General features: G+C 35.7%; 2 protein-coding genes across 3 annotated transcripts; both read right to left on the bottom strand.

The window, feature by feature from the left end:
* Positions 1 to 15,414: 15,414 nt before the first annotated feature.
* On the bottom strand, positions 15,415 to 62,354 carry LOC142354474 (transmembrane protein 181-like). 2 transcript variants are annotated; one of them, XM_075406777.1, is made up of 13 exons: positions 62,189 to 62,354; positions 58,150 to 58,253; positions 57,636 to 57,803; positions 50,196 to 50,317; positions 39,685 to 39,944; positions 39,086 to 39,126; positions 38,348 to 38,625; positions 37,793 to 37,895; positions 34,464 to 34,515; positions 26,406 to 26,581; positions 25,968 to 26,037; positions 25,121 to 25,216; positions 15,415 to 15,689 (listed from the first exon to the last, which is right to left on the bottom strand). In XM_075406777.1, the coding sequence occupies exons 1-13, from the start codon at positions 62,230 to 62,232 to the stop codon at positions 15,620 to 15,622; spliced, it is 1,584 nt and encodes a 527-aa protein (XP_075262892.1). In that variant the 5' UTR covers positions 62,233 to 62,354; the 3' UTR covers positions 15,415 to 15,619. The 2 variants fall into 2 exon arrangements, with proteins under 2 accessions (XP_075262892.1, XP_075262893.1); XM_075406778.1 differs by lacking the exon at positions 25,121 to 25,216 and having other exon boundaries at positions 15,418 to 15,689; positions 62,189 to 62,351.
* A 5,096-nt stretch (positions 62,355 to 67,450) lies between these two features.
* LOC142354061 (uncharacterized) lies at positions 67,451 to 96,599 on the bottom strand. The gene is made up of 5 exons (XM_075406335.1): positions 96,419 to 96,599; positions 82,590 to 82,739; positions 79,664 to 79,949; positions 70,366 to 70,547; positions 67,451 to 68,079 (listed from the first exon to the last, which is right to left on the bottom strand). Exons 1-5 carry the CDS (start codon positions 96,593 to 96,595, stop codon positions 67,564 to 67,566), a joined length of 1,311 nt encoding a protein of 436 aa, XP_075262450.1. The 5' UTR covers positions 96,596 to 96,599; the 3' UTR covers positions 67,451 to 67,563.
* Between the last annotated feature and the right edge of the window lie 23,787 nt (positions 96,600 to 120,386).

The raw sequence follows: 120,386 nt of genomic DNA, 5'->3' as shown, positions 1-120,386 counted from the left end.
TCTCATTGTTAGGCCAAATATTTGTTTAATGCCTATGTACTCAACTCGTAACTTGAAATCAAGCCTCGTATTTTTGCTGATCTGCTCAAATTTGGCTTACCCTATTCCCATGGCTACAGTGATCAGATCAGCAGAAATGATTTTTGATAAACATAGGAAAAAAACAATTCCCGATAAAAACTTTATATCTAACGCTTTAACAAGTATACAGTCTTCTACTACAAGAAGTAATTGCTCTATTATTACTGTTAACAAGTGCAGACATCGAACTCAATCCTGGACCGCTCTCCAATTATAGAGACGTGTTTGAAATCTCAAAAAGCAACCTGACAACTTTAAAATTTTTCACTTAAATGCGCGTAGCTTAACTAAAAAATGGGTCAACTTAAGGCTGTATTTAACGATATTGGGACTAATTCTATATACGGAATAATAGAAAGTTGACTGGGTGACACGGATTCTGAGCTTGCAGTTAATCCTTGTAAAAAATCATTCCATTGTTTCAGAAGAGATCGAGAAACAAACAGGCAAAACGGAAGGAGTACTGCTTTTAATTCCAAAAAAATTCCAAGGTAAAGTCAGAAAAGATTTAAAACTGCCAACTCAGAGTTTTGAGAGCCTGTGGCTAGAAATAAAAATAAATATGAATCAGAAAGCATTGGTCAACATTGCATATTGTCCCCAAAAAAGAATGCTTGACGAGTTTGTAGACTATTTGGCTCTAAACATTGATAAAGCGACTACTGAAAACAAACCAATTATTCTAATGGGTGACTATGATTCGAAACATTTCTGCAAATATGACAAACAAAAATCGGATGCCATTTTAAGACCTTACGATTTGAATCCAATAAATGTTGAGGACCCCACAATAATCACGTCCCACAGTAAAAAACTCATAGATTTTCTGATAACCGATGAATATCCGAAGACTCTATTAGTTGCCACTTTCGAGTCATTGATCAGTAGTGATCATTTCGCTCAACTAATTATTTTCAAAACTGTAATTGGTACAACAAAGAGAGCTCGGATCAAACACATATTTGTTAAAAAGAACTGTAGTAATACTGATTTTCAGAAAACGATAGAATGCTCAAACTAACGCGACTTTTACACAAACCAAGATGCACAGAAAAAATTTTTGAGTTTGCAAAAATCCTCTCGAAAGCTTTTCAAAAGCATGCTCCCCTACGAAAAGTTTTTGTGCGTAACGAGAAACCGCTTTATTCTTTAGCTAAAAAATTTGTCTCCACGACAACGAGAGAAGAAGAAATCAATCGTGACAAACTCTCAACTGAATGTGAATTCATTAAATTTGGGAAAACCAAAACACCAAAGGTTCAAAGTTTTACAATGAGTATTGCTCCTTCCAAAAGCAACTCATTCAAAAATCCAAATCTGAGCACTTAAAAAGGAATTTAATAAATGAAGTTAGAAATTGCATTAAAACAGCCACATCTATTGAAAATTTGAGAAACTCATTCGGTGAAATTTTAATAGAGAACAAAAAAATTGCAAATCTCTTGAATTATAAATTTAGCAAACTAGGCGACGTTTTTCAACGTCCTTCCCCCCGAAAGCAAAGTTTCCATCAAGTTGCAAAAATTAATGACTTTTCATTTCGTTTCATAACAAAACATGAATCCTTACAAGTCCGTAGAATGCTAAACCCATCTAAACCATTAAGACCGACAACATTGCCAGCATGGGCTCTCAGTGATTCTTCGGCAAATTTAGCAAGACCCTTCACAGAACTATTCAATGCTCACCTTAAGGAGGAAAAATTTCACTCAGAGTTAAATTTAGCCAATGTGATTCCCTTGTACAAAAAAGTCAAGATAGATAGTCCAACGAAATATAGACAAAATTCTATTACACCTGCACTCTCAAAAATTTTTGAGAAACTTTACAAAGCGCTGATGGAAGACTATTTCCATGCAAGATAATCATTAACCAACTGGCAATTTGGTTTCAGGAGAAAATATTCTACAATAGACGCATTAGTTTTACTTCACCGAGCGCGCTAGAAATAAATTAATTGAAAACAAATTTACTATATGTGCTTTTCTTGACCTTTCAAAGGCCTTCGACTCAATTAATCATACTATGCTGTTAAAAAAAATTGAATTGTCTTGGATTCAATGATTCATCGGTAAAAATTTTATCAAGTGTCCTAAGCGGTAGGATGCAAAGAGTAGTTGTGAATGATGAAACTTCGGACTGGGTTCATTGCATACGTTCTTTTGACATCACATTACGACCTTGATGTTTGTAAAAATTCACCTCAGCACTCAATGCAGGATATACTTGACTACTATACGTCCACTGGCACATAAATTAAATGCAGATAAAACTGAATTTATCGTATTTGGCGAAAAGACTCAACCGCAATCTCCACAAATTCGAGAACAAAAAATGAAGGTAAAGCTCAAGTGAAATATTTAGGTGCAATTGTAGACAATCAACTCAACTATCAAACAGATTAAGAATCTGCTCTCGAAAATGGCCCAAAGTATTAAAATCTTATAAAACTTGAGAGACTGCCTACCAAAAATCCTACTCCCTGTTATGATTAATTCTTTAGATATGAGCCATTTACAATATCCAGCCGTACTTTTGAGCACAGTGGATAACAATTTAATCATTACCTTTAAACAATTAAGCTGGGCAGTAGAAGCGTGTTATCATCGTTCAAAGTTCAAATCATCTACAGATATTAAGCTGCAGCAGACAATTTTACCTGTTCACCTCCTGCTTGACTATAGAATAACATGCTACATCTTTCTCTTAGTTACTAATCGAAAACCTGCTTTCATTAGTCCAAATGACTCTCGCCACCTACTTTTGACAACTAGAAACATCAAAGAATTGGAAAGTTTTTTCATCGAACAGTTAGTAGGATCAAATACAACGATAAAAGCGTAATCCGAAAAGGTATTGAAGTTTTGAACAAGTTACCTAAATGTCTTTTATTCTCCCCAGGTAATTACGCTACATTCAAAAGAAATCTAAGAGATTTTTTCTTTAAACAGTTTGTTGCTAACTAAAAAATTTATAATTTTGGTAAAGTTTCATGGCGTGACTTCAAGTTTTCGTGATTTCTCAAAAGCAATATTTATATAATGAAGTTTGGATTTTTTCGCATCGGTAGTTAATGTAAGTGTGATTTCTCTCTATACTTAATGACTGAAAACTAACTTTATCTGTTTTGAAATATATAATTTTTGTATTATTGTCATAATTAATCATGTAATGTTTGCCTGTAAAATACACTGCCTTGAAGTTTACACTAGTCTGTAAATACTCAGGTAATTCAGTGTTTCTTTTTTTAATTTTCTGAGATCTGCGCCTCAAGATTGCCAGGAAAACTAAAATTTTACTGAGAAAATAAACGTGGTTTTATTAGACTACCCTCAACCAGCAATTTATAACTAAAAGTTTTGGAGCAGTTACGAGTATGTTGTTTCTTAAAGTTGAAAAACTGAAAACATGAGACCAATTAATTCGATACAGTCTTTACTGGAAAATAAATCACAATAATTGTGATTTTTCGCAATAGTACAACTTAATCAAACTAGAAACTGAAGAAAAATTAACTTGATAATAGCCAATTACTGAAAAGCAATAAAAAAATAAGTCAATTAATAACTTTCTGCAAGGAAAGTTACTAATTGACTTATTTTATCTTCGTTCAAAAAATTTGACATTTTTGGGAAAGAAAATGTAAAAGATTAAAAAAATTTCAATTTTTTGTTTAGTTCTTTTCATTAGAAAGGTTCATCAAACTAAAATTTTTTAAATATAACACAGAGTTTTGAGGCAGGTGCTAACATTATGGCCAATCAGATCACTTAATTTTTTGTTTTTCACGCTAATTAAACGTTGTCAAAAACATTTGAAAATCCTTCAATTCCGAAAATAAAAATTTTCGATTTTCAAAAAGCACGTATCAAAAAAAGCATGGTTAAGCATTTTATTAAAATATATTGTTCTGATTTATTTGGTTTTGATTTATTTGGAAATATTTGGTTATGAATTATTTGCCGGTAGGAACTAAACGCTGAGCGTTTTCACAAACGGAAAAGATTTTTTTCAAACATTATTACCGCTGATTCCAAAAAGACCATATAAGAGCTCCCGGTAATCATGTGACAATCATGTCCGATTTTCTTTGTTTAAAAATATGCAATACTATGTGATCGTTTTTGTTTTTTTTTTCCAATTGTAGCCCACCGATGAACTATAGCCCCTCCTCCATTATGTTGTATTTATTATTTACTATAATTGAAAGGGGAAGCTGTATATTATATGAAAACTGAGCTTTGAGGTGATATCATGGGTCGTTTTTTTTTGTTTCAAAGAGCCGTTTGTTTTTGTTTTTTTTTATGGTCTAATAGGGTTTGTTTTAAAATCTTTTCAAATCTGGTCTTTTATGTGCCTTTCATGTATATGATCTTTTGGTTCTCTACATTATGGTGTTGATTTGTTTGACGTCATATATATCGATATATATATATATATATATATATATATATATATATATATATATATATGGAACACAGGAAACGTTTACCCAGAAAGAACGGTATCATCGATTAAAATTCATCGCAAAAATAGCTATTTAATTCTATAAGTTTAATTTCGAGACCTTATCTGTTCAGTCTTTAAACCCAAATAAATATTACTGCTGAACATTAAAATTTGTTGTTCCAACCCACTTTAGTGGGGGAGGAAATATATACGCAACTGGTTGTTTTGCTCAGTCAATTTTTGCCGTCGATACATTCATCGTACAGGGATGTAGGTAATATCATTAGAAATCTTGTCGAGTGTAGAATTTCAAATTAAAATGATTTTTTTCTAATTTCGGTTTTTTCAAGGAGTTTCGGAGGTTTAACATTTAAAGATAAAAAGGATTAGGCAAAATGTTTTTGGCCAAATTTTTGGCTTAATTTTTGAAAAATCAGCAGCTAATTTCTTTTTTTTTCACCAAAAATGGCATCAAGTATTCATATTTGGCCCTTTTTGTCCGTTTTGAACATTATTTCAGACATAAAACCTGATGACGCAATCTTCGTTTACTCAGATATGGGCTCATTCTATCTCCTGCTCATAGGAAAGTTTTCAGGATATAAAATTTGAATCAACATTTTTTTATAGAAAATGCACAATTTGTTTTTGATGTTATGTGATTTTCGGTTGCCGAAAAAAACAATTCTCAACGTTTTAGCTCAATTGTGCTTTTCAACAGCCATGCTGCGATAGAAAGGTCTTTGACATTGGCAATGGAAATTGATTCAGATTTTATTTTGGGTCTGTCCTTTTTAAAATAATTCTGCAATTTTTTCATCCCCAATTATATGCAAGTCTGATTTCATTCAAAACTTCTAGTGAAAGTCGGCATCAGTTACGTTCAAATAAGGTTTAAATGGATAAATTTTATGTTTTTTCGGTAAAGTGCACGGTTTTTATGGCTACGGCCAATTCTTTCTAAAATTTTGGTTGATCTCTTCAGTTTTGCCAGAATTTTATGTTCTTTTGGTGGTCCTATCAGTGAGTCTAGTTTTTAAAATCTCTAAATTGATTTCGTGGGTTTTATTAAAGCAACTATCTGTTGCTTTCAGCTGATTTATAATGGTTTTATAGCTAATATAACTTGATAAGTTTCCAAAATTCATCATTTATTTTTGACATAAGAATTTCTGGTCAAATTAGCTATTTCGGTAACAATGAAAGTATTTATTATTTAATTCTATATAATAACCACAAGAACAAGACCAGATTTTTCCAGATTGTAGATTTTTGTAGTCGGTTTCTTTGGACTGTTTATTGTGCGCAGTATAGTTTTAAATACATTTGCTTTTTTGTTTCTTCTTTCTTATATATCAGTTAGAGAACAGAATTATTTTAAATCAAACCCAAATTTTTAAAATGTCAATATACTTGAAAATGAACGCCAAATACCATCCTTGATAATTTCAGCGGAAAAATTTCAGCCGTTAGCGTAAAAATAAATGTGAAATTTTGAGTTCCGCCATTTTTCGTTGTTAATTTGTAGTCTTTGGATTTAGTATCACTATTGACATGCCCAATGAGCTTTCTAGACTGTAAGAAATTGGTCTATTTATCTTTTTTTTGAAAACTCACGGTTGTTACTGTTTTAAAAAATTTGTTTGCAAAAAAATAAAGTTTATTTTGAGATGTAGAACTTTCATTCTTTTGGTCAAATTTGACCGTAGTCTCTGCAAAGAAGGTCTTATTAGTTGTCAAATGAGTTTTAATTGTTGTTTCTTCATTGCTGTTTCATTATTTGAATAATGGTTTTGACATTGATACTACAAATTTTCATTTAACATTGAAAAATATTATTGGCAATTTCCAATTTTTAAGGTTCTCTTTTGCTGTTTTGTCCGATTGTCACACTAATGGCACTTTAATGATGAGCCGAATATTATCTTAGTGGCGTTGAAAGCGAATAGATTGTGGATTTATAGGTTTCGGCACCTTTTCCCCGCAAAATTGTATTTTTTTTTGTTTTTGCCTGTATTTGTTCTTTTTGCAGTCGTATGACATTCTGTATAATAACAGGTCTCATTAGTTTTGATTGAAGGTATAAATAAAGCCGTTGAAAGCTTTCAGTTGATAGCTAATGGCTTTCATGAGTTTGAAATTAATTGTTTTCAAAACGTTAAAACGTATTTTGTAAGTTTGCCCCTTTTTGTTTTCTGTTTTCTTGTTGTTTATTCTCTTTAAAGATGGTCACTTTTATTTTCTGGTAAATTGAAAGTCAGATAGTTTTGTTTGGTTTTTATCTTATGCTTTTTTGACATTTTCTACAAAAAGTTTTTAAAAAACAGACAATTTAGATTTGATTTTAAGTAATGATTGCTGTTTTTATATGGGTTTTGTGTTTTTTACTCTCCTTAATGTCAAGTTTCGTAGGCTCTCTAATGTCTTTTTGTTTATTTCGTACAGCAGATTGAGATTGAGGCGATGTTTTGAATGAATACACCAAAACTTTCCTGCCTCTTCCTCTTTTGGTGTACAATTAAGTCAAAACAAAAACGTGTTTGAGCGTCGTCGGAACATTATGTGCAAACGCACATTTCCGAGCCTCCATGATTAGATATAAAGTTAAAATTGATAGTGCCCGGATTAACTTTACCGTAATCAAATTCATAACGATTCTTCGTTTTTACTTCAACTAAATTATATATATATATATATATATATATATATATATATATATATATATATATATATATATATATGTATGTATGTATATATATATATATATATATATATATATATATATATGTGCGTGTGTGTGTATACAAAATCATACTGTACCAAATCATTGTAGATATAATTGAAAAAAAAATAATGGGTTTGAAATGAAAAATAAATCGTTTCAAATCTCATTAATTTTTCAAATAATTTCAAATTGCTAACTACTAAAATTCTAAAAACTGCGAAGTAAAGCGTAAATGTTGTCCGTCATTGTGGCCACGGTTCGTTTTCTATTATTCAATTACTGTGTTGAAAACGAATTTTTAACACCATAAAAAGAAATAATGAAAGTAAGCGAAAGTTGGAGCCAGAGTTAGGGTGAAAGTTACCCTGAAAGTTATCCATATTAACAATTCTGGTGGAACATATTAACAAAATTGGGAAAGCGTGGCAAAAAATCAGGATAAATAAACCCCGCAGAATTCCCGGTTGCTCCAAGCAAATAACACAAAAAAGCTCCCGAATTTAAAGTTAGGTTAAAATAATTGAATGCCATAATAAAGCCAGAAATGTGAATAATGAGAAAACAAAATGGTCTGATGATCAACGAGAAAGAAACTTCAAGGTGTAAAAAGGTAGACTTCTGATTAATGGAAAAAGTAAACAAATTTTTGACAGTGTTGATTGAACGTTATCCCAGGTTTTGGTGCAAAATACTAGCCGGCTCTGATCAGACCTTGTTGGGTCGCCGGGGTCGCTGGGGTAAACTGCGACCCTCCGAAAGAGTCTGGCCGCAACTCTAGACGGTTCGGAAAATCCGTATACTTTTTCATATTTTTATTATGAAAAAAACTGCTGATTTTTTAATTAATTAATCGATGTATTGGAATCAATCACTCAAAAGCGAACTTAAGAACTTCCATTTAAAAACTTTCACGCGCGCAGCAATGAAGAAAATAGAATTACAGATGAAAAGAAGAAATTGTTGATTTCGACTCTCCGCGTGTTGAGAAATAGCGAGAGAACCGACGCAAGAAGCTTCGCTTTTTGTCGGCTTTTTGTCGATTTCGCCGGTTTTTCATGTAAGAACTGTCGGGTATGGTCGTTTTTGTCGTTATCGTCGACAATTTAGGTAAGAATTGTCTATTATCGTCCTTTTCCAAGAGCTTTAATTTCGACCAAAGCGGCGCTTCCCAAGTTTTAAAACCGACAATAAACGACGCTTCATACGCTTGAAGTCGACAAAAACCACCGTTTCCAACGGTTAAAATTGACGACAAACGATCAAACCGACTAAAATACACTATGGTACCTAAAAGCTACGTAAAGCATGGTTTCTGCTTTTAAAGCATGATTCGTGCTTCATAAGCATGATTTGCGACAAGGCGTGAAAAAAGGTGTGAAATTTAGAAGTTTTAAGAGATATTTAATTCTCACTTTCTCCGCTTAAACAGAAAAGATGGTTAAACCACTTTGTTCTTATACCATTTGCCAAGTTGTTACGCTAAGAAATGTCGGATTTTCATGGTCTAAAATACAAAAGCAACTCAAATTAAAATCCTGATCCAGTGCACAGTATGCATACAACCGTTACCTGAAAAACAACAGTTTCGAGGCCCAAAAATCGAGAGGAAGACCCTCCAAATTGTCAAAAAAAATCAGAAAAAAGTTAGTTGCCGATGTTTTGAAAGATCCCAAAACCTCACTGGAGCAAATTCGTGTGGCTCATAACGCTTTCTCTTGCTACGATACAATTTCCAGAGGTACGAAACAACCAGCGACGGAATCGTTAGAGTTTTTTGAAGAAATGGAACGAGATTTCTTGAAAAAAACACAAAAAATTTGAGTTCGGACAAACGATCACTTATGTTTTGGGGTGCAATACGATCAGATGGACGGAAATTGCTTGTTAAGTGTCCAAACAAGCTAAACGCTGTCGGTTATTTGGAAATTTTGAAAATTTACGAAGAAAAAATGCATTTCCTGGACCTTATTTTTCAGCAAGATAATGCTCCTGTGCAATTTATCGGTAATTTCTTCCAAGAAAACGAGTGGGAGGTACTGGAATGGCCAGCATACAGTTCAGATCTGAATCCTATTGAAAATTTATGGGCGATTTTGAAGCAGCGATTACGAAAATTTGGGATTGGAATGAAATTGACGCAGACGTCGTGAGAAACCTGTATGAAAACTATACAAACCGACTACTAGACGTTAAAAAAGCTAAAGGTGTAATGACGCGTTATTAGAGAACTAATTTGAACTCAAAATGTTATATTATTTGTTGTTTCTATTGCTTTTTTAAAAATCTTTAGGTGTACGTAGCTTTTTGGTACCATAGTGTACGTATCTTATGTTATGTTTTAAAATCGAAAAATTTCAACTCGAGTCATTATGATAATATTAAATTATGATATTGATACAAAAATGATTTATTATACATTCAAACCTTCATAAACAACCAATTGAAAAATTCTCCTGAAAAATTAATTCAAGGAAATTTAACTGAAAAACTTTAAACCAAGTGATGCGGTTTGAGCAGTGGTTTTAAAATAACTATCCGCCCTAGAGAAAATGTTGACGTCTTGTTCCGCCAACCCTTTAGAATCTAATGGCAAAAGACGCATAGCCAAAAATCTCGGGTCTGATAAGTAATTTTTCCCATTTTTTCTGTGTAACTTTTTGGACTGCTAATTTGCAAAAGAAAGAAAAAATGAATTTTCAGAGGTAATATTTTTTGTAACCTTGAAAAAATTGAGAAACCAAATTTGGATTATTCTTTTTTCGGCCCCCAAGCATAGTGTATATCTTTTCTACCCCCGAGGCGCACGTGCTATTTTTTTTACATAGTAACGTGCTATATAACATATAATTTGCAACGCGGGAGGGGGTAGCAAAAACACTGGGGGTAACAGAATAGATTCTCAAATTTTTACAACATAAAGAGGCGCTTATTCTATAATTTTTTTCTTCTTGAAATCCAAATTGAGATCAGATAAATTAATCAGGGACATAATCTGCAAATATTTCTTCGTCTCAACGTTTTTTTTCACCTTTTTTTGAGTACACTCATAAACGCACTTTTGAAAAATCTTACCATTTAACAAGAAGAAAACAGCTTCTGGGTTACGAATATTTGGGATCAATGGTAAACTTAAAGTACGAAGTTTTAATGAATACTAACTGTGGGTGTTTTTATTAAATTTCTGCCGATAACGAAATATAATTCCAAAAACATAACCAACTAAAAAATATATTTGCTTCAGGCTGAATTCGGTGGTTGTAGATACTTTTTGCTTAGTCATTAGCCGATGTTAACTAATCTTATCCAAACTTTTAGGACACCGGGTTTGCATTGTTATTTTTTCTCAAATTTAGAAAAATCTGTAATCTATTTAATGAAATGGTTGGTAACTTCTTGCCTGGATTTGTAAAAGAAACTTTATAAGCAGAGATTGCAAAACTGAAAATGCTTTATTTTTAAAATGTCAGCTCATATGTATTACAAACTTCAACAGATTTATACTCATTGTTATTTTAGGTAAAATTCAATATTCTATCTAAAAAAAACACCCGGGTTGACCACCATAAATAAATCTTGACAATCATTTCCAAGCCATATATGGTGACCAGGAAAACTTGGCAACCATATACCTGACCAAAAGAAATTTCAAACGCAGTCTGAAAAAAGTGAAATAAATAGCAAACCAGTTGGCAACCATGGTAAGATCATGCAAAGAAAACTTTTGTGTGACGCGTAGGGAGCCATATATGGCTCTTGAATATGGATGCCAAGCAGGGTCAGCCCGGACAGTCTTTCCTTTTCAAACCAAACATGACTAATATAAATAAAACAAAACAAATTGAACAAAATTTTTTGAACATAGCTGGCCGATTGCCAGAAAATAGCCGCAATTGCTTTGTAGATCTGCAGTCTCAAACAAACAGTAAAAAAGACAGACCGAAAAAATTTGTCTTTTCATTGAAGGCTGATATGTTATATTTTGATTCAAAATCTGTATAAGTTTTTGCTGCCTCTATTAGCTGTTCTCAAATAACCTTCATTTAGAGTGACACACGCACCCATTTGACCTTATCTCTTTGAATTAAAGTAAATAAAAGTCAATTTCAAAGTGAGGAAGTCATTTTTGAGAGTGAGGTAAGTCAAGTGTGACCAAACATTTAATCACGCGAGTGAACGAAAAAAACTCGCTCAACTAAGAACTCAACTAAGAGTGAGTGACGTCGTGCACGCACTTCAGTTAAAATTGCATGAAAGAGTGAACAAAAAGCAGATTTTAAGTAGTTGTGACGTCATATGGTTGTAACAAAAATCGCGATGACAAAATAAAATCATAGCCGGTAGAATACCGGAAACGAGTTGAATCGTCGTGCATTATAATCTCTAACCTAACCTCACCAAAATCAGAACATCAAAATAGACAAGAGAAAAAAACAAAAGTAGCCCAACAAACCACATTAAAGTGTTTTAAAAATGCCGACAATTTTTTAGGTGCGGGGGGAGCTAAGTGCGGTGGGTGGGTAGACAGGTTGGGGAGGTGGGTAGTGCTGGGGTAGTTAGGTGAATAGAGGGGGTAGTTAGGGGGTAGGGGTAGGTGGGGGGGGGGGGGGGTTTGTTAGATAGTTGGGGTGACTTACATAGGAACAAAAAATCTCAAAATGACCTACCTCTTCACCTTGAACATTACCCGCAGTTCCTAATTACTATACATTACGAACGAAGCTTCTGTTAAACTCCAATGTTCGAAAACAGTAGTCAACAATCAAAAACGGAGGTAATTGCTCGAACAGAAAGAAGTCAAAATTCAAGTAATGAACAAACTTGCTTTCTGCTGAAAAAAACCTGTAGAATCTCAATACTCCTCGTCGAGTCGTAAAAAACCAAGAGAAGGCCAATAATAGCCCCAGCTATCGCTGTGCGGCTATTAACAACAAATATACAGACAAAAGTTGGCTTGAAAAGATATCAAATACAGTCAAGATAGACTAATTATTACTTTTTAAGGCTAGGATTATGTACGAAATTAGTATAATTGTGCACTTAAATTGATATCAAATAAATAGCAAAAATTGACATCTTTGGCATTGGACATGTTGCAACTCAAAAAATGTTTACTTGCGAATATCTCAGCAACTTGAGGAGATCTCAAAAGGAAACTTGGCCACTACAGATATTAGATGCGTTTTCAATTTATAAAAAAACAACTGAAAGAAACAAACAAGTGATTAAGGCTAATCTTTAAACTCTAAACACAATTTTAAAACGTTGAGGAAAATTTTTTCGTAAATAACTCCATAGAAAAAATTTTAAGTTGAAGCAAACTTAGAACACTATTTCTGCTTTTTTGCAAACGGTTTCTTCAACTAAAAACTGTTTCTTCAACATAAATCTTGTTTATGACTTTAAATGCAAGCTTGTACTTTTTGCAGAAATCTTCCAGCAAGCAAAAACAAGCTTCTGATGACATAAGTTCAAAATTTTTATCGGTCAAAGTGAACCTAAGATAATGGTTTTAGATAACCCGGACTTTAAATAGATATCACTGTCTGTTGTTGGGCCGCAAAATATTCCCCTCATTTAGAACAAAATCAAATTGGCACGAAAAATTGAATACATTTTTTAAATAAGGATTCAGTTTAACAAACTATTCGAAAGAGCCTACCAGCGTTACGATTTCTCTTTCGAGTTGTTCTCAGCTTTACTAGCGGCTAATGCGGCAATTATTAAACATCATATTATTCCACCTTTGGTTATGAAGCATATCTTTTTTGTTAAGTCAATGTTGATAGATTTTGGATACATATTTCTCCACAAATCATTATTGGAAAACCTTATTAACAAAAGAAGTTGTTGGGGGCTTGCCTGGTTTATCTTGGACATCACGCAGACGGAGTTTTGTGTCTTTATTGTCCGGGCGTCAACTGATACCAGACTTTTCTGATCACGTGAACTGTTCGTTCTGATAATAACCAGATGCTCTTGATTTAATAATAATTTCGGCCAGAACATGGTTTTCCTGGCCCTCGATGTTGAAATAAAAAGATACGAAACAAAATCAATAATTTTGGGTACTTTCACTTTCAATTAAAAAGATTTCGTCTGCGCTAGACAATCGTTGCTCTAGTTAAATTGTTGTTAAACGTAGTTTACGAATATATCATCAAACAAAACCCCAGTTTCCTGCATACATTGGGTGTTCGTTGACTTTACATCGTATTTCTATGGTTTGTTATCCAAAAGTATCATCTTAATTTGTTTGTTACGAAAAATAACTCGAGCGCAAAATCGTTAGCAATAATTTTCTTACTTCGTAAGACTAAAGGGTGTTAACTTCCTGTTGACGTTTTTATATTTGTTACTTGAACTGTGATATTGTACACAGAAGGACGTCAACGAACTCCAGTTACTTCTTTTTTAAAAAAAATTAACCATTGACCCTATAGCAGTGCAGTAGTAATTATATTCCAACAACACTGAATATGCACAGCTTGTAACTGCAGTGGACTTAGTAGGGTTCGTAATTCGAATAGTAAAATAGACCACTGTAAATATTTTAATACTGATTATATTTCAAAAGCGGTTCCTCCCCTTCTACTTATAAAAAGTGCTCATTGGGGAAGCAAACTTTTTTGTTCAAAACTTTTATGAACATAAACTCTGCAAATATAGCACACTAGCTTCGAGCGAATTGCTCTCTAACCGTCGAGCGTTTTGCTTTGGCAGTAGCCAGTTTGTTCTTAGGGAGGCCAACATTAGTGTAAACCACAATTTTTGTTTGAGAGTACTTATTAACAGATCTATTTTGGCAGAAATGTTATCCTTCTAGGATGCTTGTATTGTAACTTAAAAGTCCGTTGTACTGGAGTCATGGCAGAGCACTGGCACACCCCTATGCACTTACAGCTGGTAAAGCCAAGTATACCGGAGCGGATCCCAGCCACCGCTGTCCAAGGCCAAGCCTCCCATGAACTGTGGAATGTAGCGCTGAAATCGCGAGGAAGCCACCAAGCATGCCTATGGCTCCACCAGAGACGACTTAAAATAGGGTCAGCTCAAATTATCAGCTTAATTGAACTGTTTTTTTTTTAATTCTGCTTGCTTGGTTATCGATTTACTTGACCCCTAATTCCAGTAACTTACGAGCAACGCTCGTCTAAAACCGAGTCAACAAATCAAGCAAAAAAATTTAAACTTTCTTAACGTCATCGTAAAGAGCAGTTAACGAAATTTCAAGATGTACACATACAACAACCAACACAACAAAAATAAAGGTATTTATAATTGCAATTTAAGCTAAATATACATTATTGAGAAAAATAAACCAAATCCCAATTTACAAATTTTGTAAAGAATGATAACTTTTATTATTTTATGCACATATGTGACAAATCATTATTAGTAATTTTTTCCACAACCCCAGCTAAAGCAAACCGCTCATAAAACTAAAACAAAGCCAACTGATATCGAAGGAATTATTGCTCTAAAAGAATTTCAAATTACTTTTTTACAAGTCGATTCACAATTTGACGTCATCGGTTCGAATTATAAGTTGAATTTAAACAATTCTGTTAAATTCACAAGTTGCGGTGTAGTTGACTTACTTACAAAATTGGCTTAAAAATTTGCTCCTCACAGTTTAAATAAGTTTAGATAACTGAGTCACCATGATGGGAGCAGAAAGTAAATTTGGATTGAAAAAATTGACTAGATGTCAAAATGAGAAAATCTATTTCAAACCAATAATAGCACCCGGCTAAATTCTTTTTTAATTCCTTTTATAGAGTTTTAGAGCAAGTATCGAAATGGAAAACCCAAGCACCATAAAAATAGCGATCACTGCTATATTGATAAGACAAAAGGGTAATAAGTCAAAATAGCAGTTTTGTGACACTTGATCATGTAGAAGCTGAGAGCGAATTTCAGTTAAGTAGTTATGAAGCTTAATGAGGAGTACAAAAAGTCTAACTCAACTGATCACGACACTCAATATAGTTTAATTTTTTTTGGCCAAGAGCAGAAATCGGATCTGCACATCCCCCCCCCCCCCCCAGCCCTCCTCTTCCCGCTCACTGTTCAATAGAAAAAAATATTAAGTTTAACAACAGTTAAGCTTTTCACAGACCTGTATAGCTTAATAATAGGTAGGTTTATCCATTTAAAATACCACTATAAAGAGTGACAATATCCATCACGAATGTGACCATATATTAGTACTAGTGAAATAGGGGAGGGGAGAGGGGGGGCAGTTCCTCCTAAAAGTTTGTTTATTATTATTGATGAGCTTTATCCAATCAGGAATTGTTTTCATATTGACGCTGTTTGGGCTGTTCACGCGCTCAGGTGGGATTTTTGAATGAGTAGTTGCAGTTAGTCGGAATCGCTCATCAATTTGGATCCCATGCGTTGTCCATTAGCCAATCCATTTCCCGTTTTGCCCCTATAATTAGAAATTAAGTAAACAATTTCCTTAATGAGTTGATGCCAAATATGTGCATTTTCTATTTCAAATTCATCTCAATCTGCTCCTACAAATAGAATCAGATACATTTCATGAAAATCTACACTAATCTCTAAAGTCTGAAATCCAACATTATATTCGGGTTGAAAACCGTTAAGGAATCTTAATCATACTAGGACATATCTGATTCTTAATAATCACAATAAGCCATATATAATTTCATGGAATCTTAGCAAACATACCAAGATCATGAATGGTGCCTTAGCAAGCATTAAAAGACCATAAAAAGTTAACAGAAACATGAAAATTGTCAACAATTTTTTGTGCATTAGTAAAATATGATTTTCATTTCTTAGGAGTCAAATATCGAAAACGTACGTGCAAAATTTCACTATAGTCTGTATAACGTAGTCAGGCAGTTTAGAAAGACCCTTTTCTGTTTAAATTGAGAACAAAGACGCGCGGTAATGTGCGTTCGTACATAATGTGCCGACCTCGCTCATCCACATTTTCAGCTTAAATGTATAACAAATGAGGAGGGGATAGAAAACTTACAGAAATTCAAGTATTTTTCGAAAAAACTGGTGCATGAATAAAAAATTGCGTCCAACTCAAATACTTCATTGGACTTAAAAAAGGCCGCTTTCGAGGATATTTGCCATTAGTAAGGATACGAGACAAGACAAAAAACAAAATCAAACAACAACAAATATTAATAATATTCAAAACTCATGCCTGTTTGCAGAAACACTTAATAACAAAGTCTAAAGAGCGTCAGATAAAACTTAAACAAAACAACGTAACTAGTTCATTGTTAATTAATAATCAAAATACGCAGTATTTAATGAATTCGGTCCTTAATGAATTCGATAAGAAGTAGGCAAAAACAACAAAAGCGGCTAACTTAACAATTACGCTAATATTTTTTGAGAACAATTGGTAATGAAACACACTAGATATGAACACACTAGAAATCATAAAAGAGGTTATAATACGGCTATTAATAGCTCCATAACATAAGTCATTCGGTCCTGTTATTATTAAGTTTTTCAATACGACTACCAAAAAACTACAGATACAGAGAAAAAGAAACCCAAAATTTTTTTATATAAAAAAAAATGTCTTGAAGACTCGAAAACAATTAATTTAAAGGTAACGAAAATCAAAAGCTATAAATTGCAATGCAAAGTAGGTTTTTTATTCTTTTAAACTGGACCATTGAGCATTTGTCGATTAGAATATGTCCTAAGTTTACAAAAAAAAAACAGTCCGAAAAATCAAGAGAAACTTTTGTTTAAAAAACAGCGTGGAAGCTGTTAACATCATAAAGAAATCACTCAGAACATTGGATATGGTTAAATTTGCCTTCCGTCTATGCTATAAACGTAAAATGTGACCTGTAATTAATGAGACTAGGTAACAAATGGACAGGAACATTTGAAAAAATAAAAAAAACTTTTTTCATTTCTTAAAAAAATATACTTAAAGTCATGAAAACCATCAGCTAACAACTATAATCATTAAACAAGCTCATTTCCTCATGTTCCTCCAAGGCAAGCCATTGAGACCTCTTACTATTCAGAAATTCTCACGCGACCACAAGAAGGAAGGCAATTAAAGACAAAAGTGAAAAAAAAACTCCATTAACTTCTTCTAGTAAACTGTGTTGAAGCCGTTAAAACAGGATTTATATGCTTAATTGCGCCCACGTTCTGAACATCATTAAAGTGATGTGACCTATCAATAATTTGGTCATGTGACGAAAACAAAAAAACTGAAAAATGAGCAAATGTCTTGTGAAACCAGTAGCATCAAAGCCAGAAAACAAATACTTAGAGCGTAAAGCCGCATCACATATTATAGTTTAATTAAGTAGAATATGCATTCTGTCTTTGCTGAAACCAAGCTACATGCTGATATAAGATGGGAAAAACATTAAAAAGCTCTATAGTGCATTGTTTATTTTGAAGAACAAATGATTTCAACAGTCAAAACGACAATAAGATTTTGATTAAAAATAAAAATGTTAACTTGCAATTGTTAATGAAGCCAATTGGACCTGTCTGTCAATAGTGAGCCTTGATGTGAAACATTCTGTTCTGTTATGAACATAAAAAAGGATATCATATTTTTTAGAAAAAAAAGAGCCACTGATTACAATTCAGATTGCTTTTGGATTTTAAGAATTCCACGATCAGACCAAAACTAACCTTGCTAATACTTCTCGTTCATTAAGAACATGCAATGGTTCCCAAAATAATGGATATAGATAATTTGACAAAAAATTTTATATCAAAGAAAAATGATGCTGTTTTTTAGATTAGCTAAAAACCGCCAAAATTTCAAGCCCAGAATATTTTCAAAGAACAGCAGAGAAGTAAAATAGCCTTCTCTTAAGTTGAAGCAAATTTTGTCCGCATTTTTTAGATGTTAACTTCCGGCAAGTTTAAGCAAAGTTGACTAAAGATGCTTATTTTTTTGCAATTTGTGATAAAGGCCGATTTTTTGAAAAAATGTAGCGACAATTTGAGCCAAAAAAATTAGATGAAAAACTTCATCAACACTCTTCTATGTTTAGAAAATAAACCTATAACACTTTTTTGAAACATTTTAAACATATTTTAGCAAAACTGACAAAAATATTGGCAACAATTCTAGAAAAAGTAAAGTAAAAACAGTGGAAATCCGTCTATTATTCACAAAATTTCAAACCTCGATAACTTCCTGTGAAATACGAAAATCAAAGAAATCATTTAAACTGATATTCTACGCTGAACGGGCTTTCTAATCATACCAGTCTCAACTTTCTTCGATGAATATATCGATCGGCCAAAATTGACTGAAAAAAAAACCAATTGAGTATATAGTCCCCCCCCCCCCCCCACTAAAGTGGGTGGAGAACAAAAAAACTAGTGTCGCTTTTCAATAATAGATCACTCAAAAGTACACCAATGTGTCTGTGCAGTATTGTTTTTCTACTTTATGCGAAACATAGTTGTGCACCGGTGTCCCCCAATAGCCATCAAGTTGAAGACAAACTTTGTCACTTTATATCATCACATAGCAATTTTCGTTATCTCTTGTCCATGAGGAAGATGACTTGTTGGGAGAGTTTCTTACCGTTCTGTTGGTGATGTACTTGCGGTACCAATTATAAGTAAAATAGATAAAAGAGAAAAAGCTTAAATAAGAATACTATACAATAGCCTATGCATTTGAGTTCGATATAAAAAAAAAGTTTGAGATTCTGCAAAGAAAAGAATTTGAAAAAACTGCTACACTCCTTTCTGGACAATTACATAATGGATTCCGATTTTTTTTTGGAAACTTGTATTGGTAGTATGATCGATAACAAAAAATGTGTTTTTTAAAAAGAGAAAAAACTTTTTTAAGTTGAAAACAATTAGACAGTTGGTGCGTAAAGTTGGCTTATTAAACCCCCCTTTTTTTCCTGTTCCGCTTGAATGGACTCAGTATAAGTAACTAAATGAATTTTGAACATATAATCTAATTTTGAATAGCTTTGTAACGGTGCTGAAACAGGCAAATTGCCTCCTAGCATTCGTTCAGTACGACGCTTTATACTCTAATTTGGTTTAGTTATTCGAAGATTGAATATTTGGTACTGAAAACAAATTTATTATTATTATTTAAATTTATATAAAGTATAGCAGCCATAGAAAGATCATATATAGTTATTACTAATCATAAAAAGCTCGCATATGGCTTTTACTTACCATATAAAGATCATATACGATTCTTACTAATCATTGCAAGATCAGGGAAAGAAATACTGAATGTCTTATATGGAACCATAAATGTTTTTTTTGTATGATTACCAAGAATGCTCATCTCGGTCAGTCCATTGCTGTGAACAAATTGGCACGTTTAGACATCGGATTCTACTAACTAAAGAGGGTTTTAATTATCTACCAATAACTTTATTCGCTATTTAACCCGTATTTTCCTTTCAGCAAAGGGGCAACAATCTCATTTCTGTTATGGCAATACATGGTCAAAGGCAGCAAAGATAAAAGCGTAAGCAGATTCTCTTTTGACACACTCTCGCCAATTTATAAGGATTAAAAAACGAAATTCTTCTCCAAAATTGAGTAAATTTACACGCGGCGTAAATGGGCCAACCACTAAAAAGCAACGGCCAGTAATGAAACACGGCTATAGTTTTGGAAAAAAAATCTTACTAGATCGAGTCTAAATCGGTCGAGGACTCTACATATCAATTTGAAGTGTTGAAGTATATCGAAAGTTCGAAGTAAGTTAGCAGCATACCTTTTCACGGTGCAATTACTTTTTACACGTCAATTTACGATGCTCTCTCATAGGTTTTTTTTTAAATCGAGTATTGAGCTCATACGCTGGAATTGCGTATTTTCTGATTTTGAGATAAAACGAAAACAAAACTCATTCGGTATCCTTTTATAAATTTGTGGAACCGTGTCCAATTTTCACTTCCTAGAGCAACTTGCCGAAATTTGTAACTGATTGAGTTATATTATCTGATCACGTTTTATTATCTACTTATTTTACACCAAAAAGTTGAAATCACAAATTTAATCAGAATTTCTTCTCTAATAAAACGCCTCCAATTAAATTCAGTTGGGCTAAAATAACTCCCGCTGGTTGTGAATGAGGTCAAATTAGATTTGGCAAAACTCAAGGACTAAGTTGCCAAAATGTCAACAGAAAAGTCGCAAAACATTTACCCAAAGCTAATCGAACTAAAAAAGCAAAACAAAAATATCAAATTACTTTTCAAAGCAGAAGAAAGCTGAAACGCGGAACTTTAGATCGAAATTGATGATAACGCGAGAACGTATTTATGGTCGAGAAAACATGACTATTAGTAATATCAAATATGAATAGCTCTCGAAATATTCATAACACATCTCTAATGAAAAAGCACGTTTCCTTTTACTTTTCAAAATCTTGGTTTGGTTTAGATTGGGTACGAATTTAGTTGTATGAATTTAGTTTACAGAATTCAACATTTCTGGCCATAGATTCAAGCTTCTTAGTAAATGTATACAGGCATTACAATCAATAACAATATACATTAGACCTAAAGTTCAAATAGTGGGCACCCGAAATTGAGCTTTATGAGTTTATCTCATTTCTACATTTGATTTAGTCTGTTGATATTGCCTCTGTTCATTTTAGAGTGCTTTGCTCAGCAACTGCTGTTTAAAAGCCCTTTTAGCAAAATGCTCAAAGAATGAAGATAGCCAAGCGTCAAAATTAGCAAAAAATGCTAAAAAGTGGATATCATTCTTAAAGCCTATATCAAAACAAACTTTGAGCTGCCAACATTTACACACCAAAAAAAGTTTTACAAGCCGTTTAAAAAGTAAAAACTAAAAAAATTACATTTTTAGAAAAACTTAAAAATAGATGCAAATTTTTCGAGGCGAAGTTTGCATTACTTATACATATAGCGAGAAAAAAACGGACATAAAAAGAAAATACTTGTACTATTAACAACAAACCAAACTATGCCAAATAAAATAAATAGTTGAAAAAGTCGTTGAAACATAAACCGACTATCATCGGAAAAATCAATCTGTAACGACTGGCGGGGCAATTTAATTCAGAGTTTTGACAGTTGAAAGTAATTGAAAAAATTTGTTAACACATCTTCCAAAGTCTTGGTAGTAGAAAAAACAAGGCGGCTCGGTAATGTGCGATGGCACATAAGGTTCCGACCCCGCCCATCCACAATTTTGGCATAATTGTCTACCAAATGAGGAACAGATAGAAAAACCCAAAAATTATTTTTTGCGAATCCCGAAAAAGCCCAAGTCTTTTTCAAAAAATTCTGTATGAACGATAAGATAGCCTCCAAAGCAAATAACTCAGTGGAGTAAAAATTGATGCATTAGATTGCTGTAATATGTCAATATTAAGAAAGCGAATCAAGACGAATAGCAAAATCAAACAACAACAACAACAAACATTAATTACATCAAAAATTTATGTCCCTCTTAAAAACTAAATTTAACACATACCGGCAGATAAGTCAACATACCGGCAGATAAGCCTAAAACTAAACAAAATAACTTATAAATCACCAGAAAACATATGCGACCAGTCCATAAAAAGGTTTGGTAACAATTATACAAAAAAAAACAAAAACAGTAAAGCTGTCAAAACCGTCAAGCCAAATTTTGGCACTCAAAATATATTTGATTAAGCCTTCTTCAAACAGCTATAATGTAGTACGTGGCCATTCATTAGTAAGACTAGGCAACAAGTAGACAAAAAAGCGAAGTGCTAAAGTATGTAATACTTTTAATTTTTTTTTCGAAACAAAATTACATTCAATGTCATGAAAGGCATTAATTACAAAAAGACCTATTTAAATAGGGTCGTTTATTCATGAAACGGAAGCCCTCGAGACCTGTAATTATACAGAATATTTCTTGCATCTACAAAAAGAACGTCAAATGACAAAAATCAAATTAATTTACTTTTTTTTTGCGAAAAACCGGTGTCGAAGCCAGTAAGGTCATAACAAATTCTCAAAAAAAAGATTTTGGGACACCAATCCCTTTTATTCTCTTGACACCCATAATGTCATATTTGACCTGTAATTAACTAACGAGATTAGGTAACAAAAAGAAACATAAAAAGAACAAAATTGCGAAGATAAAAAGTTTTTTTTAATTTTGGAAAACGATTGTTTTCAAAGTCATGAAAGCCATCAGCTATCTACTAATATCAGAATATCGGTTCTTCTATTCTTCCATGAAAAACCAATGAAAGCTATCACTATACAGGAAATTTCATACGACCGAAACGACAAAGTATAAACGACAGTTAGAGACAAAATTAAAAAATTCAATTGATTTCTTCAAGAAAGAGGCGTCGAGGCCGTTAAAACGATGATGTATATCTTTCAGGATTTTAATATGTTCAATTGTGCCTTATTCTGAATGCCTATAAGGTGACATGAGAACTGTCAATAATGTGATAATGTGACAAAATTAGAGAACGTGAAAAACTCGCAAATATCGAAACAAACAAAAATCTGAAATCTTGTAGTATCAAAGCCAGAAAACAGTAACTTCAGGCTTAAAACTGCAACCGAGAATAAATGTTAAATCAGTAGAAAGAAGAAGCAGTCTTTCTTTGCTGACACTAAGCTGGAATTTGAACAAATTAAGAAAAAAAAAGAGGAAAATTTAATTAAGCCATTATTTATAGAAAAGTCAATTATTTCTTAAAAAAGAAACGATCATAAACTTTCAATTAAAAAAATAAATGCATTAGCTTAGAGCTGCTTAGCAATTGAATTGGTTGGACCAATCACTCCTGAGCTTTGATTTGATATGTTCTGTTCTATATTATTCAAAAAAAGTCTTTTTTTTTTTTAAAAAAAAAAAGATAGACTGATTACAACCCGATTTTTTTTGGATTGTAACAGTCCAAGAATGACCCAAAACTAGCCCTGCTAATACTTATTGTCCGTTAGGAATAATTGATTTTTCGAATGTTGTAGATATAGATAATTTGTTAGTTGAAAACTCAAAATAAATTCTGCATTTTTGATAATCAACGAGTAAAGTTATCAAAAAACGGCAAAGTTTTAACTACAGTGCACTCTCAGCGGACTCTGAAGTAGAAATAGCCCCCCTCTGAGTCTAAAAAGATTGTATGATTGTTGTTTGTGGGTGTACTGTCGGCAAATTTAATCAAAGTGGACTATTTCGTGATGTTTTTGATGAAAAAGGCTAAATTTTGAAATGTTTATCCAGATTTTTTGACCAAAAAAAATTAAATCAAAACAATCAACAATGCTTGTTCGTCTTCAAAAATTAAATCAACGACACTATTCTTAAAAATTATAACAAATTTTAGCAAAATTGACGAAAATTTAGGCAAAAATTCCGGAAAATGTGAATAAAAACAACGTGAACTCACTCTTCTTTTCTCAGAAGTTTAAACCTCGATAACTCCCTGTAGAAAACGAAAATTAAAAAAATCTTTTTAATTCCATATTCTACGCTGGACGAGCTTTCTAATGATACCAGTCTCAACTCTACGATGAATATATCGAGCGGCGAAAATTCACGGAACAAAAAAAAACCCATTTGAGTATATAGTTCCTCCCCCCTCAAGAGGGTCGGAACAATTATGAGCCCAAAATACACGCCTGAGAATATGACGGCGGTTATTTCAAATAAAACGCTACGAAGTTCCCGTACATATGAGCATCAAGTACTCAAATATAAACATGACACCTTAAAAGGTCCCAAGTTTCAGGAGGGAAGGAATGAAGAGTTCAATTATTTTGACCCCCGGTTAATTTTTTTCACAACCACGAGTGCAACAAACAGATACCCTTTTCTGCATTAATAACAATTTGTATAGCTCGATAACAGGCGGAACTCATCATTACAACAGATGATTATAATTCGGAGGGGGGGGGGGGCATCGCGCGAATTGCTCTCAAACAACTAGTGAGCGGTTGGTTTCGTCGGTAGCTAGCTCCGGTTTAAAGAAGCTAGCTCTAGCTTAATTGAAAGGCCCTGAGGTAAGCGAATAGGGAGGGGGTCGAACGTGCTGGTTTACGGGTGCAAGAATGTGAAGGGGTGGTGATGGGGGTGAAGTGGTGGGGGGGGGGGGGGGGGGGCACTGGAAAAACCGCTCTTCACATAATAAATGTATGTCTCCAAAATAGTTTCAGTGAATTGCATATTTAGAGTCCAGTACGCTGAGAACTTAGTCTCTAGGAGAACTTAATATCCTCTCGGCGTTACCAAAGACCAAGTAATCGCATAAAAAGACCACATTGCTGCAAACTTTGTTTGAGAGCAATCAACAATAAGACACAAATTAACTGCCAGTGAGGGGGCTGCACTGTCATCGCTGACCTCAATGTGTGTGTCATAAATTATTTATGCGCTTCACTCAATGAGCTGGAATTGATCCTGCTGATGGGGGTAAAATATTAATATGCAGCCAATCAGACTGGGGAACACAATAATCAGCATGCAGTTACAGGTGAACTAGTCATGAAATTTTGTCTACACATGAAGGAATATAGTTATAGAATTGAGGAGTTTTGGACACTAAACATCTAACAACTGTGGTGGTTCATAAGTAATGGTTAAGTGACTCTGTTTGAAGTAACTGAGAACTTCTGGCGTTTATCGAGAACCGCGAAGTGGCTCGAGATATTAAGCCAGAATTTCGAAGTGACTTCTGCAGAGTCACTTAACCATGCTTAAAACACAAAAAGCGCACGTTTTAAAATGACGAAAGTCATTGGAAGTCAACTTCTGGCTTAGTAGCAACTTGTGGCATTTTAACTTCTGGCACTGCAGACTTTCGGCATTTTAAAATGTGCACGTGAGTGCTTTAACTGAAAATAAGTGATACAATCAACTTACAGAGGACTGGGAAATGATATTTGATATTGGTCATTTGAAATGTTGGCAGTTGCTTGTGAAGTAGAATTTGGCGAAACTATCATCAGTCTCAGACCACTATTAAAGCCCACGCAGCCAAAATAATATTCACTCAAAAACAGTCAAATCACCAAAATAGATTTGTCAAAAATAGAAGTTCTTTCCCATTATAGCCCCCCATAAAATTATAGCTCCCCCCATTATCGTATAATTACCATGATTGGGGGGGGGGGGGGGCTATAGGTTATCTGACCACTAATCTGTGGGGGGGGGGGGGGTGGGGGGTTATGGGAAAGACCCAAAATATGTTCTCTGATCAAGAACAGGTCTGTAGAACACGAAAAGGTCGCAAAAGTTATTGTTATTGATTCAGTATTTTCTCGATGACTTTGAGAAAAATGCGCGATAAGGTAAACTTAAACTGTTGCGTACTGCCTCAGATAGATTTATCGATTTTTGAATTTTTGTAAAAACCATCCAGATTTTTTATAGAGTTAATTGTGAGCTCTCGGATTCAATATATGAATTACAAGTATTATTATGCTGATGTTTTTGAACACACTTAACTTTCCAAGACTTTTTATGTTCCGCAATCAGGATTTCTTTCCATTTTGAGTTCAGGGGTTGACCGTAAGTTTGTATACATGATTTTTGTAAATTTATTTTGTCGAGTTTATAAAGCACTCTCCATCAGAGGGATGCAAACCAAACTCCCAGGGGGGGGGGGGGGGGGCAATTTTCCTGTCATCCAATTTTCACTAATTTATTACAGCGTATTTGGGAATAAATTTTTCTTTTCATTGTTTAGTTGTGTATGCTGTTCACTTACCCGTACATGACGTCATCGTCTGACTCATCATTAAGCATAGAGAAGGCAGGGTTGTCACGGAAGTGGCCATCTAAACAAAAACAAATAAACAAACAAGTAAACAACGTCAAAGAAAAGACTATGAACAATACATTTATACGTTCAGACCCAAATCGAAGCGGGCCCCAATCGAATACATTCACACAAATGAGCAAAGAAAAGTAATACTGGATATAAAAATTGTATTCGACAAATATTAACCGACTAACGTTGGGCGAATTGCTCTCGAACAACTGGCGAGGCAAACAATTTAGAAGGAGGCATAGGCTAGAGAAACTTTTATGGTGCAAAATCTTAATACAGACGTTTACAATATTTGCTTAAAACTTTGTTCGACAAGCTACATTCCTCATAGGAATCTTTAGAGCGAATTTGTGGATGCCTAAGTGTGTGACTGACCTGTGTAAGCATTTTTGGATGGTGAGTAGACGTATGCTAGAGTGTAGACATAGAAGTTGAGAATTGAGTAGAGGGAGAGGAACTCGGCCGAGTTGCTGTATCTCGATCGGATGCTGCCTGCGAATGTCTCACTGTCAGACATCCGAACGCCATAGCGGATAAACAACAGCGTACAGCTGAAAAAAACTAGAAACCTGATAAAGTTCCCCGTGAAAATTACAAGGACCTTAAGCATTTTTGCAAATTACCACAACAAATTTTGGGCATCTAAAACATGAAGTATGGAAGCCTATCAAGATATTATAGGTTTACTTGAGATTTAAATTACTGAAAATATAAACATTTGTCTATTTGGCTTAATTGTTTACTTATTGCTCCACATTTTTTGAAAAAAGGTAGAACGTTATACCAGCCCATTTTTTGTTCTGACACCATTTGACTTTTTGAGGGCATCCCACACTACCAAAAGTTGTATCAAATTACAAATCTCTGAGCCTAGAATTTCACTACAAGAGAAATTTGGAAAAAATCTTCCTATTTTAATCACCTCAGATAATTACCGGCTTCCTAGAGGGTAACCAGGGAAACAAATATCTTTTCTTTCTAACTCCATCACTATCTAAAATTTGAGTAAATAGAAAATTGCACTCTGAAAAAAAAACGTGCGACAAATTTCCAGCTTTTTATCCAATTTGATCAAATTATTCAAGTCCTCCGGCCCATTTATATGCTAATTTTGCAAACTTTGAGAAAAACATACCATATGTGAGCTCAGTTTATAAACGGGTAACCTTTCATGAACTTTGATGAAGATCACGAAAATTATGAAAAACATAGCCGGCAGATTGCCAGCAAATAGCCGGTGTTGACGCGCTAGACGCACATCGGGATTAAAACAGAAAAAGAAGAGATAGAAATTGTCAAAAAATTTTCCTAAGTTTCAAAAATTGCTCTAATTCAGTGCGCAGTTTCTGTTAGATTCTAAACCTATACTTACTTCAGCTTCTTATCTAAAGGGTATTCAGCTTTATACTAATATCAGCTAGCAATCGCTCCAAGGAAATTTAATAACCTAACTCAAAAAGACTTAATGACTGGGCTTAATCGGTTTAGCCCCTTTCTTTTAATTTTGCTCTTTTGACATTGACCGTATTCAATAAATTACGTAATTCAATGCGTGAAAGAATTAAAAATCCATTCAATTGAAAAAGTGAGTGAAGTATGTCAGAAGTCATGTTAAAATCGTGACTTATGTAAAACGAAAAACGTGATCAAAAGGTGAAGCGGATTAAAAAAAACACAGCAGGACAAGTCCTGATGTAAAATTCAAAGAATTTTCATTGACTAAAAAAAACTAGACCTAGAAAGGACTGAGTGAATTGGTAAAACCATTTCTAAAAAAATGAATGTCAAAATTCCGCTAACCAGAACGAAAAACCATTAGCGAAAAATGTAAATTTTATTCTAACAAACAACTAGGCCTAAAATGAACTATGAAGGGATTACCATTTAGAAAATCCGATCCAAAAAAATTGAAAAAAAGCAAAAACCAAAGTGAGGTTGCCGCACTTGAACAAAAAACCACTAGCAAGAAAGCCAACTTTTGTTCAAACACCATTTTCTTACTCTACTTTAAATTTAGAGCAAAAAAATTGCACGTCGCAAAACCACTCGCTTTTTCACTCCATTTCCTGTTCCGGCGTGACCAAAATCACTACTCTAATCCGAAATCAAAAATCATGAAAATGTGCAAACAGATCTTTAAAAAAAAGACAGCACCCCAATACAATTCAAATTCTTTGAATTGTAAAAAAAGAGCGCCTAAATAATAGCTGTCTGAGAGGCTGACGGCGGCTATTAATAATGCATAACAAACTTTAAAATCTAAGAAACGTAATGTTTCAGGCATAACTTGTCTAGGAGCAAAATTTAATGGAGAGCGACCGAAAAGTACCGGATGTGCATTACCGACTTCTTTTTGTCAATTTGAGATTTAACTAAAATTTTACTTGAGATCTAACTACTTAAAATAATTACTTGGGTAAACAGACAAAACAGTCCCCGAGTATCAAAATATTCCCACACAAAATAGTCCCAAGAAAGCAGACAAAAGAGACACAGACCAAATAGTCCGAACTAAAGATAGAGTTAAGCATATTCACAACAATTAACTAAGAAATCCCTTAAATTATTCTCATGATTGTAATTCATTGAACAAATATTAAGCTTTTATATTGTGAGTACATTTTATTAGCCAAATAAGGTATTTTGAAACAAGCTTTTACTTTAATCCTAATTCATGTCAATTAAAAACAACATAATCAGAAGCTTAACTCTGAAGCTTACAATTGCTTCGATATTTATTCGGGACTTTCTGTCTGCGACTATTTTGTCTGCTTTAATTGGACTAATCTGTCTAGGAGTGTTTTGTCTGGAAATATTTTACAATTTGGGAATGTTTTGTCTCGGAATGTTTTGTTCGGACATGATTTAATTGAGATTTAAGTCATTAAAATAATTTGATCAATATTGAGTTTCTTTTCCGGTTAAAGTTTGGTTCTTGTGCAAGCACTCCAAAAAAGCACCGTTATCTACCTGGTAGGCTAGCTAATTTTCAGTTCATTGTTTTACAATGAATAGAAATAGCATTTTATTTAAGCGTCAAAATTTTCAAAGATCCACTCGAATAGTTCATTTCTCAAATCACAGATTTCAAATTTGGAGCGTGAACATATAAAGGCCGGATTAGCACAAACTATAAGATGTCATCAACATGAAGAGGAGCAGCTATAAAGCGTGAAAAGCTACTCCAGCAAAGAAACCCGATTTTTTGTTCACGTGATATTGATGATTGTTTTCATTTTTTCTTTTGTGACAGCCAGAATTTGCGAGAAATGTACTTAGAAAAAATATTGATTTTGCCCTGAAATTGACCCAACCAAAAATGGTTCCATTATCGTTATCACTCTGAAGCGTTGCTTTAGAAAAATTCAGACAATTTCTCAGGTTTGCTCTTGTTTATAGTTCTTTCTACTGATTCCTTTAAGTATCAATCATTAACAAAATGTTTTAATCGTTTTGCAGAGAGGCAAACCTCTGTCTATTTACAATGGTTTCCTTTAAAGCTGTGGTTTCTATTTACTGCGCCAACTTTTGAAAGTTTTTAACTTCATAAATTTTTACCGGATCCGTTGTTCTCTATTTTGCTGTTTCCCCGTTTCTTCTTAAAATTACTTAGAGCTCTTTTTGGTTCGTGTTGAAATCAACTCAGATATGAATTTCTCTCTCACTGTATTATTTTGACAACTGTTATGAAAAAATCTATTTCCGGCAAAATATAAGTTTTGAGTTGATAAAATTCCCGGTTGTTGTTTATTTATCTTGCAGTCAACTGGCTCAAAGATCTCAAGAACTCTTTATTATTGAACAACATCCTGTATATTGATAACTGTTATTACGCTTCCGTACACAAAGTACATAAATTTCCGTTATGCTCCCAATTTGTGTCTGATTTGTCAATTTTATTTCGACAAAAGTACTGCCTGTGGAAACCGCAGAATATATCAAATTTTGAATCGAGAGTCAATCTAAAACAACTTTTATACCATTTTTTCCCAGAACTGTCTGAGAATTTTGAGTTACGTTGCTAATTTCTGTCGTATTAGTTACTTTGTCCGAAAAAAGTTGTACGGCAAGTTTGCTTCCAAATAGTTCCGATAATTCATTGTGTTGAACAGTTTCAAACTGCTGCTGTTTTTTAGTCGAAGTTACTCGTTTCCAAAAAATCTAATTAAGTTTGCTATTTGTTCTTCATTTCATGTCCACACAGATTCTTTTCCTCGCTGCTAATTTTAAACATACCCGGCAGATTGGCGGAAAATAGCTGCCGTTGATTGCCATAACTCTATTGGGATTGAAAGAAAAGAAAATATCAACAAAAACTGATTTTTGTATAAAAACATTTTTAAGTGCGATTTATTTTGATGTCATTTCGTAATTGAACATACTCCTGTCTCTCAGTGAGAGGCTACAGAGTCTAGTATCAATACCAATGAGCATTATAGATAGTAACTAAAACTTATGAGAACAAAGTTCAAGTACCGTGCATCTAAAAATGGGCTTTATGTACTTATCCCGTTTCTATTTCTGACTTTGATTTTTTTATAATGACTCTCTTCATTTTGAATTGCTTTGCTGAGCAGCTGCTGTTTAAAAGGACTTTGAGCAAAATGACAAAAGAGTGAAACTAGCCTAGAGAAGTCAAAGATTTCACGCAAAATGTCGAAAAAGCGGCAAAATGGGTAAAGCGAAAAAAAGTTCGACGAAGTCAAAAAAACAAAGCAGGACAAGTCCTGACGTACAACTCAAAGAATTTTTATTGACTAAACAGAAAACTAGACCTAGAACGGAGTATGAATGGATTGGAAAAACCACTTAGAAAAAAAAATCCAATCGAAAAAAAACAGTAAAATTCAAAATGAAATTGCCGCATGTGAAAAAACCACTAGCGAGAAAGCGATTTTTTTCAAACACTGTTTTTTCACTCTACTTCAAAATTACCCTCGCCTTTTCGCTCCACTTTCTGTTTCGGCGTGACCAAAACCACTACTCCAATTTGAAATTAAAAATCATGAAAATATGTGAAAAGATCTTAAAAAAAACATAGCCGGAAGAATTCCAGAAACGAGTCGAAGGAGAAAATGTCTTTGCCCATACTTTTGACTACACAACTAGAACAACTATTGTGAACCCTGAACCTCCACAAACGCCATAAAAAATTTAAGGAAGAATAGAAACGGCATTCAAAAACAAATTGAATAAAATACAAACCACAAAAACTTAATGAGTTCTTTTAATAGTACAAGAAAACATAAAGCCGAAATTCCTTTCCAATTAGAGCAATGGAAAGCTCGCAAAACAATGGGCAAGTCATAATAGGCTAAGAAACTTGTCTAAGGCTAAGAAAAAAGAAAAACTGCAAAAAAAATAAGAAAAATGGTTTAAAAATTCTCAATTTTCTGTCAATTTTCCGAAGAAAAGAATGATTTACACCAAAAAAACTTTAGTCAATTTGTAGCTGAATGTTCCTTAAGTAACAAGCTTCCACTCAAATCCCACTTAGAGCATTAATAGAAAAAAACTTGCAAAAATCAATAAATTTTGTCTAAAAGTCAGCAAAACTGATCAAAACCCTCCAAATTAGCATTTAACTCAGAATTAACTACTTGAAACCTTAAATTCTTATTAAAACAAGCCTAAAACTAAAACGATATCATAATCAAACCTCATAACCATCAAAAGTTGCAAAAAACTGCTTTTAAAAGCCGCACGTGAAAAAAAAAAATTTCGCTCGCTTAGAGAAAATTTTTTTACACATCAATTTCTCGCTCTCTCAAAAACAGCGGTATGAACAAAAACCACTCTTTTTGTTCCCTCTTAACTTTTGTTCAGCCCCAAAATCACTCCAATTTTTTTTCGCGCGTTTCACTTCCACCTTCAAAAATCACTCCAAAAAATTGATTAAAAAAAGACTTCTCCAATACTCCTCTTCGAGTCGTAAAAAAGACAGCGCCCCAATACAATTCAAATTCTTTGAATTGTATAAAAATAGGAGCGCTATAATAGCCCGCTGAGAAGATGAGGGCGGCTATTAAATAACACTACTTTTTTAAGTTTTATATCTGGATTGTTAAGATTTATTTGCTCTTTTGAACAAAACTATTGCAATTAAATCGGTCAGACAGTCTGCTCTGTAATTTTTTCAATTCTAAAATATATTTGAGAATTTCTCAAGCTCGCGTGCTACCCATTTACACCCACCAGTCTTAAGCTCTCGAACTTGGGCATCTCTTACAACCCGTTCTCATGTTCTCTCTTGTTCATCAAGGGTTCATTTCTCTTGCCAAGTATACGTTGAACAAGCAGGGCATCTTGTCAAGCCATGTCAAGCTTATCTTATTCACAATTTACATTAGGTTGTTCTCTCTCAACTTTCTAGCACTATCGAAAAAAAATGTCAAACATAGCCGGCAGATTGCCGGAATAGCTGCGAAAGAATAGACCTGCGTGCCATATAATAGAAATAGAAACAGATACAGATCTAAATTCGAAAAAAAATCGATGCCGCTCAAAAAACTAGGTAACAAACATTCAGCGATAAACTAATAAAGCTCGTTAAAATTCATTCCGCAGAAGCCTCTTATTAGGGACCTTTACTACACAAATGAGTTTCTTTGACCTTAAACAAATTCAAACTAAACTTAAGTTTTAAAGTGCAAAAGTCATTTTATTGAGTGAGGTAAGTCACGTATGATCAAAATCTAATCAAGCAAATAACCTAAAAACTTTTGCTAAAGCGAGTGAGAAATGACGTCACGCGCGCAAATGCCGTTAGTGAGAGGAAGAAGTCATTCAGAAAATTTGACTTTTTCAGCTTTGCTGTGTGAACAAATGTAAAACGAAAAAAGAGCGTCAGACGACGAAACAGAAAAAACATAGCAAGACAAGTCCTGACGTACAATTCAAAGAATTTTCATTGACTAAACAAAAAACTAGACCTAGAAAGGACTATGAATGGATTGGGAAAACCATTTAGAAAAAAATCCGATCCAAAAAATCGAAAAAACAGAAAAAAATCAAAGCGAAATTGCCGCATGTGAACAAAAAACCACTAGCGAGAAAGCGAATTTTTGTTCAAACACCGTTTTCTCACTATACTTTAAATTTAGAGCTAAAAAATTTCACGCCGCAAAACCACTCGCTTTTTCGCTCCATTTCCTGTTTCGGCGTGACCAAAATCACTACTCCAATTTGACTTCAAAAATCATGAAAATGTGTGAACAGATCTTAAAAAAAAACATAGCCGGAAGAATTCCGGAAACGACTCGAAGTAAAAATCCATTTAAACGCCATCCAACTACTCATCAAACCAAAACGTGCCTTCACTAATTTATGATTATCTTGAAACAAAGTCATGAAACAAAACAGTAAAAACAATAAAATCAAATCTTTTAAAATATGATAAAAAATTTGATCAAATTATGTTATAAATTGAGATCCCGAAAAAACTATTTCTGCCAAAATAACTTCATCAAAACCACTAGTACTTACCAACACGACATATGTGCATTTTGAAATAATACTTTAGGCTAAAATTATGAAAAAAAGCTCTTCAAAAAAAAACTTTCAATGAAAAACTGGAAAAAGTTACTAAATTTTTTAAAATTTCAAAAAGATATAAATCCAAAAAAAATTCTCTTCAGCCAATAGGGTATCCAGATGCTCGCAAAACAATAGGTAAGTCATAATAGGCAAAGAAACTTAGCTAAAAACAGAAAAAAAACGAAAAACTGCAAAAAATTAAGAAAAATAGTTCCAATTATTGCCATTTTTTTGTAATATTTCTCAACAAAAAAAAAAATGATTCTTACCCACAAAACTGTAACCAATTATTATCATAAAATTGCTCAAGTAGAAGGGGTTTCTTCAATACCCATTTAAGCCAAAAAAACAAAAAAATCGTCAAAAAAACGCAAAAATTAGCCCGAAAATCAGCAAAATACATTAAAAACCTCCGAGTTACCATAATATACATATAAATTTTCAGAAACCTTCAAACCACTACCAAACTCAGCCTAAAATTAAAACCAAATCATAACTAAACCTCTGAACCAAAAAAAATGAGAAAAAACTGCTTTAAAATGCCGCACGTGAACAAAAAAATTTAGCTCGCTTAGAGAAAATTTTTTCACACATCAATTTCTCGCTCTCTCAAAAACAGCGATATGAACAAAAACCACTCTCTTTTCGCTCCGCTCTTCACTTTTGTTCAGCGCCAAAATCACTCCAAATTTTTTCACGCGTTTCATTTCCCGCTTCAAAAATCAGTCCAATAAAATTGATTAAAAAAAAAGGACTTCTCCAATACTCCTCTTCGAGTCGTAAAAAGACAGCGCCCCAATACAATTCAAATTCTTTGAATTGTAAAAAACCAAGAGCACCGCAATATAGCTTCGCTCAGCTTACAGCTTCGCAGCTATAATAAAGAAGCATCCTTACCAGGCTATGATGACAACGCATGTTAAGAGCGTCAGGAACTTGAGCCTCACATCTGAAACAAAACACAGTTTAATCATTCATATTACAATCGCTTTACCTGTTCATTCCTTCTCAACCTCCCTCAGTGGAGGTTATATAGGCCTGAGTGTGTTTACCCAAAGGAAGAAAAATGAAGAATTCGGCCGGCATTTCTATTAGGATCCATCAAATATGTATTGGATCGCGCAAAATATAGGTGTATCGTGGTCTTCTATGGGCCATAAAGTCTATGGACTTGGCTATGGAATCTGCGACAACGTAGAGAAAAATTAAAAAATTCTTAACTAAAAATAATTATGATACTGCGTAATTTTTACTTAAGGCATGATTTGCGATTCAGATGTCAATTGAGAACACATTTAATTTTTGTTGGTCTTCATTATTACCAGTAGTTTACTTGACCACATTGTTGTACAAGGCAGACATATGTAATCTAATTTCACATTTTGATGGTGTTAATTATACTCCTAATGTTAAAACCGTTAAACATAAACCGTCTAACATCGGAAAAATTGCTCTCGAATGACAGGCAGAGGCAATTGAATTCAGGGACTGTAGTCTAGACAAATTTTTCTTTATGGGTGCAAAAACAACAGGCGCTATTAAAAACATACCCGGTAGATTGGGGGAAATGGCCGCCGTTGATTCCCATAACCAAGATTGGGATTGAAAGAAGATAAAAACTCGGAAAAAAGATTTTTTGTACAAACAATTTTAGAGTGAGAACTATAATTTTAGAGCCGAGCGTACTCCTGCTTTGTTACGAGACCACACTGGCTAGTATCAATACCAATAAGCAATAGAGATGTTAACAAATAACGAAGTTCGAGTAATGGGCATCGAAAATTGGGCTTTATGGGTTTATACCGTTTCTATTTGATTTCGTTTTTGATACTGACTCTGTTCATTTTGAATTGCTTTGCTGGGCAACTGCTGTCTAAAAATACAATAAGCAGAATTAGAGAACTGTGAAACTAGCCTAGATAAGTCAAAAAGATTTTACGTTGAACAAGCTGTGAACTAAGGTAAAGCGAAAAAATTTTATTCGACGAAAACATAGCATGACAAGTCCCTGAATACAATCCAAAGAATCGTATTAATCGATGACCTGACAATCATTAACTCCGCTTTCGTGACTTTCGTCACGAAAAGGCAAATGGAAGCTAATAGTAACGAGTAGGCAACAAAACAACACCAGAACAACAAAAACAAACAAGACTTTTTGAAAAGACAGGATCAACTCAAAAAAACAACTGTCATGAATTCAAACTGCCAACTATATACCTCTATTTCTCATTAGCAACTTGTCCTTAAATGTCGATGAGTCCTCTACCTAATAATAATAAATAACAAGACAAAAAAAACCAAACGTCGCAAAAAAAAAATCGCTGAATCTTTTCCAAAAACACTTAGTATAAAAGTCACGAAAACGCAACAGCTACTGAAGGATACAATTACATCAATTATTTGGGTCTTCAGTGACAACTGTTAAGAACTGCCACTAATGAGATTAAGTGACAAGACAGCAATAAGTACAACAAATACCAGCAAAACCAAAAAAAATCACCAAGATTTTTTTAAAAAACGAACAAGCGTATAAGTCACAAAAAGCAATAGCTATGAATTGAAATGACTTGCTTCAGTTTAATCCTTTTTAGCAACCAATGAGACCTGTCGATAATGAGACTAAGTTAACACGACAAAGATGAAAAGAAAAACTCGCAAAACTCAAACTCGATAATAATTATTGAAAACGATTAGTGGCAAAATCATAAAAAGCACTAGCTTTGGACAAAAAACGGTTAATTAAATAAATTTAATCCCTATTAGCAGCATCAGAGACCTGTCCTCAATGAGATTAAATGATAAGATATCAAAAAGTATAATAAACACTAGCAGAACTGAAAAATTCACTTAAAATAAATGAGAAAAAGTAGTATCAAAGTCATGAAAAGCACTGGCTATTAACTCGAGCCATTAATTAGGTTCTTTTATGCCTCATTGGCAACCAATCAGACCTGTCATTGATGGCACTAATTGATTAGACAACATTTTTTTTTAAAAAAGGGGGCAAAATTCACTAATATTTTATGGCAGCAAAGTCATAAAAAGTTTTAGCTGTCCCTTAATGAATTCAAGCAAAAGCAAATAGGCACAATTAGAACACATATGTACCGTCTTAAAGGCACTGAAGGAGAGGAAAACAGAAGTCAAATTGGCAAATTGTCCAAACACCAATTTCTCACTCCACTTTAGGGGGGTTTTTTTTGAAGAAAATCACATCTCAAACCTTGTCGATTTTTCACTCCGTTTACTACTTCAGTGTGACCAAAATCACCACTCTAATTTGAATTCTCATTGCCGTGAAAAAGCGGAACAAAGCGTGAACAGAAGTCTTTCGTTCATTTTATTTACAAAAAAAAGATGTCCCATGCCTTCAAAAACTTGCTCGCTGTAGACTTTAGTTTCGTCGAGCCACTTCAGGAATATCCAGGAAGTATTAAATAAAAACATCTGATTTCCAAACTCTCAAAATTCTCACAATTTTTTTAAACTCGTGAAAATATATATTTCACGATTATAAACAAAAGTTAAACGTCTCCATATTTAATCCTGAAATCACTTAGTATCAATTGTAAAAAATAAAAGGATAACCAGAGCCGGCCGATTGCGGGATTGGCGGCGAAAAAATAGACTGCGTACCATATAATACAGATAGATACAGATATAAGTCGAAAAAGGTACCGACGCGGCTCAAAAAGCTATGTAAAAAACATTCAGCAATAAATTAATAAAGCTTGTTAAAATTCATTGCGCAGAAGCCCTTTCATTAGGGACCTTTATTACACATGAATTCCTTTGATCTTATTTTAATTCAAATTAAATATTAAATTTCAAAGTGCAGAAGTCATTTTATTGAGTGAGGTAAGTCACGTATGATCAAAATCTAATCACGCAAGACCTTTTGCTAGAGAGAGAGAGAGAGAGAGAGAGAGAGAGAGGGAGAGAAATGACGTCACACGCGTAAACGCCGAGAGGAAGAAGCTATTCAGAAAATTTGACTTTTTCAGCTTTGCTGTGTGAACAGATGTAACACGAAAAAGAGGGTCAGACAACGAAACAAAAAACCAAGGACACGGCAATACAGCTCCGCTCAGCTTACAGCTTCACAGCTATAAAAAAGACAGCGCACCAATACAATTCAAATTCTTTGAATTGTAAAAAAAATATGAGCGCTACAATAGCCGGTTGAGGAGCTGAGGCGCCTATTAAAAAGTATGAATACTTACCAAAGTAAGGAAGGGACGTGAGCTCTGTACATGCTCTGATGATGAGGAAGAGGAGATAGAGAACATACACTCCAAGGGCCACGAAGAAAATCACCCTCAGCGCCTAAAACGACACCACCTATTTACACTTTCCTCGCCGACTATCCTGGTAAACTCAAGTTTGTCGTCGTGGTTTTAGCAACGTGAACAAGCTAAAGAACATGAATTCTTGAGTCTTTTCCAATATAGATTATGGAAGAGTCAAAATTTAACCTATTTATTGGTGAACTATTTATTTCATTTTCAAAAAATCTTAGGACTGTTAAAAATCTGATACTCGATAGCATTTCTGGCCATAATTGCTGCCCAATTTTTCGCCATTTTCCATTCCGCAGTTGGAAAAGGTTTTTTGCATCTTTTTCTATGAAACCTTAGATAAAACTACTGATAATGATATTAATGGAAGCATTGTGAGGATAAAACAATCAATGATTTCAAATATGGTCTCTAAAATGGCATCAGATACGTCAACCCAGGAACTTAAAGACTATGCTATCCCATTGCACACACACTAACGTTGAAACTTTTGAAGTCATAATCTGTCGAATATGTCGGCTCAGTCGTCTTGTGATAACCCTCCCAGGAGGCAAAGAACAAAGCCAGCATCCAGACAGCCCCGACCAGGATGATCTTGGGCACGTAGAACAGACAGATACTTCTCTCGCTACTTCTCAACCCGTGATATGTACAGACCCAGAATAGTAGTAAGGCTCCACAGAAGGATGTTTGGAAGAGAGCATCCATTAGATTCGGAACCCAACTACCCACCAGGAAGGTCAGGGCGAAAAGAGGGTCTGAAAACATCGGATTAAAAAGAATACGAAATATGGGAAAAAAAACTTTTCAGTTAAATTAACAAGTGAAAACCCGAAGAAATTGGATTAAAGTTCACGAAGTCTGTTGAGGTAATGGAGGGTAAAATTTTGAACTCTAACAGAATCATTTTTTCAAAGAAAACGTTTTTAAGAAAACGCTGAATGCTTTCTTGCTCTCACAACATGAAAAATTCCTTTGAATAGTAACGTAGGAGCTTTTAAAAGTTATTTTTATTTTTAGGAGGAAAACAACCGGAAGAAAATTTTAAAATGTGACTCTTTAAGAAAATTGTTGCTGTTTATTATTTTATTTTGTTAAAATGATTTGAAGTATTTTTTGTTTCAAGTATATTTAACCGTATGGTTATAATTTAATTTACTTGTTGCAAAAAAAACTCAAGCAATTCTGATATGCAAATTTATTTGAAATACAACTTACTGTTGTAGAGAAGCAGCAGCGGCAGCAAGATAACGAGCCACCTAAACAAAAAAAGTTGATCATACCAAAATTTCGACTGAACAGAAATGGTTTTGAAAATTATTACGATAACTGATTCAATTTCAGCGAACTTTGATTTTTCAAAACACTTGCAGTTTATAGATGCATGCTAAACCTCTTGTATTGTTTACGTGACTCTGACGAAGTCACTGAGAAGATCTGCGTGACGTTTCGAGATGTTAAACTAGAATTTCGAAGTACTTTAAGTACTTTTATCCGGGTCAGGCAACCTTGCAGTTTTTGAAATCAGGAGATGCGTATAGGACAAAATGGCATTTTAAAATTCGAACTTGCGTGTTCTTATTTATTCCTCTATACATACAAATACAGCCATCTGAAAATAATGGGCAATATAGGATTCAAGCGCACGCCCACTTCAGGCCGCATTACACTAATTCTAGATTACCCATTACTTCGGGAGGATTATATATATTCAGCGTGTTGTTGAGGGTCTCCAAGTTCCAGCCCCCTAGTTCTGAAATGGACTATAATGCGAAAAGGGGAATGCGGGAGGGGGGGGGGGGGGTGGTGGTGCTTACTTCTGCTCAATGGTCCAGTCCTTGATGGAAAACTTCCTCATTGAATGGGCAAAGAGACAAATAGCCGCAAAAGTGACAACAAGAAATCCAAATCTGAACCAGATCTCGAGCTGGGTAAAATTTGGGTTGAATGTCTGCCAGATGAAGAGGACTTCACTGATGGGGTGTGGGAGTCCATTGAGACCAGAGAACTCGATTGTCACTGTGTACAGAAAGTACTTCAGGTGACCAAGATGCATAACTAAGAAGTCCTTGCAGGTCTAAAACAAGATGAAAATTTATCGGTTAATAAGATGCATAATCAACGTGTTTAATGGGAGTGTATCAGAAGCCTGCGATTGCTAAAAATAGGAGCTACTACGCAAGAAACGTCAGCAATATACGTTTACTTTAATTTCAGGAATAAGATTTAGAAACTATGCCGCAACATTCACCAGTTGAGAACTGATCATATAAAGCGTAGTTGTACTCTGAACACCGAAATGGATTATTCTAACATAAAAAAAGGCAGCCAGATTTATTATACCCCCAATGAAGTATAGCTCACCAGTTTTAGATTACAAAAATAGCACGCAGGCGCACGTGTGTGTGTCTGTGTGTGTGCGTGTGTGTGTAAGTGCGTGTGTGTGTGCGCGTGTTTGAGTGGGTGTGTGCATGTTTTTGGGGGGTTGAGAGAAGTCCTCGTAGAACTTTTTTTATAGGTCACTTTGGATTTCAAATTTCAAGATCACATGGTTGTTCAACACATGAATTCTATCGCAGAAAAAATCAGTGCAGATGAAGTACAAAGAATAGACAATGAAAAAAGCCATGACAAAATTGAAAAATTCTCGCAATTTTTCGAAAAAATCTCCAAGGAAACAGCAACTTTTGACCGGAAACCAACTTTCACACAGTTAAGTGAACAAAGTTAGCACTAATAGAGCCACTCAGAGATTTAATACAAGCGGGCATTCCCATTTTCGTTTTTGAAGATGGAAAGTAAAAGTAATCCGCTTAAGAATGTTCCAGAATAGGCTAGCTAAAATGTGAAAACGGTAAAGCGAACGTTTTGCATAAGAAAGGGCACACACGTATACAATAGTTGCTTCAAACTTCGTTCGAGAGCAATTAACTACAAGTAGTGTTTCAGTCTTCTTTCCAACAGGAGGGGACGATCGCCAGCAGGCTTTTAATCTTATAAGAGGATTGTCCATCTTGCATGATAAAACTGCTTCTAATCAGATCTCAAAAGTTAAGTTGTGCAAGATCCTATCAGAAGCTTTAGTGTCCAAAATTTGCCGAGTGTCCTATAAGATCTTTTTAACGGGATGCGTAGATGTTTGAGATGATTCATTTGAAAAAAGTAACATCTTGCTCGTCAAAATGCAACTGTGAGAGCGGTAGAAATTATTTCTGAATGATATCTATATTAAATAGTTTCAAGTGATATGTTTCGACGAACTCTGTGTGGAAGACCCTCAACGGAAGGGTTTTAGAAACAGATTTGAGACTCCATATTGCTAAGACGTCACCCCAGAAGAACTTTACCATCGCCGATTCTCAACTGAAGGATTGGAGATCTCCCAACTTGAATATCGTTTCTATCCCTGGTGCCAGAGTCTGCCACTATATTTCTTTCCAGAGGTGAACGAATACGACATTGTAGTTGTGTTTTTGGGAGCAAACGATCTGTTTAGAAAGGATAGAGAACCCTCAAGGACGCATCCTCACAGCGTTGCCAGTGAACTAGACACCAATTTGGACAGAGGTTAGCGGCCCTATCTAGGAAGACTTATACTCTTGGACTACCTCATTGATTGTATTAGCCAGAGAAAACCCAGGCGGTAAATTCTTTGTTAAATATCTTGCAGAAAGACATCCTGGGATTACAGGGGTATATCTGGGAAGATCTACTCCGATAGAAACCCCGGTAGTACTAGTTCAAGTCGCAAACCTGTACCTGCTCGGGAAGCCCAACTCTTGCAGGGAGACGAATTCCACCTGTCGCAAATTGCACTCAGCGGAATTGCTAATATTCTGAAGAACAAGATCTTGCACAAGAAGCATCGCCCGAAGACTGTCAAAGAAGGACACAGCTGTGGTCGTCTGCAGGCAGACCTGTTGCTGCTCTTTCTGGAAAGGTTCAACAGTACCTAATTAGGTTCTACAGAACCTCACTTTCGACTAATATCCCCCCTACATTTTATTCCAAAGGCACCTATTTAGGATCCACTTGAATAAACCGTCGACATTACGTTTGATGACGAAAATCACGACAGCAATGCAATTTTGGAAGGTCTTCGTAATCCTCCGGAAAGCTTACCATATGCCTATGGTACAGCAGAACTGGACCACGCAAAAAGTGCCTTGACCCCAGTGCCTTACCTTATGTTTGCGGTACACTGATATTGTGTTGCTCTTTCTCCTCTAAGCTGAATCTGACTGAATACCTCAGTCTAATTTCCTCAAAACTCAGTAAGCTTGTCACAATTGAAACTCATGTGGCTGAAATTAAGCAATCGTTCAAACAAACCACAGATGCCCCCACCGAACCGGAACAACGATTGTCTAATCATATAATGCCTGCCCACGACAGGATCATATTCCGGACCACTGTCTAATCATATGATAATGCCCACGACAATCATATTCCGGAGCTGTAAGAACGTCTATGCCCAGACGTCAGCGCACCAATTCAATAAGTAGTGATGTTTCAAGGAAGCGAACACGAACTACCGTGATTGAAGTAGCGGTGCTGCAAAGAAGAAGCGACACTGTATTCAAAGGATTGAAACCCGCTCCGAGGAAACATCCCAGGAACCAATTTTCTCAGTAGGGTCCTTCTCTCGATTGATTAACCAGCCTTGATGGAATTTTGCCAATCATAAAATCTTGATACAATTGATTGCCGCGAACTTCCAAGCAGGAACAAGAACCTTAAATTCTTTCATATAGTTTTTCCAGAAGAAGAAACGGATGTGACAGGATGTGCTGATAAATGGCCAGAGGACATCATCTTACGGCGGCACTATCTGTGGAAGCGAGGACATGGCTGCAAAAGCTGAATGAATAACAGTTCGTTAATACATGACAAATTACTAATGTTGTATCTTGTGCTCTGTGGATTGCGAGATCCCTTTCCAATAAAGTAGAAAGAACAATCGATTAATTATATGGAAATTCGTTTTTAATTTACACAATTAACGAGACCTGGATTTCAACTGACAATTAATTTTTACTAAATATGATAGCAGGAAAAAGCTATAGTTTTTTTACACGTCGATAGAACACTTAAGTCATGGTGGTGGAATAGCGCTGTTTTACAAAACAAAATAATAGGCTGACTTACTGTTTCAACAAATGACGGTGCACGCTGAAATGATGGGCGTTTTATTGAAGATCAATCTAACTGAAATTTTCATTTTTATTGGTTACGGACCGCCAAATGGATCGTTCACTCCGTTCATTGAAGACGTTGGTGACTTACTAGCCAGATACTACGCAAAATTTGATACGTTTTGTTCTTAGAGATTTTAATATCCCCTTCAAAAAAGATGCCTCGCACAGAAAACTGAAATCGTCGCTCAAAAAATTTGGCTTGGCTAACCAGATTTTCGAGCGCACTATAATTCCTGGTAACATTCTTGACTTGGTCGTTATGAGTGAAGAGAACCATGATCTATGTAGAGTTGATTTAAAACTTTTTCTGAGATCATTACTCTCATATTTTCTTTCAGCATTGAGAAGTACATCCACCAGAAGGAAGCAAATATTTTCAAATTGTCAAAAGTAAACACAGACCTTTGTGTTTATAACTGCTTCGAAAAGTTTCAACTGGAGATATTTGGACTTAACTTAGTCTCATGAGTCAGAAGAACTTTTGATTAACGATGTCTTTAATCAACTGCACTGTACGTCAGTGAAAGTTAGAGATCAACAAGTTAACACGGGAACACAATTTCAACGTGAAGGCAAACCCAGGTATTTTAATACTGAATGCCTGAAAATGAAGAGGCAAAAAAGCAAGTGGGAACGAAAACTGAGGAGATACCCAACTGCGGATAAAAAGTTAACTTTGAAAGCTGTCTGAGTCAGTACTACGAAACTTTAAACACAAAACGATGCAATTTCTCATCTCAACAACTGAATGACTCGGCTAGCAAAAAAAAATGTCTAAATTTTGATTAAATTTTCAAAAGAAAAACTGCACCACTCCCAGAATTCAATGATGCTCAGGAGTTGAGATTTTGGTTATGAAGTGGTAAATGAGTTGGCAATTTTAACATTTTCTTCGCTGAAAAGGTTAAATCGATATCTGCGACTATTGGGTTGGAAATGTGGAAACCGGTGACTACGAATGCATTGGCATGACAAGAAATTAACCCAGTAACTAGTCTCGAAGTAAAACACAACTGCAGGGAAGTTTCTAACTCTACATCTAATGACAGTGCCCACCAATATTCTAAAAGCCATGATATGCTCGTATCCGGAGTGTTTTCCATCACTGATAAAAAGCATTTTCTTAAGTGGCTTTTTCCAACGAATTTCAAAAAGGTATTGTCAGGCCTCTTTACAAGAAAGGCAACGTTAATGAGATAATTAATTGCACACCAGTAACAAACTTATAAGCTGTCTCAAAATTGGCTGAGAAAATTATTCTGAAACAACCAATTTTTCATCTTACGGTAAACTCTTCGTGGCCTGTCCAACAATCGGTATACCGCAGGGGCTATTCAACGGAGACTTGAGTTCTTTCTGTTCTGAGAACCTCGCGAAATCATCTGAAGGCGAAATCAAGTGAGTACATACCTGCTCAACAGAAAAACAAGTCAAACTAAACACTAATGTTGTTAACTTTATTTTTATTGGTTACAGACCGCCAAATGGATCGTTCACTCCGTTCATTGAAGACGTTGGCGACTTACAATCCAGATACTACGCAAAATTTACGTTTTGTTCTTAGAAATTTTAATATCCCCCCCAACAAAGATTCCTTGCAAAGAAAACTACATACCTGCACAAGAAAAACACGTGAAGCAATTGAAGATGAATGGTCTGGAAGCATCACAACGCACACGGGCGTACCACAAGGTTAAAAACTTGGACCAGTTTTATTTACCGTTTATTTAGTAACGTGGTTTCATTTTGTGGATGGTTTGATCAATTACTATCACTTTAATGCAGATGACAGCCAGTTAATATTCGCTTTTGATAACAATTAATCTGAAATCAGAGAAAGAATTTTAAAAATCTGCTCTGTCTTTAAGTCGTTATGTTAAAAATCAAGACAAAAAAGAGGATGTCTTCTTTAACAGCACGAGATCAATTTTTCGAGTTCCTTCTGAAAAGGACATTAATGACACTAAAATGAAGGTCTGTGTGAAGACCTGTAGCTGCTCTTTCTGGAAAACTTTAACAGCAACTAATTAGGTACTACAGAACCTCACTTTCCAATATCTCCTTATATTTCATTACAAAGGCACCTATTTAGGTATCACTAGAAAAAACTGACAACATGACGTTCGATGACGAAAATCATGACAGCGATGCGATTAATAGTGGATCTTGTTCGGAACCCTCCGGAAAGCTTACCATAAGCCTATGGTGAAGCAGAACTGGCCTAGGCAAAAAAAAGCCTTGACCCCAGTGCCTTACCTTATGTTTGCGGTACACTAATATTGTGTTGCTCTTCCTCCTCCAAGCTGCATCTGACTTAATACCTCTGTCTAATTTCCCCAAAACTCAGTAAGCTTGACACAATTGAAACTGATATGGCTGAAATTAAGCAATCGCTCAAACAAACCACAGATGCCCCCATCGAACCGGAACAACCACTGTCTAATCATATAAAGCCTGCCCACAACTTGATCATAATCCAGACCATATTCCGGAACACTGTCTAATCATATGATAATGCCAACGATTGAGTCATATTCCGGAGCTGTAAAAACGTCTATGCCCAGACGTCAGCGCACAAATTCAATAAGTAGTGATACTTCAAAGAAGCGAAGACGAACTACCGTGGCTGAAGTAGATGTGGTACAAAGAAGAAGCGACATTGTATTCAAAGGAAAGAAAACCCCTCCGAGGAAACACCCAGGAAGCAATTTTCTCAGTAGGGTCCTCTCTCAATTGATTAACCAGCCTTGATGGATTTTTGTCAATCACAAAATCTTGATACAATTGAACAATTGATTGCCGCGAACTTCCAAGCAGGAACAAGAAACTTAAATCGTTTCATATAGTTTTTCTTGAAGAAGAAACGGATATGATAGAAAGTGCTGGTACATGGCCAGAGGTATAGAACAGTTCGGTAACACATGACGGAACACTAATGTTGTATACTTTATTTTTATTGGTTACAGACCGCCAAATGGATCGTTCACTCCGTTCATTGAAGATGTTGGCGACTTACAATCCAGATACTACGCAAAATTTGATACGTTTTGTTCTTAGAAATTTTAATATCCCCCTCAACAAAGATTCCTTGCAAAGAAAACTACATACCTGCACAAGAAAAACACGTGAAGCAACTGAAGATAAATGGTCTGGAAGCATCACAACGCCCACCGGCGAACCACAAGGTTCAATACTTGGACCTGTTTTACTTACCGTTCATTTAATCCCGTGGTTTCATTTTTTGGATGGTTTGAACAATTACTATCACTTTCATGCAGATGACAGCCAGTTAATATTCGCTTTTGATAACAATTAATCTGAAATCAGAGAAAGAATTTTAAAAATCTGCTCTGTCTTTAAGTCGTTATGTTAAAAATCAAGACAAAAAAGAGGATGTCTTCTTTAACAGCACGAGATCAATTTTTCGAGTTCCTTCTGAAAAGGACATTAATGACACTAAAATGAAGGTCTGTGTGTGAAGACCTGTAGCTGCTCTTTCTGGAAAACTTTAACAGCAACTAATTAGGTACTACAGAACCTCACTTTCCAATATCTCCTTATATTTCATTACAAAGGCACCTATTTAGGTATCACTAGAAAAAACTGACAACATGACGTTCGATGACGAAAATCATGACAGCGATGCGATTAATAGTGGATCTTGTTCGGAACCCTCCGGAAAGCTTACCATAAGCCTATGGTGAAGCAGAACTGGCCTATGCAAAAAAAGCCTTGACCCCCAGTGCCTTACCTTATGTTTGCGGTACACTAATATTGTGTTGCTCTTCCTCCTCCAAGCTGAATCTGACTTAATACCTCTGTCTAATTTCCTCAAAACTCAGTACACTTGACACACTTGAAACTGATGTGGCTGAAAATAAGCAATCGCTCAAACAAACCACAGATGCTCCCGCCGAACCGGAACAACCATTGTTTTATCATATAATGCCTGCCCACAACTTGGTCATATTCCAGACCACTGTCTAATCATATGATAATGCCCACGATTGAATCTTATTCCGGAGCTATAAAAAGGTCTCTGCCCAGACGCCAGCGCACCAGTTCAATAAGTAGTGATGCTTCAAGGAATCGAAGACGAACTACCGTGACTGAAGTAGCGGTGGTACAAAGAAGAAGCGACACTCTATTCAAAGGAATGAAAACCGCTCTGAGGAAATATCCCAGGAAACAATTTTCTCAGTAGGGTCCTCTCTCAATTGATTAACCAGCCTTGTTAGTTTTTGCCAATCACAAAATTTTGATACAATTGAACAATTGACTGCCGCGAACTTCCAAGCAGGAACAAGAACCTTAAATAGTTTATGGTTTTTCTTGAAGAAGAAACGGATATGATAGAATGTGCTAATACATGGCCGGAGGACATCATCTTACGGCAAAACTATCTGAATGAAGCGAGGACATGGCTGTAAACGCTGAATGTAGAACAGTTCCGTAATACATGACTAAACACTAATGTTGTAAACTTTCTTTCTATTGGTTACAGACCGCCAAATAAATCGTTCACTCCGTTCATTGAGGACGTTGGTGACTTACTATCCAGATACTACGCAAAATTTGATACGTTTTGTTCTTAGATATTTTAATATCACCTTCAACAAAGATTCTTTGCACAGACAACTGAAATCGACGCTCAGAAAATTTGGCTTGGCTAACCAGATTTCCGAGCGCACAATATTATGACTGAAGAGAACCATGATCTGTGTAGAGTTGATTAAAAACTTTTTCTGAGATCATTACTCTCATATTTTCTTTCACCATTGAGAAGTACATCCACCAGTAGGAAGCAAATATTTTCAAATTGTCAAAAATAAACACAGAACTTTGTGTTTATAACTGCTTCGAAAAATTTCAACTGGAGATATTTGGACTTAACTTAGTCTCATGAGTCAGAAGAACTTTTGATTAACGATGTCTTTAATCAACTGCACAGTACGTCAGTGAAAGTTAGAGATCAACAAGTTACCACGGGAACACAATTTCAACGTGAAGGCAAACCCAGGTATTTTAATACTGAGGCAAAACAGCATGTGGGAACGAAAACTGAGGAAATACCCAACAACGGATAAAAAGAACATTGAAAGCTGTCTGAGTCAGTACTACGAAACTTTAAACACAAAACGATGCAACATCTTATCTCAACGACTGAATGGCTCGGCTAGCAAAAAAGAATGTCTAACCTTTAAATTTTCAAAAGAAAAACTGCACCACTCCCAGAATTCAATGATGCTCAGGAGTTGGCTGGTATTTTTAACATTTTCTTCGCTGAAGAGGTTAAATCTATAACTGAGATTTTGGGTTGGAAATGTGGGAACCGGTGACTACCAATGCATTGGCATGGCAAGAAATTAACCCAGTAACTAGTCTCGAAGTCACACAAATCAGGGAATTTTCTAACTCTACATCTAATGACAGTGCCCATCAATATTCTCAAAAGCATTTTATTTAGTGGCATTTTCCAACGACTTTCAAAGAAGGTATTGTCATGCCTCTTTAAAAGAAAGGCGACGTTAATGAGATAAACAATTACAGACCAGTAAAAATCTTAAAGCTATCTCAAAATTGGCTGAGAAAATTACTCTAAACCAACTAACTTCTCATCTTACGGTAAACTCTTTGTGGCCTGTCCATCAATCGGCATACCGCAGGGGCTACTCAACGGAGTCTGGAGTTCTTTCTCTTCTGAGATTATCGCAAAATCACGAAGTGAGGGTGAAATTGTGCTCCTGAAAGCACTTGAATTGAGCACAGCATTTGATACTGTTGCCTTTAGTCACTTGTTTTCGATTTCAGGACGTCTTGGAATAGAAGGCACTGTACTGAAACTTTTTACTACATACCTGCACAACAGAAAAACAAGTGAAGCAATTGAAGATGAGTGGTCTGGAAGCATCACAACGCACACCGGCGTACCACAAGGTTCAATACTTCGACCTGTTTTATTTACCGTTCATTTCATCCAGTGGTTTCATTTCTTGGATAGTTTGAACAAATACTACAACTTTGATGCAGATGACAGCCAGTTAATATTCGATTTTGATAACAATTATTCTGAAATCATAGAAAGATTTTAAAAAATCTGCTCAGTCTTTAGGTCCTTGAAGTTAAAAATCAAACAAGAAAAGACAGAGGTTATTTTCTTTAACAGCACGAGGTCAGCTTCTGAAAAGGACATTAAGGACACTAAAGTGAAGGTCCGTGCGGAAATTCGACTACGAGGGATTAAATTAGATGGTCATTCCAGTTATGCAACCCAAGTGAATTAAGTTTGTAAACAATGCATCATACAACTTCGAAAATTATACTATCAGAAAGCATGTTAGAAATGAACAGCGAAAAGAACCTGCTACATGCTTTATATTGTCATCCCAGGACTACTGCAACTCAATGTATATCAAACCTGATAAATCCCTACTACGAAAATGTCAAAGAATGCAGAATGCTGCATCAAGGATCGTTTGCGGATACACAAGTTTCAAAAGCGCCACGGCTCTGTTGAAAAAACTTCATCGATTACCCATAGAGTTCAGAATATCATATATGGTCCTATGCATGATGTACAAGGTGAATAGCACAACAGCACCCTCGTACCTTGCAGTTTTTTCCCTCGAAACGTCACATCACATCCCAAAAGGAATGAGTTATTCAGACTACCGAAATGCAAGAATGAAATTACAAAAAAGAACCTTTAGCTACCAAGGAGCGAAACAATGGAACGAGTAACCTGAATATCTTCGACAGCCGAAAGAGTATTCGACAAGCTTTCTGAAACTATGACATTGATCTCCAACAACAACCAATCTTGGGAACAGAAAGAGAGTAGTCAAAAGCCCTTTGTTCATCGTCATCTTCATCTATTTCACAACCAAGCCTCAGCAACACTTTGAAATCGTTTAAGCATAAACACTTTCATTCTACTATGCCTTGTTACACCAGCCTATCATAAAATACAGCTCGCGTAACACTAACAACATAATTGGCTAACATCGGGCGAATTGCTCTCAAACAACTGACATGCGGTTATATCACAGGACTAATATAATTGCTACAAACTTTGCTTCACAGCAATTAACAATTTAAATTATATCAAGATCAGAAAAATTACGACATACATTTCCTTCGCAGTGGAGCACCCTACTTCGTTCTACCGAGTCTCTGTTCACTTGGAAGCCATAACTGTCTTCCTTCCCCAGAATCTTCACGCCCATTTTGAACGGCTCCGTGTATTTTCCAGCTGAAACAAATCTACGCCTACTTAGGTGAACAAATTAGAAAGAGTACAGAGCAGTCAACAAGTTGATACTCTCACATTAACCAATCTTTTCTTCGTTTTAGAAAATATTTCATCTTTAATGGTTGAAATATCTGCCCAAACTATCAGAACGGTGATAGGTAAATTGGCCGACAGGGGGTTTAGCTTACAGGGAAAAAAGACATTTAACCGACAGCAAAATTCTGATTGGTCGAAAATCTGATTGTTTAATAAAACAAAACATCATCAGTTCGAGGTGAACCCTTATCGCCCAATACGGCGATCACCTCTCAAAACATATATATTCATTCTGTTCATATGCGGCTCAGATTTGATTTGCGCTATTAAATCAAAAACTGACGCTTATCACCAAAAATTTGCGTGGGGAGCAAATGAACTAAGTTTTAACCAAATGCGAGGACTGTTTAATTTTTATTTCGAATTTTCATTTTCTGAAGAACACCACGTTGAACGGGATCAAAATTATATTTTAATTCCAAAAAGGTCAACAACCGTTGCGTTGCAAATGGTACAAGTCGTCGCGTAAACCTACTCAAAAATATTTTAAGATGGGAGCTGTACGCATGCGCGGGCAAGTGACAGTAAGCAAAACTAGTTCGAAACGGGGAAAAACGTCACATTTGTCTACGATGGCTGTTTTTAAGCACGCTTGACATCAGTGCAACGACTCTGTAGCTGTCATCAAGGCTCGCCGTTAAAATTGTCCCCACTATCAATGTCTAGTTACAGTATCTAATTTCGACAATAGTTAACGACCTGTCAGTTAGAGTGAAATGAAAGTGGGGCCTCCTAATTGATTTAATTCAGATAAGTCCCACACAATTCTAATTGTTCCGACCCCTCTTGAGGGGGGGGGGGGGGGGGAAGGAGGAACTATATACTCAAATGGGTCTACGATCGATATATTCATCGCAGAGAGTTGAGACTGGTATCATTAGAAAGCTTGTCCAGCGTAGAATATGGAATTAAAAAGATTATTTTGATTTTCGTTTTTTACAGGGAGTTATCGAGGTTTAAATTTTTGAGAAAATAGAGTGAATTCCGTTGATTTTATTCACATTTTTCGGAATTTTGACAGAAAAATGTCGCCAATTTTGCTAAAAACTGTTAGAATTTTTTACGAAAGTCTTGTTGATTTTAGTTAATTTCTTTGTCAAAGAATCTGGCTAAATATTTCAAAATCCAGACTTTTTCATCAAAAACAGCACGAAATAAGTTTCTTCAGTCCACTTTGATTAAATTTGCAGGAAGTGCACACCCAAACACAACTAAAACAATCTTTGTAGGTTCCAAGGGGGGGGGGCAATTTCTACTTCAACTTCCGTTGAGAGTGCTCTGTAATTAAAACCTTGCCGTTTTTTGCTAACTTTACTCGTTGATTATCAAAAACGCAGCATTTATTTTTGATTTTTTTAACTAACAAAATATCTATGTCTATGACATTCGACAAGTTAGGTGTTCTGATTGGAGAAACATTATTACCAGGGTTTAATTTTGGACCAATCTTGGACTGTTACAATCCAAAAATAATTTGGATTGTAAACAGTCGGTCTTTTTTATAAAAAAATTTGATCTTTTTTATGTTAATTAAATAACAGAACACTTCAAATCAAAGCCTTCTAGTGAAAAGTCCAAGTGGCTTACTAATTAGCTCCAAATTATTGTATCTAATTTGTTAGTTGAGAGTTTATGATCGTTTTGACTTTTAAAAATATTTGATTTTAAAATAAACAATGGCTTATTGAACTTTGCCTCCGTTTTTTTCTTACTTTGTCAACTTGTAGCTTCGTGTCAGCAATGAAAAATGCTTCTTCTGTCTACTGAATTCAAGCTTAATCTTTAATGAAGTTTTACGGCTTAAGTTATGGTTTTCTTGCTTAGATACTACTAGATTTTACATTTTTTTTTTAATTTTTAGCTGCTTGCCCATTTTTCATGTTTTCTATTTTCGTCGCATTATCACGTTATTGACAGTTCATATATCACATTGTTGTCGTTAAAAAAAGGCACAATTGATAATAAAAAATCCTTACAGCTTTAGATTACGGTTTTAACGGCTTTGACACTACTTTCTCGAAGAATTTAATTGAACGTTTTCATCTTGTTTTTAACTGTCGTTTTTACTTTGTCTTTTTAATTGTATGAAACATTCTGTACAAGGACCCCGTCTCATTGGCTTTCATGGAAGAAAAGATAAGCCGATATAATAATGTTAGTAGATAGCTGATGGCTTTCATGACTTTGAAAACAATTGTTTTCCAAAATTAAAAAAAAAAACACAATAATTTTGCAATTTGTTTCCTTTTAGTGTCTGTTTGTCACCTAGTCTCGTTAAATACGGGCAAAATGACACTATTCTTGTCAAAAGAAGTTGTCAAAAACGATGTTTTTAAAGAATTCCTTATGCCTTTACTGGCTTCGACACAGGTTTTTCACAAAAAAAAAAACAATTTTATTTTTGATTTTTGTCATAATTGACGTCCTTTTATAGACGAAAGACATATTCTTGATATTTGCAGGTCTCAGGGGCTTCCTTTGGAAGAATAAACGAACCTATTCAATTACTTCATTTTGTAATTAATGGCTTTAATGTCTTTGGAAATAATTTTTTTTTCGAAAAAAAACAAGTGTTACTTAATTTTGCCTTTTTTCCCTTTTTTGCCTACTTGTTAACTAGTTTTATTAATGAGAGGTCACATAATACATTATCAGTGTGCGAAGAAGGTGCAATCGAACATAGTTTTGGGGCCAAATTATGGCTTTACGGCTTCGAGGGCGTTTTCTGGCAAGTTTTAACTGATTTTTTGTTTGTTGTCTATTTATTTTTTATTTTGTAACAGCTTAAACAATGTAATAACAACAGTTGTTAATCCCCTTCTATAGAAGCATTGGTAAATGCAAACCTATGGAATTTTTTAGTTGATTTCTAATGGTTTTCATTATTTTTAATTTAATTGTTTTTAATAATTATAAGCGAATTTTTTATTTCTACTGTTTTTGTTCTTTATTGTCTAACTGTTAGCAAGCCTTATTATGGATTGGTCCCATAACTTTTCTGGCGAATTACAATTTATTTTGTTTAGTTTCAGTTTTATCTGACTATATTATGACTTTGTTATTAAGTTTTGTTTTGTATAACGGACAAGTTTTTGATGTAATTAATTAATCGCTTTCTCAATATTGGCAGATCTCAATAATTTAATACATCACTTTTTACTCCACTGAGTTATTTGCTTTGGGGCCTATCTTTTCGTTCATGCACAAAATTCAATTGAAAAATAATTGAATTTTTGGGTTTTTCTATCTGTTCTTCATTTGCTGGAGAATTATGTCAAAATTGTGGATGAGCGGGGTCGGAACCTTATGTGCAATCGCACATTACCGAGCCTCCTTGTTGTGGATTAAGAAGACAATTCAAAGTTTTGCAACCATCTCTATTACGGCTCACAAGAACAATATAGCCTCCGAATTGAGTCACAAGTAATGAAAAAGTAGATTTAAGGTTAAGTAATCTTTAGGCAAATTAAGTTAAGTTTTAGGCTAATTGACGAGTTTTGTGGTGAGTAGGAGAGACAAAATTCCTGCCACTACCGTGCACGGTTAACGTCTCACTTTTTGATGGTGGACAACATATATATTAGAGTAGAGAAGATGCGACGAACATAAATGAGAAGGTAAGAAACGCTTCATGTTTGTCGAAAAGAGGCACACATCACTCTCTTCGAAAAACATGAAGCGTACCTCGGGCTCTAAATATTTGATTACACTACGGAATGAAATGTTAAACGGGAAAGTTTTGTGTATCCAAGCAAAAAATTTTGGTCGTTTTTAACAGCGATACCTACCAATTTTTCTTTTCTGCGAAAGAATAGACTTGCGTGCCGTATAATACGGATAGAAACAGATACAGATCTAAATTGAAAAAAAACCGACGCCGCTCAAAAAGCTAGGTAAAAAACATTCAACGATAAATTAATCAAACTTGTTAAAATTCATTCCGCAGAAGCCTCCTATTAGGGAGCTTTACTGTACATATGAGTTCCTTTGACCTTTAACTAACTCAAATTAAACTTAAGTTTTAAAGTTCAAAAGTTATTTTATTGAGTGAGGGATGTCACGTATGATCAAAAAATAACCACGCAAATGATCTTAAAACCTTTGATAGAGAGAGAGAGAGAAAGAGAGGGAGAGAGAGAGAGAAATGACGTCACGCATGCAAATGCCGTTAGTGAGAGGAAAAAGTCATTTAGAAAATTTCAGACTTTTTCAGCTTTGCTGTGTGAAATGTAAAAAGAAAAAGATCGTCAGACGACGAAACAAAAAAACATAGCAGGACAAGTCCTGACGTACAATTGAAAGAATTTTTATTGAATAAACAAAAAACTAGGCCTAGAATGAACTATGAATGGATTGGGAAAACCATTTAGGAAAAAAATCCAATCCAAAAATTGAAAAAAAAACAGTAAAAGTCAAAGTGAAATGGCCACATGTGAAAAAAAACCACTTGCGAGAAAGCAAACTTTTGTTCAAACACTGTCTTAATCTATTTCAAAATTATAGCAAAAACATTCACACCTCAAAACCACTCGCTTTTTCGCTCCACTTCCTGTTTCGGCGTGACCAAAATCACTACTCTAATTTGACTTCAAAAATGATGAAAATGTGTGAATAGATCTTTAAAAAAAAGACAGCGCCCCAATACAAATCAAATTCTTTGAATTGTAAAAAAGGAGAGAGCCTATATAATAGCCGTCTGAGAGGCTGACGGCGGCTATTAATAATGCATAACAAACTTTAAAATCTAAGAAACGTAATGTTTCAGGCATAAATTGTCTAGGAGCAAAATTTAATGGAGAGCGACCAAAAAGTACCGGATGTGCATTACCGACTTCTTTTTGTCAATTTGAGATTTAACTAAAATTTTACTTGAGATTTAACTCCTGAAAATAATTACTTGGGTGAACACACAAAACAGTACCGAGTAGCAAAATATTCCAAGACAAAATAGTGCCAAGAAAGCAGACAAAGTAGTCCGAACTAAAGATAGAGTTAAGCATATTCACAACACTTAACTAAGAAATACCTTAAATTATTCCCATGATTGTAATTCATTGAACAAATATTAAGCTGATTACAACTTTTTGCCAAATAAGGTATTTTCAAACAAATTTTTAGTTTAATCCTAATTCATGTCAACTAAAAACAATGTAATCAGAAGCTGAACTCATAGATTATGTTTCTTAGCTGTTTGCATATTATATTTACATTCAATATTGATTCAGGACTTTTTGTCTGCGACTATTTTGTCTGCTTTAATTGGACTAATTTGTCTGGGAGTGTTTTGTCTGGAGATATTTTACAATTTGGGACTGTTTTGTCTCGGAATGTTTTGTCCGGACACGATTTACTTGAGATTTAAGTCATTGAAGTATGGAAGCCTATCAAGATATTATAGTTTTACTCGAGATTTAAATTACTGAAAATATAAACATTTGTCTATTTGGCTTAATTGTTTACTTATTGCTCCACATTTTTTGAAAAAAGGTAGAACGTAATACCAGCCCATTTTTTGTTCCGACGCCATTTGACTTTTTGAGGGCATCCCACACTACCAAGTGTTGTATCAAATTACAAATCTCTGAGCCTAGAATTTCACTACAAGAGAAATTTGGAAAAAATCTTCCTATTTTAATCACCTTAGATTATTACCGGCTTCCTAGATGGTATCCAGGGAAACAAATATCTTTTCTTTCTAACTCCATCACTATCTAAAATTTGAATAAATAGAAAATTGCGTTCTGAAAAAAAAACGTGCGACAAATTTCCAGCTGTTTTTTATCCACTTTGATCAAATTATTCAAGCCCTCTGGCCTATTTATATGCTAATTTTGCAAACTTTGAGAAAAAACTAACCATATGTGAGATCTGTTTATAAACGGGTAACCTTTCATGAATTTTGATGAAAATCACGAAAATTAGGAAAAACATAGCCGGCAGATTACCGGAAAATAGCCGCCCTTGATGCTCTAGATGCACATCGGGATTGAAACAGAAAAAGAAGCGATAGAAATTGACGAAAATTTTTCCTAAGTTTCAAAAATTGTTCTTATTCAGTGTGCAGTTTTCGTTAGATTCTAAACCTATACTTACTTCAGCTTCTTAACTGAAGGGTATTAAGCTTTATACTAATATCAGCTAGCAATCGCTAAAAGCAACCGTATTCACTAAATTATGTAATTCAATGCTTGAAATTTAAAATCCATTCAATAGAAACAGTGAGTGAAGTATGTCAGAAGTCAAATATGAAAATCGTGACTCATGTAAAACGAAAAACGCGATCAAAAAGTAAAGCGAATGAAAAAAAAACAGCAGGTCAAGTCCTGGCGTAAAATTCAAAGAATTTTCATTGACTAAAAAACTAGACGTAGAACGGACCATGAGTGAATTGGGAAAACCATTTCTAAAACCATTTCTTACGAAATTCCGCTAGCGAGAACAAAAATCCACTAGCGAAAAATGTAAATTTGATTCTAACAAAAAACTAGGCCTAGAATGAACTATGAAGATTGGGAAAACCATTTAGAAAATTCTATCCAAAAAAAAAGTAAAAACCAAAGTGAGATTGCCGCATGTGAACAAAAAACCATTAGCGAGAAAGCTAACTTTTGTTCAAACACCATTTTCTCACTCTATTTTAAAATTAGAGCGAAAAAAATTCACGCCGCAAAACCACTCGCTTTTTCGCTCCATTTCCTGTTTCGGCGTGACCAAAATCACTACTCCAATTTGACTTCAAAAATCATGAAAATGTGTGAACAGATCTGATAAAAAAGACAGCACCCTAATGCAATTCAAATTCTTTGATTCGTAAAAACCAAGAGCACCGCAATACAGCTCCGCTCAGCTTACAGCTATAAAAATATTTCTTAGACTTGCAGTTAAACCAGATCACAGACAAAAAAGCTCTTTGAATTACACTTGTGCGCAACCATTTCCGTTATCGAATGTTTATCAGCCCTATTTTTATCGATATTTAGTCTATGTATATTAATATAACTGATCACTAATTGATGCAATAATAACTTAAAGTGAGATTTTGTATTTAATTTAGTGCACAAATCGTAAAAGCAATCATGATTTCAATACTACTTGGTTACTTTGTTACTTTGTACTATGTTTGCAAGAATTTGCCTTATGAAAAGCAAAAAATCGAAAAATCTCAAAGAGAACTTATCACCACCACAATCAATAGAAGGTAAAATTTGAGTGGTGATCTTACGGCCAGTGTTGTTTGTGTGAATCTGACACCAGAGGTAGAGCTGTTGATTGAATGACGAGAGGTAGGGTGAGTCTAGGAAGAAGGGACCCTTTTGTAACTGTGATGATCCTTTTGGTCCATTTGGTAACTCACTGCTCTTAACAGCCTCACTGTACACCACTGATGGCCCTATACATAGACAAATTGTTCAAAATGAAAACCAGAAGACGATCAAAAGTGTCAATTTTCATCAAGTACGGCTTAAAATTATGGCCTATAAAAATAAAATTAAAAAATTATGACTGTTACAAAGTTAAATTATAAAGTTAAATTATGAGGTATATTTTTATAAATGATCATATCCTATCGGGGAAAAGAAACAGTTATGCTTTTTGGCATGTAACTCGACTTTTGATGGCCTAACAAGTTGGCCGTGTTTCAGTTGTTGTTTGGTTCATACAGCAAGGCTTCTAACCTACTTGAAAACAATTTATTAAAAGTTTTGAAATTTGAGAAAAACCTAAATCGTACAAACCATTGATGCCTATGATGATTGTGACCGAGACGGCAAAGAAGAAACAGACAAACACTGTGAACAGCTCTCGCTTGGTCATCGAATACAACTTCATCTGCACTGATCTGCAAACAATTTTAAGCACATAATATACAAAGAAGTATTTTTAGGGAAAAACAGGTGAAAACTACCCCCCCCCCCCCGTTTGCTGTCCATAACCTAGCGATGCAAATAATTTATAAGTTTAAAAAGATGGAGCAACACCAGAAACAAAAAAATGAACATTGAAAATTTTTGAAGGACCAGAAATTATTTGATGAAAAGTGTCATTAGTAATTTCTGATTCGAGCCTCAAATATACGTAGTTCTGAAAGCCCTAGCAGTACATTATTGTAATTTCAATTGCGAGTAGAATTGTAATATTTAAAACTTTTCATTGTTTTTCTTTGCTAATTTAACTCAAAGGGAATAGCCTAGAAAATTTCTTATGAGTTCAAAAACTACCACTACGGGAGAGGATTGAACCCGATATCTCCGGATGCTTGTCTGTAACCTTTGCCACTACGCACGGCTTGAACTGTCCTCGTTTACAATGGTTTTTCTCCTAACACTTATTTTCAGAATGAGAGCAATTTAACTTCAGATCACGCAACAATCAAGAAGTCAAGCGTGAAAAAGTCACTGGAAAGCAAAATAATGTTGCGGCGTAAAATAAAGCCGAATGGCTACAAAAATTACTTTTGCCTAATCCCGTTTTCGCCCAATATCCCATCCTTCTACAACAAAAGCGGAAAGCATGTCAAGCTAAAACCTTGCATAAAAAACCAACGTCTACAAAAAGACTTCAAACGTCGTTCGAGAGACGAATGAAAAACGTTTGAAAAACAAAGATGCGGCGTAATGTGCGTTTGCATACAATGTTCCGACATTGAAGAAGAGATCGAAAGCTTTCAAAAATTAATATTTTGTTCGAAAAAAACTGGCTTCAATATTTAAAATAACCTTAAACTTAAACAACTAAACAAATTAAATAATGCCTCACTAAAGGGCCGATGATGCCGTTGATTCACATAACCAAGATTGGGATTGAAAGAAGAGAAAAAAACTAGTGAAAATGATTTTGAACAAACAATTCTAAAGTGCGAACTATTTGGATGTCACTTTAGAGCTGAAAACATACTCCTGCTTCGTAGTGAGACCCCACAGGGGCTAGTGTCAATACCAATAAGCATTAGAGATGGTAACGAAGAACAAAGTTCAGGTAACGTGCATCTAAAATTGGGCTTTACGGGTTTATCCCGTTTCTACTTCTGATTTCATTTTTTGATATTTAACTCTGTTCATTTTGAATTGCTTTGCTGAGCAACTGCTGTTTAAGAGCACTTTAAGCAGAATGAGAGAAGAGTGAAACTAGCCAAGAGAAGTTAAAAAAGATTTCACGCAAGCTGTGAACTAAGGTAAAGCGCAAAATTTCTATTCGACGAAGTAAAAAAAATGAGGAGCGCTATAATAGCAGGCTGAGAAGCTGAGGCGGCTATTGAAAAGTAAACTATTCCAATCGGCTTGAATTTCACAAGAAAAGATGTCGGACCTTTCTTTCTTGAGTATAATTAACATGTAGACAAAAACGAGGGCGTAAAATTTTAAATACGTTATTTTTTTTTAAAATGACAAATGAACAATAGAACAACAAAGTCATGAAAACCATTAGTTATCAACCTAATTCAACAAATGGCTTTACTTATACTTTCATAGGAAATCATTGTGACTTGTCGTTATCCTGAATATCATGCAACTACGAACAGAACAAATACAGGCAAAAATCAAAAAGTCGATTAAATATTGTGAGAAAACGCTGGCAAAGCCTATTAAATTAGAATCTATTCACTAAAAATATAAGCAAATATAAAAAAATTACGCCTTCCTTCTCCTTCTACGCCAATCGCCAAAAAAATGATACGTGACCTCAATGAGTCTTTGATTTGATTGTCTTTAATGTGATACTTGTACAAGGCAGCAAAAAAAAATATCAAAACTGAAACTTCCAAAAATATGTTATGAAAACCATTAGTATCAAAGCCGTGATTTAAGTGATAATTCAGCAATGAAGACTATTTTTTTATTTCTTTAGGAAAAGGATGCGACCTCTCTTTTTGCTGAGACTACGCTAAAAGGAGCCAGAAGTAAGATAAAGTGTCAAACATCAATATTTTTTTAAAAAATCCATAAAACCATAAGTCATAACAACCATCAGCTTTCGACTAAGAAAAAGTAAATAGACAAACATAAAACTGCCTAAGAAGCAAATTGGACACGTCATTCCTGAGGCTAAGTCAAAAGACTGCAAAGCAACGAAAACGGGTAGACCTCGCAATTTCACAAGCAGTTTTACGCACACACTGTCTTGAAGCCGATAAAAACCATAAGCTTTTGCTGAAATTATAACGCATGTTCATGGGCCTTCTTTGCACGTGAATTTCAATTTCCAATAAATAAGCAATAAACTTCCCAAAACATTTTACAAACAGGACAGCATCCCATTACAATCCGAATAATTTTTGAAATGTAAAAATCCATAATTAGACAAGAACTAGGCTTTCTATATCTGCTTGTCCATTAAAATAACAAATTATTGTTACAATTAACATGAGTATAATTGTAACAATCTTGAGTATAATTAACATGTAGACAAAAACGAGGGCGTAAAATTTTAAATACGTTATTTTTTTTTAAAATGACAAATGAACAATAGAACAACAAAGTCATGAAAACCATTAGTTATCAACCTAATTCAACAAATGGCTTTACTTATACTTTCATAGGAAATCATTGTGACTTGTCGTTATCCTGAATATCATGCAACTACGAACAGAACAAATACAGGCAAAAATCAAAAAGTCGATTAAATATTGTGAGAAAACGCTGGCAAAGCCTATTAAATTAGAATCTATTCACTAAAAATATAAGCAAATATAATCAATTACGCCTTCCTTCTCCTTCTACGCCAATCGCCAAAAAAATGATACGTGACCTCAATGAGTCTTTGATTTGATTGTCTTTAATGTGATACTTGTACAAGGCAGCAAAAAAAAATATCAAAACTGAAACTTCCAAAAATATGTTATGAAAACCATTAGTATCAAAGCCGTGATTTAAGTGATAATTCAGCAATGAAGACTATTTTTTTATTTCTTTAGGAAAAGGATGCGACCTCTCTTTTTGCTGAGACTACGCTAAAAGGAGCCAGAAGTAAGATAAAGTGTCAAACATCAATATTTTTTTAAAAAATCCATAAAACCATAAGTCATAACAACCATCAGCTTTCGACTAAGAAAAAGTAAATAGACAAACATAAAACTGCCTAAGAAGCAAATTGGACACGTCATTCCTGAGGCTAAGTCAAAAGACTGCAAAGCAACGAAAACGGGTAGACCTCGCAATTTCACAAGCAGTTTTACGCACACACTGTCTTGAAGCCGATAAAAACCATAAGCTTTTGCTGAAATTATAACGCATGTTCATGGGCCTTCTTTGCACGTGAATTTCAATTTCCAATAAATAAGCAATAAACTTCCCAAAACATTTTACAAACAGGACAGCATCCCATTACAATCCGAATAATTTTTGAAATGTAAAAATCCATAATTAGACAAGAACTAGGCTTTCTATATCTGCTTGTCCATTAAAATAACAAATTATTGCTAATTTACCGAAATAGCTAATTTACTTTAAAAAGTCAATATAAAAATGAATGAATATTAGATAATTATCGAGCTATGTTAGCGAAAAACCATTAGTTATCAACTGAAAGCATTAGATGGTTTCTTTAAAAGCGCACAGGGCTCAGACAGCAAACAAGACCTCTAATTAATTAGACTCAGTGAAAAGAATGATTACCGGGATCGGTACCGCTAGACACTAGTAATGTATGATAGTTAACACTCTGATCAGAGAAAACAGCCTTCCTGTTACTCTTTTGATATTTAAGCTTGAATACTTTTAATAACTGTTAACAAACAAATCTACACTCGTCCTAAGTTTAACCTTGCAATACACTTACGAATCGATGTCATCAATTGTCCTGAACTTGGGACCACCAAACATTTTCACGGCAGGGTTTAAGGGGCTTCTCTCACTCTCAGGGTTCCACGGTCCAACCTTTTTACGGGATCCGAATCATGCAAATCTGGAAATAGACAACCGATTGCATTGTTGAGTCGAAGGCACATAGATCTTTTAGGTTGCTATCATCAATTGATATTTATGCAAGGTTTAATCAGGTGCTAGAACAAGCGATCACAAGACAGTAGATCGATAAAAAAACACCTGTATAATACCTTAGATCTGTAAATATTCGATTAAATATTTCCAGAGACAGGCGGTGTAAATTAAACATACCTGGCACATTGCCGGAAAATAGCCGCCGTTGATTCCAATAAGCCTGATTGGGATTGAAATAACAGAAGATATTGAAAAAAAAAGATTTTTGTACAAAAACATTTTTTTAAGTCCAATTTATTTTGATGGCATTTCGTAGTTGAACATACTTCTGTTTCTTAAAGAGAGGGTACAGGGGCTACTATCAATAACAATAAGCATTAGAGATGGTAAATAAAACTTATAGGAATGACGTTCAAATAGCGGGCATCTAAAATTGGGCTTTATGGGTTTATCCCGTTTCTATTTCTGACATCCATTTTTGTACTAACTCTGTTCATTTTGAATTGCTTTGCTGAGCAACTGATGTTCAAAATCACTTTTAGCAGAATGAGAGAAGAGAGAAACTAGCCTAGAGAAGTCAAAAAGATTTCACGCAAAATGTTGAAAAGGCGGCAAAATGAGGTAAAGCGAAACATTTTTTTATTCGACGAAGTAAAAAACATAGCCGGAAGAATTCCGGAAACGACTCGAAGGAGAAAATTGCCCAAACTTATGACTAAACAACTAGAACAATTATTATGAATAATAAACCTCCAAAAATACCATAACAATTTAAGGAAGAATAGAAACGGCACTAAAAAACAAATTGAACAAAAAAAAAGCTAGAAAAACTTAATGAATTTTTTTTAATAGTACAAGGAAACATAAAGCTCGTTTGCAATTAGAGCAATGAAAATCTCGCAAAACAATGGGCAAGTCATTATAGGCTAAGAAACTTGTCTAAGATTTGAGAAAAAAAGAAAAAGTGCAAAAAAAAATTAAGAAAAATGGTTTAAAGTTTCTCAATTTCTCTGTCCATTTTCCCAGGAAGAAATTTATTTATAACAAAAAACTTTAGTCAATTGTTACCTGAACATTACTTAAGTAACAAGCTTCTATTCGAATCCCACTTAAAGCATTAAAACAAAAAAACAGGCAAAAATCATTAAATTTTGTCGAAAAATCAGCAAAACTGATCAAAAACCTCCAAATTAGCATTAAACTCAAATTAACTATTTGAAACCTTCAATTCCCATCAAAATAAGCCTGAAACTAATACAATATCATAACCAAACCACATAACCATCAGAAGTTGCAAAAAACTGCTTTCAAATGCCGCACGTGAACAAAAAAAATTTCGTTCGCTCAGAGAAAATTTTTTCACACATCAAATTTTCGCTCTCTCAAAAACAGCGGTATGAACAAAAACGACTCTCTTTCCGCTCCGCTCTTCACTTTTTGTTCAGCACCAAAAGCACTCCAAATTTTTTCACGCGTTTCATTTCCCGCTTCAAAAATCACTCCAATAAAATTGATTAAAAAAACATAGCCGGAAGAATTCCGGAAACGACTCGAAGTGAAAATCCATTTAAACGCCATCCAACTACTCATCAAACAAAACGTGTCTTCACTATTTTATAATTATCTTGAAACAAAGTCATGAAACAAAAAAGTAAAAACAATAAAATCAAATCTGTTAAAATATGATAAAAAATCTGATCAAATTTTGTTATAAATGGAGATCCCGAAAAAACTATCTCTGCCAAAATAACTTCATCAAAACAACTAGTACTTACAAAAACCACTTATGTGAACAATGAGAAAAATACTTTAGGCTAAAATTATGAAAAAAAATAGCTCTTAAAAACAACTTTCACTGAAAAACTGGAAAAAGTTACTAAATTTTTTAATATTTCAAAAACATATAAATCCAAAGAAAAATTCCCTTCAGCCAAAAGGGTATCCAGATGCTCGCAAAACAATAGGCAAGTCATAACAGGCAAAGAAACTTAGCAAAAAACAGAAAAAAAAACGAAAAACTGCAAAAAATTAAGAAAAATAGTTCCAAATTTCGCCATTTTTTGTCATATTTCTCAACAAAAAAATGATTCTCACCCACAAAACTGTAACCAATTGTTATCATAAAATTGCTCAAGTAGAAGGGGTTTCTTCAATACCCAATTGAACCAGTAAATTAAAATAATCGTCAAGAGAACGCAAAAATTAGCCCGAAAATCAGCAAAATACATTAAAAACCTCCGAATTATCATAAAATTCATACGAATTTCCAGAAACCTTCAAACCACTACCGAAACCAGTCTAAAATTAAAACAAAATCATAATCAAACCTCTGAACCGAAAAAAAAAACTGCTTTAAAATGCCGCACGTGAACAAAAAAATTTCGCTCGCTTAGAGAAAATTTTTTCACACATCAATTTCTCGCTCTCTCAAAAACAGCGGTATGAACAAAAACCACTCTCTTTTCGCTCCGCTCTTCACTTTTGTTCAGCGCCAAAATCACTCCAAATTTTTTCACGCGTTTCATTTCCCGCTTCAAAAATCACTCCAATAAAATTGATTTAAAAAAAAGGACTTCTCCAATACTCCTCTTCGAGTCATAAAAAAGGATTTCTCCAATACTCCTCTTCGAGTCGTAAAAAAAAATAGGAGCGCTATAATAGCCGGCTGAGAAGATGAGGGAGGCTATTAATAACAGAATTAATTGCATAAATAGGGACAGCTGATCGAAAAGAAAAAAATTCAAGTTGAAATGGCCAGTTAGATTTAAGAATACACCAACGTTATTCTGTATGACATGTATGTTCGTGTCGGTATGTTCGGTTTTGATAATCCATATTTCATATCAAGTCCCATGAGCTGCTGAGGCATGTCATGACTGGCGAGGGATGACCAGATGACCTAATCTAATAAAAGCGGGCAAATAAAGCTTAATTTCAGCAAATGAGAAGAGAGTTAGCTTTCGATCTACTGTTCCCATTTCTTTTTTCGATCTATTTTTCGATCTATTAGATGTCCGCTCTCCGATTAATTGGTACTTAATGTTACAGTTGAAAAATAAAAAATACATTTCTATTTGCTACATTTCTCTGTTCTAAATAAAGCTCATGAAAACTCGTAAATTCTCCAAAATCGCGGGAACTCAATTTTCGAAAGCTTGAAGCTCAGACAAACCTTCGCGCAAAAAAGGTTGCCACAAGGTGAAATTAAATTTCTCGCATTTGCACTTAAATGGTACTTTTCAAAAACAGTAGCGATAATAGCTTTGAAATGCGACTAATTTCAATCTTTTTAAGTTGATTCGAGCATAAGTCTTAAAAAAAGTTCAACTATTTTCAATCTGCTGAAAAAGTTTGATATTTGACTTATCCATATATCTATTGATATGATTAAGCAGACTTTTACGACAGAATCTGCTCGTTTAAATAACTAAAAAAGAACATATCTGGCAAATTGCCAGAAAATAGCCGCAAAAGCTTTGTACATCTGCAGTCTCAAAAGCTAGTGAAGGAAGCAGACCAAAAAAGAACTTAATTCAAATAAAATGCTGATGTGAAATTTTGATTAAGAATAAGTTTAACTTATTGCTGCTTCTATTAGCTTCACTTAAATACCTTCAATTCGAGTGACATGCACTCACTAGCCCTTTTCTCTTCGAATTCAAGAAGAAAAGTCAAATTCAGAATGATGAAGCCATTTTTGAGAGTGAGGTAAGTCAGGTGTGACCAAAAATTCAATCACGCGAATGATCAAAAAACAATCTCCACTAAGAGTAAAAATTGAAGTCATGCACGCAATTCAGTTGAAATCGCATGAACGAATGACCAAAAAGAAGTTTTGAATTAGTTGTGACGTGATATGATCGTAACAAAAATCCTGACGACGAAATAAAAACCAAGAGAAGGCCAATAATAGCTCCAACTATCGCTGTGCGGCTACTAGCAACTTTATGAAAATATCACCTCTACGCATCCTTAGGATGAGTAAAAAATACGACAACCTTGTGGAAACCAACTACAGAAGACGATGAGGGCCGTCATTAACTGCAAACATCAGTTCCCTCGTTAAAAACAAAACTGGATGTAGTCCAGCGTCTTCAGGAACAATCAGTATGCATAAAAAATCTATATAAACAACTAACTAACGTCGGGCAAATTGCTCTCAAACAACCGGCGCGCGTTCGGCTTCGGTAGTAGGCTGTTGCGGATTACGGACGGTAGCAAAAGGGGGCTGCTGAGCGGAGTGCGTAGAGGGCTCGACGAGAGGGGAGGAGGATTGTGGGGGGGGTGGTTGAGTTGGGTAGTTGGGGAGGGGGCTTCAAACCATCTGTCACACCAAAAAATTTTCCTTCACACCATCAAATTGTCTCCCCAAAACAGTTTCGGTGAATCGCATACTTAGAGACTAGTAAGGCGTAAGTCTCTAAGAGAGCTGTTCAGCCACTCAAGACGAAAAATCGACCAAGCAATAAATCGCATAAAAGACCACCAGATTAAAATAATTGCAGCTTACTTCGTTTGAGAGTAATTAAATATATAACCACACTGTTTCTATATCGTCTTGCGTATTTCATTCATCACCTTTCATTTGAAATCTCTTTCTATCAGAACGAAAAACTGATGTAAACAAGGTGTGGCCGGAATATGTGTTCCACAGAAATTAGTTACAAGATCTCTTTAACTCAATTAAGGGACACGTTATTACTAAGTTGGAACACAGAAATTTGTCAGTTGGAAATACACTGAAAATATCACTGATGCAAAAAAAGACGGAAAAAGAGCACAAAGAAATCAAAACAAAATCATAAGAACCAATCCATCTTTAATTCATATTTCAATAAATTTGAATTAAAAATACAGCAATAACGAATGTTCAAGATTGGCTGCAATATAGCAATTAAAACTTCAGTTTTAAAAGTTTCTTCAAAATTTTGGAGCCAAAAAATTTCTGTCTATCGGCTTTGCCCATTTACGAGAAATCTCTGAAATCTCAGAAAATTTTTTTAAGTCGCGTTAGTCATTGAATGATCAACAAAGCGCAGAACTTATTGCCATTGCCTTTCAAAAAGGCTTCAAGTAACAGCTTTATCAAAACCAGTGAAAATCTGACATCAAACTTTTGTAAATTCAGCACTGGAATACATTCAATTAAACGTCTACCAATAAATTAATAAAATATTTAACAAATTTGATTATCTAACATCCATCTTTCTAACTCTACCATTCAAGTAAAAACTCGTAGCTTGTTGCGCCTCCAATTTTCTTCTCGCCAAATTCCTCTGAAATCGTTAATTCTGAGTTGTCTTTATTTTTCTCCTCATCTTCCGACTTCAGGTCATTATACAAGACTTTATTTGCATTAACCGAAACAGGTTCGTCTGTATTTTCTCTTGTCAGATGTTCGCTACTCTGAGCAGGTTTAATATTTTCAGTATTTTCTCCTTCAACGTCACTTGTTAGTGTCAAAGCTGAGTCAAATTTGACATCTTTGCTTGACTGTCGTTCCATTTTCAGGTTCTCAGACGTTGATTTGACCACTTTGGACTCAGTTGCAACCCGGTCGCGAGTGTCCATTTCCGTTTTGAGGGTCAGAAGGGGCTTATGAGATGAGGTCGAAAGAGCTGAGGATGCGTTTGATGATGAAACTGAGAGACTTTTGGATTGCCCACGAAGCGGGGCGCCCTCATTTGTTACAGTCGTAGCACTGCTTGCGTTTGAGACGCGGGACTTAATCTAAATATAGAAACCTTGTGATTGTTCTGAAGTGTACGAAACAAAAATTTGGTACCAATGCGACAGAGTCCTCTTTAATACGTGGTTTTATTGGGAAACGGCACAATGCAAAACAAATTGGCATCTTATCAGTATCGGCAGGGAAAGCCTGGATGAAAAGTAGAATAATTTTTTCATTTTTATTGATGAAATCGAAAAAATCTGTCTTAGATCGCCTCAGGATTAAACCTTTGAAACATAACCGACTAACGTCGGGAGAATTGCTCTCAAATAACCGTCGAGCGGTTGGCTTCCTCAGTAGCTAGGCACGGTTTAGTGAGGCTAGCTTTAGCTTAATTGAAGGGGCGTAAGTGAGCGCAGCGGGGGGGGGGGGGTGCACCTGGGGGCTGATGGGGGGCAACAGTGGGGGAGGGGGGTCAATCTCTAAGAACCGCTCTTCGCACCATAAATAAAAGTCTCCAAAACAGATTCTGTGAATCGCACACTTGAAGACTAGTGAGCTGAAAGGCTCTAAGAGCGCTTAATGCCCGCTGGGCAGTACCTGTTTGTCCCATTTTTGAAGACGAGAAGTCAAATGGGCCACACAAAAAATCGGTCAAGCGCAAAAATTGCATAAAAAAGACCGACAGGACTAATATAATTGCTACAAACTTCATTTGAGAGCAATTAAAAATATTTAACCTTCAAAAACACTTAAACAAAAAATTCTATCCAAAAATCAGACTAAACAGAAAAAAGTCGAATTGCAACAGTTAAACAAAAATTCTTTCTGCTTTAGCGTGACTTCTCCGATTTGAAATCAAACGTAAACAAAGATATTACAACAAAACGCAGCCAGAAAACTCGGTAATCGACTCGAAGTATAAATTGACTTATACCCCACTTAGCTACTAATGCACTTCATAAACTAATTTTAGGTTATTCACTCTTAAAACACAGGAAAAAGGAAAATCTGATAACAATTAAGAATTCCCAATAATATCAATTCTAGAACAATAATTTTAAACATACCTACTGATACTCTTTGTTCCACATGTCAACAACTTGAAAATAAACCACAAAACGCTCAATTGATTTCAAAAAATAGAATATGTGCCTAAGATAATGTTGCTTCAGCCCTAGACATCAAAAAGCGTACGACAGTAAAAAAGAGTCAGAAAATTTTGTTTCAGCCCTGGAGATTAAAAGCGTAAATGAAGTTCACTTTGAAAATTCGCGGTATAAAATATTAAGGAAAGTACAAATACTAAATTAAAGGAAGAAAAACTTCGAAACTAAGAGAAAAACACAGTAAAATAATCCAACAAAACATAATTTGAAGGAATCAATCTTATTGGACAAAAATGAAACAGCAAATAAGAATCAGTCAATTCTCGAATTTACATAGCATATTTAATAAGGTGACAAACTTTTTCAAACTTTTAAGAATAAGAACCACCCTTCACACCATGACATTGTCTCCTCAAAAGTTTTGGTGAACCGCATTCTTAGAGTATAGTAAGGCTTGTGGCTCTAAAAGAACTTTAAGCCCTCCGAGCTCTACCTGTTTATCCCGTTTTTTAGGACGAAAAGTTAAATGGGTCATACTTAGACAATAGTACGTCGGGGCACTCTAATTCAGAGAAGGCTAATGCGAAGAACCAACCCGCGCCCTCCTGTTTCCTAGCCTGCAGAAATAACCACCCGGCTATCCGGGCCTTATATTCTCGTCTACAATCGCTTTTATTTTTGCCACGCAGACTTAATTTCTCAATACGAGCAATTTAGGTCCAGCAAAAAAAAACAGGAAGTCAAGCGTGAAATAGTCAAGAGTGAAATCGAAGGAATGCTCCAGAATAAAACGGTCGCGCAAAAATTTTGCATAAAAACTTACACGCACATTTACAATAATTGCTTCAAACTCCGATCGAGATATTAAAAATAATATATATATATATATATATATATATATATATATATATATATATATATATATATATTCTTGTTTCCTTCTTTACATCCGAATCGAGAGCAATCCCAACCAGCTCCTAAATATTCTTCATTTTGATTAGAAACAGTTGATGATCAACGATGGATAACTACAATTTAACGATATAAATAGGCTTCACTAAATTTCGTTTTTTTTTGCATTTGTTTAAAGATTTTTTTAAGTTTCTAGGATCACCCTATCTTTACAACAAGAACAACATCCTCAATTTTTTTACTAGATGCGAATGAGTTTGGCTTTAACTAAATCTTGTCTTCGTTTGCTTAATCGTAATCCAAATTTGAAGAGGTGTTACTTACAATAGGGGAGCTGGTCAGTGAAGTAACGGACGGTGCGATTTTGAGTGCCTTTGTACTGAGAGCGGGTGAATTGGCAGATGACGCTGAAACTAGCTGTATATTTAGTCGACTATGAGCTCTTACTCCAGATGATGTTGATGATGGCTGCTGTCTCTTGTTCACTGGTTTCTTCACGTTTTCCCCTGGCAATCACACAAGCGTCAGAAAATGAAAGTGTAAAAATTTCAGCGAATGAAATTCCATGTTGCATCATTAAATTAATTAAATGTCCAATTCTGCCGCTTTTCAAGCTTACTGGTCATCAAAAAGCTCCGTTTAATCTCAGCTTTTCATAGTTAGATTTCATGCTTCAGTTAAAACATTCTATACTGAAACACCGTGACCAATATTTGGCCCAATAATGTAACATTTTTTTTAAAGAGAAGCGTTTTTTGGTTGGTTCGAAATTGCAGTTAAACATGTGAATGAAATTTCATTCTTGAAGACGTTTCACAGTTTCAGCTAAATGCGAATAATGAATATGAAATACTGATGATCAAGGTCGCAAGTGACAAATGATTACATGATGCTCCTAAATTAAAAACTGCGAGAATTAACTACATGTAATTGTTGCCCCACATTTAGTGGTACATGAGGGAGGCTCCAATGCGCAACAGATTTTTTGTTATGAAGACTTTAGTGTATAGTTCTTTTCTGATATGATTCATGAAGGCTATTGATGTAATTTTATTTTATCGAAAAATTAAACATAAACCCACTAATGTCAGATGAATTTCTCTGGAACGGCATACGAGGGCAATTTTATTTAGAGGGGATGTAGCGTAGAAAAGTTTTATGGCTCAAAAAAAACAACCCCACAGGGTTGGAACCCTGTAACTCCTGGTTGGAGGTCTGCCATCTTAACCACTCAACTACATTGCCTCTGATTTCCTTTTTCGCTCACAATGGCTTTCAGCAACGAACTTTTCTTCAGAACGAGAGCAACTTAGATCACTCAGAAATGAAGCATTAAAGTGTGAAAAAGTCACTCAAGTCAGCAAATGTTCTCGAACAAAATTGCAAAAACGGTCAAGCAAAAATTTTGCACACGTTTACAATATTTGCTTCAAACATAGTCCGAGAGCAATTATTGAAATAATATCTCGTAAAATTTTAACTTTCCGGAACATTTGAACTAACAACCACAATTTTCAGCAGACTGGTTTCTAAAAACGAGAAACCTTTTCCTTCAACTTTTTCAATCAACACTAAACGAGGCTTATAAATTGGCGTTTTCTGCTATTTTTTTTCAAATTTTGATTCAATGAAACAAGTTTGAGGAGAATTACCTCAGCACATTAACCATGTTATCAAAACTCCTCAACACAGTGTTTTACAAGCAAAAAAATTTGTTTTTCAACTGCTTCCACAATTTCGATCGAGTAAATTTTTTTACTTGAATTTGTCAGTTTTCCCCAAAAGCTGATAACATGTGTCAATAAGACGTAACTTAAGATAATTCAAAAAAAGCTATATCATTACTAATTTGCTGATTACGAAGACAAATAGCAAATTAGAACTTATCGACAAAAATTTGGTTCCTAAATATCAATTAAAAAATCGAGGTACCCCCACACAGGCTACATGAATCTGGTATTATTTTTGCCCAGAAAAACCACCATTTGTATGTCTTGCGACTTAAAGAAGTGCAGCGCAGAAAAAATGAAAAACAGCACTCGAAAATATAATACAAGTGCACGCGATTTTCGAGTCTCTATATTTGTCAAAGTTCAAGTCAAAAATCTATATTTGTGAACCGTAGTATTAAATATCCAAAAAATCATGTTTACTTTTCTTAAGTTACAAATTAAAACCTATAATAGTTCTCTAAAGTTTTATCACAGTGTATAAAAACTAAAAGTGCCAAAATTGTTGGATAAATTCCAACGGATTTTTGGCAAAACGCCAGTATATAACCAGTTTTACGAAACATTCTTTTAGCACGTGCTCAATTTCCAATTAAAACTCATATCAAACATACTGAGGTGATCAATACAATTGTAAAAAAACTAAAAGCGTCAAATGACATCAGTGATGGCTAGGTCGTATCAACTAAAGCTGAACACAGTTCAGTTTTCTCTGAGCACTTTCTCATGTTCCAGAACGAAATTACGCATTTACTAAATTGTCCAACTAATAAAAACACACTGGCTGGATCATTCGCCGGTTTTCCCGCTTTTTGAAGCGGGATTACCTTGGATGTTTTCCCGCTTCATTCATATCAAACAGCTTAATCAGTCTTGCCTGAAATCAAACAACGCTTTGAAAGCAGTGTCGTCACAGAATCAAGGTCTGAAGAAGAAAGAGTTGCTTATTCTGTTAAGGCCAGCACCCGTTCTTGCATTACCTATGCTTCCCCGATTTGGACACCGAACCTAGCAGAAAGTCATTGGAAGCAAATGGAAGCCAGACAGAACGATGCCATGAGAACAGCTACACGATGTATGAGGATGTCAGCTCCAGATCATCTTAGGCGAGAGACAAAATGCCTCCCCGTTGGGGAACAATGGGAGGTGCTCACTACGCAATTCGCCGCAGCAGCTAGTAACTCTCTCCATCCATGAGACGAAAGTATCCTGTCAAAGAACCAGCCGAGAAAGATGAAACGCTCCTTAGAGAGTTCAGAGCATCCAAACTGGAAGGACACCAACTCTCAGAAGATGCGTCGATCAAAGAAATACACAGCCTACGTCACCAAAACTACGGAGTCTTTGCAACCGAATCGTGTTCTTGGGACTGAACCTCCGGAAGGCCCCGATGCAGTCGATTTGAACGATGAAGGCATAGAACAAGACGATCAAGTCAGACTTCCGCAACTAAGGAGTGGATTCTGTCCTAAGCTAACTGTACAGAATCAAGGCAAGCGATACAAGCCGATGCAAAAAATGCACAGCAGAAGAAGAAACGGTCAAGAAGAAGAAATGTCAATGCGATATCGCACCCGAAGTCTTATGGACGAAGACCACACTTATTTCCGGACATTTTCGGGAAACAAACTTTTCCAAGAAAAAGCCACCAAAATCTTCACAAATGTCAAGATCCTTCATATTTTTGCTGATCTCTCCAACAATTAGAAAAAAATCAGCTTCAGAAAAAGCAATCAATTTCCCATAAGTTATGGACAATTAGTTCACCGATTCTGTCTGCTTAAGTATTTTTTTCTTACCGTTTCCGAAACAAATTCAAAATCAAAAACTTTTTTAAGGTTTCAAAATTTTTTTGACGTTTTTTCATTTGTTTTCTCAAATAAAACAAGCAGTTTTCTTATCTTGTCTCCGCATTATTAAACCTACGACTCTCATGGGGAAAGAGGCGGTTATCACCATTGTCTAGATGCAAAAATGAAAAAAAAAATAAACGCTATTTACGAAAGCTAAACATTTAAATTCTCAACTTGAAAATTGTCAAATTTCCCTTGGCGAGCATCAGGGAAGCCACTAGCATGACAACTATCAGAGCATTTAAAGTCCAGCCTATCTTTACGGCTAAAATGTTAACCAACGCATAATAATTTTTGGCGTCCAATGTATATATACCAGTTCTGGATTCAAGTAGCTATATACTAATCTACCAGTTCTGGATTCATCTAGCTATATATTAATGTACTTTGAGTTAGATCAATACAAATAAACTGTAAATTTCTCCCCGAGACAGTCAAGTATAATTAACCGAGAAAAGTCTTTCGTTCATTTTATTTACAAAAAAAGACGTCCCAAGCTTCCAAAAACTTGCTCGCTGCACAACTTAAAAACACACTGGCTGGATCATTCGCGAGATTTCCCGGTTTTTGAAGCGGGATTACCTTGGATGTTTTCCCGCTTCATTCATATCGAACAGCTTAATCAGTCTTGCCTGAAATCAAAAAATGCGTTGAAAGCAGTGTCATCACAGAATCAAGGTCTGAAGAAAGAGCTGCTTATTCTGTTTAAGGCCATCACTCGCTCTTGCATAAACTATGCTTCCCCGATTTGGACTCCGAACCTAGCAGAAAGTCATTGGAAGCAAATGGAAGCCAGACAGAACGATGCACTGAGAACAGCTACACGATGTGTGAGGATGTCAGCTCCAGATCTTAGGCGAGAGACAAAACGCCTCCCCAGACGGGAACACTCGAAGATGCTCACTACGCAATTCGCCTCAGCATCTAGAAACCCTCTCCATTCATGCCACTAAAGTGTAGCCTGTCAAAGAACCAGCCGAGAAAGATGAAACGCTCCTTAGAGAGTTCAGAGCATCCGAACTGGAAGGACACCAACTCTCAGAAGATGCGTCGATCAAAGAAATACAAAGCATACGTCACCAAAACTACGGAGTCTTTGCAACCGAATCGTGTCCTTGGGACTGAGCCTCCGGAAGGCCCCGATCCATTCGATTTGAACGATGAAGGCATAGAACGAGACGGTCAAGTCAGACTTCCGCAACTAAGGAGTGGATTCTGTCCTAAGCTCAACGACTAACTGTACAGAATCAAGCCAAGCGATACAAGCCGATGCAAAAATGCAAAGCAGAAGAAGAAATGGTCAAGAAGAAGAAATGTCAATGCGATATCGCACCCGAAGTCTTATGGGCGAATCCAAAAGGCAACGGGGAGAAAACAAGAGGGCTGTGAGGGCCTTCACAACAAAGACAACAAAACACACTTAGTTCCGGACATTTTCGGTAAACAAATTTTTACAAAAAAAAGAACACCAAGTCACCAAGAAAATGACAGGATCCTTCAGATTTTTGCTGATCTCTTCAACAATTAGAATAAAAATCAGCTTCAGAAAAAGCAATCAATTTCACATACATTATTAACGATTAGTTCACCGATTGTGTCTGCTTAACTACTTTTTTCCTACCGTTTCCGACACAAATTCAAATCAAAAAATTTTTTAAAAATGTTTCCAAAAACTTTTTGACGTTTTTCTTTCATTTGTTTTCCCAAATCAAACAAGCAGTTTTCTTATCTTGTCTACGTATTATTAAACCTACGACTCTCATGGGGAAAGAGTCGGTTATCACCATTGTCTAGATGCAAAATTGGAAAAAAATAAACGCTATTTATGAAAGCTAAAAATTGTCAATTTGAAAGTTGTCAAATGTTCCCTTGGCGAGCATCAGGGAAGCCACTAGCTTGACAACTATCAGAGCATTTAAAATCCAGCCTATCTTTACGGCTAAAGTGTTAACCAACGCAATATAATTTTTGGCGTCCAATGTATATATACGAGTTCTGGATTCATCTAGCTATATATTAATGTACTTTGAGTTAGATCAAAACATATAAACTGTAATTTTTTCCCCGTGACAGTTGAGAATAATTAACCGAGAAAAAAACTTTCGTTCATTTTATTTACAAAAAAAAGATGTCCCAAGCTTTCAAAAACTTGCTCGCTGTAGAACTTAGTTTTGTCGAGCCACTCCAGGAATATCCAGGAAGTATTAAACAAAAACATTTGATTTCCAAACTCTCAACCTCAAAAATGTATATTTCACGATTATAAACAAAGGTTAAACGTCTCCATATTTAATCTTGAAATCACTTAGTATCAATTCAAAAAATAAAAGGGGTACCCATAGCCGGCAGATGGCCGGAATAGCTGCGAAAGAATAGACTTGCGTGCCGTATAATAGAGATAGAAACAGATACGACAAGTTGAAAAAGTTATCGACGCCTCTCAAAAGTAAAAAAAAACACATTCAGCAATAAATTAATAGAGCTTGTTAAAATTCAGTGCACAGGAGCCTTTTCATTAGGGGCCTTCATTATTACACATAAGTTCCTTTGACCTTAAACTAATTCAAATTTAGCTTAAGTTTTAAAGAGCAAAAGTCATTTTATTGAGTGAGGTAAGTCAAGTATGACCAAAATCTAATCACGCAAATTACCTTGAAACTTTTGCTAGAGAGAGTGAGCAATGACGTCACGCGCGCAAATGCCGTTAGTGAGAGGAAGAAGTAATTCAGAAAATTTCCAGCTGTGGTCTGTGAACAAATGTAAAACGGAAAAGAGCGTCAGACGACGCAACAAAACAAGAGCACCGCAATATAGCTACGCTCAGGTTACAGCTTCGCAGCTATAAATAATGTTTCATGTTTGGCTGTTCGTTGTAAAACGTAGAATATAAGACATAGAAATGTGCGTCTCATACATTTCATTCGGTAATCCTGATGAAACTGGATGTAAAATGCAGCTTTTAGTCGTTAATCGAACAAGAAAAGTTAAACAAACGCACATTTTTATTTAACTCAATTCTTTTTATCATTGCGATCTATATACTAGCAGCATGACTCAAAAAATTACTCAATAATTAGCCCGGGTCACCGATCTGAGCACTTTCTTTGATTTCATACTGGTCATATATGATTACTAGTAATCACACATCACACAAGGTCATATAGTGTTTGCATGATTTCTTAGTAGTCAGACAAAAATCATATATGATTTCTTGAAATCATACAGGTGTCACAAAATTTGAAAGCCGGAAAACCGTATAATTTTTATTTTCGGTAGAAATCGGAAAAAATTCTTGGAAATCATACAAGGTCAGTTGGTTTCATATTAAGTGCGTACTAAAAAATCAAGTAGGAAATAATATTTGATCATTGTATAAAATCAAAGAAACTTTAACCCGGTAGACCAATTTGACTAACTTACAACAAAGAATAACTGACGTTTAAAACTTTTGTGTTCACCCCAGCCAGCCCACTTACAGCATTAATATTACTTGCCAAATTCGGGCGTTCATTTCTGCTATAAAATTTTAGAAAGTTTAATAATTTATCGGTCCTTCGTGGAAATGATTCAAACATGTTATCCTCAATTACGACCAAAAAAGGTCAAAAAGAAAAAGTACTAAATTGTGTCAACTACAGCTGTACTATTCACCAAAGCTATATAACACACGGGCTAAAATACTTTTGTTCACCCACGCATAAAACCAAAACCATGGATGCCAGTCACACCGCACGGGTTCACAAAGACAGAAGAGAGTGAAAAGATGGTTAAACTGTTATTACCCAGTGTCAGTGATGAACGACGGTATAAAAGGCTGAAAACATAAACAAACAACAATAACAACATCATTACACTCATGCCATTATAAAACATACCCGGCAGATTGCCGAAAAATAGCCGCCATCGATTCCAATAAGCATGATTGGGATTGAAAGAATAGATATTGAAAAAAAAATTTTTGTACAAAAACATTTTTTAAGTCCGATTTATTTTGATGGCATTTCGTAGTTGAACATATTTCTGTTTCTTAGAGAGAGGCTACAGGGCCTACTATCAATACCAATAAGCACTAGAGATGGTAACTAAGACTTATAGGAACGACGTTAAAATAGCGGGCATCTAAAATTGGGCTTTATGGGTTAATCCCGTTTCTATTTCTGACTTCAATTTTTTATACTGACTCTGTTCACTTTAAATTGCTTTGCTGAGCAACTGATGTTCAAAATCACTTTTAGCAGAATGAGAGAAGAGAGAAACTAGTCTAGAGAAGTCAAAAAGATTTCAGGCAAAATGTCGAAAAAGCGGCAAAATGAGGTAAAGCGAAACATTTTTGTTCGACGAAGTAAAAAAACATAGCAGGACAAGTCCTGACGTACAATTCAAAAAAATTTTCATTGACTAAACAGAAAACTAAACCTAGAACGGACTATTAATGGATTGGCAAAACCATTTAGAAAAAAAACCGATCCAAAAAATCGAAAAACATTAAAAAAAGTCAAATTGCCGCATGTGAACAAAAAACCACTAGCGAGAAAGCGAATTTTTGTTCAAACACCGTTTTCTCACTCTACTTTAAATTTAGAGCAAAAAAATTTCACGCCGCAAAACCACTCGCTTTTCCGCTTCACTTCACAAAAAAATCAAATCTATTGAAACATGATAAAAAATCTGATCAAAATTTGTCATCAATCGAGACCCGAAATAACTATCTCTGTCAAAATTACTTCATCAACATAACTAGTACGTACTGAAATCTCTTATGACAAGTTTTCAAAATACTTGATGCCAAATCATGAAAAAATAAGCTCTTACAAACAACTGTGACTAATAAACTGGAAAAAGTTAATAATTTTTTTAAACATTACAAAGGCACATAAATCCAAAGAAAAATTTAATTCAACCAATAGGGTATCCAGATGATCGCAAAACAATAGGCAAGTCATAATAGGCTAAGAAAATTATCCAAACAACAGAAAAACGAAAAACTGCAAAAAAAAATTAAGAAAAACAGTTCCAATTTTCGCTATTTGTTGTCATATTTCTCAGCAAAAAATTGCTTCATATCCACAAAACTGCAACAAATTGCTCAATTAATAGGGGTCTTTTCAATACCCATTTGAGGCAGTAAAACAAAACAAAAGTAAAAAAAAAATCGCAAAATTTAGCCCAAAATACTTGCATATAGATGCATGCTAAATATAGATGCATGCTAAACCTCTTGTATAGTTTACGTGACTCTTTAGAATTGTAAAAAACTTAGAATTTTAGTTTACTCTTTGAATTGTAAAAATTTTTTAAAAAAATAGGAGCGCTATAATGGCCGGCTGCGAAGATGAGGGCGGCTATTAATAAGATAATCAAAAAGCACGCTCAAAGACTATACGTCACAAACATTATTGACACTTCTGATGAAAAAAAATTTTGCGATGAAATAAGTTTTTGAAAACTCTGGGTAATCATGAAAATACATTACCTGATATACGTGTTGGGTTCCTTCATTAAAGCCGCCGCGGACACGGGAATACAAAACCCGGTGGACCGTTTTATCACCCCTCTCATTTTAACCCTGCCATATCTAATAATTTCAGCTTATTGATTTCATTATTGAAGAAATAACTTCTGCGGCCGGTCAAAAGTTATGACACGGCTTTTAATATAAAATAGACTACACGTGATTATATTTTCACACAATTTGTATTATGTTTCCTTTACTGAAGCCGCCCCGTTTTCTTTTTTTATTCCAAAATTTAACTAAAAGAGGCTGCAGGTGAAGGGACAGCAAGAACACCTAATGTTGTCTGCGTACAGTTGTAGTACAGAAACTTCGGCCGTCCAAAAAGAAACTAATTAACGAAAAGTTATCAATAAAGATTCAAAATTTGCTTAAATATACAAAAGTGAAACCCGGTCAGTAATTATGAAGATTAATTTAAAATTTTAAGTTAATCAAATTAAATTTATTTCACACATCAGAAAAACTGGCCTATTTGATAGTTTTAAATAAATTTTTAGACTCAATTAAGAAAACAAAATTCTTACATGCAACTGGATCCGTCTTCCTACGTCTCGCCTCTTCAATCGCGCGTTTTTTCACGTCAGCTAATTTCACAATCCGACCATCATCTTTCTCTTCTGGCATTTCGACGTCTTTAGCCTCATCGGGTTCATTATTTTCAGACTTCGCTCTTGTGTCCGCCTGGCCAATTGTTTTTTCAGGCGAATCTGGCGATTTTTTGTCTTCTTTCGAACAGGCGAAATTGAAGTAGGAGAACCCATTCTGAGGGAACCACGAGAAAGGGGCCGAAAATTCATCAACAAATTGCACCTGAAACAAATTTACAGTTCGATTATCTTTTATTATTGGCTTGAGCACCGTTTACCTAACCAGTGCCAAAAAATTCTGAACAGTGCTAAGTTTTAAGCCGCTCAGACTCGTATATATTGTGTGCAAAGTTGAAAACATAGCCGGCAGATTGTTGGAAAATCTGGCTGGAAAGGGAAAATAACTTTTTCTCAATGCCAAAAAGTGTTCTGATTTGGTGTGCAGTATCGGTTAGATTACAACTAAAATTAATTAGGCTTCTAAACTGAAGGCAAATGAGAATAATACTAATACCAGCTACCAATGGTCTAAATAAACTGTGATAACCTAATGCACAATAACTTAATGACCTTAGTGACAACTTTTTCACATTGACAATACACACAATATTGCGTAAAATTGTTTGAAAAAATTCTAAATTGTTATCAGTAGAAACAAAAAAAGTCACGCGTAAAAATTGTGACTTGTCCAAAGGTAACACGAAATCAAAAACATAGCCGGCAGACTGCCGGAAAACAGCCGCCGTTGACGCGATAGACGCACATCGGGATTGAAACAGAAAAAGAAAAACAAGAGATAGAAATTGACAAAAATTTTTCCTAAGTTTCAAAAATTGGTCTAATTCAGTGTGCAGTTTCAGTTAGATTCTAAACCTATACTTACTTCAGCTTCTAAACTGAAGGGTATTAAGCTTAATAATAAAATCAGATAGCAATCGCTCTAACGAACTTTGATAACCTAATGCACTATGACTTAATGACCGGGCTTTATCGGATTATGCCGTTTCTTTTGATTTTTGCTCTTTTGACATTGACCGTATTCACTACATTCAATCGTAATTCAATGCGTGAAATAATTTAGAATCCATTCAGTTGAAACAGTGAGTGGGGTCAAACGAGAAAATCGTAACTTATGTAAAACGAAAAACGTGATCAAAAGGTAAAGCGAATTTAAAAAACATAGCAGGACTCGTCCTGACGTACAATTCAAAGAATTTTCATTAACTAAAGAAAAAAACCAGAGCTAGAACGGACTATGATTGAATTGTGAAAACCATTTCTTCAAAAAATCTGACAAAAAAACAGAAAATCAGTCAAAATGCCGCATGAGAACACCACAAATAACTAGCGAGAAATGGAAATTTGGTTAACAAAAAATAGGCCTAGAATGAATTATGAATTAATTGGGAAAACACTTAAGAAAAAAATTCGATCTTAAAAATTGAAAAAAAAACAGTAAAAATAAAAGTGGAATTGCCACATGTGAACAAAAACTACTAGCGAGAGAGCGAATTTTTGTTCAAACTCCGTTTTCTCACTCTACTTTAAAATTAGAGCAAAAAAATGTCACGTCTCAAAACCACTCGCTTTTTCGCTTCACTTCCCGTTTCGGCGTGACCAAAATCACTACCCCAAGTTGACTTCAAAAATCATGAAAATGTGTGAACAGATATTAAAAAAAGACAGCGCCCCAATACAATTCTTTGAATTGTAAAAAAAGGACAGCGCCTAAATAATAGCCGTTTGAGAGGCTGAAGGCGGCTATTAAAAACATATCATCAATTCTGAATTACATTTCAAAAAATTGGACAAACTGAAGACAAGGCTATCAGACTCTTTTAGAAGAACAGTCTCCAGTAATAAACAAATCATATACCAAGACTTCCACAAAGTAAACAGAAAACACCACTATGTCCAACAATGTCAACTTTGAAAGACCATTACACAATGGGTGTTCAGACAACAAACGAGAACTTTGTAAAAAAAACCACTTCACGGCAAAGTAGAAGCACAACAAACAACATTTGGCAAACATAAATCGACTAACATCGGAAAAATTGCTTTCGAATGACAGGCGGGGCAATTTAATTCAGGGGCTGTAGCCTAGATTAACTTTTCTTTATGGGTGCGAAAACATCAGCAAAAGGTAGGGTTCGAAACCCGACCTCCTGAGTCCGATTCCTTCACCTCAACTGTATTAACCACTCGTGTATCAGGGCCTTGTATTCGTCCCTCTGAAAATCGGTTGTGCTTGAACGACAAACTTTATTTCGTAGTGAGAGCAATTGAAATCAAGAAACAAAAATCAAAAAGAAGTGCGTAAAAAGTCACTAGAGAAAAGTCCAAGATTACTGTAGAAAATCGCAAAAACGGTCAAGCAAAATTTTTTTGGAGACTTTGTCAATCTCAATAAAAAGCCGCATGTGATCAAAAAAATTCGCTAGCCTATTTTTTTCAAACCTTATTTTCTCTCTCTTTCTTTCAAAAATGAGACATGAACAACAAAACCAATTTTTTTTCTCTGCTCTTCAGGTTCTGGCAGCATTTGACCTACCTAAACGCATTATTTTCGCGCAGTACACTTCCTACTTCAACTACAAAATTACCGTTCAAAAAAGATCAATACTCCCCTCGAATATGCAAAAAATTGGGCGTGTTATAATAACCAGAATTCCGTCTGTTCCAATAGTCATTTTTGACGAGCAGACATTTGATTGAAAACTCAACATCCATTGCCCCCCCCCCCCCAACCCCTCCTCCCTCCCTCCCTCCCTCCCCCCTCACACACATACCTAGAGTAATCGTAAATATACTAGAACGGTGGGGTGGTGATTATAATGGGGAACCCCTAACTTGAACTAACATGTTTCTTATTCTCCTCGTCCTGTTGCATTGATGAGCTATTTGCCGAGAGAGCGTCATCCAAATTAGTAACACTGGAAGTGACAGAGTTACTGGCTGCCACACTCAGCCTGTCCTTCTCCGTCTGTGGTTTCTTTTTCCTCTGGATCAACTACAAAAACGAAGATCACATTACGTGACTCTCGTGAAGTCGCTGACTCTCATGATAATCTGGCTTCGACATCCGCGTAGCAATTCTAGATTTAGTCGAGTATTTCAAATTGATTTTGGGAGAATCATGTGATCTTGCTTCAATCAGGTTTTTAAAATTATGGAAAGTGAATGCCTGGACGATAGAACGAAGAAAGCTATACGCGCTATTCTAGAGGACAATATTGCCAAAAACAATCGCATTGCCCAACTCGAAGCAGAAGTGGAACAAGTGAAAATTAAAGTGAATCAACTGGAAAGATATGAATCCAAGGACTGTTTAATATTCCGAAATTTGCCAATTGGAGCTAATGGCTCGCTAATCATGGATGTGGTGGCATTTATAAGAAACGTCATGCAAGTTGAATGTGAACCCCACGATTTGAAAGCATGTCATGCTTTGGGCAATGGGACAACCCAACAACCACCTGGGATTGTTGCTAAGTTCTTATACAACGATCAGAAGGAACGAATCAGGAGCCGCAAACAATTTCTATTTTTTAAGAACCCAATGAATGGCAAGCCAGTATTTCTTTACGAACGCCTAACAAAATACGACATAAACCTAAAAGAAACTGCGGAGTCAAAACCTATGGGTAACAACCTACAACTCGGCTCCAATGCTACATTTTGAAGAAGGTGGTAGAACTAGAAGCCATACTATCAATTCAGTGAAAGACATCGACGAACTAAAGCAAACGGCCAAGAAAAATATGCGGAGACTAAACACGCAACAACAAACGTTCAATGCGCCTCTATCCAATCCTGTGCCTGCTTCCAATGTCTTTGTGCAGCCATCTACCCCACTCCCCAGTTTGTTTCGTCAGCCCAATTTCCAGCCAAGAACCCCAATTTCTACTGGCATTCCAGGACTTAAAAGAATGAGAGAAAAGACCACGTTTAGCGATCAAGAGTCATCGTTAGTGGAGGAACTCAGAAGTAGAAAAGACAACAAGGACGATCTTTTGGATTACGTAATGGGATTAATTGGTGATACCCCTAACGCTAAGGAAAGTAATCTGGACACAATCATTGAGCAGCCCTTTCATGTGGAGGAAAGTGAGGAGTTCCGGACCCAGGACTAGCGGTAATCATCCTCAAACAAGTGGTATACAATCTATTTCTATTCTAACTGTTAACGTTAGGTCGCTTCGTAAAAATATTAACAACCTGGAAGCACTAGTTTTCAGCCTTGAGTCTCCGCCGTCAGTAATATGCCTTACAGAAACATGGTTAAATGAAGACGATGATAAGTTTTGTTATCTATTGAAAGGTTATAATTGCCTTTCAAGCATAGTTCGTGACTCAAGAGGGGGAGGTGTGATGATACAAATTCATGAAACTATTTCATTGGTTAAAGAACTGTCATCATGTTCACCTGAATCAGCCTTTGTTCAACTAAAAGCGGGAAATTTTTGTTTTCAAGTGTTAACCTGTTATAATCCCCCACGCACTAATAAGCTGGAGTTCCTTGATATCTCTGATAGTTTTCTGGAAAGTTGCTCTGATGATCTTGGAATTGTTATATGTGGAGATTTCAACATAAATACTCTGGATTGTAACCTGATATCGAGAAACTACTTAAATGCTATTACTGCAAATGGATACAATTTTTTGATAGATGAACCGACTCGTGTTTCAAATGAATCGGCTACCTGCATTGATCATTATATAACTAAAAATATTGTAGTCTTCCAATCATTGGTCATGGAGGCCGAGAATTTTACCGATCATTATCCAATATATCATCAGTTTTTTGTGACAGTGTCGAAGATTCTACTGAAAAAGTTTTCCGGGACACGTCTTTTTTGAATAACAAAGAACAAGTTCTGATTTACCAGTTTAAATTGAGTCACGAACTTGCCAAGTGTAAGTTATCTGATGTGTTATGTGTCGATGAAGCTTTTGAGCGATTCCAGCGAACAGTTTTAAGTGTGACTGATTCTTTTGCACCTATAAAGAAAAGCCGAAATATCAAAATATCAAGACCCAAATGGTTCTCAAATACTCTGAAAAACATGCGGACTAAAAGAAATCGACTACACCGAGAGTGGTCAAAAGATAAGTCCAACAGTCAAAAGCGTTCGCGGTTCTGTGAATACCGCTTGAAGTTTGAAAAAACCTACACTACAGCGAAAAAATCATATTATATGACTAAATTTACTTCCTGTATCGGAGACTCAAGGCGCAATTTTAAGTTGTTAAATGATATCAAGGGTCGAACTACTAAAGATTTGTCTCTGCCAGCTCTATCACCTTGCGCGAGAATGGAAAAAAGTCCTTCAGGGTGCGAAATTGTTGAGAAATTTAATGAGTATTTTAGTACTATTGGACAGAATGTTCGCTCTTGCCTGCCGGATGTGGAATTAGTACTACCAAGTGATCAAAACTTTTCTATGCATCTATATCCAACAAATACAGCGGAAATTGAAACAATCATCCATCAGCTTGATAATAAATCATCTTCTGGGGTTGATAACATGAGCAACCTTATTGTAAAAGCAACTTGACCTGTTACATCGGGGTATCTGGCTGAGCTGGTGAATAAGTCATTCAAGAAGGGCTTTTTTCCAAGTCTTCTGCGCAAGGCGAAAGTAATTCCACTTCATAAGTCCGGTTCAAAGCTTGATGAGAAAAACTACCGACCTATATCTCTCTTAATTGTATGGAGTAAAGTTTTTGAACGAGTCATGTTTAATAGAGTCTACTATTATTTTGAATCTTTTAGTCTCTTCTTTAATAAACAATTTGATTTTCGAAAAAAGCATAGTTGCGTTGATGCTCTGGCAGAGCTGACAGAGAGGATAAGGCATGGTAGAACTAAATTTTCTGTGAACTTTTTCTTGGATCTTAAAAAAACCCTAATTAAGAAGTTGTCCTGCTATGGAATTGGAGGAAATGCCTTAAAATGGTTTGAAAGCTATCTACATAACAGGTCTCAACGAGTTGAATTTTCTGGTTTTGCATCTACATATAAAGAAATATCTTGTGGCGTTCCACAAGGGTCTGTTTTAGGCCCTATTTTGTTTTTGATATATATAAATGACCTACCAAGTGTGTGTAAAAAGTTAGAAGTTTTTCTTTTTGCTGATGACACAAATCTATCCGCACTCGATGTGACTTATGGACAAATCACAGCCGACCTTGAGTCGGTTAGCAGATGGTTGACTTCTAACAAACTAGTACTGAATCTGGATAAAACAGTTTGCTTAAACATAGGTCATCGTGCTTCCAGTGTTGGTAGCTTCTGTATTGAAAATATTAATGTGCAAGCTGCTGCTACATGTAAATACCTGGGAGTTATGCTGGACTGCAAGCTGGCTTTTCATTCGCATATTGGAATTGTTTTGAAAAGGTTAAGCACCCAGTGTGGAGTCATTTCAAAGTTACGTCACTATGTACCCAGAAAAGACTTGATATTATACTACAATTCGAATATCAAGTCCGTTATTCAGTACGGACTTCTTGTGTATGGATGCTGCAGTCATTCTGCCCTGTCCAGGATTTTTTCACTGCAGAAAAAATTCTAAAATTCATTTGTTTCAGGAAAAAGCGTGATCAGTGCTCAGATCTTTTTGAAAAGCATCAAATTTTATCGGTTTATGAATTGTACTTGTATGAGCTACTTAAATTTGTTCTGCGTTCTCTGAACAGTCACCACAGTGAAGAGTATCTCAACTCGTTTTTTTATTTTTGAACGTTCTGATCGTATTACCAGAAGTGCTAATTTACGTCTGTTGACACTGCCATTATGTAAGCAAATCGAAAAAAAATCCATCAAGTATAGAGGTACTATTCTTTTTAATGCATTAGAGAGAAGTGGAGTATTGACCAATAATCTTACAGAGCTTACTCCGTCAGAGCTTGTAAATTTTGTGCATTTATTTAGAAAACATTATTTGATTGGGAATTCAGATTTAGTTACCTTGGTGTTCAAACAAAAGGGTTCGTGAGGGCTCCTGTCCCGGGCTGCTACGGCAGCCTGGGGCAGGAGCCCATTTTTTTTAACTTCTAATTTTCCATACCAAATATGAGCTTCGTAGCTTTTTTAGTTTTCGAGATATGGCCCTTTTTTGGTCCATGATACCAAAAACACTTAGAAATTTTTTGGTCGATAGGAGACAAAATTATCGATTTTACTAAAGTTTTGATTTTTCTACAGCTCTTTGCTTTTGTGAGCGTCCTCGTGGTGCTCAGACCTTGGCAGTGGGACCAAAAAGTTTTTGGACGTTATTTAATGATCAGAAACACTTGTGACTTCTTTTGCTACTTTTTTACAGAGCCCTTTTCTTCTCTAGGTCTTTTTTCATTTTGCTTTGAAGACGTATTACGCAGTGGGGCAGACCTTGTGTAGGCCTGATGGCTTCGTTGTCTGCCCTCTACAGCTTAAAAGTCCAGCATGACTTTATTGTTAGTATCCTTTCTTTTTTTGCATATCTGTTACCGTTTTTGAAAGTTGTTATTTCATTTAGTACTGGAGAAATAAATTCTTTCTTTCTTTCTTTCTTTCTTTCTTTCTTTCTTTCTAAAAATTGCACGCTTCAAAATGCCAGCAGTTTTAAACCTTGGCAATGTATGTAAGACAATTTTGCATTCCCGAGTCAGAAACTGCACCAGCGATCCGTCATTTTAAAACCTACACATGCCTATTTCAAGAAGCGTTCAACTCAGATTTAAAGCCACATTTGCATCTCAAGTATTCAGTTGCTGGTATAAAAAACTAATGATATTTTTTCAGAAATCACTCAAATTATTTATCCTCAGTAGAAAATATAAAGTGTTTCCTAGTTTTGGAAAGGAAAAACTCATATATTCAATGTCAAACATATAGTAGTTTGAAAACAAGGACTAGGAGACTCGGGAAATACAGTTAACTTTTCCATGCATTTCGAACATTCTCGGTTTTAAAGTACCAATTTTTGAGATTATTATTGCAAACATCTTCTTTTATTAAGCTCATTATTAGGCTCAATATTAGGCACAAAGACAAAGAAGGTCGATTTAAGGCAACCAAAAACAATCAATTTTTTAAAAAAATAATTCATACAAATCAATAAAACTACAAACCCATTGATTCATGATAAAATTAATCCATTAACGCATTTCAATTTTAGTTAGATCAACGTCTTCGGAAACATTGTGTTCAAAATCAACCAATCATGACTTCATTTTTGAACTAATGACCGAAATAGACCAAATTAGCCAACAAATTGCCGCAGATTGCCGGATATTGGCCGCGAAATAGACCGCTGAAACAGAGTGATCGAAAGAGCGAGTAGACCTGGTAAGTAATTTTTTTTTCAAACTACCGTGATTTTTCACGTAAAAAATTGGTTTTTGAGCAAATTTTCTTTTGGGTCTCAGCGGTCTATTTCGCGGCTAATATCCGGCAATCTGCCGGCTATTTGTTGGATAATTTGGTCTTTCGGTCATATGAAAATGAAGTCATAGTTTGAAAATGAAGTCATGGTTGGTTGATTATGAACAATGTTTCCGAAGACGTTGATCTAGCTAAAATTGAAATGTGTTAATTGATTAATTTTCATCATGAATCAGGTTTTTAGTTTTATTGATTTGTACGAATTAATTTTTAAAAAATTGATTGTTTTTGGTTGCGTTAAATCGAATTTCTTTGTCGTTGTGCCTAAAATTGAGCTTAATAAAAGACGATGTTTGAATCAAAAACGTCAAAAATTGGTACTTTAAAACCAAGAATGTTCGAACTGCATGGAGAAGTTCACTGTATTTCCCGAGTCTCCTAGACCTTGTTTTCAAACTGCTATATGTTTGACATTGAATATGAGTTTTTCCTTTCCCTTCACTACTCCGGCATGACTAAGTAGAAGAACAAACCATTCTAATTTGGCTTCTCTATGAAATCAAAAAGTCGAAAATGTTAACGAGACCTTAAAAAACATTGTTCCAGTACAATCTTTTGGATTGTAAAAAATACGAAGATAAGATCAATAATGGTTCGGCTATCGTTTTGCGGTTATTAAACAGTTTTGAATTGAGCGTTAGAATTCTGACAGATGGTACGTGGATACTGATTTTTTTGTGATTATTGTCTTAAATTGTCCAATGTACTACAACAGTCATTTTATTTCGTCCTTCCCAAACAATAAGTGACGTGTTAGCACTCAAGCTTTTACGTAGATGTTGTCAGACATCATACAATAACAAAAAGAAAAAGAAATTGCTGACATGTTTCCAATTTTACACTTTGCAAAAATATGAGCACTCTGGTTGATGAAAAACTTTTCTGAACGAACAAGCTGTAATTTGGTGGAGAGAAGCTGTTATGGAATCTCAACAATGCTGTGCCTTTAAATTGAAGGAAAATAAGCTTGATATTAAAACCAATAAAACCAATTTGCTTCGTCGAGGCGTCTTTATACAGGCTTCTCAAGCCTTTGATGTCTTTGAAAGTACATTGCATTTGTTCTTGAAAATAATTTATTATCATTATTAGCATTGACTCTAGTAATCTTTGCTACCTCGATGCACTCCCTAGTTGAGAAGACCGAACAAAAACGACGCAAGAAATGTTCGGTATGTTCGGTTTTCTACGTAAGAAATGGTCGGCATGTTCGGTATAATCGGTTTCAAATGAAAGAAATTGTCGGTATGTTCGGTCTAGAAAGTAAGAAAGCTTCGGTATGTTCGGTTTTGCGAGATTCGGTATGTTCGGTTCGGAATGTAAGAGAGATTCGGTATGTTCGGTATTTAAACATAAGAAATCATCGGTATGTTCGGTTTTGGACGCAAGAAATTGTCAGGTTTTTCCATTGGGAAAATTGATATTTCTGTTCATAATGTAGTCAAACGTTACGATAGCGTTCTTTTTGCAGGAATTTCAAACGTACGTCTCAAAGAAAAATTCTGGAAAAGTGTGTTGATTAATTTTCATCATAAATCAGGTTTTTAGTTTTATTGATTTGTACGAATTAATTTTTAAAATTGATTGTTTTTGGTTGCGTTAAATCGACTTTCTCTGTCGTTGTGCCTAAAATTGAGCTTAATAAAAGACGATGCTTGAACCAAAAACCTCAAAAATTGGTACTTTAAAACCAAGAACGTTCGAACTGCATGGAAAAGTTCACTGTATTTCCCGAGTCTCCTAGTCCTTGTTTTCAAACTGCTATATGTTTGACATTGAATACGAGTTTTTCCTTTCCCTTCACTACTCCGGCATGACTAAGTAGGAGGACAAACCATTCTAATTTGGCTTCTCTATGAAATCAAAAAGTCGCAAATGTTAACGAGACCTTAAAAAACATCGTTCCAGTACAATCCTTTGGATTGTAAAAAATACGAAGATAAGATCAATAATGGTTTGGCTATCGTTTTGCGGTTATTAAACAGTTTTGAATTGAGCGTTAGAATTCTGACAGATGGTACGTGGATACTGATTTTTTTGTGATTATTGTCTTAAATTGTCCAATGTACTACAACAGTCATTTTATTTCGTCCTTCCCAAACAATAAATGACGTGTTAGCACTCAAGCTTTTACGTAGATGTTGTCAGACATCATACAATAAAAAGAAAAAGAAATTGCTGACATGTTTCCAATTTTACACTTTGCAAAAATATGAGCACTCTGGTTGATGAAAAACTTTTCTGAACGAACAAGCTGTAATTTGGTGGAGAGAAGCTGTTATGGAATCTCAACAATGCTGTGCCTTTAAATTGAAGGAAAATAAGCTTGATATTAAAACCAATAAAACCAATTTGCTTCGTCGAGGCGTCTTTATACAGGCTTCTCAAGCCTTTGATGTCTTTGAAAGTACATTGCATTTGTTCTTGAAAATAATTTATTATCATTATTAGCATTGACTCTAGTAATCTTTGCTACCTCGATGCACTCCCTAGTTGAGAAGACCGAACAAAAACGACGCAAGAAATGTTCGGTATGTTCGGTTTTCTACGTAAGAAATGGTCGGCATGTTCGGTATAATCGGTTTCAAATGAAAGAAATTGTCGGTATGTTCGGTCTAGAAAGTAAGAAAGCTTCGGTATGTTCGGTTTTGCGAGATTCGGTATGTTCGGTTCGGAATGTAAGAGAGATTCGGTATGTTCGGTATTTAAACATAAGAAATCATCGGTATGTTCGGTTTTGGACGCAAGAAATTGTCAGATTTTTCCATTGGGAAAATTGATATTTCTGTTTATAATGTAGTCAAACGTTACGATAGCGTTCTTTTTGCAGGAATTTCAAACGTACGTCTCAAAGAAAAATTCTGGAAAAGTGTGTTGATTAATTTTCATCATGAATCAGGTTTTTAGTTTTATTGATTTGTACGAATTAATTTTTAAAATTGATTGTTTTTGGTTGCGTTAAATCGACTTTCTCTGTCGTTGTGCCTAAAATTGAGCTTAATAAAAGACGATGCTTGAACCAAAAACCTCAAAAATTGGTACTTTAAAACCAAGAACGTTCGAACTGCATGGAAAAGTTCACTGTATTTCCCGAGTCTCCTAGTCCTTGTTTTCAAACTGCTATATGTTTGACATTGAATACGAGTTTTTCCTTTCCCTTCACTACTCCGGCATGACTAAGTAGGAGGACAAACCATTCTAATTTGGCTTCTCTATGAAATCAAAAAGTCGCAAATGTTAACGAGACCTTAAAAAACATCGTTCCAGTACAATCCTTTGGATTGTAAAAAATACGAAGATAAGATCAATAATGGTTTGGCTATCGTTTTGCGGTTATTAAACAGTTTTGAATTGAGCGTTAGAATTCTGACAGATGGTACGTGGATACTGATTTTTTTGTGATTATTGTCTTAAATTGTCCAATGTACTACAACAGTCATTTTATTTCGTCCTTCCCAAACAATAAATGACGTGTTAGCACTCAAGCTTTTACGTAGATGTTGTCAGACATCATACAATAAAAAGAAAAAGAAATTGCTGACATGTTTCCAATTTTACACTTTGCAAAAATATGAGCACTCTGGTTGATGAAAAACTTTTCTGAACGAACAAGCTGTAATTTGGTGGAGAGAAGCTGTTATGGAATCTCAACAATGCTGTGCCTTTAAATTGAAGGAAAATAAGCTTGATATTAAAACCAATAAAACCAATTTGCTTCGTCGAGGCGTCTTTATACAGGCTTCTCAAGCCTTTGATGTCTTTGAAAGTACATTGCATTTGTTCTTGAAAATAATTTATTATCATTATTAGCATTGACTCTAGTAATCTTTGCTACCTCGATGCACTCCCTAGTTGAGAAGACCGAACAAAAACGACGCAAGAAATGTTCGGTATGTTCGGTTTTCTACGTAAGAAATGGTCGGCATGTTCGGTATAATCGGTTTCAAATGAAAGAAATTGTCGGTATGTTCGGTCTAGAAAGTAAGAAAGCTTCGGTATGTTCGGTTTTGCGAGATTCGGTATGTTCGGTTCGGAATGTAAGAGAGATTCGGTATGTTCGGTATTTAAACATAAGAAATCATCGGTATGTTCGGTTTTGGACGCAAGAAATTGTCAGATTTTTCCATTGGGAAAATTGATATTTCTGTTTATAATGTAGTCAAACGTTACGATAGCGTTCTTTTTGCAGGAATTTCAAACGTACGTCTCAAAGAAAAATTCTGGAAAAGTGTGTTGATTAATTTTCATCATGAATCAGGTTTTTAGTTTTATTGATTTGTACGAATTAATTTTTAAAATTGATTGTTTTTGGTTGCGTTAAATCGACTTTCTTTGTCGTTGTGCCTAAAATTGAGCTTAATAAAAGACGATGCTTGAACCAAAAACCTCAAAAATTGGTACTTTAAAACCAAGAATGTTCGAACTGCATGGAAAAGTTCACTGTATTTCCCGAGTCTCCTAGTCCTTGTTTTCAAACTGCTATATGTTTGACATTGAATATGAGTTTTTCCTTTCCCTTCACTACTCCGGCATGACTAAGTAGGAGGACAAACCATTCTAATTTGGCTTCTCTATGAAATCAAAAAGTCGCAAATGTTAACGAGACCTTAAAAAACATCGTTCCAGTACAATCCTTTGGATTGTAAAAAATACGAAGATAAGATCAATAATGGTTTGGCTATCGTTTTGCGGTTATTAAACAGTTTTGAATTGAGCGTTAGAATTCTGACAGATGGTACGTGGATACTGATTTTTTTGTGATTATTGTCTTAAATTGTCCAATGTACTACAACAGTCATTTTATTTCGTCCTTCCCAAACAATAAATGACGTGTTAGCACTCAAGCTTTTACGTAGATGTTGTCAGACATCATACAATAACAAAAAGAAAAAGAAATTGCTGACATGTTTCCAATTTTACACTTTGCAAAAATATGAGCACTCTGGTTGATGAAAAACTTTTCTGAACGAACAAGCTGTAATTTGGTGGAGAGAAGCTGTTATGGAATCTCAACAATGCTGTGCCTTTAAATTGAAGGAAAATAAGCTTGATATTAAAACCAATAAAACCAATTTGCTTCGTCGAGGCGTCTTTATACAGGCTTCTCAAGCCTTTGATGTCTTTGAAAGTACATTGCATTTGTTCTTGAAAATAATTTATTATCATTATTAGCATTGACTCTAGTAATCTTTGCTACCTCGATGCACTCCCTAGTTGAGAAGACCGAACAAAAACGACGCAAGAAATGTTCGGTATGTTCGGTTTTCTACGTAAGAAATGGTCGGCATTTTCGGTATAATCGGTTTCAAATGAAAGAAATTGTCGGTATGTTCGGTCTAGAAAGTAAGAAAGCTTCGGTATGTTCGGTTTTGCGAGATTCGGTATGTTCGGTTCGGAATGTAAGAGAGATTCGGTATGTTCGGTATTTAAACATAAGAAATCATCGGTATGTTCGGTTTTGGACGCAAGAAATTGTCAGATTTTTCCATTGGGAAAATTGATATTTCTGTTTATAATGTAGTCAAACGTTACGATAGCGTTCTTTTTGCAGGAATTTCAAACGTACGTCTCAAAGAAAAATTCTGGAAAAGTGTGTTGATTAATTTTCATCATGAATCAGGTTTTTAGTTTTATTGATTTGTACGAATTAATTTTTAAAATTGATTGTTTTTGGTTTCGTTAAATCGACTTTCTTTGTCGTTGTGCCTAAAATTGAGCTTAATAAAAGACGATGCTTGAACCAAAAACCTCAAAAATTGGTACTTTAAAACCAAGAATGTTCGAACTGCATGGAAAAGTTCACTGTATTTCCCGAATCTCCTAGTCCTTGTTTTCAAACTGCTATATGTTTGACATTGAATATGAGTTTTTCCTTTCCCTTCACTACTCCGGCATGACTAAGTAGAAGGACAAACCATTCCAATTTGGCTTCTCTATGAAATCAAAAAGTCAAAAATGTTAACGAGACCTTAAAAAACATCTTTCCAATACAATCTTTTGGATTGTAAAAATATGAAGATAAGATCAATAATGGTTTGGCTATCGTTTTGCGGTTATTAAACAGTTTTGTATTGAGCGTTAGAATTCTGACAGAAGGTACGTGGATACTGATTTTTTTGTGATTATTGTCTTAAATTGTCCAAAGTACTACAACAGTCATTCAACCAATTCGTCCTTCCCAAACAATAAGTGACGTGTTAGCACTCAAGCTTTTACGTAGATGTTGTCAGACATCATACAATAACAAAAAGAAAAAGAAATTGCTGACATGTTTCCAATTTTACACTTTGCAAGAATATGAGCACTCTGGTTGATGAAAAACTTTTCTGAACGAACAATCTGTAATTTGGTGGAGAGAAGCTGTTATGGAATCTCAACAATGCTGTGCCTTTAAATTGAAGGTAAATAAGCTTGATATTAAAACCAATAAAACCAATTTGCTTCGTCGAGGCGTCTTTACACAGGCTTCTCAAGCCTTTGATGTCTTTGAAAGTACATTGCATTTGTTCTTGAAAATAATTTATTATCATTATTAGCATTGACTCTAGTAATCTTTGCTACCTCGATGCACTCCCTAGTTGAGAAGACCGAACAAAAACGACGCAAGAAATGTTCGGTATGTTCGGTTTTCTACGTAAGAAATGGTCGGCAAGTTCGGTATGATCGGTTTCAAATGAAAGAAATTGTCGGTATGTTCGGTCTAGAAAGTAAGAAAGCTTCGGTATGTTCGGTTTTGCGAGATTCGGTATGTTCGGTTCGGAATGTAAGAGAGATTCGGTATGTTCGGTATTTAAACATAAGAAATCATCGGTATGTTCGGTTTTGGACGCAAGAAATTGTCGGAGTTTTCCATTGGGAAAATTGATATTTCTGTTTATAATGTAGTCAGACGTTACGATAGCGTTCTTTTTGCAGGAATTTCAAACTTACGTCTCAAAGAAAAATTCTGGAAAAGTGTGCAAAACTCCTGAAAATTTTTCTTTAGCTCGTTGACCAAACTAGTTATGCAAATATAAAGTTCTTGATTATTTTTGAATTTTAGAATATAACATACTTGTTGAAAATTGATGAAAATTTTGTTTAATAATTCACTCTCACTGGGATTGGACATACTTTCTTGTAGTTTACAATTAAGTTCTTTGACGGTTGGTTACGTTTGAAACAGAACGTGCCGACCGAAATTTCTTCCATGTTTATTCGTGGTAGGAAAACTCAAAATATGATAGTTCTTAATGTTTCTCTCAACGATACCGAATCTCTCTTACGTTAAAAAACGACGATACCGAATCTCTCACGTTTAAAAACGACAATACCGAATCTCTCTTATGTTAAAAAACGACGATACCGAATCTCTCTTACGTTTAAAAACGACAATACCGAATCTCTCTTACGTTAAAAAACGACGACACCGAATCTCTCTTACGTTAAAAAATGACAATACCGAAACTTTCTTATATTAAATACCGAACAAAAACGACAATACCGACGAAAAAAATCGTAAGGGCTTTCGTCGTTTTTGGCTAGAAAAAACCGACAATACCGACAATTTCTTACGTTTAAAAACCGAAAATTTCTCAACTAGGGCTACGATGGGCTTCATCGGTTTATTCATTCTCGTCTGATTGTGATCTTTTGTCCGTGAAATCAATCACTATACTGCGCAAATTTGTTGCAATAACTCTAAAATCTATCGAGTTGAAACAGTTAATGACAAAACTCAGAAGCGAAGCGTGACAGTTGAGAAACGCGTAAAACAAAGAAATGCGTAAAACTTTTTTCGCGCGTTTTACGTGAAAAACGCTTTAAGTGACCAAAGTGAAGTTCAGAAATGTAAGAAGTTGGAAAATGTCAAGCCTCAATTTTCTTCGCGAACAAAAAAATTGAGCAAGTTTCTTCAAGGACTGCTTCGGTTTTTAGCTTTCCAGTGATACCGATTTAGTCTCTGCTCCACGAAAGATATCGATCGACCATAGTTGACTTAAAAATCCAGGACCATATGAAATTGGCGGCGTTGGAACAATTCTGGGAAAGAATATAATAGCTTTTACTTATAGTAATCTAAGGAGAACAAGACTGATGTTATAGAGAGCGATTGAGAAGAATGAAGAATTCTTCAACAAAACAAATACTTCCATATTTGAACTTTTATTAAGCAAAAACTTTTGATTCCGAATCAAAGTTTGATAACAAAGATTTGTATTAATAATAAATAATTATCACAATTATGTTAACCCAGTTGATTGTCAATTAATATTACTTACCCGTTTGCATGAGTAGTCTGGAAGTGCTATTAAACAGCTATCGAAAGCCACCGGGTTCGGGAGAACGGTGATCTTGCAACAACTCGGCACAGTCAAGTTTCCTTGGGCTCCATTTTCGTCAATGCTCTCCAAAATGACATCAGTCGGAGACGTCACGACTATTTCACTCTCAACCATTTATCATCTAGAAAGATCATGTAAACAATGATTTCATTGGAAACGTACAAAAAACGTAGATTTGTATCTATTCTTCTCCCCCTCCCCCACATAGTGGTCATATCACCATATGATCATACAATTTTTACGCCTCCTCCCACTCCCCCTCCCCTTGATTGGTAAGTCAAGATACCCCCATAGGCTCAACTGCTTGAAGGATATCCATTATTTGTAACACCCCCTTACCTAATTATCTACTATGCAACCGCACAAGCTTTATCACTGGCGCCTTACTAAATTCAAACTAAGTGAAATATGCCCTCGGTAGATTCTGACCGTAACTGCAGGTGGGATTAAGATTTCTTAGCATTCCATGCAGTTTGAATTGATCTAACAGTTTGAAAAATATCTGCAATGAATACAACACTTGTCGGAAAACAAATAAGTAAACTACAGATTTCAAGTAAACAATGCAACGCTTCAGGATTCAATTGATATATTTTGCATCACCATAAAATTATAGAGTAAATCTAAGTCATAAAGCGTAGAGAAAGTCAATAGCCTCAGAAATCGTCACTTAATATCAGCAAAATCAGCGATTAAGCAGGAGACGACTTTCTCGCACCCTCAAAATTATTTTGTTTAAACAGTGCTGGGTATTTTGTCAAATCTTTTGTGCTAAGCAAGTAACTGTATACTTCAGGGCATGGAACAAATAGCCCAAGATGTAATTATATCAGTTAACCTGAATCGTACTCAACTACAGGCTAACAATTTTTCGATTCACTTACAAATTAAGCACTTTCTGACGATTTTTCAAACTAGTCAGGCAGCCCACTAGAATTCGCTTCAGGGACCTATGAACGAGGAAGGTAAAAACGTTGTCTTTCCAATTTTAGCAACACTTTGTGCTTCTATAATGTATAGCGGTATACTGCTGGTCCGTACTAGATACATAAATGACGGGGTTAATCGCAGGACCACATGTATAACTTGAGAGTTCAACCCCTAGTTCTACTCTTGGTATATAGTTTACATTTAAAGAAAATTAAATGCAAATGTGAATTAATCAATTTATGTTAAGCAACATCAAATATGAACCGATCGATCATGAAGGGTAGAACTATTCTAATGAGAGAGTTAAATAAGGTTAAAATGAGGAATTTCATTCCCATGATTGGAAGGAAGATTTGAATGCTAAAAAATTCTATACTTCTATTGGATAAACCCCTTAATTTTGCATTTCTCCTGATTGAATTTTATTGAAAGAATTGGAAAGAGTAAAAAACAGTTGGTTCAATACAAAGCTTTGAACCCGAATTTTACTCCGAAGATACTAGAGGTAAAACAAAACAGTAATACAGAAAGTACCACATTATATGGTGATAAGAATCCAAAGCCCTCTCTTTTAAATCGGAAAACAAAATTTAATTGGAAAACTAATTTCAAAACTAACTCCTTTCCATTCAAACTTTATTCTTTCTTTGAAAAATCTTTGACCTATACAAATTATACTTTGAAATTCAATCAAAGTAGCGCTTGTGGTGAATTTGAGCCGTCCCGCCGCTTCGAAACAAAATATGGATTAGTCTTCAGTAACGTCCTAGTGCAGGCTCATACGATCAAAAACCTTTTCCTATTTGTCATCAATATTATGGATGCGCCAGTCCACCTAAAAGCAGGAGTAAAAATTGGCGAGTTCACTGTCTTAACAGCTGAGCAAGCATCCTACCTTATCCCGCTAGAGCCTGAACTTCTCAAAAATTACACGAAGCGTAAGCAGCAACTAATTCTAAATAGCATTGAAATGAAGAACAAATATAACCAGCCTTCTGATACACAAGTTAACAAATTCTGGTTCTCAACCCTTGAGACCTGGAAAGACCCAGAAAAATTGGATGGACTTAAAAAACGAATATAAGATTCACTGATTCAATTCAAAAAAGCAGAGTCATTGGACCCCAAACAAGTTGAAGAAAGTCGAATACAATACATTGAAAGCTTCAACGGGACAAAATCTGCAATTGACGAACAGTCAAAAAGAAATCATAAGAACTCCTTGTCGATTATAACAAAATTTTTGCCAGACAGACTAAATATCGGAGTAAAAAAACTAGCTAACACCGGAGCATAACCGTCCTTTATACAATCAAAGTCCACCAACTCCATCTGCTCAGAATAATCCATCTGCTCAGAAACGATTATCATCAAATAATTTGTTCTGCAAGATGGAGGGAAGTCAGGGATACTATACATTACAAATGACAGCAACAATCTGTACAACTTCTAGTGTTCAACGTTGCCAGTCAAACCTGGGCATTTTTACGACTTGCTCAAGTCCTCAGTAGATCAGTAAGTGCATTCAGCTCTACTGTGAGAGAATCTCTAAACTCAGTTGTTACGGCAGACAAATGTACACAATATGTAGACACTGCAACAGCGTCTTTTACAGTTGAAGAAACGATTGACAACCTAAGAGCTGTCTTCAAATGTCTACAAAAATCCGCATTGAAAACATCTAATGAAAAAGCCAAGGTGGAGTAACGCATTTAGTATTTCTGGGAAAGACTATATCAGGCGAGGGAATAACTCCAAATGAATGGAAGATACAAAAACTTCTCCAAAAGTCAAAAAATGCCCACAAACACAGAAAAAAAACTCATGATCGGCTTCTTCCAATTCTAAAAAGAATTCAATCCGGAACTAGCAGAGCAACTGCTGCGCCTCTACCAAATTCTCAGGAACAAACTCAATTCAAAACGACAGATTAACACCAAGAAATGCTTCAGACACTCAAAATCAATCTCAAACACGCATGCCAACTAAGCCTCCGTTTGCCTAAAAACGACCAATATGACAAAATGGCAGATACTTTATTCCAGGCAGCAGGGTACGTTCTAATTATAAACGATTACTGCCAAACTGAGAATCAATTTCAATACGCACCAGTGTGTTTTGGCTCAATAATTTTCCCTCCCTCCTTCATTAAACTGTCAAGTTACGCGAAGGAGTTCGTGGCAGTTCATTACGCCTTGGACACTTTTGGCAGATTGTTTGAGGAGCAACCCAACTAATATTCATTGAGACTGAAAACCGAGCATTGATACGCTTCTTTCAAGCTAAAAAAATACCATCCCCTCTTTGGACAGTAGTTGATCGTGCTAAGTTTAAATTTCATAATGGGACAAGTTCCGGGAAAAAACCAATTTAGTTGCGGACTATCTTGCACGAAATTACATAAATCCAGAAAAAATGCAATTGCGCATTGCTGAAGCACTACTGGTCCACAAAATTGATGCTGATGTTTTATCTAAAACACAGGACAACTCATTTCTGTCCCTAACTTCATCGAGTAAACCAGATATTAAACCAGAACATCAAAACTTAGAAGGTAAAAGCTGGGGAGGCTTGTATGACGTTGAACCAATCCAAATAAACACCGTTCTGATGGAAAACTCTGTTGACGACTTTGACCTATCAGATCGATTTACAACAGTAAACTTAGAGAACGAACAGAAACAAAACAATAACATTCGAGTAGTCTTTCAATGGACTCAAACAAATCAAAAACCTAACGACCTTTCCTATTTATCATTCGACTTGACGAAGTACCCAACCTTAGAAGCAGTCACCAAGGTTGACTATACGACAGGGCGTATTCTATAGAAAATTCTTTGACCAATCAGAAAGTATAGAACTCTTGTAGTATTGCGTACCTCAACAACTGCGAGCCGAAGTTCATTACTGAGTATATAATAGTCCCAATCGAGGTCAACTTGGAATCTCGATTACTAACAAAGAATTTCGAAGGAGATTCTTCTTTCCTGGATTTTCTGAAGTGAGAATAGACTACATCGAAAACTGCCTCACATGTCTTCAACAAAAACCAGCTCCCACATCAGCCCTTTGGCAACCTTTGCAACAAATATCAGCGACCCAAACCTTTCCCGAGGATATGTTTAAGTTAGATCTTGTAGGAAAACTGCCCGGTAAAATCTATTGCTATATTCTAAAGTCCATAGATGTCTTTTCCAAATATATGTTTGCTGTGCCCCCACGAAAACCTGATGCTTGCTCAGTCTACAAAGCATTGGTTTCAATTATGCTTGTACAAAATATTTGTATATTCCCACAATGCTAGTAACAGACCTCGGCACGGCATTCACGTCTCAACTGCTGACGGAGTTGTGCAAAACGCAACAAAAATAACACCAACACACTACAATAAAACACGCACAAACAATAGGACTTCTTGAGAGGACCCACGGCCCCCTCAAACAATTTCTAAAAATGCACAGAAACTCAAACGGTGAGAATTGGCACAACCATTTGGACCTAACAATTTGCGTTCAAAATATAATATACAATGCTTCAATCGTTGCATTACGCCGGCCGATGTTTTACGGAAGACCACCTAAAAAGCCGTTAGACATGCGGTTCATTAACAGACAATATCAGAACATGCAAGCCAAGCTTCGAGAGTCTAAGGCCGTTACAGGACGTAGCCCTAGAGCAATTTGCAAAGTAAAAGAGAACTTGATGTCTACATACAACAGACACAGACAGTATTACGACAGAAAAGCAGGCGCAGCAGCATTTGAGCTATATGACTATTGTCTGATGTTAGACCCAACAGCAGTCCACCAGTCTTCAATATTGCACAAAAAAGTCTGATGGAAGGCACTATACAGAGCTGAACTAGTCTTGACAAAAAGCAATTTATATTGTGCGCCAAACTGGAACACTTCAAAACATATTGCTGTCATCGAAGTAGTCTTCATCCAATGAAACCTAACTTCGTCGTGCCAGATCTCGAGACAGTTAACCCTCTTTTATTTCAGCCAGCAGAAGTAATCGCTGAAGATAATGAACTGAAAACTTTGACACAGCTTGAAAGGCATATATGACATGTCCTTGTCCAAACCCAATCAGAAAATGACGCCCCAAGACATGTTAGGATTAACGAAAATTCAAACGAGCAAGTACACAAAAATAATAGTGAACCAGCAACTCAACTGAGACCGTCACAAAAAATTGTTGAGCGGAATGATGCAGTATTCGTTGTCAAAGTCAGACAAAGACCGAAACCTCGCATACATCATCTGAGACAATGGACACTGCTTACCTTCTACCTTAGAATACGGAGTTGACGGAAGTATCAGCAAACAATTGTAAACGACGCCAGACAAGGTTCTGCTCCGGCGAAATATTTGAGTTAGCGAGACAGCACTCGCCGTAGATTTCTTCAGCTGATCGAAGACGACGATGCCAAACCAGAAGTACCCGTAACAACCGTAATCCAATCCACTTACCCGAACTTACAATAAGAATGGGACCACATTCAGATGACGAAGAACTCATCAGAGAATCACGGCGCAATAACTGAAGGTTACATAAAAAACGAAGAACCTTGGCACCTTTAGCGACTTAGAATGGCAAACATCTCCAGCAACGCAGTTCCAAACCGAAAGCAACCGAGTGTCAGCGCAACAAGCTCTGAAGGAAACCATCGAATAGCATCGCAAGAAGCCACACAACAGGTAGCAAACAAAATCCTGGCGGCGCCACTTGATATAGCAATACTGAAAGGTGCGTTAGACAGGCTCCTACGATATGATACAGACAATCAATTCAATTTCGACAGCAGGAGACGAGGTGTACCATTAAGAGCAGCTGCCACAGCATCAGTATTGGGACTTGGAGCAGGACACCAAGTACTTTGCAATACAAAATCTGTGTTTGGATATGCGATAAGAGGATTGGTGAAACAGAGAAAACCTGCAACTGGCTATACAACATATGAACCAACTGTCAACCAATATTCAACAACTTTCGACAAAAACCAATGACAGATTTTACGTTGTAGCAGGCGAACTCAAAGACATCCAAAAGAGCTCAAGATCAGATCATCCAAACACGAAATCAGCACTGGGAAATGGCTGAAAAAAAGTTTGCAGTCCCCGGACAAAACACTCACCACATACGGAAAAGTGTACAATTTCTCTATGTTCGGGAACAAACAAACCACCATGCATTAATTTTGAGCAAACTCTTCCAGGTTATATTCACAAACAACAAATCATACAGAGCTGCATTATATGCTTTCCATGTTAACTTACTGAACTCACATCCACCTCTCAAAAACTCGTTCCTACCGATGTCTCTCACTCCAAGAGAACAACTCTACAAAGTTCTCCAACTAGTACAACTGATGGAACCAGGAAAACAAGACAGACTAACTTTGGCAATACCTTCACAACAAATGGTGTCTTACTACGCGACGGAGTTGATAACCAATTCAGTTATCAACTTCGTCTCGTTGATAACAAAGAAGCTGGGAGAGCTACCGACGCTGTTTTACTTTTAGCACTCGCCATTACTATAACTTCAAGTACAACACCAATGAAAGTAATTAAAGCGATTGTAATGCCGATGCCAGACGGAGAAGCTGGAAGAGCTTACATCTTTCGACTAGAAAAAGTGTATTGGAAGATCATCAGACTGAATGAAACTGGCCCGTCTCACTGATGACGAACTCGACTAATGCATAGTATCTTCATGATATGCAATATGTTCAGAGGCAATCCCAACCGAGACATCGATATCAAGTTGCTTAGCAACTCTTTATTATCACAATGATGAAACGCTAGAACTAAAAAAATGTCCAGTAGATTTGGTCGACCTCCCTTTTACGGAGCAGGCAATAAACCCAGGATTTGACAGGTAGACGATATTGTCCGCTAAAGGTAATTATCGCCTCGTCGAAACATCAACAAATGGAAGTAACCGGGTTAAAATAATTGGTTAAAATAGTACACATGGGATGACGCGTCTGCATTATAATACTGACCTGTAGACAGCAACTTCAGGGAGAAATAGTTCGCCTCAGAAGTGACCTGTCGTCATGAAAACAGGAGCCGAAGCTACGAATTGATGTGAAGTTGCCGGACCCGTTATAAACAATGTTTTCACTTTTAACGCCTTTGGAAGAGTTGCCGCATTTCTCTTCGATGACAGAAGCGAAAAACAACTGTTGATTGAGTTATAGCCACAGTTGCAATACCTACCAATGAAACAATCTAACGAAGCAATTAGACATAGCAGAGTCACTAATCAGAAAAATGACGAACCAAATTTTCGGAAAAAATTGACCAATATATACATTGGAAAATGTCGCCGTTATTCGGTTTTCTGTCGTTCTCACTCAGTATTTGCCCCCATCTTGGCTACAGTCAATTTTTTCACTAATGGTCCAAGCTGCATCGCCGATTCCCATTCTGAATTGCCCACGAGTATCGAAAAAATAAAACCAAAACCCGCCCAAGTTGTATCAAAGCACGATTACGAATATTTTTACTGAACATTCCCTTCACAAATGTTCTCTGATTCCTCCAGTAGGAATGACTGCACAGAATCTTGAAAGCACAATAGACGAACAGCCAGCAGTTCCCAAAAACCCATACATATTTTTGAGAAGTTATCCGAAAATTGAAAGCAGATCAGCAATCGTACGCTTCAAGACAATTTTCTATTTATTCCGCAATATCCCACCAATCTACAAACATCTCACGTTACAGTGGCAACCCAATGAACACAAAACAATTGTATCGATTAATTGAACCATAAATATTCACATTATTTACAGAAAATTATCAAAAACAAACAAAAATCACAAAAGTCTGCCTTCGAAAAAATCTTATTGCACCAAACGCATTTTTGGGGTTGAAAACCGACAGGAGTTCAACCCTGAAAAGTAATAAATTTTCTCTTTTTTCGACTTCTGAAACAATGGTGCACACCCTTACTTAAGCCCTTTAAAAAATTAATTAAAAAATCCAAAAGCAATTTATTTCACTTGTAGTTTATTCGTTTTGAGAACCCTATCTCTCTAGGTTGTATCAAGTCATTATTTTAATAATTTGATTAAAAATGCCATTATTATTTAACTGAAAATAAACAATTCTTAACACCAAAAAACTTAGGAAAAACTGTTACACAGAGTATTGTATTATTATCTCCACCCATTCGATTACCCGAAACAATCAAGAAGTTCCAGATAGAGCCGGGTTATTATTTTTTATTCCATTTACAGTCAGTTGTTACTTTTCAGCACATATTACAAACCGGAAATGAAAACCTTTACAGTTCAAGCCTTAATTTAATTTTTTAAAAACACCATTGTTTTCATTTTCCTTCTATCAATTTATGACCGTTCTCTCTTCTCGTTGGCCAACACATTCCCTTATATTTAATAGTGCGAAAAATTAAACTTAATCCAGATTGGAAATTTTTATCGTTGCATTATTAACAGCTCCGTATCTTAACAACTCAAATGCAAATTTCCGAAAGAATTCCGTGTCACAGATACAATAACCACAGCAGAAAATCCTCAAAACTTAGGATTTTCCTAATGGATGTTATAATGAAAAATTGAATCCTCTTTCACCGAAAGGCCTCTCTTATTTGAGTTTTAGAAAAAATGTTCCAAATGGCTTTCCTTACAACTTCCGTCGCGAAAGCATGTTACTAGTTGGAGATCCTTCAATGTTTACTTCCTTGATCAGAACACTAATTTATGCTGACTAGGCAAAAATTGTTAAAAGTTACACGTCAAAATCTGAAAAAATAATAGCCTTCTTTGCTCAAAATAAGCAAAAGTTAATGATATGCTGGAAACCTCTCAGTCAACCATATTGCTTAGCTATGCTTCATCAATTGAGCCATTTCAAAGAAATTAGTCTTAGCATCTTGAAAAATAATTGCACTTTCGACTCCTACTACAGAGGTTTGATTGCAACAGGAATTTTCTTACTTGCAACCTCTCAGCTTAATCATTGTAGACATCCTTTGTTTTTTATCCTTTGTTAAAAACATTCCTCTCAGCATTGTTATCAATATACTAAACACTTCGTCTTTCTCCCACATTATTTACAGAAGGTGATTGATAAAACTTTCACAAAACCTAAAAGAATTAGTGTTGAAAATCTCGTTCATAACAGAAAAGCTAAAAACCTTATTAAAAACGAATGGACCGCATTATCTCATGGAAAACAACTCTAAACCTCGAGCCAAACTCATATCAATAAGCTTTCCGAAATATTCAAAAAAGACAACGAGGACAAAATGCCCTACTGATTTAGAAATTCCCAGAAACTCTGAATATAATTTTATATCTATTTTCACCAGTTGTGTACGGCAGTTAATGTGTACGGCAGTTAAAGCCGTTAATGTTTATCCCAGCTCTTTATATGGAGGCCTAATCTTATGCGCAGTTGCTTCCGGTGAAAAATGTGTGGATGTCGATTGAAAAGAAAAACACTTGAAATTCAAAAAACCGCCACATAGCGTTCTTATCCTATGTAATTGATACCGAATAAGCTTATTAAACTACCGAAAACGTTACAATAACCCTCCGGTAAACGGGTTGAAACTTTTGTACTATCAGTTCTTCATTCAAACTTAAAATTTCATGGATCAAATTTCCGCTATTTAAAGCTTAATGAGCCAAATTCCGCGCCTTTAAGGGCGTCATAGAGCACCAGCTATTAATTATTATTAAACCCCTGGTAAATACTTTATAGCTTTGAGCTTGAAATTCCAAGCAAAGACACAATTCATCAAATAATTGCGCCGAATAATTCGGAATTTTACGTTGTCATTAAATGCGCCTTTGAAAAAAAAATGAAATATTCATCAAAAAGCGAAACTGGAAACACTAACTTACTGCTCTTTGGATTCCTCCTTGGCTTTAACACAAAGAAGACGCAAAGCAAGCCTCTTCTCTTTGCATATACGTGGCCGAACAGCGAGCTTTTTTATTCCCAGAACGTCAGAATTCGTGAAAGCGGAGAAATGCTCCAGCGTGTCGTTTAAGATATCAGTGTCAACTGTAATTTTCAAACGGAGATATTCGATGGTTTTTTCAATTCCCTCACCTGAAACCATATTGCGAACCTAATTTCGTCGTGAGCCCAAGCAACAAAATCGCAGATCGAGTCGTGAGCCCTAGCAACAAGATCGCACACAAAAGAAACGATCAGATCGAGTCAGCACCGCATGACAGCAGAGAGCGGGCTGACACAAAAAGGAGTAGCCTTTAGGGAAGTTTGACCTAAGTATTCATTTCAGTTGTATTTTGTGGACCACTGAATAAGAATCAAACGAAATCCTGGGGTGGTAAAGAGACGATCAAACATGGCCCAGGCGCCTCCTCGCTCACATATCACGGAAAGTTTGTCACCAAAGGGAACGTTGGATATAATAACGTCCACTCCTATCTCAATTTGTGGTTGAGTGAACCATTCACCTTTTTGAATCACAAAATCAGTCTTTCCTAACAGTAGCTTCACAGGGAGAAAAATTAGTTACACCCCAAATACTAAAAGTACAATCAGAAGATGCACAATAAAATGGCGAAATATTGCGATACTTGGTTATTTTTTTGGGATTGATAGTCATCAATAGCACCCGACCTTTCCGAAGAACTTCATAAACTTCTGCGGAAATCGGGACAAGTATTGAAAAACCGTTCGTTCTTAATCTGGAGAGTAAAGCCTGACCAACCATTTGCATTACAAATATTAGGATACTTAGAATTTGCATCTATTCCCAAATCCACCCATGATTGGATATCTGTCCCATCAACATTTCGCACTTGTTGCCAGCCTAAATTTTTGATCTTCTCAATTGACCAAAGTTGCTCTTGAAAATTTCGCACGACCTCGCAAGACTTAATCGAAAACCTAAAAAACCGTGCTTCCATCTCTGTCTACCAGTAGTTATTGTTTTATTAGTGTTAGTGCTCACCTTGTAGTATACATTGCCGAATTTATCCAGTAATTACGTAAGCAACACTGCTGACGTCAATAGTTGTTCAAAAAGCACTAGGATTATTTAAGTTAATTGGGAAAAAAGGGCAGCAACTGACGCCATCTGAAACATTAATTATGATCTTACAAAATTTCAATTTCATCAGTAACTATTTATTATCAACCCCTTCTAAATCTTTCATAGCTTTGAACTTGATATTCCAGACAAAGACACAATTCATCAAATAATTGTGCCGAAGATATTTTTTGGGGATTGACAGTCATCAATAGCACCCGACCACTCCGAAGAACTTCATAAATGTCTGCGGAAGTCGGGATAAATATTGAAAAACCGTTCGTTCTTAATCTCGAGGGGAAAGCTTGACCAACCATTTGCATTACAAATATTAGGATACTTAGAAATTGGAACTATTTCAAAATCCACCCATGTTTGGATATCTGCCCCACCAACATTTCGCACTTGTTGCCAGCCTAAATTTTCGATCTTCTCAATTGACAAAAGTTGCTCTTGAAAATTTCGCACAACCTCGCAAGACTCAATCAAAAACCTAAAAAACCGTGTTTCCATCTCTTTCTACCAGTAGTTATTGTTTTATTAGTGTTAGTGCTCACCTTGTAGCATACATTGCCGAATTTATCCAGTAATTACATAAGCAACACTGCTGACGTCAATAGTTGTTCAAAAAGCATTAAGATTATTTAAGCTAACTTGGAAAAAGGGCAGCGACTGACGCCATCTGAAACATTAATTATGATCTTACAAAATTTCAATTTCATCAGCTACTTCTTATTATCAACCCCTGCTAAATCTTTCATAGCTTTGAACTTGAAATTCCAGACAAAGACACAATTCATCAAATAATTGTGCCGAAGATATTTTTTGGGGATTGACAGTCATCAATAGCACCCGACCACTCCGAAGAACTTCATAAATGTCTGCGGAAGTCGGAATAAATATTGAAAAACCGTTCGTTCTTAATCTGGAGAGTAAAGCCTGACCAACCATTTGCATTACAAATATTAGGATACTTAGAATTTGCATCTACTCCCAAATCCACCAAGTTTGGATATCTGCCCCATCAACATTTCGCACTTGTTGCCAGCCTAAATTTTCGATCTTCTCAATTGACCAAAGTTGCTCTTGAAAACTTCGCACGACCTCGCAAGACTCAATCGAAAACCTAAAAAACCGTGTTTCCATCTCTGTCTACCAGTAGTTATTGTTTTATTAGTGTTAGTGCTCACCTTGTAGTATACATTGCCGAATTTATCCATTAATTACGTAAGCAACAATGCTGACGTCAATAGTTGTTCAAAAAGCACTAGGATTATTTAAGTTAATTGGGAAAAAAGGGCAGCGACTGACACCATCTGAAACATTAGTTATGATCTTACAAAATTTCAATTTCGTCAGCTACTATTTATTATCAAACCCTGCTAAATCTTTTATAGCATTTGGCACTTGTTGGAAGCCTAAATTTTCGATTTTATCGATTGACCAAAATTGCTCTTGAAAATTTCGCAAAACTCTGTATACTAGTAGTTACTGTATCATTAGTATTAGCTCTCACCTTGTATTATTCATTGCCGAAATGATTTAATTACGTCAGTAATTACGTAACACTGCTGACGTCAATAGTTGTTCAAAAAGCATTAAGATTATTTAAGCTAACTTGGAAAAAGGGCAGCAACTGACGCCATCTGAAACATTAATTATGATCTTAAAATTTCAATTTCATCAGCAACTATTTATTATCAACCCCTGCTAAATCTTTCATAGCTTTGAACTTGAAATTCGAGACAAACACACAATTCATCAAATAATTGTGCCAACGATTTCGGAATTTCACGTTGTCAGTAAACGCGAGTTTGAAAAAATGAAACATTATTCAACAACAAGCAAAACTGGAAACATTAACTTACTACTCTTTGGATTCCTCCTTGGCTTTAACACAAAGAAGACGCAAAGCAAGCCTCTTCTCTTTGCATATACGTGGCCGACCAGCGAGCTTTTTTTATTCCCAGAACAACGTCAGAATTCGTGAAAGCGGTGAAATTCTCCTGCGTGTCGTTTAATATATCAGTATCACTTGTAATTTTCAAACGGAGATATTCCATGGTTTTTTCAATTCCCTCTCCTGAAACCATATTGCGAAAAAAAACACATCATGAGCCGTAGCAACAAGATCGCAGAACATCCGAGCATCAACAGCAATCGTCAAAATGGTGGCCTCCCAACCGTACACACAAAAAACGATCAGATCGAGTCAGCACCGCATGACAGTAGAGAGTGGGCTGACACAAAAAGGAGGAGCAATTAAGAAATAGGAACTTATAGTATCCTTTCAGTCGTATTTTAAGGACCATTCAATAAAAATCGAACGAAATCCTGGTGTGTAGTATTGAGACTATCAAAATCGGCCCAGTCGTCTCCTCGCTCACATATAACGAAAACTTTGTTGACACAAGGAATGTTGGATATAATAAAGTCCACTCCTATCTCAATTTGTGGTTGAGAGAACCATTCAGCTTTTTGAATCACAAAATCAGTCTTTCCTAACAGTAGCTTCGCAGGGAGAAAAATTAGTTACAACCCCAATACTAAAAGTACAATCGGAAGACGCACAATAAAATGGCAAATATTGCAATACTTGGTTATTTTTTTGGGATTGATAGTTATCAATAGCACCCGACCACTCCGAAGAACTTCATAAACTTCTGCGGAAATCGGGACAAGTATTGAAAAACCGTTCGTTCTTAAGCTGGAGAGTAAAGCCTGACCAACCATTTGCATTTCAAATATTAGGATACTTAGAATTTGCATCTATTCCCAAATCCACCTATGTTTGGATATCTGCCCCATCAACATTTCGCACTTGTTGCCAGCCTAAATATTCGATCTTCTCAATTGACCAAAGTTGCTCTTGAAAATTTTGCACAACCTCGCAAGACTCAATCGAAAACCTAAAAAACCGTGTTTCCAGCCTGTCTACCAGTAGTTATTGTTTTATTAGTGTTAGTGCTCACCTTGTAGTATACATTGCCGAATTTATCCAGTAATTACGTAAGCAACACTTCTGACTTCAATAGTTGTTCAAAAAGCACTAGGATTATTTAAGTTAATTGGGAAAAAAAGGGCAGCAACTGACGCCATCTGAAACATTAGTTATGATCTTACAAAATTTCAACTTCATCAGCTACTATTTATTATTAACCCCTGCTAAATCTTTCATAGTTTGAACTTGAAATTCCAGACAAAGACACAATTCATCAAATAATTGTGCCAAAGATTTCGGAATTTTACGTTGTCAGTAAACGCGCGTTTGAAAAAATGAAACATTATTCAACAACAAGCAAAACTGGAAACACTAACTTACTACTCTTTGGATTCCTCCTTGTCTTTAAGACAAAGAAGACGCAAAGCAAGCCTCTTCTCTTTGCATATACGTGGCCGACCAGCGAGCTTTTGTATTCCCAGAACAACGTCAGAATTCGTGAAAGCGGTGAAATGCTCCTGCGTGTCGTTTAATATATCAGTATCACTTGTAATTTTCAAACGGAGATATTCCATGGTTTTTTCAATTCCCTCTCCTGAAACGATATTGCGAAAAAAATCACGTCATGAGCCGTAGCAACAATATCGCAGAACATCCGAGCATCGACTGCAACCGTCAAAATGGTGGCCTCCCAACCGCACACACAAAAACCGATCAGATCGAGTCAGCACCGCATGACAGTAGAGAGTGGGCTGACACAAAAAGGAGGAGCTATTAAGAAGTAGGAACTTATAGTATTCCTTTCAGTCGTATTTTAAGGACCATTCAATGAAAATCGAACGAAATCCTGGGGTGTAGTATTGAGACTATCAAAATCGGCCCAGTCGTTTCCTCGCTCACATATAACGAAAACTTTGTTGCCACAAGGAACGTTGGTTATACTAACGTCCACTCCTATCTCAATATGTGGTTGAGCTAACCATTCACCTTTTTGAATCATAACATCAGTCTTTGCTAACAGTAGCTTCGCAGGGAGAGAAATTAGTTACACCCCCAATTCGAAAAGTACAATCAGAAGATGCAAAATAAGATGGCGAAATAATGCGATAATTGGTTATTTTTTTGGGATTGATAGTCAGCAATAGCACCTGACCTCTCCGACGAACTTCATAAATGTCTGCGGAAGTCGGGATAAATATAGTAAAACCGTTCGTTCTTAATCTCGAGAGGAAAGCTTGACCAAGCATTTGCATTACAAATATTAGGATACTTAGAAATTGGAACTATTTCCAAATCCACCCATGTTTGGATATCTGCCACACCAACATTTTGCACCTGTTGCCAGCCTAAAATTTCGATCTTCTCAATTGACCAAAGTTGCTCTTGAAAATTTCGCACAACCTCGCAAGACTCAATCGAAAACCTAAAAAACCGTGTTTCCATCACTGTCTACCAGTAGTTATTGTTTTATTAGTGTTAGTGCTCACCCTGTAGTATACATTGCCGAATTTATCCAGTAATTACAAAAGCAACACTGCTGACGTCAATAGTTGTTCAAAAAGCATTAAGATTATTTAAGTTAACTTGGAAAAAAGGCAGCGACTGACGCCATCTGAAACATTAATTATGATCTTAAAGAATTTCAACTTCATCAGCTACTATTTATTATTAACCCCTGCTAAATCTTTCATAGTTTGAACTTGAAATTCCAGACAAAGACACAATTCATCAAATAATTGTGCCAAAGATTTCGGAATTTTACGTTGTCAGTAAACGCGCGTTTGAAAAAATGAAACATTATTCAACAACAAGCAAAACTGGAAACACTAACTTACTACTCTTTGGATTCCTCCTTGTCTTTAAGACAAAGAAGACGCAAAGCAAGCCTCTTCTCTTTGCATATACGTGGCCGACCAGCGAGCTTTTGTATTCCCAGAACAACGTCAGAATTCGTGAAAGCGGTGAAATGCTCCTGCGTGTCGTTTAATATATCAGTATCACTTGTAATCAAACGGAGATATTCCATGGTTTTTTCAATTCCCTCTCCTGAAACGATATTGCGAAAAAAATCACGTCATGAGCCGTAGCAACAATATCGCAGAACATCCGAGCATCGACTGCAATCGTCAAAATGGTGGCCTCCCAACCGCACACACAAAAACCGATCAGATCGAGTCAGCACCGCATGACAGTAGAGAGTGGGCTGACACAAAAAGGAGGAGCTATTAAGAAGTAGGAACTTATAGTATTCCTTTCAGTCGTATTTTAAGGACCATTCAATGAAAATCGAACGAAATCCTGGGGTGTAATATTGAGACTATCAAAATCGGCCCAGTCGTTTCCTCGCTCACATATAACGAAAACTTTGTTGCCACAAGGAACGTTGGTTATACTAACGTCCACTCCTATCTCAATATGTGGTTGAGCTAACCATTCACCTTTTTGAATCATAACATCAGTCTTTGCTAACAGTAGCTTCGCAGGGAGAGAAATTAGTTACACCCCCAATTCGAAAAGTACAATCAGAAGATGCAAAATAAGATGGCGAAATAATGCGATAATTGGTTATTTTTTTGGGATTGATAGTCAGCAATAGCACCTGACCTCTCCGACGAACTTCTTAAAGGTTTGCTAAATTAGGGGCAAACATTGAAGAACCGTTCGTTCTTAATATAGAGAGGAAAGCGTGGCCAACCATTTGCATTCCAAATATTAGAATTTGCATGTATTCCCAAATCCACCCAGGTTTGGATATCTGCCCCATCACAGTTTCGCACTTGTTAACAGCCTAAATTTCTAATTTTCTCGATTGACCAAAAGTGCTCTTGAAAATTTTGCAAGACCTCAAGACTAAATCGAAATTCTACAAAAAACGTGTTTCTATCTCTGTATACTAGTTATTGTTTTATTAAAATTAGCGCGCACATTGTATTATCCATTGCTGAATTTAATCAGTAATTACGTAAGCAACACTGTTGACGTCAAAAGTAATTCAAAAAGCATTAAGAATATTTACGTTAATTGGAAAAAACGGCAGCGATTGACGCCATCTGAAACATTAATTGTGATCTTACAAAACTTCAATTTCATCAGCTATTAATTATTCTCAACCCCCTGGTAAATCTTTTATAGCTTTGAACTTGAAATGCCAAGCAAAAGACACAATTCATTAAATAATTGTGCCAAAGAAATCGGAATTAAACTCTGTCATTAAACGCGCGCGTTCGAGAGAAACATTACTCGTCAACAAAATTTGTAAACAATAATTTAACTACTCTTTGGATTCTTCCTTGGCTTTAACACAAGGAAGACGCAAAGCAAGCATCTTCTCTTTGGATATACGAGGCCGACCAGCGATAGATGGACAACAACACCCGAATTCTTGAAAGCGAACAAACGCTCCAGCGCGTCACTTAAGATATCTGTGCAACCTTTAATTTTCAAACGAAGATATTCAATGCCCTTTTCAATACCCTCTGGAAACCATATTGCAAATAAAATCACGACGTGAGCCGTAGCAATAAAATCGCAGAACATCCGATCATCGACTGCAATAGCCTAAAACAGTGGCCTCCCGACAGCACACACACAAAAAAACGACCAGATCAAGTCAGCACAACAACAACGCCCGAATTCTTGAAAGCTAATAAATGCTCCAGCGCGTCGTTTAAGATATCAGTGTCACTTGTATTTTTCAAACGTAGATATTTTATGTTCTTTTAAATTCCCTCTCCTGAAAACAAAATGGGAACAAAATCACATCGTTAGCCGTAGCAAAAACATTGGAGAACAACCTATCATCGACTGCAATCGTCGAAAACAGTGGCCTCCCAACCGCACACAAAAGAACGACCAGATCGGGTCAGCACCGCATGACAGCAGAGCGCGGGCTGACACAAAAAGGAGGAGCTATTAGGGAAGTAGGACCTTACAGTATTCCTTTCAGTCGTATTTTGTGGACCATTCAATAAGAATCGAAAGAAATCCTGGGGTGTGGTAATGAGACCATCAAAATTGGCCCAGTCGTCTCCTCGCTCACATATAACGAAAACTTTGTTGCCACAAGGAACCTTGGATATACTAACGTCCCATCCTATCTCAATGTGTGGTTGAATGAACCATTCACCTTTTTGAATCATACCATCAGTCTTTGTTAACAGTAGCTCCGCAAGGAGAGAAAATTTAGTTATACCCCCGATTATAAAAGTGCTATCAGAAGATGCAAAATAAGAAGGTGAAATATTGCAATACTTGGTTATTTTTTGGGATTGAAAACCATCAATAACACCCGGCCACTCCGAAGAACTTCTTAAATGTCTGCGGAAATAGGGGCAAATATTGAAGAACCGTTCGTTCTTGATATAGAGAGGAAAGCTTGGCCAAACATTTGTATTACAAAAATTAGGATACTTAGTTTTGCATAAATTCCCAAATCCAACCATGTTTGGATATCTGCCCAATCAACATTTGGCACTTGTTGGAAGCCTAACTTTTCGCTTTTATCGATTGACCAAAATTGCTCTTGAAAATTTCGCAAAACTCTCTATACTAGTAGTTACTGTATCATTAGTATTAGCTCTCACCTTGTATTATTCATTGATGAAATGATTTAATTACGTCAGTACTTACGTAACACTGCTGACGTCAATAGTTGTTCAAAAAGCATTAAGATTATTTAAGTTATTTGGGAAAGAAGGGCAGCAACTGACGCCATCTGCAACATTAATTATGATCTTACAAAATTTCAATTTCATCAGCTACTATTTATTATCAACCCCTGCTAAATCTTTTATAGTTTTGAACTTGAAATTCCAGACAAAGACACAATTCATCAAATAATTGTGCCGAAGATTTCGGAATTCTACGTTGGCATTAAACGCGCGTCTGAGAGAAATGAAACATTAATCATCAACAAACAAAATTGGAAACATTAACTTACCTACTCTTTGGATTCCTCCTTGGCTTTAACACAAGGATGACGCAAAGCAAGCATCTTCTCTTCGGATATACGAGCCCGACCAGCTATAGATGGACAACGCCCAAACTCTTGAAAGCGAACAATTGCTCCAGCGCGTCAATTGAGATATCATTGTAACCTGTAATTTTCAAACGGAGACATTCAATAGTCTTTTCAATTCCCTCTCTTGAAACCATATTGCGAACAAAATCACGTCGTGAGCCGTAGCAATAAAATTGCAGAACATCCGAGCATCGACTGCGATCGTCAAAATAGTGGCCTCCCAACCGCAAACAAAAACGACCAGATAGTATTCCTTTCAGTCGTAATTTGTGGACAATTCAATAAGAATCGAAAGAAATCCTGGGGTGTGGTAATGAGACTATCAAAATTGGCCCAGTCGCCTCCTCGCTCACATATAAACAAAAGTTTGTCGCCAAGGGGAACCTTGGATATACTAACGTCCCCTCCTATCTCAATGTGAGGTTGAATGAACCATTCACCTTTTTGAATCATACCATCAGTCTTTGTTAGCAGTAGCACCGCGGCGAAAATTTAGTTACACCCCCGATACTAAAAGTGCTATCAGAAGATGCAAAATAAGAAGGTGAAATATTGCAATACTTGGTTATTTTTTTGGGATTGAAAACCATCAATAACACCCGGCCACTCCGAAGAACTTCTTAAATGTCTGCGGAAATAGGGGCAAATATTGAAGAACCGTTCGTTCTTGATATAGAGAGGAAAGCTTGGCCAAACATTTGCATTACAAAAATTAGGATACTTAGTTTTGCATAAATTCCCAAATCCAACCATGTTTGGATATCTGCCCCATCAACATTTGGCACTTGTTGGAAGCCTAAATTTTCGATTTTATCGACTGACCAAAATTGCTCTTGAAAATTTCGCAAAACTCTGTATACTAGTAGTTACTGTAACATTAGTATTAGCTCTCACCTTGTATTATTCATTGCCGAAATGATTTAATTACGTCAGTAATTACGTAACACTGATGACGTCAATAGTTGTTCAAAAAGCATTAAGATTATTTAAGTTATTTGGGAAAGAAGGGCAGCAACTGACGCCATCTGAAACATTAATTATGATCTTACAAAATTTCAATTTCATCAGCTACTATTAATTATCAACCGCTGCTAAATCTTTTATAGCTTTGAACTTGAAATTCCAGACAAAGACACAATTCATCAAATAATTGTGCCGAAGATTTCGGAATTTTACGTTGTCATTAAACGCGCGTCTGAGAGAAATGAAACATTATTCATCAACAAACAAAATTGGAAACATTAACTTACCTACTCTTTGGATTCCTCCTTGGCTTTAACACAAGGAAGACGCAAAGCAAGCATCTTCTCTTCGGATATACGAGCCCGACCAGCGATAGATGGACAACGCCCGAATTCTTGAAAGCGAACAATTGCTCCAGCGCGTCATTTGAGATATCATTGTACCCTGTAATTTTAAAACGGAGATATTCAATAGACTTTTCAATTCCCTCTCTTGAAACCATATTGCGAACAAAATCACGTCCTGAGCCGTAGCAATAAAATCGCAGAACATCCGAGCATCGACTGCGATCGTCAAAATAGTGACCTCCCAACCGCACACAAGAACGACCAGATAGTATTCCTTTCAGTCGTAATTTGTGGACAATTCAATAAGAATCGAACGAAATCCTGGGGTGTAGTAATGAGACTATCAAAATTGGCCCAGTCACCTCCTCGCTCACATATAAACAAAAGTTTGTCGCCAAGGGGAACCTTGGATATACTGACGTCCCCTCCTATCTCAATGTGTGGTTGAATGAACCATTCACCTTTTTGAATCATACCATCAGTCTTTGTTAGCAGTAGCACCGCAGCGAAAATTTAGTTATACCCCCGATTATAAAAGTGCTATCAGAAGATGCAAAATAAGAAGGTGAAATATTGCAATACTTGGTTATTTTTTGGGATTGAAAACCATCAATAACACCCGGCCACTCCGAAGAACTTCTTAAATGTCTGCGGAAATAGGGGCAAATATTGAAGAACCGTTCGTTCTTAATATAGAGAGGACAGCTTGGCCAAACATTTGCATTACCAAAAATTAGGATACTTAGTTTTGCATAAATTCCCAAATCCAACCTGTTTGGATATCTGCCCCATCAACAATTGGCACTTGTTGCAAGCCTAAATTTTCGAATTTATCGATTGACCAAAATTGCTCTTGAAAATGTCGCAAAACTCTGTATACTAGTAGTTACTGTATCATTAGTATTAGCTCTCACCTTGTATTATTCATTGCCGAAATGATTAAATTACGTCAGTAATTACGTAACACTGCTGACGTCAATAGTTGTTCAAAAAGCATTAAGATTAATTAAGTTATTTGGGAAAGAAGGGCAGCAACTGACGCCATCTGAAACATTAATTATGATCTTACAAAATTTCAATTTCATCAGCTACTATTTATTATCAAACCCTGCTAAAAGCTTTGAACTTGAAATTCCAGACAAAGACACAATTCATCAAATAATTGTGCCGAAGATTTCGGAATTTTACGTTGTCATTAAACGCGCGTCTGAGAGAAATGAAACATTATTTATCAACAAACAAAATTGGAAACATTAACTTACCTACTCTTTGGATTCCTCCTTGGCTTTAACACAAGGAAGACGCAAAGCAAGCATCTTCTCTTCGGATATACGAAGCCGACCAGCGATAGATGGACAACGCTCAAATTCTTGAAAGCGAACAATTGCTCCAGCGCGTCATTTGAGATATCATTGTAACCTTTAATTTTCAAACGGAGATATTCAATAGTCTTTTCAATTTCCTCTCTTGAAACCATATTGCGAACAAAATCACGTCGTGAGCCGTAGCAAAAAAATCGCAGAACATCCGAGCATCGACTGCGATCGTCAAACGAGTGGCCTCCCAACCGCACACAAAAACGACCAGATAGTATTCCTTTCAGTCGTAATTTTTGTTTGAATCATACCATCAGTCTTTCTTAACAGTAGCTCCGCAGCGAAAGAAAAATTAGTTATACTATACCCCTGATACTAAAAGTGCTATGAGATGCAAAAAAAGGTGAAATATTGAGATACTTGGTTATTTTATTTTGGGATTGATAGTCATCAATAACATCCGACCACTCCGAAGAACTTATTAAATGTCTGCAGAAATTGGGGCAAAAATTGAAGTACCGTTCGTTCTTATATCTCGAGAGGAAAGCGTGGCCAACCATTTGCATTACAAAAATTAGGATACTTAGAATTTGCATGTATTACCAAATCCACCCATGTTTGGATATCTGTCCCATCAACATTTGGCACTTGCTGCAAGCCTAAATTTTCGATTTTCTCGATTGACCAAAATTGCTCTGGAAAATTTTGCACAACCTCGCATGACAATCGAAAACCTACAAAAAACGAGTTTCTATCTCTGTATACTAGTATTTAGTGTTTCATTAGTATTAACGCTCACCTTGTATTATCCATTGCCGAAATGATTCAGTAATTACGTCAGTAATTACGTGACACTGCTGACGTCAATAATTGTTCAAAAAGCATTAAGATTATTTAAGCTAATTGGGAGAAAACGGCAGCGATTGACGCCATCTGAAACATTAATTATGATCTTACAAAATTTCAATTTCATCAGTTATTAATTATTCTCAACACCCTTGTAAATCTTTTATAGATTTGAACTTGAAATTCCAAGCAAAAGAAACAATTCATCAAACAATTGTGCCAAAGAATTCGGAATTTAACTCTGTCATTAAACGCGCGTCTGAGAGAAATGAAAAATTCATCAACAAATAAAATTAGAAACTTTAGATTACCTTCTCTTTGGATTCCTCCTTGGCTTTAACACAAGGAAGACGCAAAGCAAGCATCTTCTCTTCGGATATACGAGGCCGACCAGCGATAGATGGACAACACCCGAATTCTTGAAAGCGAACAAACGCTCCAGCGCGTCATTTAAGATATCTGTGTAACCTTTAATTTTCAAACGATGATATTCAATGGTCTTTTCAATACCCTCTGGAAATCATATTGCAAACAAAATCACGACGTGAGCCGTAGCAACAAATCGCAGAACATCCCAGCATCGACTGCAATCGTCAAAATAGTGGCCTCCGAACCGCACACAAAAAACGACCAGATCGAGTCAGCACCGACAGTAGAGAGTAGGCTGACACTAAAAGGAGGAGCTATTGGGGAAGTAGGAACTTATAGTATTCCTTTCAGTCGTATTTTAAGGACCATTCAATAAAAATCGAGAAGATTCAATAGAAATCGTGGGGTGTAGTATTGAGACTATCAAAATTGGCCCAGTCGTCTCCTCGCTCACATATAACGAAAACTTTGTTGCCACAAGGAACCTTGGATATACTAACGTCCCATCCTATCTCAATGTGTGGTTGAATGAACCATTCACCTTTTTGAATCATACCATCAGTCTTTGTTAACAGTACCTCCGCAAGGAGAGAAAAATTAGTTATACCCCCAATATTAAAAGTGCAATAGGAAGATGCAAAATAAGAAGGTAAAATATTGCGATAATTGGTTATTCTATTTTGCGATTGATAGTCATCAATAACATCCGACCACTCCGAAGAACTTCTCAAATGAATGCAGAAATTTGAGCAAATATTGAAGTACCGATTGTTTTTAATCTCGAGAGGAAAGCGTGGCCAACCATTTTCATTACAAATATTGGGATACTTATAATTTGCATGTACTCCCAAATCCAACAATGTTTGGATATCTGCCCCATCAGCACATCGCACTTGTGGCAAGATTAAATTTTCGAGTTTCTCGATTGACCAAATTTGCTGTTGAAAACTTCGCACAACCTCGCATGACTTAATCGAAAACCTACAAAAAATCGTGTTTCTATCTCTGAATACTAGCAGTAACGGTTTCATTAGTATTAGCGCTCACCTTGTATTATCGATTGCCGAATTCATTCAGTAATTACGTGAGCAACACTGCTGACGTCAATAATTGTTCAAAGAGCATT

Source organism: Convolutriloba macropyga, chromosome 15 (genome assembly GCF_964194025.1).
Source record: "Convolutriloba macropyga chromosome 15, txConMacr16.3, whole genome shotgun sequence".
Taxonomy (NCBI): Eukaryota; Metazoa; Xenacoelomorpha; order Acoela; family Convolutidae; genus Convolutriloba; species Convolutriloba macropyga.
Note: the sequence above shows the minus strand (reverse complement) of the source record. Positions and strands in the feature narration are given on the sequence as shown.

Coding starts and splice junctions, on each gene's coding strand:
- LOC142354474 (XM_075406777.1), bottom strand. CDS start 62,232: ATGTTTGGTGGTCCCAAGTTCAGGACAATTGATGACATCGATTC. Junction 39,127..39,684: donor GACTGGACCATTGAGCAGAA/GTAAGCACCACC, acceptor TTTTTTGTTTAG/GTGGCTCGTTATCTTGCTGC. Junction 26,038..26,405: donor ATCCAAAAATGCTTACACAG/GTCAGTCACACA, acceptor GTTTTTGTTTAG/ATGGCCACTTCCGTGACAAC.
- LOC142354061 (XM_075406335.1), bottom strand. CDS start 96,595: ATGGTTGAGAGTGAAATAGTCGTGACGTCTCCGACTGATGTCATTTTG. Junction 82,740..96,418: donor CAGACTACTCATGCAAACGG/GTAAGTAATATT, acceptor TCGTTTTTGTAG/TTGATCCAGAGGAAAAAGAA. Junction 79,950..82,589: donor ACGAGGAGAATAAGAAACAT/GTTAGTTCAAGT, acceptor AATTTGTTTCAG/GTGCAATTTGTTGATGAATT.